The 107,734-nt window shown below is 41.2% G+C and overlaps 3 protein-coding genes across 9 annotated transcripts; 1 reads left to right on the plus strand and 2 right to left on the minus strand.

Moving 5' to 3' along the window:
* Nucleotides 1-7,359: 7,359 nt before the first annotated feature.
* Nucleotides 7,360-46,796, minus strand: GTF2H1 (general transcription factor IIH subunit 1). The gene is made up of 15 exons (XM_046016180.1): nucleotides 46,450-46,796; nucleotides 37,992-38,164; nucleotides 34,849-35,041; nucleotides 33,981-34,143; nucleotides 32,745-32,838; nucleotides 30,123-30,272; nucleotides 29,917-29,996; nucleotides 24,438-24,565; nucleotides 24,243-24,330; nucleotides 20,059-20,147; nucleotides 19,575-19,692; nucleotides 15,553-15,643; nucleotides 14,990-15,105; nucleotides 13,664-13,756; nucleotides 7,360-8,374 (listed from the first exon to the last, which is right to left on the minus strand). Exons 2-15 carry the CDS (start codon nucleotides 38,143-38,145, stop codon nucleotides 8,288-8,290), a joined length of 1,644 nt encoding a protein of 547 aa, XP_045872136.1. The 5' UTR covers nucleotides 38,146-38,164; nucleotides 46,450-46,796; the 3' UTR covers nucleotides 7,360-8,287.
* Nucleotides 46,797-46,959: 163 nt separating this feature from the next.
* Nucleotides 46,960-90,809, plus strand: HPS5 (HPS5 biogenesis of lysosomal organelles complex 2 subunit 2). Of its 6 annotated transcripts, XM_046016174.1 has the most exons (24): nucleotides 47,014-47,092; nucleotides 48,948-49,110; nucleotides 52,803-52,966; nucleotides 56,193-56,303; nucleotides 56,471-56,535; nucleotides 57,216-57,408; nucleotides 59,174-59,307; nucleotides 62,881-63,093; nucleotides 63,386-63,457; nucleotides 68,396-68,484; nucleotides 71,605-71,783; nucleotides 72,246-72,404; nucleotides 73,180-73,363; nucleotides 74,036-74,159; nucleotides 75,454-75,603; nucleotides 76,959-77,036; nucleotides 77,538-78,115; nucleotides 81,011-81,131; nucleotides 81,327-81,482; nucleotides 82,232-82,351; nucleotides 83,597-83,710; nucleotides 85,083-85,189; nucleotides 87,897-88,167; nucleotides 90,011-90,809. In XM_046016174.1, the coding sequence occupies exons 3-24, from the start codon at nucleotides 52,859-52,861 to the stop codon at nucleotides 90,069-90,071; spliced, it is 3,387 nt and encodes a 1,128-aa protein (XP_045872130.1). In that variant the 5' UTR covers nucleotides 47,014-47,092; nucleotides 48,948-49,110; nucleotides 52,803-52,858; the 3' UTR covers nucleotides 90,072-90,809. The 6 variants fall into 6 exon arrangements, with proteins under 6 accessions (XP_045872135.1, XP_045872129.1, XP_045872130.1 ...); XM_046016173.1 differs by lacking the exon at nucleotides 48,948-49,110 and having other exon boundaries at nucleotides 46,961-47,092; XM_046016175.1 differs by lacking the exons at nucleotides 47,014-47,092; nucleotides 48,948-49,110 and adding an exon at nucleotides 50,985-51,195.
* A 12,135-nt stretch (nucleotides 90,810-102,944) lies between these two features.
* Nucleotides 102,945-107,294, minus strand: LOC123947922 (serum amyloid A-2 protein-like). Of its 2 annotated transcripts, none has more exons than XM_046014240.1 (4): nucleotides 107,245-107,294; nucleotides 105,834-105,928; nucleotides 103,634-103,772; nucleotides 102,945-103,243 (listed from the first exon to the last, which is right to left on the minus strand). In XM_046014240.1, the coding sequence occupies exons 2-4, from the start codon at nucleotides 105,922-105,924 to the stop codon at nucleotides 103,081-103,083; spliced, it is 393 nt and encodes a 130-aa protein (XP_045870196.1). In that variant the 5' UTR covers nucleotides 105,925-105,928; nucleotides 107,245-107,294; the 3' UTR covers nucleotides 102,945-103,080. The 2 variants fall into 2 exon arrangements, with proteins under 2 accessions (XP_045870196.1, XP_045870197.1); XM_046014241.1 differs by having other exon boundaries at nucleotides 105,834-105,935; nucleotides 107,245-107,286.
* Nucleotides 107,295-107,734: the final 440 nt, after the last annotated feature.

Below are 107,734 nucleotides of genomic sequence, written 5' to 3' on the forward strand. Positions count from 1 at the left end.
GACTCGATGGAGAACTCGATCCCAGGACTCGATCCCAGGACCCTGGGATCATGACCCAAGCTGAACACAGTGAGCCACCCAGGCGCCCCTCCCTGGCAGCTTCAGCTCCAAGAATCTGTCCCCTTCACTGCACATCAGGAGACTGAAACAGTCTCTCTCTCGGCTTCAGAGCCATCTGTGCTTGTCAGTGTGTGGCCTGACAGAAATAAAATAGCTCTCCCTTGCTCTATTATTTATAGCAGGTAGAAGAGAAAGTTCCAGCCTGCCTGAGCAGGGTGGGGAGACAGGGCCCAATCGTTTGCAGCTGCACAGATCTTACATTCAAGAGCGGCATTTGAGTCAGCTCTCTGCTCCCAAGTTCGGATTCAGGGGCTTTAGGAGAGTTGTTTGACCTTCCCAAGCCTCGATTCATCCTTAAGTAAGCCTGCTGAGGGCACGGTCGATTCCACCCATCATCTAGGACAGTGCCTTTTCACAACTGGAGACTTTATAAGGTGGGGACTGTGTACTGGACCGTAGTAGGAGCGTGGTAAATCACTGCTGAAAGAATCCTAAGCATTAAATAAGAACGTACTTATGCATGGCGAATATCTGGCAAATAGACCTAACAGATATCAGTATCTTTCTTTCATTCTCTGCCTCAGCTGCCTATTAATGTTAATATTGATTATTGATATTGATATTATTGATATTGATTATTAACTCACCGGAGTTAATAAGCTTTGAGCTGAAGATGATGATGATGACGAAGAAGATGATAATAAATGACAGGCAGAGCATTTATTGCTTAATTTGTGCCAAGCAGTATTCTAAGCACTTACATTTATTAGCTCATTTAACTACTATAAATCTACAAGTACTATTAGTAAGCCCATTTTACAGATGAGAAAACAGGCATGAAGAGACTAAGTACTCACATCACTAGTAAGTGGCAGGGCTGTAATTTGAACCCAGGCAGCTAAACTGTAGAGCTTGACTGCTTAATCACGTTAGGTTTTTTACCAGTCTGTTCATGTAACACAGAAAAAGGATCACCATCATGTTTTTAAAGAAATTCCTTCTTGCGGGGTCCCTGGGTGGCTCAGTCGGTTAAGCATCTGCCTTTGGCTCAGGTCGTGATCCCGGAGTCCTGGCATGGAGGCCCGCATCAGGCTCCCTGCTCAGTGGGCAGTCCTGCTTCTCTCTCTGCCCCTCACCCCATTCATGCTCTCTCTCTTGCTCACTCTCTCAATTAAATAAATCTTTAAAAGAAATTAAAAAAGAAATTCCTTCTTGCCTAAGCTACAATTGTAGATATCAAATCACATATTGAGGTCTGTGAACATGTTCACTGAAGCCTGTTAATGACCTTGTTTTGAAAAGAAACCCTTTGCACATATTGAATCAAGTTTCAGGGTTGCTCTCCAAGTAACTTTCTCTTTTACCTCAAGTTTGGGCCCAAACTCCATCTTTTTATTTTCATTTTATGATTGTTAGTATGTATTGTTAAGGAGTCCACTTATATCACTGTCACGAAGCCCAGGATGGGTCCTAGTGGGTCCTAGAGGCAAGTACACCCTGCTCTGGGCTTTCTGGTTATACCACTGTCTACTCTTGGAGCATCTCAGCTGAAAACCCAGGCTCAGGGGTACCTGGGTGGCTCAGCCATTAAGCATCTGCTTTCGGCTCAGGTCACTAATCCCAGGGTCCTGGGATCGAGCCCCGAACTGGGCTCCCTGCTCAGCAGGAAGCTTGCTTTCTCCCTCTCACACTCCCCCCTTGTGTTCCCTCTCTGTCAAATAAATAAAATCTTCAAAAAAAAAAAAGAAAAGAAAAGAAAACTCAGGCTCATGAGGCCTCAATCCCTGACTCCCTACTCCTGGAAGATGCCAAAATCAACTACGTAGGAGGCTTTTTCAGTGGAGAAAACGACTTTGTCTTCTTAGAAGACAAACCCTCTACTTTAAGAGGCAAATGGCAATCCCAAACCACGGACAGGCTGGGACCTGCACATACCTCAATCCCACTTCTATTTTAAAGAAAGTCTCAGCAAGTAGTTAAAAGATAATAATATGTGCTTTCTTTACATTCATAAATGCAAATCTTTTTTCCTCTAAATATCAAGCAGTATAAAGCACAACATGAATTTGGAATGCATTTTGGATTCTAGTTTAGAGTATCCTTTGGTTTGCAGCTGTTCTTTGACTTGTATTTACATGTTACACCTCAGGCAAGAACACAGAAACCTCTTGTTTCCCAATGAAAAGAATTTCTTTTATAAATACTGCGACTAAGGTGTGAAATAAGTCATAAGCAATTTATAAATAAAAAAGTTCCTAGGGCGCCTGGGTGGCTCAGTGGGTTAAAGCCTCTGCCTTTAGCTGAGGTCATGATCCCAGGGTCCTGGGATTGAACCCCACATCGGGCTCTCTGCTCAGCAGGGAGCCTGCTTCTCCCCCTCTCTCTGCCTGCCTCTCTGCCTACTTGTGATTTCTCTCTCTGTCAAATAAGTAAAAAATCTTAAAAAAAAAAAAAAAGTTCCGAATTTGGAGAATGCAGGGTACCACACAAAGTGACTTTTGAAGGTGAGCCATGAAAATAAGACTCAGGCAGCATTTGGGGGGATTAAAGTACAGAAGAAAGCACTTTTACTGTTCTTTGGGGCAATTTTCTTCCTTTTAGGTTTTCAACAATGAAGTCAAGCCACTGTGTGGCTCAGTGAAAACCATTATCAGCTTTAAGGACAGCAAATACTCACACAGCTCTCACATGTGCTGGACTCTGCTCCAAGCGCCTTAAAGGCTTTGTCACAATGTTATGATATTCTATCACAACCACCTTATCAATAAAGTACTATTATAATGCCCATTTTATAGATGAAAAAAAATGGAGGCACAGATTAAATTGTCCAAGGTCACACAGCTAGTGAGCTATGGAGTTGCAATTCGAACCCAAACAGCCCTGCTAGAACATGCCTCTACTGCTCACGAGGCTGCAACCAGTCCCAGCTGAGCATATGGGGACACTCTTTTTCTCTCCTCCCTGTATCTGCAGATGTAAATGTTCTTGGTGATAACCATCTGATTGAACATGTAAGGCCAAGCAATTTTTGTATTCAGGCCAGGCATAGCCTGTTCTTATGGATAACCAGGTGCCAGAACAGTACACTAATGAGTAGGACCAAAATTTACAAAAATTCCGCTGGCAGAAGTCAGACCATAAATGGATTCTCTAAAGAGACCCATTATCAAAGTTTATCTTAAAGATCATGAATGTATGCACAGACATCTCTTGCCAGAAAAATCTCAGGTTGTAGACTAGAAAAATAATGTTTTTTTTAGATTTATTTATTTGAGAGAGAGTACACACATGCACACGAGAAGGGAAGGGGCAGAGGAAGGAGAGACAGACTCTCAAGCAGATTCTGCATTGAGTATGGAGCTTGAATGGGGCTCGATCTCACGGACCCTGAGATCATGACCTGAGCTGAAATCACAAGTCAGACGCTTAACCAACTGAGCCACCCAGGTGCCCCAGAAAAAAAAATTTTTGAGTGGAGGGAAAAATATCCATGAGAAAATGCACTGAGGGGCATTAAGTTAAGTGTGACTTTAGCTCAGGTCATGATCTCAGGGTTCTGGGATCAAGCCCTGTATCAGGCTCCCTGCTCAGTGTGGAGTCTTTCTTGTTCTTCTGCCACCACGCCCCCGACCCCCCCATGCTCTCTAATAAAAAAATTAAATCTGAAAATTAAGAAAGAGGGGTGCTGGGTGGTTCAGTCGGTGAAATGTCTGCCTTCAGCTGAGGTCAAGATCCCAGGGTCTTGGGATCAAGCCCCACATTGGATTCCCTGCTCACTGGGAAGTCTGCTTCTCTCTCTCCCCCTGCTCATGCTTTCTTTCTCTCATTCTGTCAAATAAATAAAATCTGAAAAGAAAAAAAGAAGAGAAAATGCACCGAACATTATCTCAGCAGAGTGAGATTTGGTGATAAGGGTACCTTCTAGTTTATAGACTTCAATACTCTTCAACCCTTAAAAAATTGAACTTTCATAATAATTTTTAAAATGAACACCAATGGTAATGATCTTATAAGTCATTCATCTTCACAAATTTGTTCACTACAGTTAGCCACTAGAATGAGAGAAATAAATCTGAGTAATAAAGGACTTTGAGCTCTAACACCTAGTGAACTTGAATTTGACACCTGATGGAAAGGCAAGTCCAGTGAGGTAAATGTGGATGTTTTTGTGTAACTAGTGTATAACAGAGTGTTATTTTTTAATCCAAACTGATCAAATTTTGTTTTTTGAAGTGTTCAGTCTGTTTACATTTAATATAATTGTTAACAGGTTGGGTTTAAGTACCATCGTGCTATTTATTTCTATGACTACAGAAAAGTATAATTTAAATTTAAGCTGGAATTTATCTTCGACTTGTCTATTCCTAATATCAGTGATCACAATAAACAGAGCAGACTGCTAGGCAGCCAGAGAAAGTCTGTTTCTCAGGTTGTATTCCCAGTGTATTGCTGGGGTGGGGGTGGGGGAGCAGTGAAAGGAACTGGAATGAGGCTCTACCTCAACAGGTCCAATTCCACATTTGTTGTATGTATTAGGAACTCTATGAAAGATGATGGAAACAGGATTCTGCGGTTCCAAAGCTGGAATTCTAAAGTCTTTTCAGTGACTTGAATACCCTCAAGCGAGAACACAGACTGCAAACTGAAGGCTGACCACCCCTGAACCCAGTTCTAGACAATGCTCTAACTCTGGACAGTTTAAGCACTGAAAATAACTGAGATTCTCTTGGCCTCAGGAACTGGGAGAACAGCTGAGTCTTCAAGAAGCTAAACTGGGAAAGGGCAGAGGTAACACACTGAGGAATCCCATGCAAGTCTTGACACTGGAGACAGCAAATCTAAGTTTAAAACGGGCAGCTTTCCATCCCAGGGCCTGGAGCTGTTGGCTCCAGATGGTATATATACCGACTGGACATCAATTTCTGCATTAAACTGCATCCCCCGGAGGAGTGGGTTACCTCTCTATTTCTAGGTACAGGTGTAAAAGAATTTTTTCGTTTTCCAGACTGAAGTGGGCATCACAACATAGCCATTCATTTCATAGTTTAAGTCCAAAGCAGACTAACACTTTCTTCTTCTTTCCAGGAGAAACTCATTCTCCTAAGGCAGGATGCGCTTCCATTATATTCTGCAGCCCACTGGGCTAATGGGACCCATTAGGCAGACTAACTCTATAATGTGATTTGATATAAAAGCACTACAGGGAGCACCTAGGTGGCTCAGTGGGTTGAGCCACTGCCTTCGGCTTGGGGCATGATCTCAGGGTCCTGGGATCGAGCCCCGCATTGGGCTCTCTGCTCAGTGGGGAGCCTGCTTCTCCCCGCCCCTGTCTGCCTCTCTGCCTACTTGTGATCTCCTAAAAAAAAAAGCAATACAGAATAGAATCAAAGGTAGTAATAAAAGGGCGGTCAAAAGAAAAACTAGCCAATGGAAGCATGAGTTGGGGAATAAAAGCTTCCAACTACACAGGGATCTTATTCTTAAGGGACTGCACAGCTTAGAAGTTCGGGGTAAATCCCAGCTCTGGCACTTACTGGGTCTGTGAATCTGGGTAAATCACTTAACATCTAAACCATTTCTGGGGTTCCTGGGTGGCTCAGTCATTAAGCGTCTGCCTTCAGCTCAGGTCATGTTCCCAGGGTCCTGGGATGGAGCCCTGCATCAGGCTCTCTGCTCCGTGGGAAGCCTGCTTCTTGCTCTCCCTCTCCCCCTGCTTGTGTTCCCTCTCTCTCCCTGTCATATAAATAAAGTCCTTGGTGGTGGGGGGGGGCATTTCTAATTTGTAAAATAATCTGTTTAACCTACCCACTTCACTGTTATTGTGAGAATGAAGTTGACATACAGCCAGAAAAGTGCTACCATTTTCCACAGTGGAAAGGTAGGAAAAGTAATAGGCCTAAACGGCAGCCAAAGTTCACTTCAAAAAGACACCAAGGATCAAATACTTTAAACACAAGCTAGACATGAAATTGAGAGCTATTTCCGGTGAAATCACCCTTAAATCCTTCATTTCCTGTGAGAGTTGGTCACATACCTTAAGAATGTCTTTACTCATCCCCTCCTAATTTCCAGAACCCCACTTTAATTTGGACCTAGTTTCCTGTCTGATCCAACAGCCTTTTAGGGGTTTGGCCTTCCTAATTAGCAGACTTTTAATCTACAACCAACCAACCCACCTTCATAAAAACAACTTACTCAAAATTTTCTGACATAACCCATGCCTAAAGGATAAGGTCTGAATTTCCTACTTTGGCATGCAAAACCATTCACAACCTGAATGACACTGATCTTCCCAGTCATTTATTTGCCATTCCCAATCCTCCAATCTAACACACTAGGGTCTTTTACTAAGCTCTCCCACCTTCATCGTACTTTGCCCTCTTCAACCTGCAAGGCTTAGCTAAAATATTACCTCTTTAGTAAAGAGGTACCCAGTTCCCCAAAATGGTTTCTTTTTTCGGTCTCCATTACATTGATCACTTAATCTTTAACAGAGCACTCAACAGAGCATTTGTTTACAACTGCCTTTCCCAACAAACTCTATTTCAAACCTTCTTCTACCTGCCCCATCGCTATTGCTTAAGAGTAACTGTCGAGATAAGACATCTGAAAAGCACTCTGTAAAAGTGTAAGGTGTAAGAGATTACCACTACTATACGGATCTGAAGGAGAAATAGGAAGACTGAAGCCAAAAGGGAGGTTGCCCCTTTTCTTTTACCAGTTCAAAGTCCAGGTTTTCAGCCTGTTGTAGCCATTATATGAAAAATGATCAGGGTTTCCAGTTACGGAATCAGTCATAAGGATGGAAGGTACAGCATACAGAATATAGTCAATGGTACTGCAATAAGTGGTGACAGATGGTCGCTATGCTTGAGAACACAAAGCATTAACATGTAGAGTTGCTGAATCACTATGTGGTACACCTGAAACCCAGATAACATTGTATGTCAACCATCCTCCAATAAAACACATTTTTTTTAAAAAAGCAAGAAAAAAAAGGAAAGACAACCAGCTTGTACAATGGCTTTAAAAAAGAATGAGTGGCCCACCCAAGTAAATATAACACATGAGAAACCACAAGATGTCTTAACAGTTAAAAGAGTATCTATAAAAAGTTTTACTTTTTTAAGACAAGACATCTATAAAGTCTTAAACAGGGAGTTGAGCCTATTAGGAACAAAATATGGCATAATTCCAGAAACATTTTTTTTGTTGTTGTTGTTGCATTTAGGCTTTTCAGTCACTATGCAATGATTATCGATTCGCCAAGGACAGTAACAAATACTGGAGAAAAGAAGATATGAGAAACATCTTTTATTTTTTTCTAAAGAGGTGAAAATAAGTAAGATTTCTTATAGTTCTCACTCATAAGATTTTTAAACTCTTAAAAATGCAATTTCCTCTTTTCAAAGCACATGCCATCTTAAAAAAAAAAATCTTAGCAATGTACATTTGCACTCAAAGAAAAACATGCAGCGCCATTGTCTTCTGACAAATTCTGCATAAAAAACCCCCACGCAACTTTCTGCAAGTATGTTCCCTCGTAATCATTTAGGGACTCCTAACCACAAACATTCAGTGCAACATTTATTGTTTCTTATTTCCGTAGGAAACACAGGACCAATGATGTCTTCTGACTGTAACTGTTTCCTGATGGCTGAGCAACAGTCTCCTTCTGCTTTACTTGAAAGTACTCTCTTAACCTGCTGATGTCAGAGACAACTAGAATTCAGTACAGCTTGAGGATCCAAGTGGAGGATGGAGGAGAAATACTTAAGGTGTACCCTGTGCCATAAACTTAGGAAAAAAATTTACAAAGGAAAAAAAAACACCTCAGATTTTATCAATGCACCCTTTTAAAAAGTTTTTTTTTTTTATATTTCTGAAAGCAGCTTAATGTGAATCAAAAGCAGTTCCTGAGTAACTGCAGTAAACAGTGTCTCTTTAAGATATATGTGTGTGTGCACACACACACACACACATATATCTGCAACTTAGCTCATTTTGGTTCTGCCTTAATTTACCTCCCCAGCTTTGAGTTTAGTCACAGTTCCTTTCCTTTCAGGTCACAATGTGCAAGTACAACAGCATCAGCTCCAAGAGTTGGCGTGGTGCAGACGTTCGTCACTTCTGTGTGATCACTGGCATGTCTCAGGCCAGGTTTCCAGAGTCACTGCAGGTCACAGTTCTCTCAATTTCACAAAAACTTGCAAGAGCCACAGATCCTTCACGTTTTCTTCATGAGACGCCGTGACTGCCACTTGTGGAGCTTGTTGTAGGCGGTCTGCAGCATCTCTTCTATGTGACTTACCAACTGAAAAACACAGCAAGACACTTAAGCAATAACTAGGCAAAGGCTGGGGAAGTGAATGCCTCGGATCCAGAGCTGGCACATACTTCAGAGTGTAGTTTCCAAGCTCATTTGTATTACCCAAATGAGGCAACTTGCAAGCCCTCGGTGAGGGTATTTGCAGACAGGTTTTGTATAAAAGGTTAAGAGATGGTGGGATAGAGGCTGGAGATTCACCTGCTTGGTTTGGATTGCAGTGTCTGGCTTGTCATGAACCGGCTCTAAGACAACACGAAGTTGTAAATGGGCTCTAGGCTCAGTTTCTTCTGTCAAGTGAAGGAGGTGTACTAATCTGATGATTTCTAGATTAAATACTAGTCTGTGGGCTAAAGCCAAGATGGTGGCATCAACATTATTTTATAGAACAGGTGAAAAAAAAAGCCTTGCTCTCCTGAAGATTCTGATGTAGCAGGTCTGGGATGAGATCTTTGATGTTCAAAAGCTCCTGTAGCTAATTTTGCGGCACAGTCAATCTTGTGAAGCACTATTCCAAGTTTTTAATGCTCTTTTCCAGCTCCAATGTTACAGAATTTCAATATAACTCAGTAGATTAAAGAAAATCTACATGGTGCCAATGCTTCACATTAAGTACTATTGTCATACCTTAGGTCAGGACTATGTATCTCCAGTAGAAAAGGATTTTACCCTTGTCTTGGATATAACTAGCAGGCAACAGGACCACACTGATCTAAGCTGCCAAAGACTCCTGAAGGAAAATGTCTTCAGAACATTTCTTTGTGGAGATGGACGGTGTTTATGTGGTTGGAAGTAACAGTCTTATAAAATCTGTAAATCAGTTCTGGCAGTATGTGGATAGGGACAGGAAGTCCTAAATCCTTGTAGTATGGCAATGACTTAGATTCAATCTGAGGCAGAATTAAAAAAACAAGGGGCGCCTGGGTGGCTCAGTGGGTTAAAGCCTTTGCCTTCGGCTCAGGTCATGATCCCAGAGTCCTGGAATCAAGCCCCGCATCAGGCTCTCTGCTCAGCAGGGAGCCTGCTTCCTCCTCTCTTTCTCTGCCTGCCTTTCCGCCAACCTTTAATCTCTGTCTAATAAATAAATAAAATCTTTGGTGAAAAAAAAAAAAGAATTAACAAAACAACACACTCTTATTTACCCCATTTGCTATCATTATGATGGGGGAGGCGATGAGGTATTAGGTTATTTAGTTCTGCCTGGAAAATACATAAAATAATTTAATTTGCTTGATGGTCACCAGTGGTTCCATAATGCCAATTAGGAGATGAATGCCATACCCTCATGCAAGGCTGTACAGGCATACCTTATTATGCAACATTTTATCATGCTTATGTACTTTTTTTTACAAACTGAAGGTCTGCGACAGCACTGCACTGATTAAGTCTATCAGTGCTGTCTTCTCAGCAGCCATTTGTTCACTCACTGTCACATTCTGGTAGTTCTAGCAACATTTCAAAGTTTTTCATCATATTGTTTGGGTAATCTGTAGCCAGCGTGATTTTGTTGTTTCTGCAATTGTTTGGGGCACCACGAACCATGCCTGTAAGATGGCAAACTTAATAGATAAATGTTGTGTGTTCTGACTTTCACTGAATGGCTGTTCCCTACCCCACCCCCGGACACCCTATTCGCTAACACATAATACTGAAATGAAGCCAATTAATAACCCTATAATGGCCTCCAAGTGCTGAAGTGAAAGGAAGAGTCATGCATCGCCCACTTTAAATCAAAAGGTAGAAATGATTGAGGTTAGTGAGGAAGGTGTGTTGAAAGCTAAGACAGGCTGAAAGCTAAGCCTCACTGTGCCTGTTAGCCAAGTTGTGAATGCAAAGGAAAAGTTCTTGAAAAAAATTGTTATTCCAGTGAACGTGTAAATGGATGGTAAGAAAGCAAAACAGCTTTATTGCTGATATGAAGTTTTAGTGGTCTGGTAATGTAGAGGAAGGCCCTAATTCTCTTCAGTTCTATGAAGGCTGAGAGAAGTGAAGAAGCTGCAGAAGAAAAGTCCGAAGCCAGCAGAAGCTGAGTCATGAGTTTAAGGAAAAAAGCAGTCTCTATAACAGGAAAGTGTAAAGTGAAGCGGCAAGTGCTGATGCAGAAGCTGCAGAGAGTTCTCCAGAAGATCGAGCTAAGTTAACTAATGAAGGTAGCTACACTAACCAACAGATTTTGAATAGAGACAAAACAGCCTTCTACTGGAAGATGCCATCTAGGACTTTCATAGCTAGAGAGAAATCAATGCCAGGCTTCAAAACGTCCAAGGACAGGCTGATCGCCTTATTAGGAACTAATGCAGTTGGTGACTTTTAAGTTTTAGCCAATGCTCACTTACCATTCGATTACCCTAAGGCTGTTAAGAATTATAATAAATCTCTTCTGCCTGTGCTCTATACACAGAACAAAGCCTGGATGATAGCACATCTATTTATAACACGGTTTAGTGAATATTAAGCCCACTGTGAAGACCTACTCAGTAAAAGATTCCTTTTGAAGTATTACTGCTCACTGACAATGCACCTGGTCACCCTGGAGCTCTGATGGAGATGTACGAGATGAATGTTGCTTTCATACCTGCTAAGCCAACATAATTCTGTAGCCCATGAATTTGAGGAGTAATTTTGAATTCCAAGTCTTACTATTTAAGAAATACAATTCCTAAGGCTTTAGATGCCACACACAGAGATTCCTCTGAGGGATCTACTCAAGTAAAATGAAAACCTTCTGGAAAGAATTCACATTTCTGTTGGCACCTGGGTGGCTCAGTTGGTTAAGTGACTGCCTTCAGCTGAGGTCATGATCCCGGAGTCCGGACTCGAAGGGCTCCCTGCTCAGAGGGGAGTCTGCTTCTCTCCCTCCCTCTGCCTCTCCCCCTGCTTTTGTGCACTCTCTCTCCCTCTCTCAAATAAATAAAGAAGGAAAGAAAGAAAGAAAGGAAGGATTGATTCACCATTCTAGATGCCATTAAGAATAGTCATGATTGGGGCGCCTGGGTGGCTCAGTGGGTTAAAGCCTCTGCCTTTCGCTCAGGTCATGATCCTAGAGTTCTGGGATCGAGCCCCACATCGGGCTCTCTGCTTGGCAGGGAGCCTGCTTCCTCCTCTCTCTCTCTCTCTGCCTGCCTCTCTCCCTACTTATGATCTCTATCTGTCAAATAAGTAAATAAAATCTTTAAAAAAAAAAAAAAAGAATAGTTGTGATTCATGGGAAGAGGTCAAATATCACATTAACAGGAATTTGAAAGAAGCTGATTCCAACCCTCATGGTTAATTCTGAATGGTTCAAGACTTCAGTGGAGGAAGTAACTGCAAGGTGGTGGAAACAGTAAGAGAACTAGAATTAGAAGTGGAGCCTGAACATGTGACTGAATGACGGGCATCTAAGGAGTTGCTCCTCAGGGATGAACAAAGAAAGTGGTTTCTTGAGATGGAATCTACTCCTGGTGAAGATGCTGTGAAATGATAACAGGGGGTTTAGAATATTAAATAAACTTAGCTGATAAAGCAGCAACAGGATTTGAGAGGACTACCTCTGAAGAAGCTCTAATATGGGTGAAATGCTCACACACAGCACCTCATGCTACAGAGAAACTGTTCATGAAAGGAATAGCCCATCGATACAGCATATTTCACAGCTGTCTTATTTTAAGAAATTGCCACAGCCACCCCAACCTTCACCAACACAGAGGTAAGACCCTCCACCAGCAAAAAGATTATGACTCTCTGAAAGCTCAGGTGGATAGAAGTTTTAGCCATTTTTAACTAAGGGATGTACTGCAGTGCCTCAGTTGGTTGTGCATCTGCCTTTGGCTTGGGTTGTGATCTCGAGGTCCTGGGATCAAGCCCCATATGGGGCTTCCTGCTTCCCTCTCTCCTCCCTGCTTGTGCTCTCTCAAGTAAGTAAATAAAATCTTAAGAAAAAAAAGGGATATACAATATTTTTTAAGATGTAATGTTACTGCACACTTACAGACTACAGGAGAGTGTAAACCTAACTTTTACATGCACTGGGAAACAGAAAAAATCATTTACATCACTTTATTGCAGTGGTCTGGAACCAAATCTGCAACGTCTTTGAGGTAATGAGTATACATGGCCTCAGAGTCCTTTTTACCCCAGTGTTCCAGGCAGTTACAATCAAGAAGGGCACGTGAACTGAAACTTAGGTGTTGTCCTTGCTCTCTTGTAGGAAGGTACTTTAAGCTTCTTTCCTGATTGTAAGTAGTACTATCATTTTGAGAAAAACCACTTAGAACATTTAGGGAATAAACACCAAAAACCTTACTGATGAAGAATTTTCAGCTTTCAATTGTAAAACACCTTTTGATTAACCTACTTATTGAAATACTAAATCCTAAATTTGTATGTACTCTTCCTTCCCCTTCATCTCAGAGAAGATCACATAAGAGATACAAAAAATTGTCTCCTGCAGGTTGCTCTAGCCTTGCATTAAAAACAATGTTAAAATTCCTGGGCACAAAATGACACTTTTCACTTGCTCCCTCACCCACAGCCCCACCCTACTGTAAGCAATCAGGGAAGCAGAAGGCAGACCATAAGACAGCCACTCTGAGGTCTCCTGTTACAGAGGAGCATTTTCTGCTCTTCTTTGCAGGGCTAGATTTGTACTTGCTCCTCAGGTTTTCAAATCTACAGAACAAAGTATAGAGATGATTAGGGCATCCGGTGGGCTCAGGTGGTAGAGGATGCAACTCTTGATGTGGGGTTGAGTTCAAGCCCGACCATGGAGACAGTGTTTTAAGTAAACCAACCAACCAATCAACCTCATGGAGTTATTACAAATGCTGGAGTTAGTCGTGGCCTTGGAAGACTGTGAAGGGGGAGGGGTAGGCAACTGGAGAGGGAATATCTATGGTTACTGGTATTGTTTCATTTCTTATGATGGTTTGTGGGTTAATACTTGGTTTTATTGTTTTAAAAAGTGTTAGGTATTTTACACACTCTTCTGAATGTATGATACATTTTGTATTTAAAAACTAATACTCAGAAGGGTACCTGTCTGGCTCAGTTGGAAGAGCATGCCACTCCTGATCTCAGGTCGTGAGTGAGAACTCCACACTGCGTACAAAGATTACGAGAAAAAAAAAAAAATGCAAAAAACCCCCAACAACAAAAAAACACACTCTGAGCAACAGGAAAAAAAAAAAAAAGAGGAGACCCCAAATGTATCTACTCATTCACATGAAAACAAAGTTAATTTCACCATTTTGCAACACAGAGAAAGAAAATCAGGCCAAAATCATATTGTTGCCTTACATTTGTGCTTAAATACTGTCTCCGAATTTTTTCTTGGAATGGGCAGAGCTTCGTAACTTGAAATCGTTCCAAATTACTTTTCATTTTTACTACCTACAAAAGATGACAAAAATAATAAATTATATAGCAATCTCTAAGAACCTATAGGGAGCAAGAGAAAAACACACATAGGAAGGTTACTTTTTTTTTTAACTAGATTAACTGGCTTCAGGCAAAGAAACAGTATCTACCACCACTCAGTGGTTCATAAACACTGTGGTTCATAATTCATACCCCTCTCAATATTTTTTATGTATGTGTATATACACATTTATTATACTGTTTTAAAATTTTACTTAACACGAACATCTTTCAGTCATTAAATACTCACTTAAGTCATCATTTAAAATGGATGCATTGTATTTCAAAGTATGCATAGCAAATACTTCTTAATTAAACCCCTTCTGGTAGGTAATTAGGCCACTTCCACATTTTCTTTCAGAGACAGTGGTAAAGGAACATCTCTATTGCTAAATATTCTTAATTATTTCCTTAGCTTAAATTCCTAAACATTCAATTTCTGGGTCAAAGCACTTTTTAAAAAGGTAGTATGAGAAATGGAACAAAGGACTCTTAGCAACCTGGCCATCACTGACAATTTTAAATTTTTTGTTATTTTAAAAACCACAGATTTAAAAAACGCTCTTTCACTCTAGCTTTAAAGATAATTTATTTGAATACTAATGAGTATGAAAATTTCCTCTTAGGTTTACTGAGCCAGCCTCATTCTTTAGTGAGATGCCTGTTGAAAGTCTCTTGCCTATTATTTTTAATGGTGTATTTAACCTTTTCTCTTAAGAGTTGTTTAAAAGAGTAATCTATACAGTTAAACTATTACTATTAATACTATAAATATTTTCCCATTTGTCAACTGTCCTTTAATTGGTTAAAACGGTATTAGTGTTAAATAGCTAGTGCTGTATTTGTTGTCAATCTCAGTCTGAATTTCATTACCTCTACAAAATATACCAAATAAGTAATTTTATTGATGTAACTTGTTTTGGGTCTCCGTTCTTTATTTGCTCCCCATGGCTTACAGCTAGACACAAGTTTTAAGATGTATAATCGTAAGTTATAGGTTTGTCTGAATCTCAAGTTTCTTCATCTATAAAATGGGTTGGAATACCTACTCCATTAAGATGCTGTAGGCTTAAACTAATGCATGCAAGTAGCTATCCGAGTATCTAGCATATGGTAAACACCCAATACAATTTTCTAATTTCAAAATAACACATTGCTAAGTCACACCACCACACAGCTGGCTGTGTGTTTGGAACCAATTCTGACCTTTTCTTCTAGGAATGGTGTATTAACAGGGAAGCAGGACCAGAAGTGCCGTAGAAGTTCCCCAACAGCCACATAAAGGTGTTTCAATTCAGACTGAATATCATTTGGCACCATCTCTGCAGAAAAAGAATAGGATAAAAGTTATTTCCACATATGGACACTCTGAAAGAAGGACCACTCATAGAATAAATCTGCACATGTGCACTTAGCCAGTGCTAAGCCAGGATGTGCTAACCTGAGGTAAGGTAATGATTTTGTTGCTATGTTAGAATTCAAATTCCCTGAGATTTTGGAGTAATTTTCAGGTTTCCCTTTATTCTAAGAGGTCAGAAAGCAAAAAAGAAAGCTTTTCATATGATATAGGGAGACTAACAATGTACCACTGTTTGTAATATTAAGATAATTATGAAACCTAAGCTCTTTTCTAAATAGATCTCAGGATTTATATGCATAAAAACAGAAGTGTCAAAAATGCCCCAAAGAAAATCCAATCTAATTACTTTAGCATTCCTCCCAACTCGCTCTTTAGAGCTTTAATCAGTGAGAAAGTGGCCCGCACGTACGGTTTATGGCTTGCTGGGTCCCTCCCTGCATAAGTGCTCCTCCGGGTGACAGTGTTGTGATCGTACTACTGGCAGCGCTACTTGAGAGAACCTGAAAGAAACGAAGACACACAAAGTGTTTCCTCTTCTGCCATCTTCCTTACTTCATATTTCAGTTCTACAGCATACATCTTTATTCCTGTATCACAATACATAATTTATAGCAGCAAGAGTGAAGGACGTCGCTTTGAGACCAGAAACACAGTGCGCACAGAAACAGAATACCTACCAGTCTTCCAGCAATACTGGGCAAGACTCTAGACCTCAAAACTTACCCTTTTGCTGAGTTAAAGCCTTTCTTAAGCACCAACTCAACTTGTGAAGTAAAACAACACATTAACATATACTTGCTGGCAGCTGGGGAAACAAAAACCTCAACAGAGCAGAAATAGATCATCTGTTATTTTCCAAGGAAGTGAATACTAGCCAAAGGGGAAAAACATACTCTCCACTCTATCAGTATCAACAGTTAGGGAAGTAATTGGCTTATCTATTCAGTGACTGCCTAACAAGTGCCAGGCACAGTGGTTATAGAGGAACAAATAATTCGGTGAATAGCTCAAGTGCAGGGTTGGTATGTTGAAGGCTTTTCTTTCTTTTTTTGTTTAAGGTTTCATTTATTTGACAGAGAGAGATAGCAAGAGAAGGAACACAAGCAGGGTGAGTGGGAGAGGGAGAAGCAGGCTCTCGCTGAGCAGGGAGCCTGGTGTGGAGGCTTGATCCCGGGACCCTGGGACCACAACACGAGTCAGAGGCAGATGCTTAATGAATGAGCCACCCAGGCACCCCTCTAAGGCTTTTCAATGATGTTTTTGTAAGCAGAAATCCATGTGTATATGGACTGGATGAAAACAAAATTTCAACTTGGAGTAAGCATACAGAACATGACAACCGTGAGTCAAGGGAACATGGGCGTTCATGCTATTTCTACTTCCTTCTGTCAGAAATGTTATGACGTGTCAGAACCAGAAGCTTCAGTGATTGATGACTAGCCCTGGGCTGCACTCAGGTATACACACCCAAGGACAGATAACTTCTTGGGCCTTTCTGTCTCAATTCATGCATCTCAGATACAGCATCATTTCTGGAATGCAGAATAGGTGTGGGGAAGAATTTAAATATCTAAGATGGACCACAGCTTAAAAAAGTTAAGATGGTCTACTTGGGCCCAAGAGCCAGACGTTGGACAATTATATTCCAGAATGAAAAAGTAGTCAAGTAATGCCAAATTTATTATGTGTGCATATATATATACATATATATATTTCTCAGCTCTGCCCGTGGAAGGGATAGTAACACCAGCAGCAAACGATAGCTCAACAGCAATGAGTACACTGTACCCAGGTCATGGTTTCTTTTCTTTTCGTTTTTGTTTTTTTTTTTTTTAAGGATTTATTTATTTATTCTACACAGGAGAGAGACTCTCAAGCAGACTCCATGCTGAGTACAGAGCCTGATGCGGGGTTCAATCTCACGACCCTGATACCATGACCTCAGCCGAAATCAAGAGTGGGATGCTTGACCAACTGTGCCACCCAGGCGCCCCTAAATATTGGTATCTAAATCTACCCAGCACTAAAGAAGATTTTGTGGCTGGAGTGGGGAAAGCTTAAGACAAACCTAGAACATCTATCTCATTGTTCCATAAAGTAAGGTACTCAAAAAAGAGGTGCTCAAAAATTGATGAAGACACTGTCAGAATGTTGATGTTTACAAGAAGCATGGGTGCATTTCTGGGGGTGTTTTACTTGATTATGTAAGTGGTTACACAACTGTTTATGTTTATTAAAATTTCCAGGAGACTAAAAAAAGGTAGTATTACTGTATGTCAATCATACCTTGGTTTAACAAAAAACCAAAAAACAGCAACAGTTCATAACCCACAGAATAACCTAAGAAACCATGACTCCTCTGTGATATAAGTAAATATGCAAGAAGGAAAGGGAAGCTCTTTGTCTTAGCAAAGTGTCACCACATGTAGAAGGGATGATGGAATTAGAAAATCACCATGTGGGGCACCTGGGCAGCTTAGTCAGTTGGGCGTCCATCTCTTGACTTCAGCTCAGATCATGCTTTCTGGGTCGTCAGATTGAGCCCTGCGTCAGACTCTATGCTCAGTGTGGAGCCTGTTTAAGATGCTCTCCCTCTGCCCCTCCCACTGCTTGTGCACTCACTCACTCTTATCCCATTTAACCACCGCTACAGTAGTAATTGTTTCTGGTAAGAATCACCAATGGATTCTACAAAATTCACAGCTAAGAGTTTGATGCGAAATACAGTATTTATATAGTCTCAAAATATCTCTCAAGATACCTCATTACAAAGGGAAAAACAGTAACTTTTTGACTGAGAAACCAGGTAGATACTACCTTACCCGAGTGGTCGGAAGTTAGGAAAAATTAAATACGTGCCTCCTGATATGACACACTAAGGATGACACCTCACTTCTGTGATATTCCTGCCAAAAACGCGTAATGTGAATCCAATCGTGAGGAAACACTAGAAAAACTCAAATTGAGGGAATTTTACAGAAAACTGGCTTTTACTAAAATATCAAGATCATGAAAAAACAAAGAAAGATTGAAAAATGGTTCCATCTGAAAGGAGACTAAAAAGACATGAGAACTAAATGCAACTTATGAACGTGACTTGGATGCTGGACCAAAGAGTTTTCTTTGCTGTAAGGGACATTGGTGGTACAACTGGTAAAATTTTTGTAAGACCTAAAAGGTTGGATAATAATGATAATAATGCTTTATCAATGTTGTCATCATTTCTCGAACTGTATTATTTATGACAGTATCTTTAGTAAATACAAACTGAAATATTTCAGAGCTTCCACTCTCAAAATGGGCCAGAAAAAATTTTTTTTTGTAACTTTCTATAAATCTGAAATCACTTCAAAATAAAAAGTAAAAAAATAACTTCCAATATGTGACAAGCACTACAAAACATGTATGAACTCTGCCTCAGGGTTTATGAAAACAGACACCCTCCCTGCCCCAAACTTGTTACTGGGCATGTTGAAGATTGCTTTACAGAGACAATGAAATCTGACCTGAGTTTCGGGTAATTATTAGGTCACAGAGGCAGAAACAGTTTAAAGGTATTCTAAGAATAGAGAAAGCATGAGCTTTCTCTCTTTTCTAGGTAGTTTAGTGTATTAGGCTTGAGAGAAGACTCTTGGTTGTGTGTGGAAGGGAATGGTAGAGATACAGCTGGAATTGAAACTGGAGATGTGGATTAGGGCCAGACTGTAAAGGCTCTGTGCGCCAGACAAAGGCATTCAGACAATTGCTATGCCAATAAAAGGAGGCAGTAAAAATTTTAAGCTGCAGAGTGGTAAGATTAAATAAAATTGATCATGTCTGCTTAAGCCAAAGAGTCAAGAAATACTGAAGAATGGACAGGACTTCCAGATCAATTTAAGTACGAATAAGAGGGATGCCTGGGTAGCTCAGTGGGTTAAGCATCTGCCTTTGGCTCAGGTCATAATCCCAGGGTCCTGGGATCGAGTGCCGTATCAGGCTCCCTGCTCAGGGGGAGTCTACTTCTCCCTCTGCTTGCTGCTCCTCCTGCTTGTGTGTGATCTCTCTCGGACAAATAAATAAATAAAATCCTTAAAAAAAAGAAAAGTATGAATAAGAGCTGTAGATAATAAGCTCAATTTTATGTATTCTAGTTTGAGGTCATGTAGAATATCTAGACAGTGATGTCCAGTTTTTTGGAAATCTGCCAAATCTCCCCAATAACACTGTGTATGTGGGAGGAAAATAATTAGCAATCACAAAACTCATCTATTTTTCATTATCATCTTAACTTTAGATACTTCTGGAATGTGCCAAAATTTTTTTTTCAATTTATTTGTAGAAATATGAATTTAAACCCAATTAAAACAGTTTATATAGTTCAATTTGGCTATGCTCATGAACTAAGGAAAGAACTATGGGAATTCTGGTTTTCAAATAGTACAAGTCACCTACCTGAGTTAATTTGGGTGTATAAGCTTCCATTTCTTGCCTAATACTTTGAAAAGAATTAATAATGTCCTGACTTGTTGCATACTGTAGTGACTGGATTGGAGTTGGACCGTGATAATACCTGAAGATTAGCAAAGAAGAAAGAAATTACTAATCACACAGAATAAACATCTGTCCTTCAAATATTTTAGCAGTCTCCATGTCCCCAAAGCAAAAAAAATATATATTTAAACAGATTTGAGTAAAATAACTTCATTCCCATAAGGGCAGTAAGAAAATTGCACAGAGAACCACATTTTTATCTTGGCTTTGATCATTTAAGCATCCTTTTCTGAAATGCACGAATTAAGTTTTCAAGGAAAAAAGATAGTTTATTCTTATGGTAACAAAGAAACTTAAAACTTGAGTGCTATATTTGCAAAATATACTCTGCAGTGATTTGAGTTACGTAACTGTTGTGCCCCAAGTTAATATTGATCAAACTTACCTATCTGACTTCTTGAGGTTTAGTGCAATCGTTTTTATGGAATTATTTTTCCCCAAGTCTTCATATTCAATAGACTCTTGTAACTTTGCCTGCAATTATCAACATAGCACTTTTTATGGTACTTTTCCTTATAAAAGTATGAACATGATTGAGAAAGTACAACTATACACAGGGTAAAACATGAAGTTTTCCCACCATGAACTTCATAGAGATGACTATTCCAACAACTGGCTGAACTCATTTTCTCACCAGCCACTTACAGTACCTGCTTTCCTATAATCCGGCAGGTGAAAATGGTGTATTTTACTACTCTTCCACCAAATAATAGAACTAATTTATTATGTATTGTAAATACTTTTTCTTTTCATTTGGTGTTGTTTGGTCGTAATTATTCCCTTACTGCTTATTCTTCTGTGGATTAATTTTTTGCTTAGTGGGTTAAGCCGCTGCCTTCGGCTCAGGTCATGATCTCGGGGTCCTGGGATCGAGTCCCGCATCGGGCTCTCTGCTCGGCAGCGAGCCTGCTTCCCTCCCTCTCTCTCTGCCTGCCTCTCTGTCTACTTGTGATCTCTCTCTGTCAAATAAATAAATAAAATATAAAAAAAAAAAACACACACAAAAAAAAAAACAAAAAAAAAATCTTTGATCCACTTAGTATTTATTTTGGAATAAGGAATCTGAAATTCTTTTTACTCATCAGTTCTCCCAACACCATTTGTAAAATAATGTATTGTTTCCTGTGGGTCCTGCAATACCATGTTTACTATACGTTTATTTAATTTCTCCACGTATTTGGGTTTACTTCTGTGCTCTTTATTTTGGTTTTACTAATCTGTTTTCTCCTGTGCTAGTAAAAGACTGCTAAATTTCTACAGCCCATGTTAATTAAAAAAGATATAGGAGGGGCGCCTGGGTGGCTCAGTGGGTTAAAGCCTCTGCCTTCGGCTCAGGTCATGATCCCAGGGTCCTGGGATCGAGCCCCACATCCGGCTCTCTGCTCTGCAGGGAGTGTACTTCCTCCTCTCTCTCTGCCTGCCTCTCTGCCTAGTTGTGATTTCTCTCTGTCAAATAAATAAAATATTAAAAAAAAAAAAGATATAGGAAAGCGATCTACATGGCCGTTTGTGAAATTAATTTCTACAATATTTCATCCCTTATATAGCTATGAAATTCAACTGATAAACCCTCATCTGTAGTTACCAAGAGTAGAATCAAAACATTTCAGTTATTAAATATCTCTCAAAAAAGGTCAACCTGAAAACTTAATTTTTTTTTACTATTTTCTCAACTCTCCACCTTTCCACCAACTTCAAGGCATACCGAAATCTAATCTTCATTACTTTTCACAGAACATCAAGCTCATTTCTATCCCTGCTGCTCCCTACCTAAGTCATGTCTCTAACCTAACCTCCCATGATAACCCAAATCCTACATTTGTGCTAAGGCCTCATTTGGTTACCTGACTCTCCCACTTAACTGGAAACTCCATTAAAGTAAGGACTCTATTACTACTTCTGAATCTCCCATTCTATAAAATCCTTCTGTAGAACACGCATCAGACTATTTCAAACTATTGATTTGAAAGAACATCTAGAGTCAGCATTTATTATTGAACATAGTGAAAATTCACATAAACCATGATTTTTGACAAATCTTTAATGACCAAAAATCAAATGTACTTAGCGCCACAGTATTGCAAAGAAAAGAATCATTTCCTAGGTTTCATCTTAAGCTCCTCTTTCATTTTAATTTCACTTTCCTTAGTCAGAAAAAAAAAATATTTATTTAACTCACAAATATTTTTTAAAGGAGTGCACTTGTGATGATCACCAGGTAATGTAGTATATAAGTACTGAACCATTAAGTTGTAGGGATGCCCAGGTGGCTCAGTCAGTTAAGTGGCTGCCTCTGGCTCAGTTCATGATCTCAGGGTCCTGGGACTGAGCCCCATGTTGGGCTTCCTGCTCAGCAGGAAGTCTGCTTCTCCCTCTCTTCCCCTCGACCCCTACTCATGTTCTCTCTCAAATACATAAAACCTTTAAAAATAATAAACTGTACACCTGAAAACAAATATTACACCATATGCTAACTAACTGGAATTTTAAAAAAACTTGGAAAAAAATCTTACTGGCTTTGTTAAAGATTTATTCATTTTAGAGTGAGAGAGAAAGTGAGAGCATGAGAAAAGGGGAAGGTTCAGAGAGACAGAGAGAAGCAGACACGCCACTGAGTGGGGAGCCCAATGTGGGGCCCAATCCTAGGACCTCAGGATCACACCTGAGCTGAAGGAAGATGCTTAACTGCCTGAGCCACCCAGGTGCCTGTGGCTTAGTTTTAAAAGTGTATATGCTGGGGACACCTGGGTGGCTCAGTGGGTTAAAGCCTCTGCCTTAGGCTTGGATCATGATCTCAGGGTGCTGGGATTGAGCCCCACATCCAGCTCTCTGCTCAGCAGGGAGCCTGCTTCCTTCTCTCTCTCTGCCTGCCTCTCTGCCTACTTGTGATCTCTATCTGTCAAATAAATAAATAAAATCTTAAAAAAAAAAAAGTATATATGCGGGGTGCCTGGGTGGCTCAGTTGTTGGGTGTCTGCCTTCGGCTCAGGTCATGATCCCAGGATCCTAGGATCGAGTCCCACCTCAGGCTCCCTGCTCGGCGGGAAGCCTGCTTCTCCCTCTCTCAACTCCTCTTGCTTGTGCTCCCTCTCTATGTCTCTCTCTGTCAAATAAATAAATAAATTTTGGAAAAAAAAAAATCAGGTTTAAAAATAAATAAAGTGTATATGCCTGTAGAAACATTAAGTTACTGAAGCATGAACCAAAGACTCATCTGTAATTCCTTTATAGAAAGATAACCATTTAACGTATTCTTTTGAAGGTGTTTTTAAAAAGCTCATAAAGTTTTTTTTACAAGTGAAATTGTATCACATAGTCTGTTCTGTGAACTTTTCATTTAGTTTACGAATTTTTATTTTCTTTGATTCCTAGGAAAAATAACACAAAAACTACAAGTTTTATTTTGAAAGACTTTTGATTTCGTCTTCCCTACAGACACTAAACTCTCTGAGGATAAGAATTCTTACTCATTTTTGTTTCCCACCTCTTAATACTTGTAGCAACTCAAAAATGGTTTCTTGAATTTATTTATTTTTTCTTAGATTTTTATTTGACAGAGAGAGACAGAGCACAAGTTGGCAGAGAAGTAGGCAGAAGGAGGAGAAGAAGGCTCCCCACCAAGAGGAGAGCTGGATGTGGGGCTCAATCCCATGACCCTGGGAGATCAGGACCAGAGCCCAAGGTAGATGTGCAACCAACTGAGCCACCCAGGTGCCCCTAATTTTTTGGAATTTAATTTTTTATGAATCAAACTTACGTGAACTCATTTTTAATTCAGAATGTCATTAATCCTTTTCAAGTTATTCATGACCGCATCAGTCTCCACTATATGGACATACCACAGATATTACTACTGGAATGTTTGCAATTATAATATTGAAATAAGTATTTGTATCTAAATATATGCACATCTTTTACTCTTTAAATAAACTCTTCAAAATGAAATGCTGTCCCAAAAATGGAATAAGGGCAAGACAAAAATTTTAATACATATTGCCTGACTACCCTCTAAGAAACCTTTATTGTACTTATTTTTATAATTGGGGAGGAACTTGAAAACACAGAGAGGTAGAGTAGCTTGGTAAAATTGCAAGGAAGAAGTAGATAATTCTGTCCATATTCCCTCACAGCCCCAAATGATTTCTTCAATATTTAGTAAGAACACATTTCTAACTCTGAAATGCTAGGTTTAATATGAGGCCCCAATCCTATCTTTTAAAATCATACACACAAACCTTTAGGTTTTCTTCTTGTTATATTGCCTTTGTTGAATACTCCTGCCCAGAACACAAACTGTATGTCAATATGTGTGTATGTATACATGTGAAGGAAAAAAAGAGAACAAAACCAGTAAGAACAGTTAACAGACAGGAGTGCATGGAAAGCTGGTTGGCAAGTTAAAACCGAGGAAGTACTCTTTAAAATGTTCTACAATTTATGCCAAACGCTTAATGTCTTGGTCAGAAGAACGGAGTCATCTAAGGTAATCGAAGATTAACATAAAATTCTAGCAGTTATACAGGGTGTCAGAAGAAACCTGCGCTCTAAACCTGAACTTTTTACCCGTACCCTTTTGACTGCTGGCTGGAAGCAATCTGCATCTCCAGAATTTCCATCGATGCTGCTGGGCTCACCATTTTGTTCATTTTGTGCTTCTCTTAAAACAAAGGGGGAAATGTTAAAAATCACAAGCAGAACAATGAGAAAATTCCATCTGGCTACCTTGAAAAGCCCAGTTATTGCACTTTTGCATGTATACTTAACTGTTTCCTGAGACCTGCTGCCAGGACCATGGCACTGTGATGGTTAAACCTCTTGATGATGGCAGCATTACTATTCTCCTTTATGGACTTAGAATTAGAAGTAGATGGCATAGAAGAAATGCCATAGCCCTAAAAGAAACAATTTGGAAGATTAAAAATCAAAATGAAGTTCCGGTTTTCTTCTCCATTATGAGAGACACACTTAGCTGAAAAAATTTTCTGGATGATGGGACTGTATTAATTCTGAGCATTACTCAATTTTTACAGATAAATATTTTAAAAAATTATGTACACAAAAAATACAATATTCTCCTTCTGACATCAATAAAACAATTTTAATTTAAAACGATGCATTTTGCGGCACCTGGGTGGTTCAGGTCATGATCCCAGGGTCTTGGGAGTTGAGCCCCACATCGGGCTCCCTACTCAGCAAGGAATCTGCTTCGGAACCCTCTGCCTCTGCCCCCTGCTTGTGCTCTTTTTTCCTCTCTCAAATACATAAAATCTTAAAAACAAAACAAAACAAATTTAAACTGTGCAATTAAAAGATAAAAGATTTAAGTCATTTCTACACCCAATGTGGGGTTCAAACTTAACAACCCTGAGATTAAGGGTTGCATGTTCTACCAACTGCCCTAAACTGTAAATTTTTTTTAAAGAGTTTTGGATATAGTTAGCAAAATATTTAAATGAAGAAAGAGAATACAGTGGAAAAAAAAGGCATGGACTCTGGAATCATATAAACAGAGATTCAAATTCTAGCTGTATAATTTTTTAAGTATTATTTAAGCAAGAATAGTCAACTTTTCCAAGCTCTGTAAAATAACTCAAATGTATATATATATTTTTAAATAACTCAAATATTTTCAAATGTGTACTGAGTTTGTGCTAGGCCTTACAGACAGAAAGTTGTTAATATTTTGTGCCAAAGGAGCCAGAATACTAGTTAGTAGGGTCCTGGGCTGTAAGCCAGTACACATAGTTAAGGCTTCTATGTGCTAAAAGAGAGGAAGTAGCTAATCCCACTGGAGGAGAGCAGAGGTAGGTTCAAAAAAGCTTCAGGGAGCACCATAACTCGATCCAGTTCTTACAAGCCAGATGTGAAGACAATAACATTTCAGGGAGAGGAAACTGCTTAAATACAGGGGTAAAAACAACATAATGCGTATTGTGTCACTGGGTTTTTCTGTACTGCAGTCACATCTGGAACGAGGGGTGGGTCAGGGATTGGCGAGACATAAGGCTACAATGGTTAAATGAAAGATTATGAAAAGACTCACAGCATTCATCCACTTATCACGTAATTACTGATGCCTTTTCTATGCCACGTGCAGGAGACAGGCCAGTAAATAAAAGGCACCCTCACAAAACTTACAGTCTACTGAGAGAAGATCGTTTTTGAAAATGTCAAGTGGCATCAAGAAAATAAAGAAGGGGGGCATGATACAGCGGTTGGACGGAGAGGACGAGCTACTTCACACAGTGGTTAGGGAACGTCTCTCCTGAACCAGTCTGAACAGCTGTCTAAAAGAGGGTAGAAGCTGGTTAGGAGGGACACCTGGGTGGCTCAGTTGGTTAAGCTGCCAACTGCCTTTGGCTGACCGCTGCCTTTGGCTCAGGTCATGATCCCAGGGTCCTGGGATCAAGTCCCTCATCAGGCTCCTTGCTCAGCAGGGAGCCTGTTTCTCTCTCTGCCTCTGCCTGCCACTCTGCTTGTGCGCACACTCTCTCTCTCTGACAAATAAATAAATAAACAAATAAACAAACAAACAAACTTAAAAAGAAAAAAAGAAGCTGGTTAGGGATAAGAGCAAGAAGGAGGAATAGCAAGTGCAAAGACCATGAGGTAGAGAAAGCTTGGAACGGACCTGAAGTTATCTAGAGCATAGACAGAGCATAGAGAAGGTATCTAGAGCATAAATGAGTGTAAGTGGCCCAAAATGAGGTAGAAGCAAGCAGAGGCCAAATCAAGAAGAGCCTTGTAGGAGTTTTAAGTTCAATGAGAATCCACCATAAAGTTTTACACAGCAAACTATTATGATCTGATTTATAACTTTTACTGTTAGGGGAAAGTAACTACAGGCAACAAAAGTGGAAACAGGAGTCTCAATTAGGAAGCTAATGAAAGCAATCAAGACAAAAATGGCAGTAGCCTAATAACAGTGAGAGGATGTATGTGTGGGGATGGACAGATGTAGACAAATTGGAGATGTATTATACAGCACTTGCTAATGAACTGAATGTTAGAGGTGAAGGAAGAGGAGGAATCAAGGAGGTTCCCAGGTTTCTGCTTGAGCAACTTAGTCCACGGTAATTTTTTTTTTAAAGATTTTACTTATTTTAGAGAGAGACAGAATGTGAGCATGGGCGCATGTGCATAAGTGGCAGGGGCTGGGGTCAGGCCTCTAGAGGGAGGAGAAGCAGATTCCCCACGGAGCAGGGAATCCAATGTGGGGCTCTAGTCCAGGACCCCGAGATCATGACCTGAGCCGGAGGCAGACGCTTAAACGACTGAACCACCAAGGAGTTCTGATGGTTATGTTTTTTTGTGTGTGTGACACAGAGAAGACCCAGGAACAAATAGACTTAAGAGAGGAATAAAAGGCTCCATTTTACATCCATGCTGAGGTGTCTGTGAAGTACCTAAGTGAAGATTGCAAGTAAGCAGGTGGATGTATAATTTTGGAATTCTGGGGTCAGAAAGACAGGGTTACCTGGATTCATCATTACATATTAGTATTTAAAGCAATGGAATGAAGACAACGTATTCAGAACATGGACCCAAAGTCTTATTAAGGGAGAATTATAACACCTAGAGGATGATAGAGGAAAGAGAGGCACCAAAGGAAAAACTGAATCACCTAACATTTCTACTATGGGGATTGGTTATGTAAATGTTTATATTTCCATACAACGGAATACCGGGCAGGCACTAAAAACCATAAATGACAGTAACACCTATTATTTGCTGAGCACTTGCTGTGTACCACACTCTTCTCTTGTAGCAATCCTATAAAGTCAACACCTTTGTACTGGATTTTTTCAATTGAGGTATAATTGACATATTAACATTTTATAAGTTAAAGGTATTAACTTGGGGTGCCTGGGTGGCTCAGTGGATTAAGCCTCTGCCTTCGGCTCAGGTCATGATCTCAGGGTCCTGGGATCGAGCCCCACATCGGGCTCTCTGCTCAGCAGGGAGCCTGTTTCCCCCCACCCTCTGCCTCTCTGCCTACTTGTGATATATCTCTCTCTGTGTCAAATAAATAAATAAAATCTTAAAAAAAAAAAGGAAAAAAGGTATTAACTTGCTATTTATATATTGCAATAGGACTACCCTAAAGCTGACATCTGTCATGTCATGTAATTATCATTTCATGTTTTGTGGAGAGAACACTAAGATGTAGCAACTCTGAAGTTTATAATACAGCACTGTTGACCATATGCTGTGCATTATATCTCTAGAACTTATCTACCTATTAGTGGCAAGTTGGTACCCATAAGGAACATCTCCTCAATTTTCCTACTCCCTGCTGAGGTCAGTACTATCAACCTCATTTTATAAGAAAACTCGGCTTAAAAATGTTTAAAAAAAAAAAAGATAGCATCTAAGCCAGGTAGTTTCGTTTTATAGTTTATCTATAAACTATATATATATATATATATATATATATATAGTTTATATATATCTATATACCTATCTGGAACTGATAGTGATAACAGGCAAAGTGAAGAACAAAATCACACATAAAGATGTGTAATATATCATTTTTTAAAGTTAAAAATTTATTTGAGTAATCTACACCCAAAGTGGGGCTCGAACTCAAAATCCCGAGATCAAGAGTCGCATGCTCTTCCAACTGAGCCAGGCACCCCAATATACCATCGTTTTCATTTTTATTTTTAAAAAGTACTAATGGTGTGCCTGGGTGGCTCAGTCAGTTAAGCTTCTGCCTTGGGCTCAGGTCATGATCCCAGGGTGCTGGGATCAAGTCCTGCAATGGGTTCCCTGCTCAGCAGGGAGTCTGCTTCTCCCTCTCTCTGCCTGCCAATCTCTGCTCTCTCTTTTTCAAATAAACAAAATCTTTAAAAAAAAAAGGGCACTAAAATCTTTACCCCGTATTAAGCTATACCTCTAAGCTTCACAAAGCTTCATTTTTTTCAGGATGATTTAGGAGGGCCATGTTTTAATATATTGAAATTCACCAAGAAAGTGCCTGAATGTGGAGAATTACCAAGAAAACTCAATTTCATTAAGGAAACGATTCATTTTGGCACCAACGATTATTTTCCGCTAGAGACTGTAGGTCAAAAGTTTAACATTGGTTTCCTTACCTTTGAGTACCATACACTAAAATAAAAGAAAAAATTTAGAAAAAGAAGACAGGAAGGTTTAAGCATGTGTATATGGCCAGCAGAAGAGGAACCAAAAGAAAGGTAAGAAAACGAAAATCTGAGTGTGAAGAGAGTAACTGAGGAAGGCAGGCTCCTAGTTTATAAGTAGGCACAGGGATGGAACTTGCCTCAAACAAAAGGGATCCCATCTTTCCCCATGACTGGATACATTTGTACGTCTATGGTCAAGATACAGAGGTAGGTCGTGCATACTTGGTGGTCTACTGTTGAAACTTATTGGAACTAGTGTGCAGCCAAGGGTCACAGGTGTGCTTATCTTTCCTTGGCATACTGATATTTATCCACATTTCTTTAGATTAACATCAGAGAATAAAGCTGGACTCACAAATATGTTAAGCCTTCACATTACCTAGAGATGTACCAACGGGGGAAAAATTCTTTTAAAAACGTTTGAGCAATTCATACAGGGATTTCAATTTTTCAAGGTAATTTTATTTTTTTAAAAAGATTTAGTTATTTATTTATTTGACAGACAGAGATCACAAATAGGCAGAGAGGCAGGCAGAGAGAGAGGAAGGGAAGGAGGCTCCCTGCTGAGCAGAGAGCCCGATGTGGGGCTTGATCCCAGGACCCTGGGATCATGACCTGAGCCGAAGGCAGAGGCTTTAACCCACTGAGCCACCCAGGCGCCCCAAGGCAATTTTAATAGTAAACAGTGCTACTGACAAGCGCCTCTAATAAAGACTGTTTTCTCTCAGAAGTTCTTTTTAATTAAAATTTTTTGTGTGTGTGGGATGCCTGGGTGGCTTAGTTGGTTAAGCATCTGATTTTGGTTCGGGTCGTGATCTCAGGGTCCTCAGATCAAGCCCTGCATCAGGCTCTGTGCTTCAACAGGGAGGAGGCTGCTTGTCCTTCTCCCTCTCCTTCTGCCCCTCACTCCACTCATGCTCTCTCTGCCTTTCACTCAAATAAATAAAACCTTAAGAAATATATATGTTTTCTGTTTTTAGTAGACTCTATGCCCAGCATGGGGCTCAAACTCACAAATCCTAGATCAACAGCGCATGCTCTACCAACTGAGCCAGCCAGGCACCCCTCTCAGAAATTCTTTTAATACTACTTACCTCATCTAATGATTTATCTTCCAAAGCTGTCAAATCAAGTAATGGGTTTTTTACTCCTAATGAAACCATTGTTTTTAACCCTAGAAAATGAATGAAATAAAAAGTTGGTCAAGTCTGACCTTTTTCAGGAATAAAAAATTCACTAACAATATTATGACTAGAGAGCAGCAAATTAAATTTAATGTGTGTCAGGGATGAACAGTTACCTTTTTCATCTATTTTGGCACATTCTGCAAAGAGGTCCTTTGACCCTGTATTCAGCCGGTCCCTGTGAAAATAGTGGGACTGAAAGAAACGTGTCCAAAATTCCTTTTCTGTCATATTGTGGGGAACATTTTCGGCATATTTCATTTTTACTGTAGAAAAAAACCGTAATAGTTACATACAGAATTTCCATTTCTTAAAAATCTCTCAAATTAATTGAAATATACACTAACAGCAAGAACTAGATTGAACTGCTCAACTTCATATATTGTATATAATAATCTAACTGTAAATAAAATATGTAACTTGAGAGATTAGGTGATATACTACCTTTATGAATCTTAACAAATTATAAACAAAACCTTATCTTGCTCCAAGAGAATTAAAAGTTTCAAAGTTTTAGTAGAAATACTAAGAATCAATACCCAACAGACTATCAGTTCAGCACATTCCAGAAGCTTACAGTCTAATTAGCAAAGAAGTTAAGAGCATGAGTCTCTTGAGCCAGAGAGCCCGAATTTAAAATTCTAGGCCTGAACCCACGAAATGGGAGAAGATATTTGCAAATGACAGTACAGACAAAAGGTTGATATCCAGGATCTATGAAGAACTTCTCAAACTCAACACACACAAAACAGATAATCATGTCAAAAAATGGGCAGAAGACATGAACAGACACTTCTCCAATGAAGACATAAAAATGGCTATCAGACACATGAAAAAATGTTCATCATTACTAGCCATCAGGGAGATTCAAACTAAAACCACATTGAAATACCACCTTACACCAGTTAGAATGGCCAAAATTAGTAAGACAGAAAACAACGTGCGTTGGAGAGGGATGTGGAGAAAGGGGAACCCTCGTACACTGTTGGTGGGAATGCAAGTTGGTGCAGCCACTTTGGAAAACACTGTGGAGATTCCTTAAGAAATTAAAAATAGAGCTTCCCTATGACCCTGCAATTACACTAATGGTTATTTACCCTAAAGATACAGATGTAGTGAAAAGAAGGGTCATCTGTACCCCAATGTTTATAGCAGCAATGGCCACGGTCGCCAAACTGTGGAAAGAACCAAGATGCCCTTCAACAGAAGAATGGATAAGGAAGATGTGGTCCATATACACAATGGAGTATTATGCCTCCATCAGAAAGGATGAATACCCATCTTTTGTGTCAACATGGATGGGACTGGAAGAGATTATGCTGAGTGAAATAAGTCAAGCAGAGAGAGTCAAGTATCATATGGTTTCACTTATTTGTGGAGCATAACAAATAACATGGAGGACATAGGGAGATGGAGAGGAGAAGGGAGTTGAGGGAAATTGGAAGGGGAGGTGAACCATGACAGACTATGGACTCTGAAAAACAACCTGAGGGTTTTGAAGGAGCGGAGGGGTGGGAGGTTGGGGAAGCCAGGTGGTGGGTATTATGGAGGGCACATATTGCATGGAGCACTGGGTGTGGTGCAAAAACAATGAATTCTGTTATGCTGAAAATAAAAAATAAAAATAAAAATAAAAATAAATAAAATAAAATTCTAGGCCTGCCACTTATCATCTGTATGCTCTTGTGCAAATTATGTAATCTCTCTGATTTCGATTCCCTCTTCTGTCATGTGAAGGTAATAAGAGTACCCACTTCATAGGGGTATTTGTAATGACTAAATGAGTTAATATGAATAAAGACCTTAGAATGGTGTCTGATATGTAATAAACACTATATAATTATTACTATCAGAAAAATATGAAAATAATTACAATTTAGTAACTTTTTGAGGCAGACATAAGTTCCTACAGAAGCAAAGGGGAGGTTTGTACCTGCCCAAAGAGGTCAGGATCTTATAGAGGTGGCAGTGGGGCAATACTTAAGCCCTAAGGGTTCTCGATATATATTTCCAAAGGACTAACAGAGCAGGAGTGAGGAAGTGTGGAGAGAGAACTGTTTAGTCAGCAGAATAACTGAAATGGTGACTCTCAACCTTGGCTGCACAGCATAAATGAGTAAGGCTGGGATCAAATCATTTATACTTTTAGGATGGTTTCTGCAAGGGTTAGGATTTATGTATTAGAAAGATCACTCCGGAGGCAGCCTGAAGGATGATCTGAATTACAGCAGTAGAAACTCATTTATTGATGCCTCTGGAGCAGATCATTTTGTGCAGGTATACTAAAGGGTAAATAAAGTTTAAGAGCCGCTGACGGAAGAATGGGAAAGTCATCATACCAATGTAAATGATGACAGCACATCATATACTGACCCATTAATAACTACCATACGTTTTCACATATCTTATTGCACTTCATCAGGAATAAAAGGTAAAGCTTTTTGTTTTTCATTGATGTATTACTGAATTCATCCAAAGAAATATTTCTTTCTTTCTTTTTTTTTTTAAAAGATTTTATTAATTTATTTGACAGAGAGATATCACAAGTAAGCGGAGAGGCAGGCAGAGAGAGAGAGAGGAGGAAGCAGGCTCCCTGCTGAGCAGAGAGCCGGATGCAGGACTCAATCCCAGGACCCTGAGCTGAGATCATGACCTGAGCTGAAGGTAGAGGCTTAACCCACTGAGCCACCCAGGTGCCCGAAATATTTCAACTATAAGGAAAAATGGATTCTTTTTACCTGCTGGATAGGTCCTAAATATGGACTCAATGATATCAGAAGTTAAATTGTATCTCAGACCATTGCATCCATCCGTTTGGGGCCGGACATCAGCCTAAAATAAAGCCACACATACATGTTCATTAGAATACTGAGGGAAGATGTGTAAGCTCATAATACACACTGGACAAAGGTGACAAAACAGACTTTCTGAACAAACTAGAGACAGAAATTCAGTTCCTAACCCTTAACTTTGGCATTGGGAGAGGGCTTAAAGAAGCCTGGCTTGGTTTCACACAATATTACTGATGTGTAAAACCTGCTTCCTTGAAAATTCAACATGGTCAAACAGGTATTTTTAAATGTGGCCAAAGGCAGATAGCTAGTGGAGCTTTACCATAATACTTGTAAAGTTACCAAAACAACTATAAACCTTGGTTACTAAATCAATATTATCTGACTGGTTTCTTTAGGAAAGGGCTTATTAACTCAACTCACTACTAAGCAACCAGGAAGATACTAGATATATAACTGGTACTCAAGTTTTTGTTCAATGCATAAATACTTCTTTGGTTCCACCAGGGTATAATGCCACTTTCTAATTCTACAGGTAAGGTATTCCGAATTTTTCACTAAAATACACTTTATAAATCTTACTTCTTCTGTAATACATTTAACTCTGCATTACAAATACAGCAATCATAAAGACACTTATCAGAAAGTTCTAAATTTAAAAGAATTAGGGGAAACAAGTATTAGTCCAGTTGCTAAAAGATTCTCTTTAATTAAAGTCCATTTAATTTCCAGCATGTTAGGGTGAAGTCCCCAAACCAAAAAAGTACAGCTAGCAAAAAGTATCTATTTTAAAAATACTGCATTTATAGATATTTTTTAAATTTTTATTTATTTATTTGACAGAGAGAGAATGAGAGAGAGCACAAGCAGGGAACAGCAGAGGGAGAGGGAGAAGCAGACTTCCTGCCGAGCAGTAAGCCCAAGATGAGACTCCATCCCAGGATCCTGAGATTATGACCTGAGCTGAAGGTAGCCACTTAACTGACTATGGCACCCAGGGGTCCCAATATTGAATATATTTTTAAAATACTTTAGAAGAATACCATAGATAGCAAAGTAGTCACTGATTTACTTTAAGGAAAGGCTAAGTTTTACAAAAGAAATGGCACTGTTAACACATATACCAGGATTTTCTTTTTTTTATTTTTCTTTTCCCTTCAGAAATCTGGAAGGGTAACATACCAGAAATGCTGCAGAAATGCCAACATCTTGCTTATGATTGGATGTAGAACTCTCTGTTGCATTCACATTTAAACGATTGGCCCAGAATTCCTCAGCACTGATCACTTGACTCACAACAAGGTCTTTATAAAGCTGAAACAAAACAGGATCTTCTTGCAGCATTCTGGTGATAGAATATATTGAATATATTGAACTTCTAGAATAAAACGCTATTTATGTAACACTTTAAAAAGACCTTAAGAACATGAAACCCTGAGACACTCAACCTTCATTTTATGAGGCTAGAGCAGCAGAGGTCATTTAGTTCATTGGTTAGTAATTAAAACAAAAAACATTTTTGGAGGAACAAATGAAGATAAATGGAAGTCTGAAGAAGCAAAGACTAAACTCTTTGAGGGTACAGATTTGGTGTAATTCATCTATCTAGTGACAGCAAGATCACCATGTATTTGTCTGTACTGTATTCTCTTTCACAAATGAAGGTGAAAGGGGAGAGAGGAGGTATGGTTGAGATTTTCCGGCTACCAATTTCTCACTGATAAGCACTTGGAGACTTAAGCCTGGATGGCCTGCAAGATACTGGCGATGGAATCATTTGTCTTATCAGAAACTCATTATTTTATATGCATTTTCAACTTTTTTACAATGTGATTTCTCTCAGGTTTCTCATTCACAAACACACATCTAATGGTTTCATGTAATCTTTGTGACAGAGAACTGGGAGAAAGAATGAAAGGACCTTATCACCTTTGAGTCTCAGTTGTGTTCCCCATCAGATGTTAGCCTTGAGGTAGTTAAATTACTTAATGCAACACAAGGGATAAGAAATAACAAGCGGTTACATGTCTTTATTCTTTTCCCCCTTCACCTGTTTTTCTCTTCCAGCTCTTTATTTGCTTTCCTCTTAAATTTGGGCAACAGCTGCTGAAGAAGGTCTTTTACTGCATCTCGCTCTTTCACGGCTGTGCTTTCATTGGAAAAATGGAAGTTAGTTGTGTCCCCTGCATGCAACACCAGCTGAAGCTGAATTTTAGCTTTTCCTTCTGGGCTGATTTTCTGGCCTAAAAAGAAGCATGAGACGAATTAGATGAGGACACCCACACTGGAAACTGTCCTACAATAGGCTACTTCTCCCAAGAAGATTCAGAATTCCTTTGGGCTTTAGCTGCCCTGTTCCAATCTTAATGCTTTTGCAGAAATATCCTCTTCTCAAATAATCCCATATAATCAGAGCACAGTTTAACAACTGCACTGCTAACACTCTGCTTCCTTCTTCAATATCCTCTTTGTGTGGCACTTCTCACCCACTGCCTCCACCTCAAGATACTAAGGGGCTTTTGTTTCCATTTAACCGGGGCAGATCTCTAAATAGCCAGCTAGGAGTCCTGAACCCACCCTGAACATCTGACACCAAAAACCATTATCATTAATAAAAATGATCTGTCATAATTCAAAAAACTCCAAAACACACCCTGTGTCTTACTCACTGCCAAGAAGAATATATAATTTTACATTTGAGATGTGGTGTCACCACTTCCACCAAGTGATGAAATTTAGTCTCATCCAAAGTGGGTGTCACTGAGGGGACAGAATAGTAAGTAAACACCACCCATGTGTTGTTCTTGCTGTGAGGGTTTAATCTGAGTACAATCAAGCCTGTAGATGTGATTTTCAGTATCTGAGAAATACAGGCCTACACAAATTAAAGAAAACCTTGAGACAAGCAAACAATCAGAATATATGGGACAAGCCTATAAAGACTAAAGAGACTACAACTCCATCTGTGAAGTTAGACTGGATATAGTTAAAAAAAAATCAATGCTACAGAAAACATTGGGACAACTAGGGAAATGTAACAATGTTCTGGATATTCTATGATTAAAAATTTCTTGGTGTGAAAATATTACCGAGCAAAGTGTATGCACACAGAATCTTAAGTGGGACATATTGTATAGGTATGCACTGTGCCATTCTTAACATTTTTCTTTAACTTTGAAACTTTTCATAATAAGCTGAGGCTGAGAATGTCAAAATACACCAACATAATGGAGAAATTGTACTTCTGAACTAGTGGGCCTCGTGGCATTAGTAGAGCTTGTCTCCGTCAGAGGAAGAGAGAGAGATGGAGGGGCTTGGTCCCATGAAATGGGAGACTCTTGGAAGTGTGAAACAAGCTCCCTAGAGCTCACAACCCAAACCACCTATCTCCTAAACTTTTTCAATAAAGATGCAGCTTCCGGACCAACAGTTTGTATAAAATATCTTAAAACCAAAACCAGCAATATAGGGCAATTTACACTGTCAGCCAGCCTACTCTGGTGTTCTATTGTTTCTCCAAAACTACCACCACTTTCTAGGCATCTTTTCTCAGTCATTGCTTTATCCTTCCACCATGTTAGACTTTGCCTCTGAGAGGCCTACTTCTGAAGTGGTTTTTTTTTTGTTTGTTTGTTTAAGATTTTATTTATTTGAAAGAGGAAAAGAGAGAACACATGTAGGGGGAGCAGCAGGCAGAGGGAGAAGGAGAAGCAGACTCCCTGCCAAGCAGGGAGCCCAGTATGGGGCTTGATCCCAGAACCCAGGATCACGATCTGAACTGAAGGCAGCTTAACCGACTGAGCCACCCGGGTGCCCCCTTAAGTTTTTAAATTAGGTTACTTAACTGCTGATTTTCACCTTAGTAATTTACTACCAGTTAACTTTCAGTGGATTCTTTCAGAAATGGGTATTATTTCAAATATTCAACTTAAAACAAAAACTGATCTGGGGCAGATGGAGATTTGGGTCTGAGCTCTCATTCTCAGTAACAGAAAAATTGTTGAGAAATAGGAAAAGCATATATTCTTTATTGCATGTTGTGGGTATCACAATGAGTGTGTGTTTTGCAGAGCTACAGGATCAGCTTCCTGTTTAAGAGAAATGCTAATAGAGGCAGTTCCTAATTTATGAGTTTCTTCTGGTACGAATTTTAGTTTGTAAGAATACTAGGAGGAACTTGGTGAGGCACTTTTCCACAGAATTTTGAAAGGAGGTAGTATTACCAGAATAGTGGACAAAATACCAGCTAGCTTAGGCAGTACCTAACTATGATGAATTTTAAACAGTATTTCCTTTTGAGAGTTAAAAATCTAAGTTATTTCAGTGGAGACAGGAGAAAATCTTGGTCATATCCAGTAGCAAGTAGAGGTAAGTTCTTAGGGCCACTGTTCACACACAAAGAACATTTAAAAATTGAGCCCTTGAATGTGTAAGGTTGACTACTTTTTGAGGTGTCATGTTCCTTGAAATCTACACAGGAGTTTATCTAGGTGAAGAATTTTATATCCAGGAAAATAAATGAATTTGCCTTAATTGGTATAGTTCAGATACCACAATTTGCTAAGGATACTCTCTGTATATCTCCTATCTACGTCCAATAAAAAAGTGAGTCTTAAATTAAAAAAAAAAAAAAAAGTGAGTCTATCTTCTCAACAGATGGTGGCCACATAACCAAAGATTAATTAGACAACTTGCTTAAATGATACAATTTTATTAAAGGGCAATCTGCCATAATCCATCATTTTAACGCATTTAAATGCATGAACCATCTAAGCCAGTAAATCTACCTCAGGATGTACCTCACACATACAACTTCACAAAGATATTAGCCCACAGAACTATACTGCAGTACTGTTTGCATTAAAAGAATCGTGGAAACATCCTAACTGTCCTTCAACAGAAAATTAATTAAATACATGACTATATATCCATTTAGTGGGCTATTATGCAACTCCTAAAAGAAGGTTCATGTGGAGATCTTTACATGACGTAGATTTACATACATAAAACTATACAAACTCCGTTATTAATCACAGGTTACAGAATAACATATATTCAGAGAACCCACTTAATATTTACTTCAATATGGTTTTTTTGGAAACTGTAATAAGAAATCCCACACTGATGGTATGAGCAATCTTTTTATAAAATGACTAACAAATCTTCCATCAGACCTTAGTATAGCTAACTTACATTTAATATCTGCATACATATGGCTGATTGTAAATCTATCTTTGCCTTCAGGTGCCCAAGCGATTCTTTCTGCCATGAGGTATAAAGCTCCATCCTGCTTCTTCTGACGCACCTTCTTCACAATCAGCAAAACTTCTTCAGATGAAGTTGCCATGATGCCTAGAAAGTGCTAACTGAGACAAAAGATTTCACATCTCAATTAAGATTAGATCTGTTGACTTCTGGAGTCCTTTCCAAATCTAAACCTAAACTAGTAATGAGGAGGAAAAAAGTCCCTAATTGAAAGTTGAAGATAAAGTTGTATGGCATTATTCATTAAAATCAAATTTAACCACTGATACCACAGGTGTGAATTTACACAACACAGTTTATGACACTTGGAAGTTCTTAAACCATTTCTACATATTCTATTCAGACTAATTTCTATTTTACTTTTAGTTCCCCCATAATATTCCTAAGTTTTAAATGTATAATTTGACTACAGATATGCTGGTCTTTTATCTAATCTACATCTAGAATTAGAACCCTACTGAACGTTTAGTTCAATTTTGTTTCAGCTGAAACAACTAAGTGCCACAGGGTTTGTGTGATCTTCCCAGAACCACTCTCGGAGCTGAAAGCACACCCACATTTCCTGATTCCTGGTCTAAGTTTCTTCCTGCGTGCTTTAAAACAAAATTTTTAACCCTTAACATTTCAGATGCTATTCCACCCATCTTTTAACAAGCAAATGTCTTCAACTGTTCTCCAGGCTTGGGCTGAAAATTCACTTGTATATAGCTAATTCATCACCTAGGAAACAGCTTTTAGTCTCCCTACCTCTATCCCTTCCTTCCCAGTCCTGGGCATCTTAAAGATTCAACACAAATCCTAGCAGCTTGGGTGTAGCTATCTGGAAAGGAATGTGAGGCTGTATGGGCTTAACAGAAAAGAAGCCATGATCGATGGCAATGTCTCTCATGGGATCCCCATGGGATGGGGAAAGTGAAGTTTTAATTTCCAAAGAAATGATTTCAAGTTACTTCTTCAGGGATAGCTTAAAATACAATTTTAGAGAAATTAACGTATCTAGGTCTAAAAATTAAATTTGCCATGAGCAAACAAGCGAAACTTTAAAGAAACGCTTTTCCTGGAAGTTAAGACAATTAGGAACAATGAAATACTGAATCTGCCATTAGTTATTCAAATAATTGAGGAAAACTTCTATTTGGACATAGTGGGAAAGTAAGCATCAGGAAGAGTGGCAGGCTTTAAAAAAAAAAAGGAAAAAAATAAAAATAATGGAAATCACCAATTCTTCCATTACCTCTTAGGATCAATGAAAAATATGACTGGATTAAAAACTTTAATTGTAGTTGACACATGATATTATATTAGTTTCACACATATGTATAATTTTGTAATCTGACAAGTTATGCCCACAAATGTAGCTACAATCAAAAAATTCACGCAAGCAGTAATTTAGAAATTAAAAATACAAGTGAAAAGTGAAATCTTAATTTCTCTGAATTTTCTGAATTTTGAGTAGCCAAATATTACCAGGCTACTCTTCCTGAGGAATAGAAAGAAAGAAGGGTCAATGTGAATACTTATCATTCAATAAATTTGTTCTGATCCAACAAGTTTAGGGTTATCCAAAGATGAATGTGTGACAATAATTATTTCTGCTTTTTTTTTTTTTTAAGATTTTATTTATTTACTTGACAGACAGAGATCACAAGTAGGCAGAGAGAGAGGAGGAAGCAGGCTCTCTGCTGAGCAGAGAGCCCGACGTGGGGCTCGATCCCAGGACCCTGAGATCATGACCTGAGCTGAAGGCAGAGGCTTAACCCACTGAGCCACCCAGGTGCCCCATGATTTCTGCTTTTAAAGAGCTTCCAGTTATTGAGTAAGATATGTATCAGTGTATACAAATTAGAATGTGTGAAGTTCCTAAAGGGAGATAAAAAAAATGTTCTGAATTAGGACTCAGAGGCCATCTCCTCACAGAGGAGGTTTTGCCAAAGCTTTCTCATAGATTTTTTTTAGTGTAATTAAAAAAATTCAGGTAGAAAGATACAAATGTAGTGATCCAAAGGGGCACGTGCACCCAAATGTTTATAGCAGCAATGTCCACAACAGTCAAACTATGGAAAGAACCCAGATGTCCATCAACAGATAAACGGATAAAGATGTGGTACACACACACACACACACACACACACACACACACACACAATGGAATACTATGCAGCCATCAAAAGAAATGAAATCTTGCCACTTGGAACGACGTGGATGGAACTAGAGGGTATTATGCTGAGCGAAATAAATCAATCAGAGAAAGACAATTATCATATGATCTCACTGATACGAGGAAGTTGAGAGGCAACGTTGGGGATTTGGGAGGTAGGAAAGGAATAAATGAAACAAGATGGGATCGGGAGGGAGACAAACCATAAGGGACTCTTAATCTCACAAAATAAACTGAGGGTTGCCGGGGGGAGGCAGGTAGGGAGAGGGTGTTTGGGTTATGGACACTGGGGAAGGTATATGCTATGGTGAATGCTATGAAGTGTATAAACCTGGCGATTCACAGACCTGTACCCCTGGGGCGAATAATACATTATATGTTAATAAAAAAATAAAAAATTTATTTAAAAAATTTCAGGTATAATTTTCTAATCACCAAAATGTGTACATTTTAGGTGGTCTGTTTGATGTATTTCAACAACTGTATACATGCATGTACCTTTACTCGAGAGAGAGAGCATTTCTGCCATCCCCCAAAATCCTCTATGTTCCTTTCCATTCAATTCTCTTTCTCTCACCCTCCAACAACTATTTTCTGATTTCTGTCACCACAGGTTAGTTTCTGTCTCTTCTAAGTTTTCATATAAATGGAACCATGCACCATGTACTGTCTCTGACCTTTCATCTAACCTGTTTTTTGAAATGCACCACATTACTTCATGTATCAGTAGTTTGTTCTTTCTTATACCTATGTTAATCATGAGTTGGGTCTTAAATAAATCATGAGTTCAAGTCCAAAGCTGGGTGCAGAGCTTACATTAAAAGAAAAAAAAAAGTACTCAATGCTTACTAACATGTGCTAGGCACTGGGCTAAGTTCTTTATAGGTATTATCTCATTCAGTCCCCAGTTAACAATCCCGAGGTAGGTTCTATTATTAGTTCTACTCTGCAGATAAAGGAAACTGGGTCTAAAAAAATCAAGATGCTTTCCCAATGCATCAAGGAAGTAGCAGGTTTGAATCTGGGTCAGCCTGTCCTTGGAGTTCCACCATGCTATTTTGCAAATATATGTAACTGGAGGGATATACACCCAACTTCATAGTGGTTACCTACTGGTGATGGAATTACAGACAATTTGAATGTTCTTTTTGTTTTCTGGATTATCTATAGTAGTACATTCTTTTTTCTTTTTCAAAGATTTTATTTATTTACTGACAAAGATTACTGGTAGGCAGAGAGGCAGGCAGAAAGAGAGGGGGAAGCAGGCTCCCAGCCGAGCAGAGAGCCCAATGCAGGGCTTGATCCCAGGACCTGGGATCATGACCCGAGCTGAAGGCAGAGACTTTAACTCACTGAGCCACCCAGGTGCCCCTATAATAAATACATATTTTATAATGAGAAAAATAGTTTATAAGAAAGTCTTTCCAAGAGTTTATTCCCTATCAAACCAGAGGTTTATAAGGTAACATGGGAAAGTGTTAGGAGTGTTAGTGTAAGAAAACAACTGTTATTTTGAATATTTCTGTAATACATATCAGTTATTTCTTATTTACTTTAAAAATTTAATGTATAAAGAAAATTTTATAACATTCATGGAACTACTTAATACTTTAATATTAATTTTTATATTCATTACAATACAATTCATAATAAGTTTTAAAAGTCTGCACTATCAGAAGTTACACTGTATACTATACAAACCACATTTTAAGAAACATGAATCAAAATCTGAAAGATAGGAGGGGAAGCTTTATGGACAGGGGAAAGCAGACAATTGTAAGACAATTTTAAGTATGTCCATATATGGAAAAAAAGCAGTGAGCAAGGACAGCTAGCTGATAGAGCAAGTCTCCAATTAACTGAGCTTACAGGCACAAATAAAAAGTGCTAGCTTTGGAAAAGAACAGAAAAAAATTTTCTGAGACAAAAAATTTCTGAAGGAAAAGATGAATGAAGACAGAGAAACTATAAAATGGAGAATAAATCAGGGGATGGAGAGAACCATTAGAGTCAGTCACTAGCACGTAAAACCATTCATATTAAAATACATTTGGTGGGGTGCCAGGGTGGCTCAGTGGGTTAAAGCCTCTGCCTTTGGCTCAGGTCATGATCTTGGGGTCCTGGGATCGAGCCCCACATTGGGCTCTCTGCTCGGCGGGGAGCCTGCTTCTCCCTCTCTTCCTGCTGCCTCTCTGCCTACTTGTGATCTTTATCAAATAAATAAATAAAACCTTAAAAAAAAATAAAATAAGGGCGCCTGGGTGGCTCAGTGGGTTAAGCCGCTGCCTTTGGCTCAGGTCATGATCTCAGGGTCCTGGGATCGAGTCCCACATCGGGCTCTCTGCTCTCTGCTTGGCAGGGAGCCTGCTTCCCTCTCTCTTTCTCTCTGCCTGCCTCTCTGCCTACTTGTGATCTCTCTCTCTCTCTCTCGCTGTCAAATAAATAAATAAATAAAATCTTTAAAAAAAAAATAAAATACATTTGGGAAAATATTAAAAATAAATCAGAGATAAGTAACTGAACATTGAGATGACTAGTCAGTTGTCTCACAGCTAACTTGCCTGGCAAATTTCCTTATTCATTTGTAGCACCTCTGTTAATTGTAAAAGACCAGTTTTAGAAAGTTTAATAAAACTGGTGGGGATATCCTACAATGTCTTCTGTGATTTCCAGATTTTTCTTGAAGATGGTTCCTTCTCTTCTAGAGAGAAGCAAAAACTTCTCAGTAAACCTCTGTAAGAGCCACAGAATATATTATTTATGAAAAATATTGGTTAGCTCCATCTCAACAAATCAGCTTGAAGATCTAGCTTTACTTAAGAGATTTTTTTTTTTAGGGGCACCTGGGTGGCTCAGTCGGTTAAGCCTCAGCCTTCAGCTCAGGTCATGATCCCAGGACCCTAGGATCAAGTCCCACATCTGGCTCCTTGCTCAGCAGGTAGCCTGCTTCTTTCTCTGCCTCTACCTGCCACTCTGCCTGCTTGTGCTCTCTCCCTCTCTCTCGCTGACTTGAAAGATTTTATCTTTATTTATTAGAGTGAGATGGTGCAGTGGGGGGAGTTGAGGGGGTGGGGCAGAGCGGTAGAGGGGGAAGGACAGGGACGAGCAGACTCTTCACTGAGCACAGAGCGGGTCTCGATCCCAGATCTGGAGATCATGACCTGAGCTGAAACCAAGACTTGGACACTCAATCAGCTGAGCCACCCAGGTGCCCCTGCTTAAAAGATTATTTACTTTATGAAATTATCTGCCACAAGACTACTTTAAATAGCAAGATCCTCCAGTGAATGGATTAATTCATTTGCAGTTAAATTTTTTTTTAAGATTTTATTTATTTATTTGACAGAGAGAGAGATCACAAGTAGACAGAGAGGCAGGCAGAGAGAGAGGAGGAAGCAGGCTCCCTGCTGAGCAGAGAGCCCGATGCGGGACTCGATCCCAGGACCCTGGGATCATGACCTGAGCCGAAGGCAGCGGCTTAACCCACTGAGCCACCCAGGCACCCCTGCAGTTAAATATTTGCTTGAAGTTAAATATACATGCCTTGCTGAGCCTTTGTACATTCTCCTCCTTTCTTATCAACTGGCTTTTAATCATTTTTTTGGTAGTTAGAGTACTAAGTTTCAAAATTACTAGACAAGACTTTCTGTTCTCTTGATAGCACTTATCCCAACTATAATTAATTTCTAAAGTAATTCTTTTAATGCTTGTCTCCTCTGACAGACTACAAGCTTCATAAAGGGAAGAGGATGCATGTAATCACTGCAATACAGCACCCAGCCACCTATTCAGCCTACATGAAGAGTCCAATCAATATCTCTATATCTACTTAAGGTCCTTCTTGTTAAAAGAACGCTAGCTTGGGGGTGCCTGGGTGGCTTAAAGCCTCTGCCTTCAGCTCAGGTCATGATCCCGGGGTCCTGGGATCTAGCCCCGCATCGGGCTCTCTGCTCACTGGGGAGCCTGCTTTCTCCTCTCTCTCTGTCTACTTGAGATCTCTGTCAAATAAATAAATAAACTCTTAAAAAAAAAAAAAGAACACCAGCTTAGTAGTATACATAAGACACCTTTACACACATATTCTTGGCTAAACTCCAGGAAGCATTATAACTCTTTACTTAGCGATCACAGTATCATTCCTCAGAGATCCCAATAACTGGCTTATAAGGAAACAGGGATAGAAAAAATTTGAAACTGATCAGCAGAAACCTCTAGATTACATCTCTTTCTAATGTGCAGAGATAAATGTGGCAGAAACAAGGACAACAGGTGAAATATAAACTCCCTATTAGCTTCTAAAGGAGAATAATTATTAGAGAGAGCTGCTGTATCTGCCAGCATACAAAATGGAGATCTGGAATGCTGCTTGCTATGAGGCAATCCAAAAAAATTTTAACAATTCAGCATTACAGGGAACAAGACCTTGGAAGTGTGTAAAAAGCGAACAAAATTTACCATTTTAATGAAAGTTAGACACACAATGAAGCTATTAAGGGGAATAACTGATGTAGCAATTTTGAGACCAAGCACTTTTTCATTTTACAGCAGTGCAGGGAGAGGCAGGAGGAGGAAAATGCGACAGAGACCAAGACAGAATGAAATGTATGCTCATATTCACTAATAAATACTGCATGCCGACAAGAGTACAACATCAAAATTGAGAGAGCAATCAGTTGGTAATCAAAGTGGGGAAGGGAGAGAGATTACTTATTAGTTGGATGCCTGATATTGCCACATTGATTGAAGACAGGCTAAGAGAGAAAAGCGGAAGGGCACAAGACACCTCTAGTAGCCATATCCAGAAGGTAGAAATAGTGGTCAAAATGCTATGAAAGCTCAGTCTGATGTTAGGGGGAAACAACCGCAGCAGCACAGAAAAGCAAGGCTAAAAGGTAGAAAGATAAACCAGCAGGCAGAAGATAAATGCCTCCATGCAGGAAGCCAATCATTTGGCTTATTAAACAGATTCCTCTCTGCACCAATATTCCTAGTATTTTTAAAAAACTCTCCCTGCATTTCCATGGCTAATTTACATTTGCACTACCCTACGTATATATCACCTAAGAGAAACTCACACTTTTAATCTGCTGCACTGCTAAATGTCAGCTGAGCGAGGGCAAAAAAAAAAAAAAAAAAAAACCAACCAGGTTTAATGGCCTCAAATTCTCTCCCTCCTTCCCAAATGAGGGATTTAGGTCTGCTAAAAGGTACAAAGTTCTCTCCAGAGCCCAGTCCTTCTGTAAGCCATAGCCCTGATATTGGAGATTATCTTCCCTTCTGGTGTGACTTCTCCATCTCATTTGCTGTAGTTTTGACTTTAAAAATCTATTTTAGGGTTGGCAATTTTGGCTTATTTACCGAAGCTCAGTTAAGTGGTTTTCAAACTCTTCCAAGAGGGGAAGCCGACTGGGTGGGGCTTAGCCATCCCGAATCCAATTCCACCATGGAATGCTGTTTTGTATACTGGAGTTCACAGTAAGAATTCATGAGGACAAACTGTTCCACTCCTTCATGGAATTAATACTTACTTCAAGGTATAGTTCAAACCATTTAGTTTTTGTATGTTTTTTAAAATTCGGTCTTCTAATAGGCAAAAAGGGTAAGGTTTTATATCTCTCCCCCGCCCCCCACTAAACGCCAAAATGGGCATTTAAGAGTCAACTGAATATACTTCCTTAGGTAATTTTGTCTCTGAGAACATTGGGGAATTTATAAAAATAATTATACATTTCCATGGGTTGGTGCTCTATTTTTCATCATTACAAGACAATCAGATTAGGAACAGACCAAAACTGGTCGAGTGGATTGGCACACGTGGTAAGAAGGTTTTTAAGAAGCGGTAGGATTGACAGGTGAAGCAAAAGGTGTGCGGACACTACGGTGAAAGCTACAGAAACTGAAAGATTTAACAGCACATTTCCTAACGGAAAGAGATCCTCTGTCAGGAAGAGGCCTCCACGTCCTTCATTCTCCGGAGCCAAGTCTGATCCTGGCTTTCAGTAAATCTTCGAGTCCCCTGCTCTTAGTAATGGGGCAGACTTCCTACAAGCCAGCAGATTAGGGGTCGCCTATCCCCCGCTTCAGGACAATAGAGGGCTACCGAGATGCCAGGCTTAGAAGTCGTGGCGACGGCAATAGGGACACAGGGAAAGGGGGCAGAATCCACGGCCCCCGGGCCTGTCAGCTCCTCACCCACCCACCCACCCCCATTATTCGGTCTAAACTTACCAGGTGGAAGCTACGGCCTTGGGCAGGGAATAAAGTAACTGGGCTGAGTCGGGTCGAGTTCCGCTGCGCTTCTTAAAGACGCTGCCGGGAAGACGCTGAAACCCAGTAGCCACCGCCGTCGCCACCGCCTCTGTTACTGGGGGGTCTCGCCTCCATCGCTGGCTGCGAGGACTCTGAGGGCACGTGACCGGAAGTACCAAGGCGGGCCTACCGGGCACGTGACCCAGAGCGCGGCCGCCATGACACCTTCCGCTAGTTCCCTCCCTCCCCCGCCGGTTCCCGCCTGTTTCATTTCCTTTCGCGGGTCCCAAGCTGTGAAAAGTCCCGGGATCCTGGCTGGCTCACCCCTTTAGCCTAAACTTCCTCCGGTCCCGGTTGGCGCAGCGTCTTCGGCTGGCAGCAACCCGTGAACTGCAGGCCACAGAGAGCGTAATTGCGACCGCGGCTGGAGGGGGAGGGACCACGCGCAAGCAGGGGTGTAACCCGTCACGTGACAAGGAAGTACCGTTAATAGCGTTGTCCCCGCGTCCTCGGCGCTTGTGGATGACGTAAACCGGGGGCCGGGAAGTGCGGAAGGGGAGAAAGACTCACAGGTGTCGCTCTTAGTTGCTCGTGGAGTGTCTGTACCGCTTTTAGTTGCTCGGTGAGTGTCACGGCGGCAGGCCGTGAGAGAGGGTCTGATTCACTGAGAATTGGGGGCTGCCGGCCTGGAGATGAAGCGGGGCTGAGCGGTGCTGCTGGTCTGTCAACCTTGCTTTGGAAAAATTGGTTGCCGATGCTTCTCTCCTGGAGAAATTTGAATATAGCATTAAAGATATCGCTGCCAGAAAGTTAGTTGGTTCCGCTAGAAAGTTTCTCGTGCGCAGGGACCGTGTGCAGCGGTGGGAACAAAGCATGCCGAATGCATGATGAATTTATGAGTGAGCCTCCATTTCTCTGAAGAGTTTCTCTGAGGAGTTCTCGGATTATTACTTCTTGGGTAGAACGATCCTGTTGTGGAATGGTGGAATCTCCTGTTACTCTTCGCATAGTATCTTTAATTTTTGCTTGCTTGCTTTTCTTCCTCCTCCCTCCACGTAGCTAGTGGGGTAAAGAGAACGCTGTTGTTTGCTTTTGATGTGTGAGCAGCAAACACTGGTCCATTGGTAGAGTAAGTATTAGGGTGATGAGAAAAACCTTTTCTTAATCCTACTACTCGTTTATGTTATCATCAAGTTATGCGTGGAAGTGGAAAGATGATTATTCGATTTGAACTCAGGAGAAATGGATTCTAGTCACTGCTCTGGCTTAGCAGAGTTCTGTAACCTTGGGCAAGCCAACCCTTAAGATTGTTGCACTGACTTTGGTAAGCATTTATAGCCACCATCTATTTGTTTAGGTTTGTTTGTTTTTTGCTGGGCTAGAGGTGTGCAGACTTAACAAGTAATATTTAAACTCAGCTTTGGAGAAAGGGTTTTGTTAGATGGATGAAGGATCAAAAAAGAGTATCTATTAAACCATGGAGGCACCGAAAGTTTATACAATGAAAGAGAGACAAAAGATAATCTTGGTATAGTTGGAAAAGGGTATAAAGTGGAAGATGAGGCTGGAAAAAGAAGTAAGGATGACATAATAGATTATGTAAGAAGGGGAGCCTTTGAAGATTTGTACAGAGATTTCTTTTTAAAAGAATGTATTAGGGGTGCCTGGGTCGCTCTGATGGTTAAACGTCTTTCTGTGGCTCAGGACATGATCTTAGGGACTTAGGATCAAGCTCCACATCGGGCTCTCCACTCAGCGGCGAGTCTCTGCTTCTCCGTCTTCCTCTCCAATCGCTCTCACTTTCCTGCTCTCAAATAAATAAAATCTTGGGGGAAAAAAAAGTATGTACTTAAAGGGGCTCTTGGGTGGTTCAGTTGGTTGAGCTTCTGACTGTTAGTTGGGGCTCAGGTCATGATCTCAGGGTGGCGGGATCGAGCCCCCTGTTGGATTGAGCGCTGAGTCAGCTTGAGATTCTCTCCTCCTAACACCCCCTCTCCCACCCCATGCTCTCGCGCGCTCTCTCTGTCTCAAGTAAATAAATAAAATCTGTTTAAAAAAAAGTGCTTAAAAAAATCTTGTGGAAAATTACAAACAGACAAAGTAGATAGGATAATAAAATGAACCCCATGTACTCAGTACCGATCTTTAGCAATCATCAACATCGCTCTATTGTTTTTACGGAGAATTTAAATGTGTGAGTACTTTTTATATTCATTGTCATATTTGATTAATAGCAAATTTCAGGTTGAGCTCAGTTCTATTGTATATAAATACTAGGTAGGAAGATTATATTCATTGTATGTGAAAATTTCTTTGGGTTTTAGTTGAGTCAAAAGTGTGACATGGCCACTTCAGAAACACATCAGATGGTATTTTAGGTTGTAATATAGAAACCTAGTGTCCAGATCCAGGAGGTTACTGTTTCTGTTCTATTCTGTGTTATCCAACTACTTAAGGAGTATTATGTTCTGTTCTAGGTACCATATTTTCAGGCAAACCCTGTCACCTGTGTAGAAGATTGACAAGAATAGAGAGGAATTTGGAAGTTGTCATGCCAGAAATGATTGAAGAATTAGGAATGTTAAATTTTTAGAAGACCTAATAACACTTTTCAGATACTGAAGGGTTGTTTTGGAAGAAGTAAATTTGCTCCCTTAAACTGTAGAAGACACAATCAGAAATAATTAGTAAAAGCTCTAAGTAATAAGATTTAAATATTAAAAGGAGAAAATTAACACAAAGAAGTATAAATTTGGAGTTGGCTTACCACCATCACCCTGCAACTTTTCTTGAGAACTGACATTGCTTTTGCTGTTTTTTTTTCATTCTCATTTCCCATTAAATCTTTTTTTTTTTTAGAAAAACAGGAACTTATTAGGTTCTTTTTTACCTCATTAAATTATAATTTGTAGGACACTGAGATCAAGGCCAAATGGCTGATCCACCTCAGAGCTTAGGGTAACAAACAGAAGAGATAGATAGTGTGGACTTGATGTCATTCCTCTCTATCTTCTTTAGGATTTTATACTATGATTTTGTTTTTTTCTTCTATCTTCAGTACTTCTCATTCTAAAGACTCTAAGTTACTACTTACAAATCGTTTGAATCTTTCCTGCTCAGAAAGTAAAGAGAGGTTGGGGTGCCTGGGTGGCTCCATTGGTTACATGTAGGACTCTCGATTTCAGCTCAGGTCACGACTTCAGGGATTTGGGGGTCATGCCCCACCTTCACTCCCTCCTCACTGAGCAGGGGCTCTGCTTGAAGAGTCCCTCTGCCTCTTTCCACTTTCAAATTAGTCTTTAAAAAAAAAAAGTCAAGAAAAGTTTTCTTTTCCACCAGATTTCTTGAATAATTGGAAGGCCTTATCTTTACTTCCTTACCACTCAACATTTTTCTCAAGTCTTTGTTTTCTAGCGTGTGCCCACAGCACTTCACAGAAGTTGTGATTGCCTAACACCAAATCCTTCAGTTCCTTTCTGTTGCCTCTCAAAATGTCTTCAGGTTCCTTTGAAAGTCAAAAGCATTTCATACCTTGTGCTGAATTACTCTTCTGTTTTTATCTTTCATTACTCCATTTGTATCTTGTGTTTCAACCAAAGACTAAATGTATCTCCAAGTGTATCCTCTATATTTTTGCTTATTGCTGTCCTTTTCCTTTTCCTTCTGATAAAATTCTACTCAGCTCCAGTGCTATTCCCTTAGGAAGTTTTCTATGATTCCTTTGTGATTCTTCTGCCTCTAAATTCCAACATAGCACTTTGCTTCTCTCTCCCTTTTGAGGGGTATGTGGTGTATGTGCATTTTCTCCCTATTTATAAAGTGACTGATTTCTGGAATTATTTGTCTTGTTCCAACCATTGTGCCTCATATTTACTAAGAACTCAATAAAATGAATGAGTGAAAAGAAAGAGATTTTTCACAGGTCAGGAATTCTCAATTTTGGGGGGGAGCATAAAGATTGTATTTATTTATTTATTTTTTAAAAGATTTTATTGATTTATTTGAGAGAGTGTGCAAAAAAATTATTTATTTTTTGAGAGAGGAGGGAGGGGCAGAGGGAGAAGGAGAAGCAGACTCCCTGCTGAGCAGGGAGCCCAACATGGAGTTTGATCCCAGGACCTCAGGATCCTGACCTGAGCTGAAAGCACACCCTTAACTGACTGAGCCACCCAAGCAATCTGAAGGATTTAATTTTAGTTACTCTCTACCCTCAGAGCGGGGTTCGAACTCACAGTCCTGAGCTCAGGAGTCACATACTCCACTGGCTGAGCCAGCCACGCACCCTGGAATTCTCAAATATTTTGTGTATGGGACTACTAAAGATTTATTTTTTTTTAAAGATTTTATTTATTTATTTGACAGAGATCATAAGTAGGCAGAGAGGCAGGCAGAGAGAGGAAGGGAAGCAGGCTCCCTGCTGAGCAGAGAGCCCGATGTGGGGCTTGATCCCAGGACCTCGGGATCATGACCTGAGCTGAAAGCAGAGGCTTTAACCCACTCAGCCACCCAGGCGCCCCAAGATTTGTTATTTTTTTTGAACTACTATTCGCCTCGCAGAGATCAAGCTGTGTTAACATTATAACGAATAGGAAATAAGACTGTATTCTGTCTATGCAATAAAAAAAACATAAGCTTATATGTGTTTTGCAACTGGGAAGGATGCTCCATGAAAGTTAGGATTTTGTTTTGTCCTGTTTTCTCTCCTGGACCTAGAACAGTGCACAGGTGGGTGCTATTGTAACCTAACAAACTTGGAGTTCACTCCTGTGAGTCAACAGGTAGAAACTACACGGGGTAGAGTTGTTGCACAAAGGAAACTTTATTTGCAGCAAATAGGGATGTTATGGGGAATAACTTCCAAAGCTGTCACTCCCCAAGCAAGGATGAATGGGTTTCTTTTACTTAGGGTTAGGATGAATATTTAGATAGGGGAGTCTTGTAGTATGTAGAGGCTGGTATAAGGTTGTGCATGCTCCTTAAGGAAACATGCTTATGCATACATTGTATGTTAAACATAAAGCAGGCTTGTGCTCCTCCGTGGATGGAGATTTTAGTATTCTACTGAGGTAAAAGTAACTGTGGGTCACTCCCTGGGTCACTGCATGGTTGCTCTGAAAAGGTCTGATTTCCGGGGTTAAGCTCAAACTGGTCTGGACAGCCTGAGCGGATGGAGCTCCTGTTCAGGCAAGGTTACTGCTTGAGGGGTAGTTTCAGTTTCTTTCCATCACCCGATGTTAGGCCCCTGGGGTTTTTTGCTTGAGTGAAGAGATAAGCTAGAAAGCAGAGCTTAAGGAAAAATGTGGGACAAAGGTCAGTGGGAAAAAGCCAGTGAGAAGTAAAGGTCAGGTCCTAGGGTCTAGCTGGTGACGCTATGTACATATTTGATCAATAAGTGAGTGAGTAAACACGTGGTTCTGGAAAAAAATTTTAAAGTATAAATAATTTAAAAACAAAAATAAATGGTTGTTTCTAAATTTTTCTGTACTGTTTGCTTTTCTTAATTTGACATGTTACAAAAGACTTAGGAAAGTTAAAATTAATGGGTAAGAATTTTCTTGAATTTTCTTTTTTGGAAGTTGGTGCAGTTTAACAAAAATACACACTTGAGAGTTGCTGAACAGATAAACTTGCTTTAGTGTACAAAGTCTTCATTGGGTATTTAGCATTTGCTGTTTTGTATTCTTATTCCTATTCATTTGTATTAGTTCTCTTATTAAAGCTCTTTTCTTTGAGTTTTTAATTCCCTGCACTTTACTTCCCACTTATTAGATACATTCATTCTTTCAGCAGATACTTACTGAGCCCCTGGTGGTTTGGAGAAAGAGATCCAGAAGTCTATTTCTTTGAAGCACTGTTAAATTATTGGCTGGTAACTATTGAGTTTGCTGATAGGGTTTATAGTTTGAAGCCTTTAGAGAACATTGCCTTTTAATGAGAGACTCTGAAAGGCAGAAGAAGACTTACAACTTGAAGTACAACCGAGGTTGCTATTTTACCAAAGAAGAGCTTGACCAGTTTCCCTCTTTCTTAAATCCTACATTGCCTATCCTACCTACTCACACTGTGAGATAAATAGAGTGGGGTAGGATTAGGGAGGACCTTGACATTCTGGACTTGATTCTCTGGGAGTTTCAGAATCAGGCAATGATATAGTACAAGGTGATGGTTCCATATAATACTATCTATTTGCTTTCTTTCCACTTGGATGCTAAGTACCTCCAGAGTAGGGATCCTTGTCCCTTTCTCCCTTTCTCATGATTCTCTTTGTTCTCCATATATCCATTAAATGTATGCTGACTGAGCAAAGAGCTTCTTAAATTTTATTTTTGCAGGTTTTATTCAGGAGTACTTTGCCTGTCGCTCAAGGTGGTTTCAACTTTCCAGCTAAATGACTTTTGTGCCAGTGATACCGGAGTCCTACAGCCATGTTCTTGCAGAGTTTGAGTCTCTGGATCCATTACTTTCAGCCCTGAGGCTGGACTCCAGTCGTCTAAAGGTGAATTTCTTGATCCTTATATCAGTTTCATATTCGTATTCATATATTTTGTGTGCTCTGTTATATATGCTCCCTGCCCTCTAGTTCTTTATGTTTACTGGAATCTTGGGTATTCTTCCCTGTGCTAGTAATATCTTACATACAAGTATCATGTTCTTAGCACCTTTTTTTTAAAGATTTTATTTATTTGAGAGAGAGCATGTGTGCATGTGCGTGAGCACAAGCTGGAGCTGAGGCAGAGGGAGAGGGTGAAGCAGACTCCCCACTGAGCAGGGAGCCTGATGCTCCGCTCAGTCCCAGGACACTGGGGGACCGTGACCGAGCCAAAGGCAGACGCTTAACCAACTAGACACCCAGGTGCCCCCGTAGCTCTTTCTAGATTTACTTTTGGAGCTGTCATTTGAATTCTTCTTTCCCATCCTTGAAAACCATGATATTGATTGCTGAATTTTTTTTTCCTTCACAATAATCTTACTTTTTTTTCCTCAGAAAATAATGTATTTGATTGAAAGTAAAATAGTATAGAGTATACCCTGTTGCATTTTAAGCAGTGTGAACCATTGCAGTTGTACTAAGCTCATTCCAAAAAAAGGAGTTTGATATACTCTCCATTTTAGGAAACAGAGCAAAAGCTATTAGCTCTGTGGGAAGAAGTATGTGTTCCCCTCAAACCCTGGGTTCTTCTGATAAACTCAGGAATGACATGGTGAAGAATAAAATTTCATAATCAGTTCCTAAGTATTTTCATTTTTATACTTATGCTCCCCCACCCAAGTACTTTCTCAACTCTAAGCAAAAGAATATAGCTTAATAGGCAAAGCGAAATGAGCAGCAATCATGAGGGTTGATTTGAATTAGACTTTTTAAACTGCAAGTTATGGGATGTCCTACTTGGTACAGCATGGCTTAACCAATAAGGGTGTTTATAACGCTGTTGGAAGTTAGTGTTTCTGCGTTTAGTGTAGTGGCCCAAGGATATCACTGAGGTACCAGGCTCTCCCAGCTTTCCTGTTCCACCATCATCCATATATTGGTTTTTAGTCACAGTTGCAAGATAGATGTCCAGGCTCTAGTCTTGATGTTTCCATTAGCATCTCAAGCTGGAAAGATGGGGCCATGGGCAAAGGCTCCCTCCCACCCCCGCCGCCCCAGTTTATTATAGTTTTTTTTATTTTTAAATTTTATTACTATTTTTTATTATGGTAAGTATACTTTTTTTAAAGCTTTTTTTTTTTAATTTTATTTATTTTTTGACAGAGAGATCACAAGCAAGCAGAGAGGCAAACAGAGAGAGAGGAGGAAGCAGGCTCGCCTCTAAAGCAGAGAGCCCGACTCGGGGCTCGATCCCAGGACCCTGGGATCATGACCTGAGCCGAAGGCAGAGGCTTTAACCCACTGAGCCACCCAGGCACCCCTCTCTCTCTGTTTTTGTTTGTTTGTTTGTTTTAAGTGAGTCTGGCTGTATGTTTATCTATTTTGTTGATCTTTTCAGAGAACCACCTCCTGGTTTCACTGATCTATTGTATTTTTTTAGTTCCTATGTCATTTTCTTCTGCTCTAATCTTTATCATTTTCTTCCTTTTGCTTGGTTTGGGTTTTATCCTTCTTTTTCTAGCTCTTTTAGGTGTGCAGTTAGGTTGTTTGAGATTTTTCTTGCTTCTTCTTATTTATTTGACAGAGAGACACAGCGAGAGAGGGAACACAAGTGGGGGAGTGGGAGAGGGAGAAGCAGGCTTCCTGCTGAGCAGGGAGCCCAATGCCAGCCTGATTCCAAGACTCTGGGATCATGACCTGAAACGAAGGCAGATACTTAACGACTGAGCCACCCAGCTGCCCCTTGGACTGATGTTTTCATTTTTATTTGTTCCCATGTAATTTTTTTATCTCTTCTTTGATTTCTTGGTTGATCCATTCATTGTTTAGTAGCATATTAGTTAATCTCCACGTATTTGTAGTCTTTCCAAATTTTTTCTTGTGTTCTATTTCTAATTTCATAGTATTGTGGTCAGAAAAGGTGCATGGTAGGACTTTGATTTTGTTTTAATTTGTTGAGACTTGTTTTGTGGCCTAATGTGTGATCTGCTCTAGAGACTATACCATGTCAGTGTGTATCCTGTTGTTTTAGGGTGGAATGTTCTGAGTATGTTAAAGTCATCTGGTCCAGTGTGTCTTTCAAAACCACTGTTTTCTTGTTGATTTTCTGTTTGGATGATTTGTCCATTGATGGGAGTGGGTATTCAAGTCCCCTACTGTGATTGTATCATTATCCATTGTTTCCTGAAGGCTTTGTTTTCTTCACTCTACCTTTTACCTAGAAAGGTATACCTTTCTAATAAACCCTAGCAGGCTGGATTTTAGTCACATAGCTCCCCCTAGCTTCAAGAGAGACTGGGTAATGGGGCACCTGGGTGGCTCAGTCTGTTAAGCATCTGCCTTTAGCTAGGGTCCTGATCTCAGGGTCTGGGTTTGAGCTCCTCGTCGGGCTCCCTCTCTCTCTTCCTCTGCCTGCCTGTGCGCTCTCTCTCTCTCTCAAATAAATAAATAAAATCTTAAAAAAAAACAAACAGCTTGGGTAAATGCATGTTTAGATTTTCCAGCTTCTGTGGTGGAAAGCAAGGTTGAGAGATTTGGGAGTGTCTGTTCATCAGCCAAGTAGCAAATTTTGTCATAGGGTATTATTGGGTACAGTATGACCACTATTTTCTCTGGTGGATAAGGAAAGGGATCATTAAGCTGAGGGTTGGGGAAGACATAATTGATCTGCATCTGTGTCCTCCACAGGCCTACTTGTACTAAAAGCTATGGGTAGTTTGCTAATTATGTAGACTAGAAATGATTCATATTGAGTAAATGGTTACAGCATTTGCTTTATCCCCTGGAGAATTACTTGATCTTTCATCTTTGTGGTCAGCATTGGAATGACCTAGCCAAATTAAGCAAAAAATTGATGATCTTATAACTGGATTTTGCTAAGAGAAAATTATTCGTTTGTACAATTGAGCCTATTCAGTTATTCTGAGATTCAGTTAACCATTTAAAACCAAAATATTCTATATGTTTCACTATACTAGAATGAAAGGGTAAGTGGCATTATGTGGTGTCCAACTGGGCAGGGAGTAGGATGGGGGGAGGAACCTGCTACACAGATCCTTCGTATTCGTTTCTTGTAGTTGGTTTGGTTATGTGACTTTGATGATCTCTTGCTTGTCTGTTTACATGTTTTTAGTGCACGAGCATAGCTGTGTCTCGGAAATGGTTGGCTTTGGGCAGTTCAGGAGGAGGACTCAATCTCATTCAGAAGGAAGGCTGGAAGCACAGGCTCTTTCTTTCACACAGGGTAAGATTAAGAGTAGTCCTGTCATACCATTTGGAATATCTTTTGTAAGTTCCAGTTTCTCTGTTATGAATAATCATTTGGAGTAAAGTAGGAATGTAAATCTTGAGATTTAAAAGTAAAAAATTAACGTTTTTGAGAAGCCTAGTATTCTTCCTTTTGTGTTATAGGAAGGTGCAATTTCTCAGGTTGCCTGTTGTTTACACGATGATGATTATGTTGCTGTAGCTACCAGGTGAGAAACTGCTTTAAAATAATGTGCTCTTTTCTAAATACATTTAATTTTACATTGTGTATTTTACATTTTGTATTTGTATTTTATTGAGAGTGAGCACTCAAGCCAACAGAGAGAGAGAAAGAATCCTAAGCAGGCTCTTTGCTGGATTTGGAGCTCAGTGCCATGCAGGTGCTCCATCTACGACCTTGAGACCATAACCTGAGCCAAAATCAAGAGTCAGACACTTAACTGATTGAGCCACCCAGAAGGCCTTCTAAATACAGTTTAAATTGACAGATGTAGTTGTGTGTTTGTTAGTGTGGCCAACCATCCTGGTTTGCCTATGACTGTCCCAGTTTTAACACTGAAAGTCTTGTGTCCTAAGGAAATCTTTCAGTTTCCAGCAAACCAGCACAGACAGTTGGTCACCGTGGGTTATGGAAAATGTCAATATGCGGCAATAACACTTCAGTGGCCTTAAAGGAGAAATGTAACTGAGATAATTTAGAACATCTAAGTTCTCTTGTACTGGACTGGTGGACTAAAGCAAGGAAATTAGTACCTTGACTTTCTACTTCCTCTTTTTTGAGGAGCAGGAGTTTGCATGTATATTTTATATAATTGATACTATGATACAAAGAAATTGCACCTTTTTCACCATTGCTAAATGTCTGCTTTTGTGACTCATTTTCTTGCAGTCAAGGTCTCGTAGTTGTTTGGGAATTAAATCAGGAGCGTCGTGGGAAACCAGAACGAATTTATGTGTCTTCAGAGCACAAAGGCCGAAAAGTTACAGCTCTCTGTTGGGACACAGCTATTCTTAGAGTTTTTGTAGGTGATCATATGGGGAAAGTTTCTGCCATCAAACTTAACACTTCTAAACAAGCAAAGGTAAGAAACAGTCCAGTTCCTTGTGTATGTGGGTGAGATATAAGATACTGTCTTATAGAATTTCAATTGAAGGACACAATTTTATCTACTATATTTCTTGGGGGACTGATCTAGAGCCCAAGCTATTAATTTTGAGGAGGCTTGTTTGTGTGTAGTACATAGTGTAGCCTGATTCAACTTACTGTTGCAGGGTGGCTTTTGTGAGCTCACTTCAGTAATTTGCACATTGTCTATTACAGTACTCTGTAATTCACCTGTATGATGCACTTAAATTCAGCATTAATACTAAGCTATTAATAAAGATAAAATTCTTCTCTTTTTTTGTTTTTCTTTTTGAGAGAGAGAGAAAGAGAGAATGAAAGGGGGCAGGGACAGAGGGAGTGAATCTCTCAAACAGATTCCTTGCTGAGCACAGAGCCTGATGCAGGGCTTGATCCCAGGATCCATGAGATCATGACCTGAGATGAAACCAAGAGTTGGACGCTTAACTGACTGAACCACCCAGGCACCCCAATGAGATGCCTCTTTATTAGTTGTGTGAACAAAATGGGAAACATGGAAATGGTATCAGTTGTCCAGGCTTCTATTCTCCTGGTCCCTATTTAGAAGAAACTCATGAGTCTAGGTACATTTTTTCTCAAAATGGATATAACTTACCATAAATTGAATCTTAAAGGTACTTCCTGGATTGTGCTCAGCTGCATGGGTGTCAGGCTTCCTGCTACAGTTGTTGGAGCAGAAGGGTTAAGTTTCAGGTTATCCTAACAGAATGCTCCAGTCTCTCATTAAGGCAGAGCAGACCAAATTCTTACTGTCCCTCTTCTCCAAAATTGTTATAATGGGGAGCTTGGCTTATTTCCACATAGGATCTTTGAAGGAAAAGAAGAAATCTAACTACTATTGGCTAAATTATTTTATTTTAATTAACACATCAGAATATTTTTCTGATTTGGTCATGGTAACCCATCAAAGATACTGCTTGATTCCTAACTTTTTTTTTTTTTTTTTAAGATTTTATTTATTAGACAGACAGAGATCACAAGTAGGCAGAGAGGCAGGCAGAGAGAGGAGGAAGCAGGCTTCCTGCTGAGCAGAGAGCCAGATGCGGGGTTTGATCCCAGGACCCTGGGATCATGGACCGAGCGGAAGGCAGAGGCTTAACTCACTGAGCCACCCAGGTGCCCCCCCCCCCCCCGCCTTTTATTCAGATTTTATTTATTTGACAGAGATCACAAGTAGGCAGAGAGGCAGGCAGAGAGAGAGATTCCTAACATATTTTGATCCCCAAAGCATTTGGAACCTTATAGGTGTCATAGCCCTAATTTGTCTTTTTTTCCAAAGGAAGAAGTACTGTTTTCTGTGGGACAAAGTTCTGTCACATGTTCCAAAACTTGCCTTATCTTTGTCATTCCAGTTTCTAAGATTAGATAACCAGAAACAGAGCCTGAAGAGTTGTCTTCTACGGTTATGTAACCAAGTATGTCACAGCTTTTTTTTTTTTTTTTAAAGATTTTATTTATTTTTTGACAGAGAGAAATCACAACAAGGCAGAGAGGCAGGCAGAGAGAGAGAGAGAGGGAAGCAGGCTCCCCGCTGAGCAGAGAGCCCGATGCGCGGAACTTCGATATCCTAATAGGCGAATTAAATTTTGGCCCATTTGAAATTTGTTTTTTGCTATCCAGTTATTTTCACTTAAAAGGTAAAGAGAAGGAAATTATATGGGTATGTAAAGATGAGTCTTCTTTCCTTGTCATGTCTCTTTTAGGCAGCTGCTGCCTTTGTGATGTTTCCTGTCCAGACAATAACAACGGTTGACTCCTGTGTCGTGCAGTTAGATTATTTGGACGGAAGACTCCTTATATCTTCACTTACTCGGTCGTTCTTGTGTGACACTGAGAGGTATATTGGCCAACCATGAGTCATAGGTGATGCGGAGTTCGGAACTCTCAGAGACTCAGATGTCATCTAGCCCAAACCCCTCTGTTCAGTAATACAGATGTTAATGAGGAACCAGCTGTGTGCAAGCTGCTGTTAGAGAACAGGAGAGACAGGAGACTGAGACAGTCCAGTGGGCGACTGAGACAGATATTCAGTTTACTCCATGAAGGGTGGTCCCCTCCCATGAGGGGAGGCCCAGCAAAGGCCTATTTCAGTATGGGGGCTCAGAAGTTTTCCTTGATTGAATTTGTTGTTGTTTAGAGTTGTGTGTTTAATAGCATTGTACTGATTGGGAGAAGAATAATTAAGAACTTTGTGATGCTGACAGATACTTTACCAAAATCTCCAGGGTGGAGGCAAAGGTTCAGTGAATGGCAAAGGAGTGTGTTAGAGGTAGCTGTGAAACACCAGAGCCAAACAGGAAACAGCTTGGAATAAATATTATGTACCCCTGTGCTGAAGTTGCTCAGCCATTCTCCCTGCAGGGAAATTTTTACTCCTGATTCTATTTTCCTGGTACCATATTTATTAAGGAAAATTTTGAGCCTACATGAAGGAGAATTTTATATTGAACCCCATGAACCCACCAGGCAGCTTCACTAATTTTGATGATGATTTTTGGTAGGCTGAATTTGGAGTAAGAGGAGAAGGAAGGGACGTTCTAGCAAGGAGGAACAGCCTCTTGGGGAAAAGTGAGAAAGAATTAGGCATATTTTAAAACCTGCCAGCCTGGCTTAAGTAAGGCAGTTGGGGAAGATCAGGTTAGTAAATTGGCACCATAGTGAGAGCAGCAGCCTTAAATGTCACATAATTAAGTGGGTTCTCAGGTCATTTTAAGAAGTTGTGCATATAGAATATCAGGGTTTGAAAATTGATTTCCTTAGAACTATTCAGACTTAGAAAGTCTTTATGTATTTCTAGGAGTTTATATATCTTAATTAGAAGGCAGCTATTCTAGAAAGCAGGAGATTATTACAAAAGGTTTGAAGGAAGGTATGCAGAGTCAGGGATGGTAGAGGGAAGGTTGGGGAGAAGGTATACTTTGTATTTATTTTCTTGGATGGGAAAGGCACATGGAAAGGAGGCCAGTTACAACAGGGGGCAGGTGTCTGAGATCAGAGAACCTAGCTGGACAGCACAGAGGCAAGGCCTTGAGATGCACATGGTCAGTTTACATGAGTTTGTGGGAAGGAGGATGTACTTGGTTCTGGCCTGTCTTAGACTATAGCACAGTGATGAAGTTAGATTTGGAGAATTGGAGATCATCTAGTTGTTACCCTTTTATTCTTACAGATCAGAAAGCCTAGGCGTCCCGATGATAGAGCATGCCTGATATCACTGTGCTGGGAAGAGGCAGGCAAGACTAGAACCTTTATGTCTCGATTCTGTGCCTCTGCTCTTACCTCACAGTTCCCCCAAAGCAACCTTTGACATTGGACCTTTGGCCATTAACTCCACACTTGAGATTTTGGTAAAGTATTTATTAGCTTCACCAAGTTCCTAACTATTCTGTAGATTTTCAAGTTTACCAAGGGACCCAATATAGAAAGATATATGATAAACTTTTTAAAATAAAGAGCTAAATAAGTAGAGGCTTATTTTTTCTTCTGTGCAGTAGAGCTGCGCATCATCATTTTCCCATTCACAGGGGCGTGGCTAGAGTTGGTTATGAGAATAGCATAGATTCTACTGTTAGAATAACATGTTAAAGAAATGTGCACTTCCTGTTAATTGGAATTCAGTTTGGGAGGACATGGATAGTACAATAATTTTAAAAATACATTTATGTTTAAAATTTTTCATTTCAACCTATATTCCCTCCCAACAAACAGCACTTTTTTTTTTTTTTTTTTAAGTAGGCTACACACCCAGCATGGAGCCCAAGGCAGGGCTTGAACTCTTGATCCTGAGATCAAGACCTGAGCTGAGATCAAGAGTCAGACGCTTAACCGACTGAGACATCCAGGCACCCCAACATTTTTTTTAATTGGGGGCTCTTAATAACTAATTAAAGTGATAGATACAAATTTTCTTCTCCTGCCAGCCACTTGCTACTTTCTGTTAGTATTGTTGATGAGCAAGGTGGATCCCAGGAAGTAATAAAAAAATAGAAACAAAGAACTATAGGGTACAGGGGAGAGAACCTTGACTAATGGAGCCTGACTGTATGATTTCAAATTCTGGCTCCACCACTTTTTAAGCCTTGCTAAATATTGGTTTCCCCATCCAGAACATGGAGGTAGTTCTAAGGATTAACTAAGGTAATGTTTATGAATTCCTTAGCTTTGTGCCTGTTACATGTTGTTTGAAAACATAGAAAGCAAGGCTAATGAGCATATGAGTAAGAATGAGTTTCCTGTATTTGTTCACTCAGCAAACATTCATTGCCCTCTTCCGGACCCTTAGTACTGTATTAAGCCACATTAACGTAAGCAAGAAATAGATTTTATGTCCCAAATAACGTAAGTAATAAATCCCTAGCTTCTTAGATTGCTCTGTATGCGTTTCGAGGCACTTTCACATCATGATCTCATGGTATGTACCAGTATTACAGTTTTTCATAGTACGCAGGTACACTATGAGGTTACGTTGGATTCACGAAACAAATAAATACAGGGATATTTGTTGAATTATATCTAAAATCTCCTTGTAAATCCACACTACAGAGCATATTAGATCATTCTCTAATAGAAGAGTTTGAGTATATGGAACACTGCAATGCATGATCAGTGCTTTCTGTAGGCCAGATGCTGTGCCTTGAAATTCAAGAAATGGCTTTTGTCCTAAAAAAAGTCATAATCTATTGTTCTGATAGACACAATTGCCATATATAACGTGGTAAGCGCCTGGGGAAGCATGTAATTCAGCTTATGGACATCAAGGAAGTCTCTCAGAGGAAGAATGGTGTAATGAAGTCCTGGAGAATAAGTAAAGCAGATTTTAGGAAGAGACATCTTCACGTTGTCACCTTCCTTGTTCTCAGGCAGTATACTGAGCTCTTCTGTTTAGTTCATGTACTCATCAGGGAATGGAGTGTTCAAGGTTCCCATGTTTCAGAAGACTTGGCCTTTTGAAGAAAGAGTGAGGAGTTTCCTGGGTGTTGGTAATGGGAACGGCTGCAGGACAGGGTGGGAGAGGTAGCTTAGCAACTCCCATGGGGAGTCCACCTTTTACAAGGTGATAAGGGATGGATTTTTTAAAAATAACTTTTCAGTAGGATTTAAGGATGTATGAAATGGTTGGCTGGCACTCATTTTGTAGATTTGAAAGGGGACTTCACATAGAATTGTGAGCCCCTATTCTGTGGATAATAAACTGAGTACTAATGTGATATGGTTTGCTTCCTGTTGTAGACATAGTTAATGGCAGGTCAAAGCTAGAGCCCTCTTTCCAAGGTGCTGCTCCTTCTAGTACACTGCTACTGTGAATATAGAGAGGACATTATGGCCATGCTGCTTTGTAGTGCCATTGTCTGTTTGTTTTTGTTTTTTTTTTAATGAGTAAACTTGCTTTCTTTTCCTTTTTGGGAATCAGAGAAAAATTTTGGAGAATTGGAAGCAAGGACAGAGATGGAGAATACGGAGCTTGTTTCTTCCCTGGAAGATGTTCTGCAGGCCAGCAACCCCTAATATATTGTGCTCGCCCTGGCTCCAGGATGTGGGAAGTGAACTTCGATGGGGAAGTTATAAGTACACATCAGTTTAAGAAACTCCTCTCGTCACCACCTCTCCCTGTGATTACTGTAAGGTAATGATTTGTGTGGCTGGTAGGGACTATTTGAGGAATTTACATGCAGGAGTTGGGTTGAAATCTCTGATGCTCTAGATGAGTTAAAGATTTTATTATGCCTTCTAAGAGTGAAGTAGAATTTTTATTAAAGATTTAAAGAAACCAAAAAATCCTTAACCAGTTATCTTTGGTATGATTGAAGTAGACTGAATAAAGGTAGTTGAGTTAGATGCAGTAAAACTTTTTCTATGTAGGGAGCAGGATACTTTTATGTTGTGATTCAATCATTAACAGACTGTTTACTTCCTAGATCAGATCCTCAGTATGATCATACAGTTGGATCCTCCCAATCTTTGTCTTTCCCCAGACTCTTGCATGTTAGGTAAGTTTCTCCTTTTGAAAAACAAAGCAAAACAAAACAAAACAAAAAAACCACTTTTTCTCTTTGTTTCATGTTCACAGGTGGTTAGCTTTTTTTTTTTTTTTTAGATTTTATTTATTTGAAAGATCAAGAGAGAGTGACCGAGAGAGAGAGCACCAACCAGGGGGAGAGACAGAGGGAGAAGCAGACTCCCCACTGATCAGGGAGCTGACACACAGCTCCATCCCAGGACCCCAGGATCGTGACCTGAGCCAAAGGCAGACAGTTAACTGACTGAGCCATCCAGGCGCCCTGGCAGTTAGCTTTCTTTCTTTCTTTCTTTTTTTTTTTTTTAAGATTTTATTTATTTATTTGACATACAGGATCACAAGTAGGCAGAGAGGCAGGCAGAGAGAGAGAGGGAAGCAGGCTCCCTGCTGAGCAGAAAGTCCGATGCGGGGCTCAATCCCAGGACCCTGAGATCATGACCTGAGCCAAAGGCAGAGGCTTAATCCATTGAGCCACCCAGGCACCCAGGCTTAATCCATTGAGCCACCCAGGCACCCTGGCAGTTAGCTTTTTATTTTATTTTATTTTTTTTTAAAGATTTTATTTATTTATTTGTCAGAGAGAGAGAGAGCCAGAGTGAGCACAGGCAGACAGAGTGGCAGGCAGAGACCGAGAGAGAAGCAGGCTTCCCGCTGAGCACGGAGCCCGATGTGGGACTCGATCCCAGGACGCTGGGATCATGACCTGAGCCGAAGGCAGCCGCTTAACCAACTGAGCCACCCAGGCGTCCCGGCAGTTAGCTTTTTAAAAGGTTTTTGTATTTAACTGTTTTTGGAAATTTAGGAAATGCTTATGTTACATGAAGTGTTCTAAGAGGAATGAAAAGATCGTGGATATATGTTGCTTTTTTGGGTTGCGAATTGATCTCAATGAGTTGGAAGTCTGTAATAGGGAAATTCTGATAATTAGAGCTATGAACTGTTGATACTCTTTCTTTCATAATCTCTCCTACCTGCTGGGAGGTTACAATGAAAGCAGGTCTCAGACTGAAGTCAGCCACACATAGATTTGTTTCTTAGCAGGTAGGCACAAACCTAATTATAGAACTTTCTCTTCTATGCCTGGTAAACTTTCAGCTCTGTGTCCTTTAGGTGCTCTGACAAGTAAGTACCTTGCATGAAAGATCTGTTTGAGGCACGTTCAGCCATATTCTAACTTTTTTTTTTAAGAGTTTATTTATCTCTTTGGTGGGGTAGAGCACAGAGGGAGAGTGCAAGGGAGAAGCAGAGTCCCTGCTGAGCAGAGAGGTGGATGTGGGCCTCGATCGCAGGACCCTGAGGTCATGACCCGAGCTGAAGGCAGATGCTTAACTGATTGAGCCACCTGTTTGCCCCACATTCAGCCATATTATAACATCAGGATTCAGCTACCTTCCAGTTGGATTAGGTGCAAAAGTCCACTAAGTGGCAGCACAGAGTGCCACTAAGGGCTGGGTTTGCCGAGTCTTACACCTTGTTCTGCCAGTGTTATGATTTCCACCCAGTCTGTGTGTCTTGAACTCATTTCATCAATGGATATTATTTCTAATATCCCTTAAGTTAATGCGTAGGATCTCTAATGCAGATTCAGAGAATGTTATTTAGAGGTTGTAAAATAGTCTGATTGTGTTCTTTTGTCAAAGGCTAACTAACTGCTCTTAGAATGTGATTAAAAAAAAAATACTCTTGAAATGTTAACTAATTGCCCCTGATGTATGTATATGTCACACTGCCTACACTGGTGTATTTAAAATTAAACTGTAAACAGTTTAACATATTTCACCCTGAAAATTACTGAGAATACATGACTGTTTGCTCATGATTAGATAAAGCATATTAAAAACTCTTCCTGGGGCACCTGGGTGGCTCAGTTGGTTGGGCATCTATCTGCCTTCTGCTTGGGTCATGATCCCAGGGTCCTGGGGTTGAGCTGAACATAGGGCTTCCTGCTCAGCAGGGAGCTTTACTTCTCCCTGTCCCTCTGCCTGCCACTCTGCCTACTTGTGCTCTCTGTCTCTGTCAGATATAAATAAATAAATAAAATCTTTTAAAAAGACAAAAAAATTTCCTCTTCCTTTATGGCACTTATTATTATTTATAATTACATATTCATACAACATTTATGCTTGTTTTACTCATAGTAAGTGCTGTAAGGGCTTTGTGTCTGTTTTGTTCATTATATTATTCTCAGCGCTTGGCGTAGCCTCTGTCACATGATAGACATGGGCTGACTGTGGTGTGATTGGTGAGGAAGCCCTTTATCCAAGAGTATGTTTTCTAATGGCAAGGCCACAGTCTGCTCGGTTCTCCTGGTAGAGTTGTTCTTTGAGTTAAACTATTTAAAGCTCCTGTTACAGTCTCTGCTGTAGCATACAAAGCCCTTGATGATCCCGCTCTGCCTACTGCTCAGTTTAAGTAGTAATTAATGCCGGTTTGAAGCCTCTGCTGACCCCGCCAGCAGAATGAGATTAGGCACTTATTCCCAGGCACTGTTGTCACACCTTGTTGATTCCTCTGTCACCACCGGTTTCACTATACCACGAATATCAATCCCAGCACCAGATTGTCAGCTCCTTTGCTGTGGGCTTGGTCTTAGGCACATAGAAGGCTCTCAAGTAACAGCTCAGTCAAAGAATTCAGTGAAGATTTTTTTTTTAAACATGAGTAGAAAGGCTTTTTGTTTGTTTCTTTTCTTTCCCCTACCTATACACTTGTGTCCAGTGGTAACCTTTACTCTTATACCCACAAATCCCAAAGGAAGCAAATTTATATACTTTGTTTTCTTTGGGGTAAACAGTATTACTTTCCCTTCCTTGGCATTGCAGTGCTCTTAGGCTGTGTCCTAGTCTATTTAGGGGGACAAGGGGATAAGTGACGTGTAAATTGCAAAGTATCAGCTCTTACCTAAGCTCCCCTCCTAAGATTTCCTAAGGAAGCTGAGTATCAAAGTTCAGTGTCAAAATCATTTTGTTTCTCTACTCATGGATCCTTTGGCTTCTTTTTTTTTTTTCTTCTTTGGCTTCTGAAGGTAACCTTCTGGGTTTTCTTCCTTTAGATTAGCATTCTGACCATTTCTTCCGTCTTTGTGTCAAATAGTATCTTCTCATAGGGACAGTGACCTGGTCTTATACTGACAAAATGTTTAATATTTGTGTGAGGACCCAGTTCCTGTTAAATATCACTCTTGGTGTTTCATAGCCGCATAGTATCATTTTTAGTACTCTTGGGAGTATAAATTTTAAAAAGGTCCCTGTTCTTTTTTTTTTCTAATTTATTTATTAGTGCGCATGTGCACAAGTTGGGAGGAGGGGCAGAGGGGGAGAGAGGATCTCAAGCAGGACCCTCCCCCACATCCCCAACCCCCTTGCTGAGCATGGCGTGTGACACAGGGCTCAGTTTCATGACCTGAGATCATGACCTGAGCCAAAATCAAGAGTCGGACGCTTAACCAATAAGCCACTCAGGCACCTCAGTGTTCCTGTTCTTAAGATTATGATTTGTTGGAGATGTGGTATTTCGACACAAAGTGAGGGTTGCAGCAGTACAGTACATGACTAAGTACCATATGGACACGGGTGACAGGAAATAGGGTGAGCGCAGGAGGAAGAGCGGTTGCCATGGGCTCTTGGAGGATCCCAGAGGGGAGTAGCACTTCTGTGATCCTTGGGAGGCGGCTAGAGTGAGCATTATAAGCTGGGATGCCCTGACTGAGGGGAAGAAGCAGAGGTGACCCATTGGTATCTGAGAAACAGTAGCAGCCTTGAGAAAGTATACAAGTAAATACAGGCAAAGGGGTATGCAAAGAGATGAGCAGAGATGGAGAGTACAGAGGACCGGAAAAGCTGGCCCAGGAAAGTGCAGTGTCCCACAGTCTGGGGAGGTGAGATTCAGGAAGAAAGGAAAAATCAGCAGGGTTGGTCCCTGCTTGAGCATCAAGAAGAAAGGAAATAAGGAAGGGTCATTTGGTTTGGCACTTAGAAATGTATGGCTTTATGAAAATGCAGTTATGTGAAGTAGTCCAGATTCTGGGTAATAGTTGGTGGGTGGGACAGTGAGGGTAAATGAGGGAAGAAGTAGGATTCTGTGAGGCGTAGAGAAAAAAGTCCAGCTCTTGTAGCCAGACTGTCCTTGGCGTATTATTTCATCTCTCCAAATTTCAGGTTTTTTTGTTTTTATAAAATAGGGAAAAGCACATCTGTCTTGGTGAGTGTCCACAAGCTAAGATAATATAGATAGAGACTTTGATAAAGCTCCTGGCAGTTGGTTGATGAGGAGTTTTTAACCTTTTATTGCCCACACACAACTAAGGGAGTCAAAATATTACCATCCCCATATGTGGCTCACTAGAGCAGTGGTTTGTGGTGGTGTGTTGTCTGTTTTAAATGTGCCCTTTTCATACCAGTGATGGGAAATTTAGATGCTTTAACAAACATTAGGTAAAATACCAACCTTTTCTTTTTTTAGAAGGTTTTTAGTGTATGTATCTAAATTTTTCCCAGTTTGGTGCCATATTATGCTATTTTTTAAAGGACTCTTGTTAGGTGTTATGACTTGACTAACTGGATCACTGTTGTGTTTTCTTTCTTTCTTTCTTTTTTTAAAAAATGTTTTATTTATTTATTTGACAGAGAGATTGACAGCCAGAGAGGGGAGGGGGAGTGGGAGAAGGAGAAGCAGGCTTCCCGCAGAGCAGGGAGCCTGATGTGGGGCTGGATCCCAGGACCCTGGGATCAGAACCTGAGCCAAAGGCAGAGGCCTAATGACTGAGCCACCCAGGCACCCCTGTTGTGTCTTCTTTGTACAATTTTCCTTTAATAGCTGATGTGAAGATCTGAATTCAGGGAATTGGATCATAAATTTCTGTATCCAAGCAAACTAGAATTCTCTTAACTTCTTCCCTTTTCTTTTGTAGTGAGCACTGTGTGCTGACTTGGACAGAAAGAGGAATTTATGTTTTCCTTCCTCAGAATGTTCAGGTTCTTCTCTGGAGTGAAGTCAAAGGTAATTATATTTTTCTTCCTTACGTAATTTATTTTATTTTTAAAGATTTTATTTACTTATTTGAGAGAGAGAAAGACTATGAGTGGGGTGAGGGGCAGGGGGAGAAGGGTCTCCACTGAGCGGGAAGCCAGACTGAAACACCCAGGTGTCCCTTTCCTTATGTAAATTTTAATCTCTTGCTTATGAAAGATTCAGTGATCATAAGAGAATTCTCTTGGAGTGTGACAAGTAGAAAAATAGACTGAGGTGGTGTTTCTCTTAAAGATTAATGTTGGGGTGGGGGCACCTGGGTGGCTCAGTGGGTTAAAGCCTCTGCCTTCAGCTCAGGTGATGATCCCAGGGTCCTGGGATCGAGCCCCGCATTGGGCTTTCTGCTCAGCAGGGAGCCTGCTTTCCCCTCTCTCTCTCTGCCTGCCTCTCTGCCTACTTGTGATCTCTGTCTGTCAAATAAATAAATAAAAATCTTTAAAAAAAAAAAAAAAAGATTAATGTCAGGGGTGCCTGGATGGCTCAGTCAGTTAAGCATCTGCCTTGGGCTCAGGTCATGATCCCAGAATCCCAAGATCAAGCCCCACGTCAGGCTCCGTACACAGTGGGGAGTCTGCTTCTCCCTCTACCCCTCACCCTGCTCGTGCTCTCTCTTACTTGCTCTCTCTCAAATAAATAAAAATCTTAAAAAAATAAAGATTAACATCATAAATGTTTTCCATTGTAATGTATTTCCCAAGGATATACTTGGGAATTTGTGTTCAGTTGTTCAGTTTTTCATGGATAATTTTATTTTATTTTTATTTATTTTTTTAAGTAGGCTCCATGGACAGCGCCCAACATGGGGCTTGAACTCAGAACCCTGCTGAGATCAAGACCTGGGCTGAAGACTCAGCTGCTTAAGCGACTGAGCCTCCCCCAGGCACCCCTTCATGGATAATTTTAAATACAATTTTCACTTATTCTTAAATATTAGTAACCACTGCTAAAGATTGAGTGGGTTAATTTTTTCTTTCTAATTACCCTGAATCTTTATCCGCGTTAGAAATCTTGTTTTCGCTTCCATTTTGTGTCTTAATAGTTTGGGGTTCAGAATCCTTGTGGAGGGGGGCACCTGGGTGGCTCAGTCAGTTAAGCATCTGCCTTCTGCTCAGGTCCTGATCCCAGGGTTCTGGGATCGAGCTCCACATCGGGCTTCCCTCTCCTTCTGCTTACGGCTTCCCCTACCTGTGTTCTTCCTCTGTCAAATAAGTAAATAAAATGTTAAAAAAAAAAAAAAAAAAAGAATTCCTTGTGGGAATAACATTTTTTTTTTTTTTTTTAGTTTAAACCAAAAATGGAAAAAATCTTGCATCGTTAGCTTTGCTACTCAGTATATCTTTCTGGGTCATTTTCTACATTGCAGAAGTATAAGAAAGAGGAACCCTTACTTCCTGATCTGATTAATACTGATTTCTTGTGGTTTAAGTTGCTAAGGTTGTCCCTCAAAAACAAGATTGTTTTTTAAAAATTGACAAACACACTGTGTGAGTTTAAGGTGTATGCAGAGTTTTGATTTGATACAGTTACATAGTTAACCCTTGAACAATGTGGGACTTAGGGGCACAGACCTGGGTCCTGCGCAATGGAAAACGTGCATGTAACTTTTGACTCCCCCAAAACTTAACTACTAAGAACCTGCTGTTGACCCAAAGCCTTACTGGGAACATCAACAGTTGAGTAACATTCTTTGTATGTTATATGTGTTATTTGCTATATTCTTACAAGAAAGAAAGCTAGAGAAGAGAACATTATTAAGAAAATCATAAGAAAGAGCAAATACATTTACTATATATTGTATTAATTGAAAAAAGTATCCGTGGACCCATGCAGTTCAAACCCACGTTGTTCAAGGATCAGCTTTATATTGCAATATGATTACTGTCTTTTGTGATGAGAACTTTTAAGATCTAGTCTCTTAGCAATTTTGCAATATATGGTACAGTATTGTGAACTATAATCATTTGCTGTGTGTTAGATCTCTAGAACTTGTCAGCTAATTGCAAGTTTGTACCCCTTGACCATCCCCCACCCCTCCAGTCCCTGGTTTTCACTATTCTCTGCTTCTACTTGTTTGGCTTTTTCAGGTTGCACCTATAAGTGAGATCAAAAACTAGTTTTTTAACTCCTTTCATGATGTTCTGCCAAGATAGGTATTTTCTCATGAACTGTCGATTTACATACTGTGTTAAAATCTGTTTGTTACCTTCAGATTGTAACTCAGAAATGTTGTCATCTGGTCTCTGATGTCGAGTGCTCTCTTAAAGCCCCAATTTCTTTTCACAAAAAGTAGCATTTTACTTTACTTATTTTATTTTACCATTACTATTTTTTTTTTCAATTTATTTTATTTTTTTTTTCACTGTTCTAGCATTCATTGTTTATGCACCACACCCAGTGCTCCATGCAATACGTGCCCTCCTTAATACCCTCCACCAGGCTCACCCAAACCCCACCCCCACCCCTCCAAAACCTTCAGTTTGTTTCTCAGAATCACAGTCTCTCATGGTTTGCCTCTCCCTCTGATTTCCCCCAACTCACTTCTCCTCTCCTTCTCCCAATGCCCTCCGTGTTAATCCTTATGTTCCACAAGTAAGCGAAACCATACCATTACTATTTTTAATTCCAGTAGAGTTAACAGTTTAATGCTAGTTTCAGCTGTACAGTATAGTGGTTCAACAGTTCTGTACATCACCCTGTGCTCACGACAAGTGCCCTCCTCAACCCCACCACCCATTTCTCCCATCCCCCCCACCACCCTCCCCTCTGGTGACCATCAGTTTGTTCTCTGTAGTTAAGAGTCTATTTCTTGGTTTCTTTCTCTTTTTCCTTTGCTCGTGTGTTTTGTTTAGAAAGTAGCATCTTTCACATAGAATTTTAGAGAAGAGAGATGTGTTTTTGTTTTTTGTTTTTGATCTTTCTAGAAGTGTCTAAAATATTTTTTCATTGAATTGCAAGTATAATAGCAATGAAATTCAGGCAAGCCAAACTCAATATAAAAAATGAATTTATTAGAATAATTTCCGTCCTTACCAACATGGAGAAGGAGTATGTGGTTAACATTCTGTGTGTTCACCCCTGTGGGTTTTATAGATATTCAGGATGTAGCTGTCTACAAGAATGAGCTCTTCTGTCTGCACCTCAACGGGAAAGTCTCACATCTTTCTCTGTTGTCTGTGGAACGCTGTGTGGAACGCCTGCTGAGGAGAGGCCTGTGGAACTTGGCTGCTCGCACTTGCTGTCTTTTCCAAAATTCTCTTATTGCCGGCAGAGTGAGTCAGAGTGCTTACCTGTTCACCTGGGTTGTTGGAACCGCAATAGTTTGCAGGAGTGGGCTGCAAAGTTGCCTGTCTTTATTAGCCCTGTCTGTATGACCTACAGATGAAGCAGCAATAAATCCCTAACAGAATCTTGCCAGGCAAATCTAGGGGTGGGTGGTGGGTAAGAAAAAGGGTATACTTCCCACTGAAGAAAAAAAAAATTGCATTTTCTCAGAAACTTTGTTGAATTTCAGGCCTTGTTTTAAGGGCGTTGATTGTGTGTACGGTAACTCTTAATTCTTAATTTCTAAGATAATTCCCATTAAGTCTTTCTTGAGCTTATTAAACCTTTTTAAAGCACCTTTGCGGTTTCATGGTCTCTGTTAGACATTTTTCAGTATATTGGCCATTGAATTTAGATTTAGTTATAAGTAGTAAGCTGTTCTATTTGGTTTCTGCTTACCCTTTCACTAGGGAAGAAAATCTTTGACTGTAGATAAATTGGAGCATTTGAAGTCTCAGCTGGACGTCACAACCTACAATGATCTTATTTCTCAACTGGAAGAATTGATCTTAAAATTTGAGCCTTTGGATTCAGCTTGTAGCAGTAGAAGAAGCTCCATTTCGTCACATGTAGGTATTTTTACTTTTTAAAAGGCCTGTCTGCACAGTAAGGTTTCTCTTCCTTAGGTTGTACGCACATATCCTTTCCATATAGTAGATCTGGAGCGGGAGGCAGGGGTTGCCAAGACGAGACTTTCTTTCAGTTGTTGGGCAGCCCTCATGAAGCACCCATTTAGGTGTGTGTTGGAGCCACATTTTGTTTCATCATCATTTATTTATTATATTCTGTTTCCAAATGTACCTCCTATAGCCTCTGGTACAAGTTCAGTTGCTCCTAGTCTGTGATTTCAGATGCTTTATGGTAATTGGAGTCATAGTGCAATTCAGGGTTATGTCCCTGCAGCCCTGTTCTCACTGCTGGGATTCACGGAGGCAAGCTAGGGAAACATGGCAGTGTGTGAGTGTGAGTCAGCGGCCAGGGACCTAAACCTTGCTTGCCAGCTGGTTCTTTTAAACCAAAATTGTTGGGGCGCCTGGGTGGCTCAGTTGTTGGGCATCTGCCTTCAACTCAGGTCATGATCTCAGGGTCCTGGGTTTGAGCCCCGCATCGGGCTCTGCTCAGTGGGGAGCCTGTTTCCCCCTCCCCCTCTGCCTGCCTCTCTGCCTACTTGGGATCTCTCTCTGTCTGTGTCAAATAAATAAAATCTTTAAAAAAAAAAAAAACAACCCATAATTGCTACTGACTTGCTACCTACTTGTGTTGGTTGTTCTCTTAAAAAAACCTTTTTTGTGTTAAAAAGTAAAGTTTCACTTTGATTTTTTGGGGGGTTCTTCTTATTTTTAGGAAAGTTTCAGCATCTTGGACTCTGGTATTTATCGTATCATTAGCAGTAGAAGAGGCAGTCAGTCAGATGAAGATTCTTGTTCGCTTCATAGCCAAACCCTCTCAGAAGATGAGAGACTCAAAGAATTTGCCTCACATCAAGAAGAGGACCCAGATCAGTGTTGGGACTCACACGGAAATGAAGGTAATGATGATGTGTTTTGTTGGTTGCCGACAGGAAGTAGTTATTTTCTGTGACTTCTATTTGCCAGGATTAACTTGTGCATCAAGTTTTCTATGTGGGGTTAAAAATTTTTATTATGTTGATAGACTTTCCATGTAGATCTGCTTGCCACTGGAAGAATGGGTTTATGTTTAGTTGTTTTCCCCCCTCCTGTTTAGGCTAACGTTGATATAGTCCCTAATTTTGATCATGCATCAGAGTCCTGGAAAAGTTAAGAAAGAAGGTCATTAACCAATGGAGTAGAACAGTTTTATCTTGACTAACCAAATTATTTTCCATCAGGAATGAAAAATTACTACAGTTTTGGGGGCCATTGCCTTCACTTTTCGATGTTCGAATATTCCTGTGACTGAACTATTGAGAAGAGATAATAGAGACTGTAAACCTTCCTTTTTGACTTATGGGGATTCAGGGTTAGTAGGAAAATGAAGGTATCTGCCTAAGTGTTTTATATGTGGATCATCCCATGCATCTTGTAAACTTGTGTCCTGCTCATTTGTATCTGGGTCAGTTGTGATTTTGGTATGGAACTCTTCATTTCCTTTGGTTTATTCATTTCAGAAATTTTTTTAAAGATTAAAATGATTAAATGATTAAATTTTGTTTCTTTGTCCCCCCCATTCCATTTATCAGACAGTGTTTCCCATGTTCCCGGGACATCTGAGACAGATAAGAATGAAACTTTTCTCCCCTTCAGCATTCCATTACCATTTCGTTCTCCATCTCCTCTTGTGTCTCTTCAGGCTGTCAAGGAAAGGTATGTTAGTCCTGTCACAGAATCCCGTTTCTCGCTTCCCTTCAGTTGTTACGTTAGGTGCTTTTGTGCTGAGAATGGAAAGACATTTTTAAAATTAATTAATTTATTTATTTAAAAAAATTTTTTTTAATTTATTTATTTTTAAAAAGGGTTTATTTATTTGAGAGAGGAATGCATGTGAGTGAGAGAGAGCTGGGAATAAGGGTGGTATGGGGTGGGGGTTGCAGGTGGAGGGGCAGAGGGAGACCGAGAAGCAGACACCCTGCTGAGCAGGGAGCCTGATACCTATGCAAAGACAAGGAGCTTGGTCCCAGGACCCTGGGATTTTGAACCAAGCAGAAGGCTGATGGTTAACCGACTGAACCATCCAGGTGCGCCTGGAAAGACATTTTCAGTGAGAAAAAAAAAACAAAATCTCTAGGTTATTTCTCATATAAACTCTTATCGGAGGCTATTAACTTCTCATTTCCATCTTGGGCAATGAAGCTTTCCTCTTTGAGTAGTTGGATGTTTGAGTTGCTTTAAAATGTGCCCTCCACCCAAGAGACAGAGCAGAAGTTTGGAAAAAAATCTGTTGTTTTCCTTATCCCTGATAGGAACAGTTTCCATATATCATTAGTCATCTCTTGATCCTTTCTCAGTTTAGGCTCAAAATTGGAGACTCTTTGGAAGTCTTTCTCACTACTCCATGGGCCTAGAATTGGCACTTGCGTTTGAGAGCAAAGATTTTGTAAAGCTTCTTAACTGCTTATCTGAGTCTCCCTGGATACAGTTTTATGTTTTTCTGTTTTTTAATTTTAACTTTAATTCTAGTATAATTAACATACAGTGTCCTGTTAGTTTCAGATGTATAATGTAATGATTCAGTTACCAGCTGCAGTTTTGCTTATCCTTGGAGGATATGTTGTGACTAGTTAGCCACTGAGTCTCATGGAGAAATTCTGTTATTTCTCTGGCCAGAATGGGGCAGGTGATCACATGGCCTTCTTTGCCTAAGTTGACAGAAACCGTGTAGACATAGCTGGAGTTAAAGACATTTCCTTTAGCACCAAATCAAAACAGTTTAGTAAATGAAGTGACCCTGACCCCTTACTATACCGTAAATTTTACGTGGGCCTTATATGAAATTTGTGGTTGATTAGGGAAGTTGCTATAAGCATAGTCTTTCTTTTTATTAAGTCCAGATTGCCTTTCTAGGACTAACAGGAACAGACAGAGCACTCAGGTACTGAATTTTTTGTTTTTGGGAGTAATGAGGTTTTTTCATATCAGTTTTTTGGTATTTGACTTCCAGCGTTTCTAGTTTTGTACGTAAAACTACTGAGAAGATTGGCACCTTTCATACAAGCCCTGATCTGAAAATAAGACCAGAACCCAGAGGTGAGGAGCAGTTATGTGAAGAGGAGATGAGTCCAGTCACCTGCCCAAAGGAAGAAGATGCTGAGTAAGCTCTTGCATATATATCTGGGTAAATTCTAGAGGACTCAGCTGTCATTTTGAAGAAAGGCTTAGACTCTGTGCTATTGGAGACGCACACATATAACCCTGTTCATTATAGATTGTGTAGCTCATAAAAAATGTGAATACCATAAAGTAAGTGTTAGAAAATGACATGTATCCATAGCAAATCTTTTTTTTTCTTTTAAGGTTTTATTTATTTATTTGACACAGGGTGGGGGATGCTCAAGCAGGGAGAGCGGCAGGCAGAGGTAGAGGGAGAAGCAGGCTCCCTGTAGAACAAGGAGGCTGATGCAGGGCTCCATCCCGGGACTCTGGGAGCATGACCCAAGCTGAAGGCAGGTGCTCAGCTGACTGAACCACCTAGGCACCCCCTCCATAGCACATCTTTTGAGAGAGTTTTAATTTAGCACCTCTTTCATCTTTGCCCTGCATAAATACCTTCCTCCAAATCTCTTCAAACTTCTGGGATGTTAGAGTATTAGATTAAGAGGATGACCAACAATCAAGACCCTGTGCTTCTGACTAGTATGTGACCTTTGGTAAGTCACTAGTGCTCTCTGGCCTATAGTGCATTTTGGTCTTGTCATGAACCTTCTTAGGATGTGCTGGTGGTATCATCCTTACAAATGGAGTTGTAGCAGAGCCCTTGCTCTAGCTCAGTGTGAAGTGTGTCCATCTGGTCTCTGCCTTAATACATAACTAAGGGGATTTGAGCATTAGAAGCGTGCAGCCTCAGCACTGACCCAGGGATTAAGAGCCCCACAGGCCCAGTGTATGTGGACAGTCAGATGAAACAGAAGTTTCGTGAATCCACGTATATATAGTAAAAACAGTACAGGTATAGCTGTGGCCTTGAAGGGAGCCCTCAGTGTGACCTTAGCCCCACCCCTTTCCAGCCACATCCTTCCAAGTGCTATAAATTCCAGTCCTGTCAGAGCACTGGGTGGGGACACTTCACTGCCTTTCTTCTAGTTGTTTCTTTCACCTGCACTATCCTCCCTCCCACCCCCATTATTCTTCTGAACTCACACACTGCCTCCAGAGGAAGGCATCCTTGGATTGCCTTGTCAGAATAATAATTGCTTTCATTGTACATTAATAGTGCAATGCTTGTGTTGCTCTTTCGGAATTGCTTGATTCTCATTTGTAGTTAGTTTTTGCATACCTTTCTTTCTCACTAAACCTTACTCATCTTGAAGCCATAGACCATTTTTTATTCTCCTCTGTTTGTGTCCTGTAATATTAATACTAAGTACAACACTTGCCACTTAGTAAGCACTTAGAAACATTTGTCTAAGGATGTGCTAATCCCCTCTAACTCTTTTCATACTTTTCTAGGGGCAAAAAAGAAGTAATTAGTCAACCTCCGGAAGAAGACAAGCTCCAAGAGCTCAAAGTAGCAACAGCAGAAGCAATGTGAGTATTTATGAATGAGAGAGTTTTCTAATAAATGGGAATGACTTCGAGGTCATCAGTAGTGGTCCTGAGACAGTGTGGGACAGAGGTAGTCTCATTTGCAAGTGAAATTCAACAATTAGTATTAAAGTTAGCACTCTCTGTATTGTTATCTTGCTGAGATAATTGTTGAAGAGTTGAAAAGTAACATTTATTCCCAAGAAATGTTTCATCCATTAGGTTTGTTTAGCATGAAATAATGTGCTTTTAAAAAACACATGGAGCATGGGATGCCTGGGTGGCTCAGTTGGGCATCTGCCTTCGGCTTGGATCATCTCAGGGTCCTGGGAACAAGCCCGCATCAGGCTCTCTGCTCAATGCGGAGCCTGCTTCTCCTTCTCCCTCTGCCTGCCTCTCTGCCTACTTGTGATCTCTCTGTCTGTGTCAAATAAATAAATAAAATCTTTTAAAAAATATAAAAACACATGGAACATAAATTTCATATTTGTCTGTCTCACGTAGGACCAAGCTAGAGGACCCACTGGTTTTGTTTGAACCCACGTCTCTGAGGATGATCTTACAGGATTGGCTCTTGCAGTTAGAAAAAACGTTTGCCACGAAGGACTTTTCAGTTATTTCAGATACTGGCAACTCATCCATGATATCAGTCCAGGATATGCTGTCGTTTGAAGAGTCAGGAAAGGATATGTTAGATGAAGACAGTGAAAAAGAAAAGGGAGACTCTTTAGGCAATGAAGAAACTGTTGATCCAACAGCGTGTGAATCTACAAATAGTCTGAGGGAGCCCTTGGATGACCTTTTCCAAGTATGTTCTCCATGCAGCATAGCCAGCTGTCTTCAGAAGGACCTGGCTGAATTGACAACATTGTGTTTGGAATTGAATGTATTGAATCCTGAGACCAAAAGCGCAAGTGGACATGTGGACCACACTTCGCAACAGTACTGTCCTGAAAGTCTGGCTTGCCAATTCATAAAGAAGTACTTTTTTCTCCTGGACTTGAAAAGAGCAAAGGAGAGTATCAAGCTTAGTTACGCTAACAGTCCTTGTGTTTGGGATACTTTTATTGAAGGACTGAAAGGTAATAATCAGATTGCCTTATCAAATAGAAATTAGTACAGAGCATAATAGCATCTTAGCATGTTCACATTGAAAGAAAAAGAGTGAAGTACAAAATCACTTACATTCTGGCCACCCTCCCTTCTGTTTCCCACTCAGTTTAATTTTTATTTTTTTTATTTTTTTTTTCAGTTTAATTTTTAATAGTTCTTCAAAGATTGATTTCATTTGCAATGGTATTATAAGAAATTCATTTTATTTTATGCCCAGTCATACTCAAAAAATGTACATAGCAGTGTTGAAGAAGTTGGGGTTACCGTAAAACGTTTTATAAATGTATAAATAGAAAAAAAAATCCTTTATGTAACTTACTAGTGCAGAGATAATCTATGCCATTTATTGAGTACTTACTGTGTGTCAGTTATAAATATTTCAATAGGCATCATCTCATTTCTTCCTTATAAATGTCTTCAGAGTAGATGGTGTTATTTCATTTAATGGGGGAAGAAACAGGCAGAGAGAGATTGTAATAGTTGAGTAGGCTAAAATGCTGAGTAAGTATCTCCTAATAACTCAGATACAGTAGAAGTTTATTTCTTGCTCCTGTCACTCCAGGACAGGTTCCAGGCGAGTGGGAAGTTCTCTTGCACGTGGGTAATCCAGGGCTCATAGTTTCTTCCATTTCTTTGAACTCTGTCTTCCTTTGGGCTTGTGATTGAGGATGGATTGCCATGTCCCGGGGAATGCATGTGGAAGGGCCAGACATGCTGTGCCCTCTTAGAGGCCTGATCTTGTAGTGCCTGACATCCCGTGTTTTATGTTCCATTGGTGAGAATTCTTTTTTTTTTTAAATATTTTATTTATTTGACAGAGAGAAATCACAACTAGGCAGAGAGGCAGGCAGAGAGAGAGGAGGAAGCAGGCTCCCTGTGGAGCAGAGAGCCCGATGCGGGGCTCAATCCCAGGACCCTGGGATCATGACCAGAGCCAAAGGCAGAGGCTTTAACCCACTGAGCCACCCAGGCACCCCCATTGGTGAGAATTCTATCACATGGTTTCCCTACCCATGGAGGAGACTGGGAAATGTAAGCTGTCCAGGTGTCTAGAAAGAAAGGAATGGTAGGGGCTAAGAGCTTGTCTTTCTGCCTCAGGGATTTTGGTGGACAGGCAGCAGTCTCCATTTCACACTTGACTGAAAGTGTGTGTCATCCTCCTGTGGAAACCAGCTTTCGTACCTCAGACCATGTATGCTCTTTCCACTGTACGGTCCCATGTTTTGGAATAATTGATTTAGACTTTCATTCATTACCAAAAGTTAACAATCACAAGTACCTATAGGTTTTTATATTGTCTTTATACACTTAAAGACCTTCTAGTTTTCCAGAAACATGATCTGTGGTTATTGTTCTGCTTCAGTTCACATTTACATACAAATGTGATTAGCATACAAAATGATTTCAGTTTCTTTCTCTGAGTTGAGGTAGACTTTTATGTTAAATAAGAAAATTTATTTCTCTTCCAGTAGATTCAAATGTTTCGCATTATTACTTAGTGGAACATTGCAATATCTGTCTCTTATGTGATCATATTCAACCCTGAAGAGAGTCTCATCAGCTTGAGTGGTGGTTAACTTATTACCAGAGCTGGAGAGAACCAGTGGGTTGGGTGCTTTGAGGTGATGCAGTTGCTTGCTTGACTTTAGGGGGAGATGTTTGGCTTAGCCCCCACCCAGTTATAAAGCTTGCCCTCTCCTCTCCAGCTGTAAATGCTGGCTGCCTTCTCTGAATTTGTCCAAGTACTTACTGCCTGACAGTCATATAGACAATAATGAAACTGTGGAAAAAATGATTTTAAAAAACCCACGTATCAGAAACGAAAGGTCGGGTTTTCGAGATGATCTGAACAGGTTCTGCCCTTTTGCTAGTGATATAATTAAGGAAAGCAGCTTTTGGAGCTGTTCTTGGGGATTTGTCTTCAGAGCCAGGTGAAAACTACTTCAAAAAACTCATTTTAGAGTCTTCTGGCTGGCTCAGTCAGTGGAACATGAAACTCGAAACTCTTGATCTCTGGATTCTAAGTTCGAGCCACACGTTGGGTGTAGAGATTATACCCAACTTTAAAATCTTTTTAAAATCTTTTTTTAAAAGCCCTCACCTTAGATTCGTGTGTGTGTGCGTGTGTATTTTTAAACTACAAGTAGTTTAGCTAGATCATAACTCATGCTTTTCTTTAAATGACCTGGCTATAACGGATGGTTATTTAACATAGGTGAATTTTTAAGTTAATTTATTTTGTCCAAAAAGTTCGAGTACGAGCACTGGTTCTAGGAAAAATGAGAAATTTGGCCTTGATGGTAGATGCATAACATATATATGTTAGACACACACACTGTTGATTTAGTATATAAAGTATATATAATAATATATGTTATCCTTATTTGAGGGTGATAGTGGCTTATATATTGGTTATATGTTCTTATTTAAAAATTGCAGTGTGCTTTGCCTCCCAATTCGATTTTAAGGTCTTTATTTTTTTTTAAGATTTTATTTATTTATGTGACAGAGATCACAAGTAGGCAAGAGAGGCAGGCTGTGGGGGGAGCAGGGAAACAGGCTCCCGGTTGAGCAGAGAGCCCCATGTGGGGCTCGATGTGGGGCTTGATCCCAGGACTCTGAGATCATGACCAAGCCGAAGACAGAGGCTTAACCCACTGAGCCACCCAGGTGCCCCTGATCTTAAGGTCTTTAAAAGTAGGTCTTGTGTCTTATTCTTTTTTGTCAGTCCTTCAGTGCTTAAACATTGTGCCATGTACCTGGTGGGTCCATGACTAAGGATTGTTGAATGAGTGTGTTTATTGTGTTGAACTAAATACTCAATAGCTTTGAGATGAAAGGAAAGGGTGTGCTTTATCTTTCAGAAATGGCAAGTTCCAATCCTACATATATACAGATGGAAGAAGGAGACCTACCAACAAGAATAAAGTTATTGAATGACTCAGTCCCCTTCGACAATCCTTTGTTGATTGCTCATGCTGCCCGGTAAGTTGTCGTGTATGTTGTTAATATGAATAAAGCACATGTTTTTTGTTTGTGTCTTAATCTCTAAAGTTTTACTCAGTTGCCTCGTGGGCAGTTTCTTGTTATTTTTATTTCTCATAAGTGCTTAGATGATATAACCAAGTTCCATCATCCCATTGAAGTTGGAGACTTAACTTGTTTTGTTTTTAAATGCAGATTGTATGAGAGGTTTGGAGAATCTGCCCTTCGGTCCTTAATCAGATTTTACCCATCTATTTTGCCTTCGGATGTCATGCAACTTTGTCATCATTGTCCTGGTCAGTTTTTGGCCTACTTAGACGGTCTGGTGAAATCAAGGCCTGAAGATCAACGGTGAGAAGGCGAGAACATTTGCAAATTCCCCTTTGCGTTGACGGGATATCGTTTCCCTTATAGAAGCCATTGTAACGTTTTTTACTGCCACTGCCACAGAGCTGAGGCCCCTACTATGAAAGAGGGTGATTGTAGTCATTACCTTTCTGTCACAGTCCACCGCACACACCATAAATGTGCGCAGACTATGCTTCTCTTCCTCCCTGCTCCGGGATTCTTAGGTGACCAGTATAAAATTAAAGCCCTGCTTCCGGTCCTCTGCTAGGGCAGATAAGCTTCTTTGTTGTCACTGCTGGTGAGTGGATTTGTTGCCACCTCTTTACGAATAATATCCCAGCTTTTGTGGGATCTCATCTTTTTGTGGATCTCAGTTCTAGTTCTTTGTCCCTTTTTTTAGATCAAAGTCTCATTTCCTATTTCCACATAGCCCGCGGTTGTTGAAACTAGCAACAGCCCCCCCATCACTCCCTTTTTTCCTCTGATTAATTTACATGTGCCATACTGGCCTTATTTCTCTCTCTGTCTCTTTTTTTTTTTTTTTTTGGCCCTTGGACATTTTCCTTATTATCTTGAACCCACCTGTTCATTTAAAAGGCTGCCAGATTTTCACCTGCATTTCTAGACATTTTGTAGCAGAGCATTTTCATCTACTACTTTGATCCCCTAATAACATTTTCTTCACATTCCCACATTTTATGTCTCCTTTCTGAGTGTGAAGATTGGTGATTTTGTCCCCAATTTTCTTTTAGGCCATCCTTCCTTGAGTCCCTTCTACAGCCAGAGTCTTTGAGATTGGATTGGCTGCTTTTGGCCATCTCCCACGATGCTCCCCCAAGCACAAGCACGATGGACGATGAAGGAAACCCTAGGTACAGAAGTTCTCTTTCTAAGCTCTGATGTTCTTCTGGAATGGAAAGACTATTCACAGACAGCATTCTGGGCTTTCTTCAGGAAGAGCTATAGAAGAGACTGACTCAAGTCGTGATAGTAATGAGCTTGTATTTCTTAGTGGTTCTGAACATTTTTTGTACAGATCTTATAGGATCTGATGATTCCTTTCAGAAAAATGCACATCTCTGCACAATTTTACCCATGATTTCAGGTTAAACTGACCACCTGAAGCTCTTTCATGGATCTATATTAAGAGTCCTTGAAATTCAATCTGTTTTAGAGGGGAAAAAATTGCATGTTTTCTTACTGGAAATTTCTAGACATAGCTTGATTTGGGACTAAAAGAAATAGCTATTCCTAAAAAAATATGCATTGATACATGTAATGTATTAGAAATGTTCCTTGTGTTTTCCTCTAGCAGAAGCTTTTTAAAAGCCCCCTAAGTGCCTATCTTATATGCCTAGACAAAAGGTCTAGAATGACATACAGTGGCTATCTGTGAGTGATGAATTATAGGCTTGTTTCTTTTGCTTTTGAATAATTAAAATGTCTAATTTTTAAAAATAGGTAATTGATTTTACTGGAGAAACAGAATTGGCATAAATTAAAATTACATATTTGAATATTATGATTAGTAACCTCAGTCAACCAGCAGACTATGCCCGAAACTTTAAAGACATCTAACCAAGCAAGCACCAAATGTTTACAGAACCACAGCAAAATTTTAAGTACCATAGTAGACTAGTGATAAGGCCTTTGTCCTATAAAAGGTGTTTAGTGCCTTCCACGTCATATAAATACAGTTAGCTGCCTATAGCTTTTGTACATAGCTGATCCTATCCAGGGTTTATGGCGAGAAACTAAAGAGGAATTGTTACCCAAAATTCGGATGAGTGGAATACAGTGAGAGAAAAAGTATAACGAGATTTTTATATAATTAGATGAATGTAGTTACAAAACAATTATTACAAAATAAAACCTGTCAGTGACCGATATACATATAAAAATTTAAAAAAAAATAAAACTTAGGAAAAAATAAATAGGTATTTGTACAGAAAAAAATAGCTATTTTTAATTTTTCAAAAGCCAAGTAGAAATGTTTGAAAAGTACAGTAGTAATGGAACAAGTAAAATTAAACTCTGTTCTTATCTATTAGATAATGAATAAACATTTTGTAGAATATATTTCCTATTCCATTTACTGAGAGCTTTTCACTTCACAGGCCTCATTCACACTTGTCTTCGTGGGGCTACAGTCAGCTGATGCTACATCTCATTAAACTACCTGCAGATTTTACAACCAAGGAGAAAATGACTGACATCTGTAAGTCTCATGGGTAAGTGAGGATTTGTTTTAGAAGCTGAAGTTAAAGATTAGAATCATCTCAATTAATAGCTTTGCAGTGAAGGGCTTGAATTGGTATGCTTTATCATTTGGAAATTCTCTTTACCATGGAAAAGTATCTTTTGTTTTAAGTGCTAGCAGAGTAAACGTCTTTTTCCTTTTAAATTTTGTGTGTATTTTTTTTTGTGTAGAAGACACTGGGCCTTGTGAATTTCTCTTTCCCCCTGGTCCTTAGCCAGCCCCAGTTCTCAGGCATTTAGATGGTATGTAATTAAGCATCAGACTGTGTGATAAGACTTACAATTGGTGCAGGGTTCTCGAGAAGCCACAGATCAGAATATGCTCAGTAGAAGTGGTAGTAAAGGACTTAAGGAGGAGGTGAGACTTTGGAGGTAAAAGCCCTGAAGACTGGACAGGATTTTTATTGATAAAGGATCCCAAGACAAGGAGGGCAGGAGCATGAGAAACTGACATTACTTTTTGTCTGCACCACATATCAGTTCTTTATTGCCTGGCAGTGTTATCTTATGGCTCCACCTGGATTATTATAATCTTTTGGAGATAGGGACCTGTGTCTTCCTTTTTTCCTCATAATGCCTTAATTCAGACTGTGGTAGATACTTGATACATATTTGTTCCGTGATAATAAGGGATGAGACTAACCAGGTATGGTGGGTGATGAGATCATGTAGGACCTTGACAGTTCATCAGAAGAATTTAGTTATCAGTAGAGACCTTTTAGGCTTTGGGGTACAAAAATGGCATGATAAAAATGGAGCTTTCTGGAGATCATTTCTGGTGTCATACATGAGAAGGGTTGGAGACAGGAGGGCCAGCTAGGAAGCTGTTGCAGTAATTCAGGTACGACTGAATTGGTGATTAGTAAGTAGGGCAGCAGAAGGAGCACATTCTGAAAGAAAATGCAGTGGGACTTAGACACAATGGGTATAGCAAATGAAGGAGGGGAAAGAATTAAGGAAAACTTCCATAGTTTGCATATTTGGGGAAGAAATCTGAAAGTTTATGAAGTATATAAGGTTATACATTTCATAATTGGTGCTTGGCCTAAAATGTCAGTATTTATCTCTAGCTTTTATTCTTTTTTCTTTCTTAAATACTCTAGATCAGGGCTAATAGAGCTGTCTGTAATAATGGAATTATTCTACTGCATAGTCCAATATGGTAGCTACTAGCCACTGTGGCTATTGAAAACTTGAAATATGGATTGGTCAGCTGAAGAACTGACTTTTTATTTCATTTAAATTGAAGCAGCCACATGTGGCTAGCATCTACTATACTGGACAGCATAGCTCCAGATAAATTCACTGTTTTGATTCCTTTCTTCAACTTTGTTCTCTTTAAAGTTTCTGGCCTGGATATCTTTCTCTTTGTTTGGAGCTGAAGAGAAGAAGAGAGGCCTTCACCAACATTGTGTGCCTGAATGATATGAGCCTGATGGAAGGGAACAATGGTGTGTAAGTCCCAACTGTTTACTCTTAGTTGTAGTATTTTAGAAGTCACTGCAGACTTTTCAAGAAGAAATTTGGTGAACATTTTGATGATCCCGTATGTAATTCTGTAATTCTAGCTAGCCATCAAATTTGTGGACGTTTGTTTTTGTTTTGTTTTTTTTGTGGGGTTTTTTGGTTGGTTTTCTTTTTTTTCTAAAGATTTTATTTATTTGAGAGAGAGGAAGTGAGCAAGAGTGAGCAGGAGTTGAGGGGAGGGGCAGAGGTAGAGGGAGAAGCGGGCTCCCTGCTCACAGGACTCAATCCCAGGACCCTGGGACCCTGACTCAAGCCAAAGGCAGACGCTTAACTAACTGAGCCATCAAAGCATCCCGCAGGTTTGTTCTTTTTCATTTATTTTGTTTGTTTTTATCTATGCCACTTAGTGTATTACAAAATCATAATTAGGAATAAACTACAGGCATCTTTTTTATTAATGAGTGTCTGCTTTGTGTTAGGCACTATTCTAGTTCCTTTTTCATTGCCGGTTAAGCGAGATAACAGCTGTTGGAATAGTTCCTGTTATTTCTGTTTTACAGAAGTTATAGCTGAGACCTAGAGAAAGGACAGTTAGTTTCCCCAGAGCTATACCACTGGTGGAGCAGGTGTTCAGACCCAGGTCTGATTGTCTCTAAAGTTTGTGTTCAGATTCTTTTCTCAGAACTGTATTACCTTTTCCACAGCCAGACGTTAGATCATCAGAATGAACTTCAAGTAGAGTGGCAGTCAGCTTTTCCTAAGCTTTCATAAGTATTTAGATAATTTAAAATTTTTTTTTAAATTTTCATCAATCCAACCCAGATACAATGGCAATCAGAAGGCCAGACTTTGACACTGATATCTGGGGCTTGAGAGTCTGTTGTGGGTGTTCTGTAGTGTTGCTTTATTCGCCTCCATGCAGAGATGCCAACCGCGTGACATCAGGGTCCTTCGTTGAGCAGTGTGACCTACAGCCTGGTTCAACCCAGTTGGTGTGGGAGAGGGAAAGTTCCAACCGGGCAGAGAAGCCAGTGACTGGCAAGTGTTAGCTTCAGTTGTCCCAACTGTCACAACAATTACTGAGATCATCTCTGTTTCAGAAATGAAGAGGAGGGCCGGGTGGTTCTGCAGGGCTAGAGCTGTAGACATGGATACACTCCTGAAAAATAACCAGAACCATTATGATAGGCATGGTTTATATTTTTCAAGTTCTATCAGGATGTTTATTATACATAAAAACTGAAAATTCAGGAAGCATAAAGAAGACAAATATCACTTAAAATCCTTTCTGCCCAGATAAAAGGACTCTGAATATTTTGTTAAAGTAATAATAGCAGCTGTTCTTACCCTTGGTGTAATAAATGGGGGTCTTTTCTTGACACTTCTGTTTCCCTGTAACTCATATTAATCACGCTTCAGGGCATGTTGGTTTTACTGCCAGATGTAGATCTCCTGTCTGGACCTCCTTTGGCTCCACCACCAGCTCTCTGGTCCTAGCTACTTGCCCAGATGGCTGCGGTAACCTCAGAATTAGTCATCTGGTTTCTGTTCTCTCCCACATTTAATCCATTTTCCCTATAGCAGCCAGAAGCATTCTTTTTTTTTTTTTTAAGATTTTATTTATTTATTTGACAGAGATCACAAGTAGGCAGAGAAACAGGCAGAGAGAGAGAGGAGGAAGCAGGCTCCCCGATAAGCAGAGAGCCCGATGCAGGGCTCGATCCCAGGACCCTGGGATTACGACTTGAGCTGAAGGCAGAGGACTCAACCCACTGAGCCACCCAGCTGCCCCCAGAAGCATTCTTTTACAAAAATTGGATGATGTGGCTCTCCTTGAAGCCCCTCATGTAGAATTCAGAATAAAATTCAGGCCTTTGTGCACTGTAGGCCTTTCTTCGAGTTCCTTGAATTCAAGTTCTGTCCTGTGACAAGCTGCCTTGCATGTTTCCTTTGTTAGAAAGGCAGGCTCCTTCATCTTCCGGTCCTGACGCCCTGCGACCTCAAGCTGCCCCTATGTGAGCCGCAGGCATGTGCTCTCTAAGCTTGCCAGGTCTTTCAGCTTCTGCTTACCTGTCCCATCCTCATGGAGCCCTTCTCAGATCCTTCCCCAAACCCGTCATTCTCTCTAATGGTTTCCTGATCTTTTTCTTTTTTTTAAAGTAAAGATTTCATTCATTTATTTGGGAGAGAGTGCATGCAGGAGAGAGCACAGGCAGAGGGAGAAGGAGGCTTCCCCTGAGCAGGGAGCCTAATGTGGGACTCGATCCCAGGACTCAGGGATCATGACCTGAGCCAAAGGCAGATGCTTAATGAACTGAGCCACCCAGGCACCGTGGTTCTCTGGTCGTTATCACACTTGGCCCAGTTTATAAGTACAGATTTATTTCTGTGTTTATCTGGGTTCTTCCCCCTTTACTGGACTGTGAGCTGCACAAGAGTTCAGCGCTCATCATGTCTGTCTGGTCCCACACAGCACCTTGGGTGCCTAGCCTAGGCTATACCTGGGAAATTCCTGAGTGAGTGAGTGAATGAAGAATTTTTGAGCTAATTTTGTGACTTCTCCTTATCACACATTACTCAACAAATGTCCAGAAAGCAACTTTGTGTTAGGATGGTTTTGACTATCTCCTGTACGCAGGCAGAGTGCTAAGAGCCATTAGAGCCAACATTTGTGTGTTTCTTTGTGTGTAGGTTGGATCCCAGAGACTGTGGAGGAATGGAAGCTTCTCCTACATCTCGTACAGAACAAGAGCACAAAGCCAAGCCCCCAGAAGTCACCAAATGGGAACTTCAGTGATGGGCCTTCCCCTATCAACGTGGAGAATGTGGCACTCCTGTTAGCTAAGGCCATGGGCCCAGATCGGGCCTGGTCCCTCCTACAGGAATGTGGTTTAACCATGGAGCTGTCAGAGAGGTTTACCAGAACCTGCGATATCCTAAGGATTGCTGAAAAAAGGCAGAGGTAATAACTTGTCACACCTTGTCACGCCCTTTCCACAGTACTTGGGGAATGTGGAAGCTCACAGATTTTCAGAAGGGGGTGGGGCTCTAGAAATGACTCAGCCCCAGCCTTTCCCTAATAGCTAAGGGGGCTGAGACTTCTCTGCTGCTGAAGGATGAGCCCAAGGTAATGCCGTGTTTCACAGTCATGACCGAGACCCTTGCAGACCAATGTGAGTACCCAGAGCTGACGTGTACTAGTTTGCAAAGACAGCACTGAATGTCACATTGTCTCAGGGCTTTTTTTGTTTTTGTTTTCATCGTGGTAAAATACAGATAACGTAAAATTTACCATCTTAACCATTTTTAAAGTGTCTGGTTCAGTAGTGTTAAGTATGTCCATATCATCTTGCAAAACTTAAACTTCACCTATTAAACAACTCCTCATAACCGCCTCTGTGTGGCTTCTGGCAACCACCAGTCTGCTTTTGTCTCTGTAATTTTGACTTATCCAAGGGAGGTATTCCCCAAGACCCCCAGTGGATACCTGAAACCATGGATATATTGAACCTCTATATGTACCGGGTTGTTTCCTATATAGGCATACCTGTGATAAAGTTTAATGTATAAATTAGACAGTGAGAGATTAATAATAACTGATAAAATAGAGCAGTTATAATGGCATACCGGAATAAAGTCTTTTACCGGAATGTGGTCTTTCTCTCTCTCTCTCTCTCCCTCCCTCCCTCCCCCTCTCCATTTCTTGCTCTTTCTCTTTGTCTCTCAAAATACCTTATTGTACCATACTCACCCCTCTTCCTGTGATAATGGGAGTTGATAAAATGCCCACGTGATGAGATGGACTGAGGGGAGTGACTTAGGCATCGTGACGTAGTGTTCGGCTACTCTTGACCTTCTGATGAGATGTCAGAAGGAGGATCGTTTGCTTCTGGACCATGGTTGACTGTGGGTATCTGAAACCATAGAAAACAAAACTGGGTAAGGGAGGAGGACTACTGTATTATAAGTATCTTATATCAGTGAATTCATATGATGCTTGCCTTTTTAATGACTGGCTTATTTCACTTACCATAGTGTTTTCAAGGTTCGTTCATATTAGAGCATGTGCCAGGATTTCCTTCCTTTTTAGGGTTGAATAGTTGTCCATTGTGTGGACGTACCATGTTTTGTGGATCCGTTCAACGTGGGATGCTTCCCCTATGGCTCTTACGAGTAAAGCTGCTGTGAACACAGATGTACAAATGTCTCTTTGAGACTCCGCTTCCGATTCTTTTGGGTGTGTACCCAGAAGTGGAATTGCTAGATTATATGGAATTCTATTTTTAATTTTTTGAGGAACTGTCATATTGTTTTGCATAGGGGTTACCGTTTTACATCCCTACCAGTAGTGCAGAAGGGTTCCATTTTCTCCATATTCTCAGTAACACTAGTTACTTTCTTTTTGACAGTACCCATCCTAATGGGGGTGAGTTGAGAGGATACTGTGGCTTTTATTTGCATTTCGCTAATGATTAATGGTGCTGTGCATCATTTCATACACTTGTTGCCTGTTTGTATATTATCTTTGGAGACCTCTGTTCATGTCCTTTTTCCTATTTTTAATCGTATTGTTTTTCTTTTTTGAATTTTTTGTATATTCTGGATATTAACCCTTTATCCAGATACATGACGTACAAATATTTTCTCCTATAGGACAGAATGCCTTTTCACTCTGTTGATCGTGTCTTTTGATGCACAGAATCAGTCAACTTTTTGAATCCTTTAATTTTCTGTGTGTTTTAAAAAGTGTCTTATAAAGAAAGGACAACGAAAACTAAATGCGCTTCTTTTCTTTGGGATTTCAGAGCCTTGATACAAAGCATGCTTGAAAAATGTGATCGGTTTCTCTGGTCTCAGCAGGCCTAGTGGAAGAAGATTGAGCAAATGTCACAATGTTTTGAGAAAAACTGAATCACGCTCCTGAATGTCCTGAGTGCATTTGCTGTTGAAGGAAAGGTACCACATGAAAACCCCGCCACCTTCCGGGGTGTACTTTTGTCAGTGTCCCTTACTTCTGCGTTTGTGGCTCCATCTGTGCCCTCAGTGTTTCTCAACCAGGATTGAACTTTGAAAGGAATCAGTCCTTGTTTGGTGAAATGAAGTGCTCTGGAATCAGAATATGAAAGTTCACAGCCATGCTGGCCTTATTCTGAACTATAGTATTACCTTCTCCTTGCTGGTGGATTGGGATAATTAGTTTCCTGTTGTGACTCTCATGGAGGGAGCAGAAGTTTCTCCTCCCGGTTCCATGAAGACAGATAAAGTAACTGGCAGGAGTTGAATTCTTTTTATATCTTAGCTGGAATAGTTGAGAAATTACTGAAATAAGACCTGGCGGAATGGAATTAGCATCAAAGAAGCAAAACATTGAGCATTCAAGTTAGATATTTACATTAAAATGACCCCATATTTAAATTGAGCTAATTTAAAATATATTTTTCCTAGTATTTGATGTTTTCTAATCTGAACCTATATACAAATGACTAATTTATTACTGGAAATGTTTTATCTCTAATCTTTACTAAACGGTGGCCCAAAGGAATCATGCACTTTTAAAAATTATTTTTTAAAAGCCATAATAAAGGAAAGCGAAGTACTAACAAAGATGGTAGTAGGCGCTTGTGTCATTTAAACCATGTACTAGAATGCCTTCCTCAGGCTCCTGTACCTTTGTAGCACATTAACGTTAATAATAACTATAAAATCTGTTTTTATTTGAATAGATACAGACACAGGGTTTATTCTGAGCAATTTGCAGGAAGGTGTGGGTGACCTCAATGTGGAGTAAGAAAAGTTGGATATGTTGAATGATTCAGTCATAACACTGAGAGCTACAGACAGAAATGGATGTCAGACTTCCATCTGATATTCGGATACTATGTAACCAGATGGGTTGAAGAGATTGTCAGGGAAAGGAGGCTTAACAGAGTTTTGTAGAGTTTTGGGAAGCATAAAAAACCTAACGATTCTGCTCAACAGTGGGAGTTGGGTGGGTGTGTTTGTGTGTGGTTTCCTCTTACCAAGCAATTCTCTGATACCAGTTGGGTGGCTACAATTCAACCCATTTCTGACACTACTGACCCAGAGATAGCATCAGATCCCACAGGTAAAGGGCTCAGTCCTAAAAGAGTACCCTCCATTTTATTTTTTTTAATCTAAATTCAGTTAATTAACATATAATGTGTTATTCAGAGGTAGAGATCAGTGACTCATCAGTCTTATGAACTCCCAGTACTCATTACATCACGGTGCCCCCCTTAATGTCCATCACCCAGTCACCCCATCCCCGCATCTCCCCACCCCCACCCTCCCCACCCACCCACTTTGCACACTAATTGCATGTCAGGTTGTTACCTATACTTCTGATCAACTGGCTATAAATCAGAGGTCCTCATGATCCCTCCCTTGGGTTTGATGATTTGATTAAATTGCTAGAACAGCTCCCAGAACTCAGAGAAACAGTTTGTTTACAAGATTGCCAGTTCATTATATAAGGACAACTCGGGAACAGCCACATAGAATAGATGCATAGATTTGGGGAAATAGATTTGGGGAAAATAGATTTCCCCAATAGATTTGGGGAGAAGTGTGAGGAACTTCCCTGCCTGCTCCAAGCTCCACCTTCTCCGAATCTCCACATGGTCACCAGTCTGGAAATCTCTGAATCAAGTTCTTGGGGTTTTTTATGCCTTCGTTACAAGGGCATGGTTCATTAAATCACTGGTACTGGCCATTGAACTCAATGTCCAGTCCCTCTCTCCCTCCTGAGGTCAGGGTGTGGTGGTGGCTTGGAGGGTGGGACTGAAGGTTCCAGTTCTCTAAATCAGGTGGTTGGCTCTACTGGCAACCAGCCCCCATCCTTAGGAGCAGTCCAAATGTCACCTCATTAGTACTACAAGTCACCTCTGTGGTGCTCATCTCTTAGGAAATTCCAAGGGTTTTTAGGAGCTGTATGCCAGAAATGGGAGGAAGGCCAAATACATATTTCTTACTGTTGGTCACAGTATCTTACCTTACTTACCACTAGAATCAGCTGGGTTTTGTCTGTATTGGATTATGTCAAATGTTCGTCTGTACTGAGGTAAAGAGCAAGATGCCTCCCTTCACTGGCCATCGGCTTCTGTCATCCCATGATGACTGTCCAAAAGAGGACCCAGAAGAAATCTCAGAAGGAGATGGCTTGAACTGGCCCGATGGTGCAATCATTTACTGACAGATTGCTCTAAGGGATCATACAGCAATCCTCATTTGCCAAGAGGGTACAGAGAAATTTCTGGCATTAAAAAAATAATAATAATAAATAATAAAAAAAATTTTTTTTAAATCACATCCCCTGAATTTATTTTCCAAAGTAAACCAAGCAACAGCAAAAAAGCCCCTTCAGTTAAGCAATAAAGTTTCAACAGACAAGTGGATATTAGGCAGTATTTCCCAATACAACTTGTATCTTTCACTGGCCTAAAAATTCTAGAGAGTGGTGCAGGGTGGCCTCACTTTCAACAGGGCTACAGGGTAGCCTAGTGGCTAAGAGCTTGGGTGCAGAGGCGGTCTAACTTTGAATGTTGTTGTCTCCTCCTAAATGACCTTGGGGAAGTTACTTTGTTTCTCTCAGTGTCAGTTTTCTCATCTATACGATGGGGACAGTAGTAGCACTCAGGATGGTTTGAGAAGTGACGGGGGTCATGAACGTGATGAAAGTGAAGCATGGAGCAGGTGCCCAGCGCAGAGAGTGCAGGGAGAGCCATGTCTTGGTGACACATGAGACTGAAGTGCGGGGCAGTAGAGCTTGTTACAGTGCGCGGGGAACACGTGTTAGCTGTGGTGCGAAAGGGCTGGAATGTCCTTGTGCCCAGTAGTGATCAGACATGAGTAAGCTGGTTTGTATGACTCCTAGAGAGTGGGAGGACCAAAGTTGAAGTTAAGAATGTCCTTGCATGTGTTAAATTTGTCCCTGTCCTGCCCAAAGCTCAGAACCTTGTGCCGTCCTCGCCTCTCCCCCTCCTCAACTCTCACGCACCATCCCTAGGGAAATGCTCTCCATTCTGTGTTGGTGGTGTTTTTCCATTTTTTCCCCTACTTGCTGTTGCCGCTGGTCCATGTTCTCATTCTTTCTTGCCTGCCTGGACGGTCGGAGCAGTTTTAACGACCTTTCTTTCTTCACTTCCAAACTCTACCTTCCCCTTGGCTAACACTCAGTGTCAGCTCCTTAAAATAGAAGTACCTAGGTATCTCCCAAGTCAGGTGACTCACGAACTTGCTACACATTGGAGTCACTGCAGGAGCTAGTGAAAAATACTGTTGTCGGGGCTCCTGCCCCAGGCCTGGGATCTGCAGATCAAGGGTCTGATTTAATCCTCCTACTCCTACATTGTTCCTAGATTTAGCTGAAGAGTGATCTTGAATTCTAGAGAAACCCCTGTCTTGGTCTCACGGGAGGTTAATGAGAGATCCACCGCCAGATTTCTTGTCCTATTGAGGCACAGCCTTAATCGGGCCTCTTCCCCATCTGTAACTTTTGGTGGCTCTCCTCCGCTTTCCGAATAAAGCCCGAATCCTTGAGCTTGTCGTTGAGGCCCGCTGGTGACTTGTTTCCAAGTTCAGTTTCTAGGTTCCAGAGTTTATCTCTCATCCTGGGCTCTCTGCATGTGAACCTCTGGTTGGGCCCCTGCTTAATTAACCTCTGAATGGCAAGTGTGGGTTACCTTACATTGTGATAAAATACGCATAACACAGACTTCATCATCTTAACCATTCTGTGGCCAAACAAGAGGCTGACATCTCTCCTTGTGTCGGGAAACAGAAACTTTAGAGTGGGGTCAGAGCTTTTCCTACCCCTTCATTTAGAAGACTCTGCATACCACTAAACTTCATGAACAACACTGCAGAGTTGTGACACAGAGCTGCTGTGTGGTGTCTGGAGTTTCCAGGCAGCCCTGGCCTTCTGGATCAAATACAGATCACAGAAGCAGCCCGGAAAAAAAATCCTTCATGGTAATTCTTTCTAGAGGGCTCAGAAAAATACTGACTGGCACCACAGTGGCCTAAATACAGAGAATGTTTTCCCAGATTGTGGTTTTCCCATCTTGCCCAAGTAATACATTTTTCTAGATGGGCAACTCTGAATCATTGTGAATATTCAAGTTGATGTTTCCCTCTAGTGATGTGGGCAGTAGTTATACCTGTTATCAGTAGGTAAAGCCTGGGTTTAGTGACTTAGTGTCAGTGTTTTGGGTTTTTTTTTTAAGTATTTTTTTTAGATTTTATTTCTTTATTTGTCAGAGAGACCGAGAGAAGAGAGAGTGAGAGAGCACATGCACACAAGCAGGGGGAGCACCAGAGGGAGAGGGAGAAGCGGGCTCCCGGCTGAGCAAGGAGCCCGATACAGGACTCGATCCCAGGACTTGGATCATGACCTGAGCCAGAGGCAGGTGCTGACCTGACTGAGCCACCCAGGCGTCCCCACCATCTTGGAATTTTAAATGATTTCCGGATGAGGTTCTCCACATTCTTCTTTTGCTTTGGGAACCCCATGTTAAGTAACTGGCTCTGGCTGCCACAGTAGATCTAAGGTGGAGCCTGAGATTTTACGTTTCCAGCAGATTCCCAGGCCATGCTTCCTTGGATCGCCTTTTGGGTAGCAAGACTCAGGCTAAAATCTGGTAAAGCAGCAATTTGGAAGGAGCCAAGGCCCCAGCAGGTGGATCACTTGCCATGTTAAGCGGAACGTAAATCTTTGCATTCCTTAAGCTTCTGAATCTCTGTTACAGCAAGTTAGCTTTAGTCTAATTGAAGGAAGGGAAGTAGAGCTGGTCTCACAGCCTGTTCTGTTCTCAGTTTATTTCAGCTTAAGTAATTATGGAGAAAGAGCCTTCTGTGAAGTGTGCCTGAAAACTGGCCTCCGTCCCTGTTAGACTCAAGCTCAGGCTCTCTGGTCCCCCTCCTCCAGCGTTGGTGGGTGCCAACTGGAATGGCCCTTATGACCTGGGGGACTGGAGAGAAGGAGGAGCTGAGGCCGTGCCACTCAAGCTGATCAGAGTTCAGTCTTGATGTTTGCAGGCAGGCCCTAGCTAACAAAAACTTTCTTCTTACTGCCCTTGAAACTTACCCTCCACTGGGGACTCATATATTGTGAGTGGCTTATATATGTCACCAATCCCTAGCATTCCCAGTCTCTCAAAGAGTACCGTGCTCCAGATCCTGTCCCCCCGGGGGTGGCCTCTGTCTGTATGGCATCGCTAGGTTCATGGCTCCTCATTTCACAAGTCCATTAGTTTACATTTCTCTGCCCTTCCTGCTTCCCACCCCCTCCCCTTGGCTAACCAGTGCCTTTTCCTCTTTTCTTTTCTCTCTTATCTTCAACCGAAGATCCCATCAGTGCCTTCATTCAGGAGTGAATTTACTCTCTGTGCCTTGGAGATCCCTGTGCTTTTCATGAGCTTTAGAAAAGCACAAGGTTGTGGTATATCAGGTCTGGCTTATGTGCTACCTCAGATCCTCTGGCCTCCTCGTCTTCCTGCAGCCCCTTCTCTGACGATTCCACATGGGCTTGGGTCCCTTAACTACAGGAGCAGCTGGGCAGCACCTTGCTTTGGGTCTGTTCCATAGGGCTTCTGTTTCCTACACTAGGGAAACCCTCGGGTACTCACATGTGCACAACCACGAAATGCAGGAAACCTAACATTCTAGGGGTCACATTTGACCAGTAGAGATGGAAGCCAGTTGATAGGTGCTTCTCTTTTTTGAATCCTGGTGGATAATGCTCAGGCATCTGGTACTGCATCTTCAGGATGTCCCAGTAGGATTGAGCTCCAGCTCTAAGGCTCTTACTTGTGGCCTGCCCTATAATACATCCTTCTCTTGGCCATGCTCCTCCCCTGGTCTACACCCCTGTCTCTCACGTCTGCTCCGTGGGGTTGTTTCCCAGTAAAGTACCTGAGAACCTAGGGGAGGTGCGGTGGGAGTGAGGAAGGCAGGAGGTGGAGGATTCTTCTATATGAGGCTTTATCACTTAGACTTAATCCTCTATTCAAGTCAGGGGCCCATTAGGTAAGAAAAAGTAGATAGATTGTTTTTCCCCTGACATGACCCACTTCCTTATCCTTCCCCTACCCTGATGCCCTCAGTTCCCCAGGGCTGAGGCCCCTGACCTACCTCCCTACCTGCGGATGCAGCTCAGCTCATAGCTTGCTATAGAAAGTACTGGAGGCTCCTCCCTGTCTAACCTTCAGGCAGCCGTCCGACGATAACCTGGGGTACAGGGGAGCATGTAATATGGCACATCCATATTTATCCAATAGTGAGAGATCCAGAGGGCCCAGGGCCTGTTCAGATGGTGGCCCAAATGCCAAGCAGAGTCCAAGCTGGCCTATTAACTGTAAGTCCCTATCAGAGAACTGGGGAGCCTTATTATTATTTATTAATACTGTCCAAGGAAGTAGTGGTGTAGGTTAAGGGAGGAGCCTCCAGCCAGACTTCCTGTGTTCAAATCCTGACTTTACCACGCATTAGCTCTGTGACCTTGAACAGGTTACTCAGTCTCTCTGCCCCTTAGTGTCCTCATCTGAAAAATAATCTGCCCCATAGAGCTGTGGCCAACTGGGACTAGAATGAGCTCAGTAAATATTAGCCATTATGACTAGTATTGTTATTAAAATACTCTCCTGGCCAATCCCAGTAATCCTGATTTTTATTTTTTAACCAAAACATAGTTAATATTTCACACTAAAAATAGCAAGAGTTCTGCTTTTCTTTTTTCATATGGAGGTGGTAATATTTTTTAGAAAATTCCCTATGCATAAGATAAACAGCAGATTCCTTTTTTTTTAAGATTTTATTTATTTATTGGACAAACAGATCACAGGTAGGCAGAGAGGCAGGCAGAGAGAGAGAGGAAGCAGGCTCCCCACTGAGCAGAGAGCCCGATGTGGGGCTCGATCCCAGGACCCTGAGATCATGAGCTGAGCTGAAGGCAGAGGCTTTAACCCACTGAGCCACCCAGGCGCCCCCCCCCTTTTTTTTTAAAGATTTTATTTATTTAAACAATAGATTCTTTTGTTGTCTTATCAAGATAATATTAAACAGAATTTTTTAAAAACTTCCCTGGATAACATGGATATTACCTGAAATGACTGCATAGTATTCCATTTTATGTTCATATTAAATCATTCATATTATTTGATGAATGACCCCCCCCCCCGCCCCATGGGGCCCTAGTCTGTTATTTACAGTTTTTTCCTCATACAGTTTTTTAGTTGAGATATAATTCACATACCATAAAATTCACCCTCTCTGAGTGTTCAGTTCAGAGGTTTCTAGTATATTCACAGTATTGTGCATTCTTCACCTCCATGTAATTCCAGAATATTTCCATCATGCCAAAAGGAAACTTCATACTGTAGCAGTCACTCTCTACTCCCCCTCCTTCCAGGCCATGGCAACCACTAATCTTTCTTCTCTGGATTTGTCGTTTCTGGAAATTTCATAGAAATAAAATCATATATAACCTTTTGTGTCTGGCTTCTCTTATTTAGCCTAATGTTTTCAAGGCTCATTCACGTAGCATGTATTAGTACTTTATTCCAATTATGGCTGAATACCATTCCATTGTATGAATATACCACATTTGGTTTAAACACTCATTAATTGATAAATACTTGAGTTGCGTCTATTTCTTGGGTATTTTGAATAATGCTGCTACTTCTGTCATGGAAGGGACAATGCTTTTCCTTAATGGAATAGACACAGTGAGTACAGACTGGTCTTCCTTGCATGCAGTGCTTCTTCCAAAGTCTGTGGACTTACTGAATGCCTTATGCACTACCATGGTGTTTGTTTTATATGGTATTACTCTGGTTAAAGAACTCGTTTGCAACAAATAAAGTGTGGCAGTGGGACTATGCTCCTGGAATTCACTGGTTTAACCATGTTCCCTATTATCCTGAAGTAGCCACCTGAGTAGAGTGGTGGAATAAAGTTTTGAAAACTCAGCCACAGTTCTAGCTAGAGAGCAACACCTTGCAGGGATAAGGCAATGTCCTCGCCTCCCCCCACCCCTGCCCTTGCTCATGCCCCATACATGGTATGTGCTTTAAATCAGTGTCCAATATATGGTACTATTTCTCCCATAGTCACAATTCATGAGTCCAGGAATGAAGGCAAGGAAATGCCATGTTAGTGGCTTCTCTCACTATTACCCCTACTGATCCGCCAGCAAAATTTTTTGTTTTCTATCCTTGTGATTGAAGTTCTGGTGGTCTAAAAGACTTAGATCCAAAGAGAGGAACTACCCAAGGGAGAGAAGATTCCATGTGTGGACAAGAGCTTGAACCCACACCTGTGGAGTTCCAGCCTGCTCGTGATCCTCCCTGCTTGGTTGCGCTGAAAACAGGTCTCCCCTGTAGACTTTGGACCTACTTAGCCAGCCCCTGCAGTTGCATCAGCCAATTCCTTGTGAGAGATCTAAATCCAGACCTATCTCTGATCCTGCTCCTCTAAAAGAACTTACAGTACCAAATTCTGAATCAGAGTTTGACCAGAGAAGTGGAACCAGTAGGCCATAGATGTATATACTAATGGCCTTATTACAAGGAGCTGGCTTGCACAGTTGTAGGGGCTGGCCAAGCCGTCAGGAGAGGCAGGCAGGATGGCCAGATCCAAGGGAAAGGTGAGCAATTGTAGGCCCAGTGCCTATTTGGAGAGCAGGTCAAGGAAGAGATAAGCCTTTTTCTGAAGCCCTTCCAACTGATGAAGCCAGTTCCACCTAGGATAATCACCCATTTGATTAAAGATAATTTATTAAGGACTTTAATCATGTCTGCAAAATACAGCAGCATGTAAATTAGTGTTTGAATAACTGAGGAAAGACGTGTGTATACAGCAAAGTGGCTCCGCCTCCCCTTCATCCTTTAACCCTGGGCAGGGAGTATCTCCTATGGGCCATCCAGTTGGCCTCATGGAGGAACTGTGAGGGTGTAGTTCAGCCCAGCCAAGTGGACACATCCATAACCATGACTGGGAGTCACAGTTCTCATTTTTAATGAGAAAGCTTACAAAGCATTGCTAGAGGAAAAGACTTTTTCTATGATAAAGTGAGATTATGTCAGTTTAGATGGAACTTCGGTGGAGATTTTGGTATAGATTTAGATACTGATCTTTAACATTACCACATTCTGCAGACCAAAACCCGTATCAAATATCAAATACCCTCCACACGTCCCAAACGCTGCTCCCAGGCCTGCCATCCTCTACAGAATACTTTTCTTCTTGCTTCATTCATTCACTCAGTAAGTGTTTATTGAGCATCTACCATGTGCCAGAAGCTCTGGTAGGTACTCTGGGTAACGAGGAGGACATACAACAAGATAGACATGCTTTTTATTTTTTTTTTTAATGGAGTCTTTTTTTTTTTAAGATTTTTATTCAACTTATTTGAAAGAGAAAGATCACAAGAAGACAGAGCAGCAGACAGGGGGGCGGGGAAGCAGGCTCCCTGCTGAGCAGAGAGCCCAATGTGGGGCTCGATCCCAGGACCCTGAGATCATGACCTGAGCTGAAGGCAGAGGCTTTAACTCACTGAGCCACCAGGCGCTCTGATACACATGGTTATTGCCCTTTGTGATGGGTCCTGGGGACAATAATGTACAATAATAGCAGCTACAACTGAATTCCCTCAGGTTTCTCATCCCCCCTCTCAAAATGTTCTGCATCTCCTCACTGCGCTCTCTTTACCTTCCTTCATTTCTCAGGAGTACCTCCTTGCTCCTTTCCAGGTTAACCCATCATCAGTGAGCTTGACCTCATTCCCTCCTCTTGACTAATTAGTTAAAAAGTAAATTATTTCAACCATTCGTTCATTCAGTAAGTATTGAGGTTCTGTTATGCACCAGATACTTCGCTTAGTGCCACATACTTAAAGCTAAATAAGACAAACTGTTACAACCTAGGATGGAAGCTGGACCAAGAAAGCCTTCAAAAACAAAAACAAAACAATAGCAGAAGAACATGAAGCAAGAAATTTTTAAAAATCACTACATATTAATAATAGGAAGGAAAGAATAGTGACAGTAGGTGACTCAGGGCAGTCAGAGAAGGACTCTCTGAAGAGAGAGTTCACATGAGAGACACAGGCTAAGAAGGGAGCAGCCATGGGAAGAGCATGGATCGAGTGTACGAGGCACTGGCAAATTAGAGCTTGACCTTTTGGTGGAACTGAGGGAAGACCGTGGGCCAGGAGGGTGTGACAAAAGGAGCGCATGAAACCATGAAGGCAGTTGAGGGCGTCTTTTAAGAGGCGGGAGAAGGCAGGTGGTGCTGAACACCCAGGCAGCCACACCAGCCTGTGGTCCTGGCTCTGCACCCATGCTATGTGCAACCCCGGACACCGTCCTAATTATGTACCTCCCCACCGGGGTTTCTCCAGCTAACTGCAAAGACTCCGTGTGGCTTACATCAAATAAGGCACGTACAGTATAGAGCATGGTTTGGCATCTGCAAACAAAGAAAATGGCAGCTACCGTGTAATTAGTATTCACCAGCCTCCCACACCCCGGCAGAGCTGGCGTTGCCTCTGCAGAGGCTCTTATTAAAGCGTGTTGTAAGTGTCTATGTACATACCTGGCTTCCTTTCTAGAACATCGGACCTTGTCAGAAGAAAAGTCATGTCGAAAATAGGATGGAGGGCACCTGGGTGGCTCAGTGGGTTAAGCCTCTGCCTTCAGCTCAGGTCATGATCTCAGGGTCCCGGGATCGAGTCCCACATTGGGCTCTCTGCTCAGCAGGGAGCCTGCTCCCCCCCCCCACCGCCTGCTTCTCTGCCTACTTGTGATCTCTCTCTCTCTGTCTCTCTCTTAAATAAATAAAATATTTTTTAAAAAAGAAAATAGGATGGAAGTGTATTATGAACTGATGAACTGTAAACTACTGTTCGTATGGGAGTTAAAGAGGCTTGGACTCTATCAGGGGAGCTGACACATGAAAGGAACGGAGGGAATGAGTAAAGACGAGCCCGCAGGTATGAATGAAGCTCTGTGAGAGCCCATGTGTTGCCCGGGCTACTGGGAAGGTTCTTCAAGGAAGTAGACTTTTTATTGGGATCTGAGTTCAAGGACAGTAGGAATAAAGATGAGAGAAACTAATGTGAGAGGCATTCCTTAGGTAGGACAAAAGGAACTGGTTAAAAATGTCATCAGAGGGGGGCGCCTGGGTGGCTCAGTGGATTGAGCCGCTGCCTTCGGCTCGGGTCATGATCTCGGGGTCCTGGGATCGAGCCCCGCATCGGGCTCTCTGCTCCGCGGGGAGCCTGCTTCCTCCTCTCTCTCTCTGCCTGCCTCTCTGCCTACTTGTGATCTCTCTCTCTGTCAAATAAATAAATAAAATCTTTAAAAAAAAAAAAAAAATGTCATCAGAGGGGTGCCTGCGTGGCTCAGTTGGTTAAGCATCTGCCTTTGGCTTGGGTCATGGTCCCGGAGTCCAGGAATGAGCCCCAGGCCGGGATCCCTGCTCGGCAGGGAGTCTGCTTCTCCCTCTCCCTCTGCCATTCCCCCTGCTCTTTCTCTGTCTCTCAAATAAAAAACATCTTTAAAGAAGCAATGTCATCAGAGACAGGGGCTGGTGTTGAGGAGGCCAAGACATCAGTTGCCAGAACCCCGGGGATTAGGCTTCCCAAAAGCCTGATGGAGAGAGGCTGCTGAGGGACAAGGTGCAGAGGCAGAGCACGGACAGGACACAGGTGACTGGGCAATGAAGAGATGGGGACATGGGATGGGAATAGCAACAAAACACCTGGAGAGGCCTCAGCTCTGTAAGAGTAAGAGGTGGAGAGAGGTGAGAGAAGTCTCGTCCTCTGTGCTGTGGGTATCAAAGGGTGAGCCCATGCAGACCCCCCCCCACCCCCCAGATTGGAGACCCCGTTACCAGTCGGGCCAGTCAGGAGACAGAAACCAGGCAGTGATTTGAAGAGGGAGGGTTTAACATAAAGAAGTATTATATAGTTGCAGAAGATTGGCTATTAGGGGATAAAAAATGAAGGATGAATTCAGGACAGGCCCTCCTCACAAGGCTGACGTTAAGGTCTTGTTAGAAAGTGTGTGGCCTTGGTACTCTGCTTGGCAGCAAAAGTTTGCTGGGTGCCACAAGTCAAAGTTGATGAGCCAGAAAGTCCCCAGATGAGATGACAACAAAACTTGCCAGTTGTTGATGATGTCACTGTGCCACCATTTCCTGACATGTTTTGGTCCTGGGAGCTTTTGTGTAAAGCAGTGAAATAAGGTGGAGAAAAACTGCTCTGGACATGTTTCCTAGAAGGCAGGGACAGAAACTGGTTTTCACTGGATTTGAAGGCCCAGCTGAGAAACTAACAAAGGAACAAAGTGACAGTGGCCAGATCAGGATGCCGTCCTCCCACGGCTGAGTCCCCTGGCCCCAGGGACAGAGAGCACTACGGAGCAAGACAAAAGGAACTAGACACTGAGGACAGAGAAAGTGACAGGACACCACGGACAGCAGTGAGGGGTCTGGACATGGAAGGACCTGGAAATAGCACAAGTGCAACCAGAGGGGCCTGGACAGGGGAGCGGGTCTGATCCGGGAGGAAGGGCGTGGGGTGTCTGTCCTGGGTCATGCTCAGGTGTTCCCCCTACACCAAACCCAGGCTCTGCCTGCTCGGGGTGGGGGTGTCCATCCTTCACTCCTGGGGAGCAAACAAGCAGTCCTTACACCCAAGAGTAACACACACTTTTCAAGTCAGTCTCATTAAGCATTTATTAGACACATATTAAGTGCCCTCCCCCAGCCTCTGGGGACAGAGAACTCAATGACTGGGTGTCCTGCCCTCAGGGGCCTCATAGCCTGTCTCCCCAGGGCAGAGCCAAGGGGAAACTCAGTACTTGTCAGGCAGGCCAGGGGGTCGGAAGTGGTTGGGGTCTTTGCCACTCCGGCCCCATTCATTGGCAGCCTGGTCAGCCTTCGAGTCCTCCACTCCGTGGCCACTGTCTCCATACTTGAAAAGGTCTGTGACTCTCTGAGAATGCTCTCTGGCATCACTGGAATGGAGGAAGGCAGGTGGAGATTCATTAGGGGCTGCTGAGCAACAGGCCCCCGCCCCCACCAATCCCTTCTCTTTCTGAAGGATGGCTGAGAGGAGCCCAGGCCGGAGGGGCTGAAACACGGACCCTGCTCCACGCACAGCCCAGGTCAGCCCAGGCTGGTCCCCTTGCCCACAGCAGGAGGGCGGGAGTCCCCCATTCCCACTGGTCTTGCTCTGGCTCTGCCAGCCACGCAGACCCCACACTGGGCACAGAGGGGAGGGTGGGCAAGAGGACCAGGAGCCGCCGCCGACTCTACAGGAATCTTCTCTAGTGTTGGCCCTTCCTGGCTCTCTAAGGCTGCTATGCTCAGTGGGGCCATCCCTGCATCCCCGGGGCCCTTGTTACCTGATGACTTTAGCAGCCCAGACGCCCCCAGGGCCCCTTTGTGCAGCATCATAGTTCCCGCGGGCATGGAAGTATTTGTCCGAATTTTTGTAATTGGCTTCTCTCATGTCAGAGTAGGCTCTCATCATGTCTCTAGTCCCTGGAAAGGAAAGAAAATGGAAGTGATCATCTCTTGGCAAAATAGAGAAAAAGTTTTTCTCCCAGTGATTCTAAGACTTCAGCCTTTGACAAAATCCTCAGACATTATATTGGCTGAGATAAATATTCCTTTACTTTTCACTCCCCTGGGTGAATGTTAGGAGAATTACACTTGGTGCAAGTTTTATTCTCTGTGAGTCCATTTTAAGTACTTTGCTACTTGGTTTTTGGGTGTGTGTGATGTGTGTGAACGGGAGATGGGGTGGTCTTTAAGGGATGCTTCTTGTACAAAGGACCTCTCTACCTGGGAAGCACAGGGACCCCTTGGACTGGGGCATGAGGACAAAGGCAAGTCTGAGGGAGGCTGCTGACCCAGACAGCTCCCAACCTAGTCAATGGGAGAAATTCCTCCCTGTGGGCAGCGTGAAGACAACTCAGGCCTCTGTACTTCATAATATCCGGGGCTTAGGTGGCACCAGGAAACTGACCAAACTCAATCATAAATATAATTGATAAAGGAGAGTTCCCCCAAGGGAGCTTTACAGAAATGGGGTCATCATCAAAGCAGAAAAAGGGCAACTGACCCACCAGCTCTAAAGTCCAGTCTTCTCCCCAGTAAATGGGAGAGTATTGACTTCCACAGAGTGCTTATGCAGACAAACTGAGAAAATACGCATAGAACTTCTGGAAGGTTGTAGTTGCCCAGGATGCTATCACCACTCTGGGCCTTAGGAAGTCTGGGACAAACCCAGGAAAGGGACTAAGGAAGAGGAAGAGCAGAGAGTTACAGACTGAAGGAATCTGATCAGGCTACAGCTGTGCCTGTGAGAATTTAAAAGGATCGACAGCAAACCCTCAAAGCAGTAATCAGTGACTCTCACCAAAAAACAAAAATAAAAATAAATGATGTGTAATACACAAATCGTGGCGCCAAGTCTGACTGCTAAGTTGAGTTCCTCTTGCTCCCCTGCCCAGCCAGGCCCCAGGCCCGCAGAACTACCATCACCTAATTCCTTGTGCCTGTTATTGTGGGGAGCGGAGCTCTGCAGCGTGGCCCTCTGCCTCTCCCAGGGCCTGTCTGCCATTTGCTCAGATACACAGGAGGCTGGGTGATCCCCAACCCCTCCGTGGGCCATGCACTCTCAGGTCTGGGAGGCAGGACAGCGCTGTTCTAGCAAGGTCTGGGGAGCTCTACCACAGGGGACATCTGGTTCTGCTTGAGAACTTTGTCAGACTCTTCATCATTTTGTGCCTCAGGTCCTCTGTCAAGGGATGATGGTCCCTACATCGCAGGGCTACAGATTAAAACCTGAGGATGAGAACAAATTCATTCATCCACGCAAAGCTCTTAGAAGAGTGCCTAGCACAGGCCCAGCTCAGTGACTCCTGGATGGAATGAGGCCCCCCTTTCCTGGCTGCCTGAGACCCAGGCACAAGCGGTCCCTGACTTCCCGCTAGGTGGCGCTCGCGTCCCAATTGTAAGGAGGGAGAGGGCACCCTGGACCCCAGCTCTCTTCCTGCTCCTGCTCCTGCTCCAAGTTGAAGCCCTAAACTTAGTGGCCCCCAGCCTGGGGATCCCCTGGAAGAGTGCAATGCTGCGTAGAAAAGCCAGGGGTGGAGGGATAGGACAGATGTGGTTTAAGGGGAACGGCCATGTGTAGTAAGTAAGCCCTAGAGCCCAATGCACAGTATAATGAACACCAAACAATATTGTATTATAATTATGAAATATGCTATAGTCTAGTTAATTACTTCAACTCCTAAAAGGAAAGGATAATTATGTAACATGATAGAGGTGTTAATTATAGCTACAGTGGCAATCAGATTGAATATATAAATGCATCATATTAACATGACATACACTGTAAATACACACAATGTTATATGTCAGATATAGTTCAATTAAAAAAAAAAAAAAGCCTGGGAAACTGCTATCTTGAAAACCATGCTTCTTCTTTTCCCACTCGTGGCCTTTGATCTGTTTAGACATGGCCTCCGCTCTGGGCAATCCTGGAGGGAATCCAGGGGCAGCCTCCCCCTGCTCCCATGCTTTTGACCTTACCTTGACCAGCTTCCTTGAGGAAGTCTAACCATCTTTGGCTGCTGACGCCCAGGACCAGGGAGCACAAGAAGATGCCCAGGAAAAGCTTCATCCTGCTGCAGACTCAAAGACACACAAAGATGACAGGTGTTTAGTTTTTGTTTGGTCTGATTTGGGGGGAGGGGTGATGCTGACCTATTGTATTCCAAAACTGAGCCACGCTCAGGATTATCTCTATCTATATATCCACACACACAGACACACATGCATATGTGTACACATACATCCGTGTATATACATATATGTATATACATATGTGTAGAAAGAAGTAGACAGTACGTATACATATATTAGGCAGGTGATACATAGATACATAGAGAATTCCAGAGGGTCCACATTTCCACTTGCCTCATTGGAATCCCAGCATGAGAGACTGCACTGCGCTTCTTCTTTTTTTTTTTTTTAAGAATTTATTTATTTATTTGACAGAGAGATTACAAGTTGGCAGAGAGGCAGGCAGAGAGAGAGAGGAGGAAGCAGGCTTCCTGCTGAGCAGAGAGCACCATACGGGACTCCATCCCAGGACCCTGGGATCATGACCTGAGCCGAAGGCAGAGGCTTAACCACTTCTGATAGAAACCACTTTGCGGGGTGCCTGGATGGCTCAGTGGGTTAAAGCCTCTGCCTTTGGCTCAGGTCATGATCTCAGGGTCCTGGGATGGAGTCCCGTATGGTGCTCTCTGCTCAGCAGGGAGCCTGCTTCCGTCTCTCTCCGCCTGCCTCTCTGCCTGCATCTCTGCCTACCTGTGATCTCTGTCTGTCAAATAAATAATAATTTAAAAAAAAACACAAAATCTTAAAGAAAAAAGAAAAAAAGAAACCACTTTGCATTTTTTAAAAATATTTTATTTATTTATTTGACAGAGAGAGGTCACAAGTAGGCAGAGAGGCAGGCAGAGAGAGAGGGAGAAACAGGCTCCCCACTGAGCAGAGAGCCCGACGCAGGGCTCGATCCCAGGACCCTGAGATCATGACCTGAGCCGAAGGCAGAGGCTTAAACCACTGAGCCACCCAGGCGCCCCCCACTTTGCATTTCAATCCTCACTCCTCACTTATGAGCCCTGACATGCAATGTATAAAAAGCTTCCAAAGAGGTATCTGGGCATTGAGTGACCATATACCAGTCTGTCGAACGAGATGAGTGAAACAATGCACAAATATTGGTGGAACTCCTGCTCTACCCATCCCAGAGCTCCCACAGAGGAAGTACACGACTAAATCCCAGTCCCAGAAAGCATTCACATCTGCTGACTCCTAATTGTCAGGCTACGAGATGCAGGGAGGAAGCAGAGAGCTGGGACACAGCCCAGGAATGCTGTGGGGAAAGGGAATCTGCCGAGAGAACAAGTGTTGGAGAATTCTAGCATCTCACCTTGGGCTGTTGCTTCCCACGGAGCTCCCTGTGAAGCTGAGCTCCCTGTGAGAAACGCCCGCACTTTATATGCTGGGGCTGTGCTGGGGGAACAAGGAGGAAGACAGGTTTGAGGGAAAACCCCGAGATTTGGGAAATTCTCCTTGGCCAGAACCCAGCAGCCAGGACATCGGGCTCCTTTGTTCCCATCTAATTTCCCAGGTTGTGCAACCTGGCAGCTTCCAGAGTGCAGCAAACTTGGGGTTTTCTGCCTGTTTTCAGTCTCCTTCCTGGTGAGGAAAGATTTCCTTCCCCACACAATGAGGTATTGACAATGGGTATGAAGAGTAGTCAATATTAGACAAGAGATTTGATTGTCTAAAGAATGAGCATAGAAGGCGAATGAAGAGCAAACAGGCTCCATTGAAGGGAGAGATGAGGATGAAGCTGGGACCCCAGGGAGCAGGGATAGGACAGAAAGAACCGGGAGCATAAAGCTTCCAGCACCAGC

The sequence above is a fragment of the Meles meles genome, chromosome 8 (genome assembly GCF_922984935.1).
Source record: "Meles meles chromosome 8, mMelMel3.1 paternal haplotype, whole genome shotgun sequence".
Taxonomy (NCBI): Eukaryota; Metazoa; Chordata; class Mammalia; order Carnivora; family Mustelidae; genus Meles; species Meles meles.

Bases quoted from the DNA above. Each gene is read 5' to 3' on its own strand.
- GTF2H1 (XM_046016180.1), bottom strand. From the start codon at position 38,145: ATGGCAACTTCATCTGAAGAAGTTTTGCTGATTGTGAAGAAGGTGCGT. The intron at 34,144-34,848 runs GTGAAGGGGGAA...TTCTATCACCAG, and splicing joins GAGCTGGAAGAGAAAAACAG to AATGCTGCAAGAAGATCCTG. The intron at 29,997-30,122 runs GTAACTGTTCAT...TTCATTTTCTAG, and splicing joins TGCCAAAATAGATGAAAAAG to GGTTAAAAACAATGGTTTCA.
- HPS5 (XM_046016173.1), top strand. From the start codon at position 52,859: ATGACTTTTGTGCCAGTGATACCGGAGTCCTACAGCCATGTTCTTGCA. The intron at 63,094-63,385 runs GTAATGATTTGT...TTTACTTCCTAG, and splicing joins CTCCCTGTGATTACTGTAAG to ATCAGATCCTCAGTATGATC. The intron at 88,168-90,010 runs GTAATAACTTGT...TTGGGATTTCAG, and splicing joins ATTGCTGAAAAAAGGCAGAG to AGCCTTGATACAAAGCATGC.
- LOC123947922 (XM_046014240.1), bottom strand. From the start codon at position 105,924: ATGAAGCTTTTCCTGGGCATCTTCTTGTGCTCCCTGGTCCTGGGCGTC. The intron at 103,773-105,833 runs GTAAGGTCAAAA...TTTCCTTTCCAG, and splicing joins CCTCAAGGAAGCTGGTCAAG to GGACTAGAGACATGATGAGA. The intron at 103,244-103,633 runs GTAACAAGGGCC...CCTCCATTCCAG, and splicing joins TGGGCTGCTAAAGTCATCAG to TGATGCCAGAGAGCATTCTC.